The sequence below is a fragment of the Rhinolophus sinicus genome, linkage group LG02 (assembly GCF_036562045.2).
Source record: "Rhinolophus sinicus isolate RSC01 linkage group LG02, ASM3656204v1, whole genome shotgun sequence".
NCBI classification, from domain to species: domain Eukaryota; kingdom Metazoa; phylum Chordata; class Mammalia; order Chiroptera; family Rhinolophidae; genus Rhinolophus; species Rhinolophus sinicus.
Window position 1 is genome coordinate 60,330,574 of NC_133752.1, and position 127,990 is coordinate 60,458,563.

Genomic DNA, 127,990 nt, shown 5'->3' on the forward strand with positions numbered 1-127,990 from the left:
GAAAGGAAAGCAAATTGCAAACCATAGGTTAGATTTCCTTATTCTTCTTCAAACTACCTAAATGACAACATGTTTGTGCTGAAAAAAACATTTGAGGAAAAATCATTACAGAGAATATTGTTTGGGTCACGTTTATTTCCAGGACTATATCCCCATCGAGAGTCACTCGGTTTCCTACAAACAGAACTATGTGCAAGCTAAGAGACTTTAGGAAGGCAGAAAATTATTGTGAACACTGAAATAACAGCTTCTCTGAGTGGAATGAGTAGGTTTTGATGTTTTTCTCTTGTTTTAAGGCCAGCACGGGCGCCATCGACAAGAATCCTGAATCCGTATGTAGTGTGTTTTGTTGTTACTGCGGTGGTGGTAATTCTTGCAGTGACAATAGCTCTACTGGTTTACTTTTTAGCTTTTGGTAAGTACCAGAAGATTAAAAATACAACTTTTCAGTCTAAATAAATATACTTTCAGATTAAAAGTTTTTCATTCTTTAATTGCCATTTTTATTTCTTAATATTTAAATAATTACATATCTTACTTATATCTCCCAAAATGTTTGTTTCTATATTTTCCTTCAATCAGTATATTTTTCTCTTCTTTTGGCCTTTTTTTAGTATAATAAATATTATTCCCCAGGCAATAATTATTCTAGTCAAAGAAAAAAAATCCCTTAATACTTTCTGATACTAGAATTTTCCTATTTTTTTATTAATATCATGATTACCTTTTTCATTTAATAACCTGATAAAATTTAAAAGTGAAATATTGCAAAAACCTTAAGTTTCAACACCTAAAATTTGGATGTACCTAACTACTTGTTAATTTGTGATTTATCTCTTGAAAATAATCTTAGTAGCAGAACAATTATGATAAATGAATTTACAACTAAGTAGAAGAAAAGGATAAAAGCAAACTTTAAAAAGAATTCTGTTATTTTATTATGTTTCTCTTATTTTGTTTAATTTTTCATTATTACATCACAAAAGTATAGGAAACATGAAAAAGAAAGAAATAATATAAAGAATACAAACACCCTGCTAATTCATAAACAACTATCCATAATCTCAGTGACTATTCGTTCAGATATTTTAGTGCAGATAAATGTGTCAAATTTCACTAGGTAATACCTACTATAATATGCTTTTTTCACTTAAAAATAATACACTTTGAGGTTTTTTAATAAAAATTCAGCTATAATTCTGTTAAGTCCTTTAAAACATGTGTGGGGATGTATGAGCGTGGAGAAAGAGTGAAAAACATAATTTACTGTATGTTCTATTGCAAATGGGCAAAAATGCTTAATTATGCAAAGGTTGAAAAACTCCCAAGGGTGCAAATCAATTACCAACATTAGAAAACCCAGTAACTTGGAATAATCTTTCAATCTAATTTATAAAGTTGTGGCTAAATTTTGCTTTTGACTACATTTTGCTATCAAATCACATGGAATCAACTATGTCTACGGTGAATTAAGAAAGGTAGGCAAAAGAAAGATCAATTTTCAGATCAATGAATATTCACTCGACACAGTGTGTCACACTTAAACACAAAGGGAGCAGCCTATGTAAATGCTGTACAAAGTGTATTCTGGTGACTGACTATTCATGGCACTAGAAAGACTTGTCCCTCTGCCACAAAGGTCTACACCTACCTTCCCCCAGGATCTCCAACTCTTTCCTGTGATGGAGGTATTTCTCCTCATAAAGTATGTATATGAATGATCAAAAGAAAGCAGAGAATTTTCCTCAGACATATTAGGTTATGTTCATATAATGTTTCTAAGATGTGTACAAGTGTGTTTTAGGGATTTTTGTTTTCTTCATGTAGCTGAATATGTCCTCTGAAAGACCCTTTTTGATGAAAATAATTCACATTGGACAACCAGATTAGATATTAATATCTTGTCAGAAGACTTATTTCCTAGCTCAGTCCAGAAAACTAATGACAAGTTACTGATTCCTCCAAAAAAAGTATTATTTAAAATAATTTTTAAAACTATTCAGAATTACTTTGGGTTATTTTTTAATGATAAATGAATAATAGCATATTATACACATTTGTTAATATTTCTTGAATAAATAAATCTGCAAACAGAAATCTTCCTAAAATATGTTTAGATTGAAAATTATGATACTTCTGAAAAATTTAATTTCTCAAATAATACTGTTCTGATTTTTATATATCTTTCACAGTTCCAGCTTTGCCAGTCTTTCTTAGAACTGAAAGAAAAATAATTTTATTACAGGTACATTTATATTAAGTTTAGAGTAGTCTTTTAAGGGAAGCAAAAAAAAATTTTAATTGTGTAACATACTTCCCATAATCTTGAGTAAATTAAAGATTAAAGCATTTAGTAAAGCGAAACTGATTCTGCCTTTTCTTTGTTTTACAGAGCAAAAATCTTACTTTTACCATAGCAGCTTTCAAATTCTAAACGTTAAATATAGTGATGAGTTAAACTCACCAGCTACACAGGTATATAAGTCTTTGAGTGGAAGAATTGAATCTATGGTAAGTATTTGTCTTTGCTCTTTATTCCATCATAAAACAAATATGATAATAAACCTATTATTTTGTGATACATTTGCAATTGCTAGATGCTCTGTATTATTTTCCTCTCTTGAATGGTGAAAGATGTTTCTTTGTGCTTTTATCAAGTTAACTCGCTAGTATACTGGTTCTTACATTTTCTTCAGTCATGAGTAAAAAGAGTTTGAAGGGTCATCACTAAATACATATTTTATATGATTATGATTTCAAAGATTGGAAGTGTATTATTTGTGCAAGTTGACCATTTATTACTGCTCTCCTTGAGATTGCCTTTTAGAATCCTTTTTATTTTGTCTAGTTCTTTTTTCCTTATTCAACTGAATACATAGGTAGTAGGTGTTACAAGACATGTTTGCATATCAATAATTACAGTTTGGAAAACACCACACTACTTCAGTGATAGATGTAGAAACTATGCAAAGCAAGCTTGGGCTTCCACTTGAAGAGGATGGCAGCCTGCCTGCCAGGAAACCTCACAAGTGGACCCTTAGCATTCGTTTATCATAACAGACCATGGTCTGACCTTCAGCTCTGCAGAATCAGCGTTGACCAGTTTCAGGGTTGCTCATTTATTACCTTCTGGAGTCTGACAAATATAAATTAATCTGATGGCTCTAAAACTTGAGCATGTAACAGAATCACCTATATTACTAACCTCTTGCATACAATAGTGTATTTGTTATAATTAATGAACCAATGTTGATACGTTGTTAACAAAATTCCGTATTTTATTCAGATTTCCTTAGTTTTTATTTAATGTGCTTTTCTAGTCCCTGATCCCATCCAGGATACCACATTACATTTAGTTATCGGGTCTTGTTAGGCTTTTGCAGACTATGACAATTCCTTGGATTTCCCTTGTTTTTGAATACCTTGACAGTTTTGAGGAGTACGAATCAGGTATTTTATAGTGTGTCCCACAACTGGGTTTTTCCTGATATTTTTCTCATGGTTTGACTGGGGTTATGTGTTTGGGGAGGAAAACCATAGAGGACAAGTGTCATTTTCATGACATCATGTGAAGGGGGTGCATATTATCAACATGCCGTCACTGTTGACCTTGATTACCTGGCTGAAGTAGTGTCTGCCAGATTTCTACACTCTAAAGTTACTTCCTCCCTTTTCCACACTACCCTCTTTGGAAGAAATATACTATAAAGAGTGCAGGAGTAGAGAGTTATTCTTTGAATATTTGAAGAATATTTAAATCTTCTATTTGTCTATTTTCCCCATGTATTTATTTATTCAAGCACTTGTTTATATCAATATAGTGGTCTATGCATTTTAAAATCTTAATGTCTAGATTTTACTCCAGAAGCGCCCCAGTTTACGTTCTCACCAGCAGTATATAAGTATTCCTAAGTATGCTTATTTCCCCATAGCATTAATACTAGGCATTGTAAATCTTTTTAATTGCTGCTAATCCAATAAGTGAGAAGTGATATCTCGTTATTTTGATTTGGATTTCTTTGATTACTAGTAAGATTTATTCTGCCTACATATATTAATAGGTCATTTTTATGATTTTGTTTTTGAAATTTCCAGGTCATGACCTTGCCCATTTTCTTATTGAAGTATTTGTCTTTTTTACATAAACTGGAAAAGAAAAACTTTTCCTTTCCTTATTAAAATATTAACACCTGTCATTCATGTCACATATATTTCTCTAGTATGTGATTTGATGTAGGGGTTTTTATGCCAAATAGATTTACTATTTTCATGTAGCCAAAATTATCAATCCGTTTTATGATTTCTCACTTTTGTGCCAAGTTAAAAAGGTCTTTCTCTACTCCAAATACTCTTTAACATGTTCACTCACATTTTCTTTTTGTACTTTTATTATTTCAGCTTTTAAAGTTTTATCTTTGATTCATCTAGAATTTATTTTATAGTAAGGTAGAGATCCAGCTTTTTTTTTCCAGGCAATAGCAGGGTGGTGGTATAAAATATATAAATATATAATATAAAATCATGTATTAAATAGTCCAATTGATTTGTCATGCAACCTTTATAATACACTAAATTCTTCTCTTTTTTCTGTACTCTTTTACTGATTAATCTTGTCTGAACCAGTACCAAACTATTTAGAGTACTGTAGCTTTATGGTATATTTAAACATCTGGCAGAGCAAAATTTCCCTTGAAATTCTGATGTATGATTTTCAGTTAACCTCAAATATTTATCCTTCTGTAAAATCACTTTGAACATTTAAAACATATGAATAATACTCTAATGTACTGCTTTATAGTTTACATAGCACTTTAACATATATTATCTAACCTTCAACTCACAACAGCCATATGAATTAGTAAATCATTTTTATAAACAGGTCAGCAAAGGTTGTGAGATTAAGAAACATCAAAGGCTATTCAACTGGAAAGGGGTAGAACAAGAATTCAAACCAAGGTGTTCTGACCACAAATTCAAGGCATACCATTTCCAATGGTAACATGAGTGCCACCATTATCCTTGTCCCATAGATGACATTGTTATATTTAACGAGTAGTGAAATAGTCCCAGAACTTTCTATAATATTGAGCAATTCACTTTTTTCTTGTTCTCAATGTATTCATCAGTAAAGTAAAATCATTGGGCCAAATGATTTTTATAGTACTTTCTAACTCAAAAAGCCTGTGATTTTGTAATGTCTATGAGAGAGATGCGTGCCTGTTTTTCTTACCCTGCCTCTCTATCCCCTCCTCTGTGTTCTTTACAGGCTCACTTTCCTCTACACTGCCATTAAATGTTGAAGTTGCCCAAGGCTTTGACCTACATCCTCCTCTCCTCTCACACTATCTCTAGATGGTCTATCTCTAGATGATCTCATCCATAACCATTATTTCAACCAAAAGTTACATACTAATGACTCACTCTATCTCTAGCCTAGACTTTTCTTTTGTACTTTAGACCTTTTCACCCAACTGTCAGCTTGACATCTCTACTTGACTGTTTTTAAAAATCTCAAATACATTATGTCCCAAAACTAAACTGATGATTTCCCCACACCATTCCGGTCTTCTTCCAACAATCTTATCCCCATTAATCACAATACCGTTTATTCAGTTTCTCAAACCAGAAACCTACAATTCATCCTTGACATAGTGCTCTGTCATTCCAAATATCAAATTCATTACCAACCCTTATAGGTTTTATCCCCTATTTCCCTCAAATCCATTTATTTCTTTTCATATCCACTACCACCATACCCATCTAAGCCATCATCTCTAAAGTACTAAAATAGCACCATAACTAATTTGCATTATTTCTTCCCTAAAATTGATATCCATATTCAGTAAGAGATATTGTTCTCATATTGCAAAAGCTGATCATATTATCCTCTTGTTCAAAATACTTCAGTGACTTCCCGTTATTCGTGATAAAGACCACATGCTTCTAACACACTAACAAGACCCGCGTGATTTGGCCCTTCTTATCACCTTAGCCTCTGCTCTCTATGCTACATACTTGCACTGGCTTTCTTTCATTCCTTAAACACAACCTGTTTGTTCCCACTGCAGGACTTTGCATGTGCCACTCCACCTGTGAGGCTTTTTTCTTCCTCTTCAATTGGATAACTCTGATTTTTTCTTTATGGAGCTGAAGAGATCAGCTCCATACGTATTTCCTCTAAGAAACTTCTCTAATCTCATTGATTGGATCAGATTCCTCTACTATAAGGCTACACATATCACAGTTATAATTTTACTTAAAAGTGCATGATAATTTGATTCATGCCTGTCTTCCCCCATTAGATGTAAGCTCCATGATGGCAAGGACTACTTATTTTCTCTCACCGTTGTATCCCATTGTTTGATACAGGAGCTTGGAGCACAAGAAGTGCTCAATAACCGTTGTTGAATGAATGAAAAATGAATGAGGCCATTTAGAAATAATGAAAGCACCTGTTTGCAAAACATATGTATCAAAACTGTGAACGCATTCTGATTGAATGGGTCTCTTCAAATAAAATAAGAGATTTCAATCAGGATTCATTCCTAGGATCAACTGAAACACTGAAATTCCTGTTTGCTATCAGGGTAATGTTGCAACAGATGCTTCAAACAATTGCCATTTTCCCCCAAAATATACCTGATGATAATCCCACAAATAAACTAGGACACAGGAAGATAAAGTAATATCAATTTAAAATTCATCTTATAACATCACTTATACTATCAGGGCTTTTGGATAAAGTTCATTTCAGGAACATCCATTTAACAAGCATCGATTGTTGCCTAATGCCTAAAAGAAAATTTGGCACATATATGGCATTCAAATAGTTGTTGGATGAATGAATAAATTATGCATTCTATCTGTTGATTTCTGTTTTAAGTCCTAGGGACACAAAATAAAAATGTTGTTGCAGTTGGGGTGGAGCTCACAGTGGTCTCCAAAATATGGTTGTTCATCCCAAGGAGGGATTCACAATAATTTATTAGAGTGATGGAAGAAAATACTCAGATGTCACTCTACAGGTATTTTTCCCTTAAATGATTTTTTATAAAACAAGGAAGGAAGGAAGGAAGAAAGGAAGGAAGGAAGGAAGGAAGGAAGGAAGGAAGGAAGGAAGGAAGGAAGGAAGGAAGGCAGGCAGGAAGGAAGGAAGGAAAGAAAGAAAAGAAATATATACCTTTAATTTGGTTTGCAAGGATAAGCAATTGACATCAGGGAAGATGGAAAGTCACTTGCTGAATTTCAACGAAACCTTTGCACGATAGCTGGAACTGACAATTGAGTGTCATGATTTATTAAATTCTACCAATGATGTAATTCATGCATTTGGAGCCACATGATTGTGTGGGAAGTTTTTTAGTCCTTCAAACCAAGTATTTGAATTAAACTTAGAATCATACTTTTGAGTCACTTTATCATAGTGCTTCAAAATTTTTAAATTCTATCCATATTGTTAACACTGAAAATATTATTTTAAAATAAATGTAATAAAATACATAAATATTTGTTCTATAACTCAGCCTTTTTAATTTCTAATTTTGTCAATGTTCTATAATGTATATTGTTAGTTAATACAGTATTATTACATGTATATAACTTATAAATAAATATATATGTTTTGGCTCCTTGTGCACAAAGTGTTTGGAATGCATGCAAGTACATAATCAAGAGTACATATTTGTAAACCACTGTAGTAATAGATAGACCATATTGCCACATATTTTATCTTTTTCTTAAAAACTAAATTTTCCGGAGCCTCTGATTAAACAAAATAGAAAGTTGTAACTGGAGGATGATTTGAAATCACAGAAACAGCCTCTTTTCTATCCTTTAGCTCATGAATAATATGAACAAAACTATATCTATTAAGAAAATACTGAAAGGAAGAAACTGATTTGTCTTCATGGGTAGCTAATAAGATCTTTTCCCTCTAAAGATGAAAAACGTGACAATGATAAACATTCTATGTATAATGCTTTACCCTTTGTATGATTTGTCTATTAACAGATTTAATGATGTTCATTTTGTTAGAATTTACCTAAATAATCCATATCTGACTTCAATTTGTATTGATAATATTACTGAGGTGTGAGGATTCTAGACTACTCCAAAATACAAAGATAGCATTGCCACCCTCAATCAGAATGAAAATATGAAATAGTTCTTTTTTCATTTTTTACTTGATTTTTGTCCAATGTAATAAGAGGGTCAAAAGTACAGGTTACAAAATCAAGTGAGTGTGAAAGCAGACTCATGTGACCCTTTGAACACACTAATTATTTTGAAGGGAAAAAGCTAAAAGTTGACTGTAAAGCTCACTAAAAGCTAACACATAGTTTCTATAAGCTGCAGTCATCAGCTGTACACAGATAAATTTTTTAAACACACCTTTGACTCTTCTCTTTTTCCAGATGGAGAAACTGACAGAAAGAAAGTTTATAAGGTTCATTCAATTTGTCATAGCAAGCTAACTCTGTGTTCTCCATTTACTGCTCTTTCCACTATCCCACTGGCATCCCCTTCAATCACCTGCTTACTAATTTTCTACCAAGTATTTGATAAATTCTAATGAAAGAACCAATAATATTTCCACACATTCCATAAAATATGGAATCTTGTCCATAGGCCTCTTCTTTCATCCTTGTATATAGATATATCAACCAATTAATCAACTTGCTTTATGTTACTTTTCTTAGTCCTCACTAAATTGCCTCTTAATATTTTCCGCACAACAAAAAAGGTCATAATTAAATTGGATTTTTATCACTTTGACCCAGTCTAGTCTGTGCAGGTACAATACCAAATCACAATTTAAAATATGATTATAAGAAACATTTATCTAAATTTTAGCAGCTCCTTCAGCCTTATGTCAGTTCCTTTTACTTCTGTTAAAGTCAAGTAAAATTAAAGTTAAAATCCTTTTGTTAAAATACTTTCCACAATATACCATATTAATAAACATATTAAAACCCATCCTTCTATGTAGCTAACTGGAATACAGTTCACCAAATGACAGTAACAGTTAATTCTAGATCATCAAATTTGGGGTGACTTTTTGCTTTCTTAATACATATTAGTATTTCTTGAACTTTTCAAAAAAGGAACACAAATTATTCTACTAAAATCAATAGTCTCATTATTCTTAAAAGTGTTCAAGGCCTCTCCAAAAAGAAAACAATTCCATTTTGTCAAACAGCTGGTTGTTCTGATATCTATCCATTAGAGTGGATACAATATGATGTAATAGAGATTGCCTAAAATTCAAAATTTCAAGAATTGGCTTAAAAACCTGGATTAATGTAATATTCAGCACGCTACTTAATTTCCCCACCTTCGTCTTTTCATGTCCACCTTCACCTTGGTGCAACCTCACATTACAAGCTAACAGAATCTACTCTCCATTGTGAGACCTCAGTACATCTGACCCTCTTAGGAACTGTTCCAGTCACAGAACCACTCCTAGTTCATAATGAAGCTCAACTTTATACCTCAAGAGGTCTGTCCTTGCTGGGATTGAGCAATGATTCAGGAAATAGTTGTGGTTAGGTCAGGAAACAACCAACTGATGGAAAAAAAAATAACGTCTGATGCTTAGGCATTAATCAGAAATATCAAGGAAAAGAGTGCCGTTGGCTTCTTTACCCCTTCTCTTCAAGACCACCATTGTTACTCATTTTAACCTGGTTTTTCCTTTTGAAAACAGTTAAGGGATCACACAATGTAAGTTGTATCAGTGGATTTCCCTAATGTTGGCTTGGTTCCTGCCCCCAAACACCTAGGAATAGCCACCAAATCACATAACATGGGCTCTCATTGAGTAAGATTGCCAGTGTGTTTCGAATGGCTTCTAGTGAAGACGCCTCCTGTCCACTATCATCTTTGTGTAATAGGTGAAGAAACGGGCAGTGCATCAAAGTTTACAAACCTGCCTAAATCAATCCATGTGTTCTGAAATGAAACTGAACTGTGAATTGATAACTCAAGTCCCTATTTCTCATTAACATAAGTCCCATGTTGCAAGTTTGGGAGCAAGGACTAAGGAGAGAAAGAACTGTAATTACAGAGAAGCTTTTTCCTTTCTTTCTACAGATTACTAAAACATTCAAAGAATCAAATTTAAGAAATCAGTTCATCAGAGCTCATGTTGTCAAACTGAGGTGAGTGGAATTATATAAAAAAATATGCAAACTTAGGTGCGGTTTGGCCCATTTGATTTTGTTTTACAGCATGGATAATGAATGTGACAGTCACACAATTTGTTGCAATATTACAAAAATAGTATCATGGGCAGCTTAAAAAACAATGCCAAAACAAAACCAAAACATGCCTCATATGATCTATTTACCTACTAATGCAAATAACCTTATTAATTTAATTCTCAGTAGGAAAAGGAGGAAAGGGTGGAGAGAGATTTGGGTGAAGGGACAGTAACAGGGCTATCCTATCGTATACATGTAGTAGATGCTATTCACAATGCAGTCTATGTAAACAGTGCCCACTGGAACTGTGCAATGTTGTGGTCTTGGGCATATTCATCCAAGATCACTATAATCAACATCAAAAGTGACTTGTTTTTTGTCTGCCTGGAATGCTATAATATAAAAAAGAATGCTGTGGCAAATGCAAGCACGTCTGTCATGAATAATAAAGGGAGTAGTGGCATGCATGTTAGCTATTTGCCATTCTTGCCTTAGTTGAATGTGTACCTATTCACGTGATATGACAAGACAAGCATTCTCAACTAAAATAGTCACCCTTTACTGACCCTACCACAAATGCTTCAAATGCCCATATTGCTCAATCTGTCAAGTAATATGCAAAAGTTCTTTGGAAGAAAGAATTATTTAATTCTTTCTCAAATACCACCACCACCAAAAAATTAAATTTTTTATTTTCTGTAGAGTCACATAATGAGTACCCAGGAGAATGAAGCTCTGGTCATGTAAGTTTTGTTGAGAGGTTAGAGGAGTAGGAAGAATCCATGAAAAGAGCATTTTCCAAACTACACTTCACTCAGTTCAATGTACATTCGCCTAAGTATTTTTGTGTGTGAAAGTCTCTGTACTAGCTGCAAGCTCGGAAAACATGAAGGACTGAATAAGCTATCTGTGTTTTCTCTCCTTTTGTTCACTTCCCATTTACTGCTCAATCCCCTGCAATTTCACTTGTGACCCCAACACAAAACACTATATGCTCTTGCCAAGTTCAACAATGACAGCATAGGGAATACAGTTAATATATTGTAATAACCATGCATGGTGCCAGATGGGTACTAGACTTATTGGGAGGATCACTGCATAGGCTATATAATTGTCTAACCACTATATTGTACACCTGAAACTAATATAATATTGGACTAACTATAATTGAAAAATAAAGAAAAAAAAATGACATGCAAATCACAAACTCCAAAGGAATCTTATCTGTTCTCTGGACCTCTCAACAGTATTTGGCCCTGTTAAATTTTCAAGTCTCCTTGAAATATTACCATCCTGTAGTATTATGACCCTACATATCCCTAATTTCCCTCTTACCTCTCTACTTTCTCCTTCTCCATTTTCTTTGCAGTTCTTATTCCTTCTCTGTACATTCCTCAAATGTTGTTGAAGGTCAAGTTGTACTATAAGCCTCACCTTCTCAGTACTCATTCTTTCCTTTTAGTGGCTTCCTTGCCACCTATATGCTGATTATTCTCAAAGTTGTATCTCTGGGCCAGAACTCTTTCTTCATCTCTAGACATAAACATACATAGCTATCCTCTTGATATCCTCATATGTATATCTTGCAGACAACTCAACTTTAATATGTCCAGACCTAAACCTATCATCCTTCCCTCACCAAATGTTACTCTTCTAGTGTTACCTACCTCTTTTAATGGCATCACCTTCACCTTCAAGAAATATGAGTTATCTCTAATTCCTGTCTTTCCCTCAACCCGTGTTATACATGTATCAATAGCATATATATATATATATATATATATATATATATATATATATATAACCATTGATACATGTATGTATGAATGTATAATGAATATATACAAGGTTTGACAATTAAGTTCATCAACTTGCCACAGTACACTTACATTGGCAGCACTGTACTAACAGCTCGGTAAGGTTTCATAAGCTTGGTACATCACTGTCTCACAGCTTTGTTTGTGTTGATGTGTGGTGATGTCTTGCTGAGTGGCATTCACTATAGATGTTGCATATTTTTGTGTACAATCACGAGAATGTCTGAGCTTGAATTAGAGCAACTAACAAACATTAAATTCCTTGTTAAACTTGACAATAATGGAAGTGAAATCAGGGACATGTTAGTCCAAGTTTATGGGGATAATGTCATGAAGAAAACAGCGGTGTACAAATGTACTAATTTTTCTGAGGGGAGAGAACTAGTCACTGATGCTCTGTGACAGATAAACTTCTATATTTTTCTTTTATGAGATGATGAGCAGAGTCTTTTCTTTCTAATCCCACTTTCACTGAGGATTTAGTTCGTTGAGAATCTGGCGTTATTCTGAAACCCCATGTCCACCTCTCTATTTTGCACTAGCCCAAGGCCTCATCTCCAGTACTTTCGTAAATGCTAAAACTCAAGTCTGTTGTATATTCTAGTGTTTATCACATAATATTCATGTTCTTTATTTTTGGTCTTTCAAGATTTCTCTTACTTTCCTTTGAACTAAGTTTTGCATTTCAAATAGAATTTATTATATTGTTTTCTAGCATGTCTGGTTGTTTTATTTGGAAAGTTTTAAAAATTATTCAGGTTTTCATGTTGCTAGAAATACAAGTTATAATTCTTTGTTCATCGCCTGCTTCTCCTTCAGAACTACTAGATCTATGAGAATGACAACTATGAATCTTGGCCATAGCTAATTTCTGAAACTAAAAAGAGTGACTAGGACAATATTTGTTAAGTAATATTAATGTCTGGAATGAATATTATGGCAGAACTAGCAACTGAGATTAGAGAAAAAGGTCTAGAATGAACATGAGGGCATCAAGACCAAGTTTGTCTCAATGCATGTGTTCAGAAAAAAAGACATCCAGTGTTCAGTGGAGGAAGTGATTTATATGGTAACCTACATAAAAGGAAGCGGAAATTATCTTGATGTTAAATAATTATAGCCTTTAGTTGAATTATCAAGCTTTGCAGAGAGGAGTATCTGTGGTTAATTGAAATGGAGATAAAATCTTAATATATGACTACAAAATTTAAAATTTGACTTTGTAGCCAGATGAATGGGTGTAGGTATCAGAAATTTAGCTTACCCTCTAAACCACATACATTTGGAAACTCATCACTTCATAACTTTGTTTAATGAGATGGGGTTCGGGGGGGGCTGAAGATTTGTGAAGTCTAATAATAGCTAATATAGTTCATTTACTATATGTTATATATTCTTTCCAAAAGTTTTGAATATATTAATTCATATAATCTTCATAACAACTCATAAATGTGAGGAGACTTAGATACAAAAAGATTAAGAAACAAACAGCTTAACCAAAGTCAAACAGTAGATGGCAGAGCTTGTATTCAGACTCTGGCATTTCTGACTTCAAAGCCAGTTATCCTGAATGGTGGGTACAGTATACTACGCATTGAAATAAAATATTTGTGGAATAGCACTGTGATATATCATTACATATAGAAACACTGTTATGTGACTCTGTTCTAAATTAAATACCTCACGTAAATTTTTTAATGTTTATTCAAGAAGAGTATATAAATAGAAGAGCAGAAAATTGTCATAATTATGTATTTTAAAAAATATCTTTCTGGTTTTTAGGCAAGCCGGTAGTGGTGTGACAGCAGATACTGTTATGAAATTTAAATTCCCTAGGAATAACCATGGTGCATCAATGAAAAACAGAATTGAGTCTATTTTACACCAAATGCTGAATAACTTTGGAAACTTGGAAATACATTCTTCGACTGAGATAACACGCAAGTATCATTATTTACATACCTTTTTTTTATTTAATATATCTCTCAGTTTAACCAGTTATAATTCACATTTTAATTTAATGAGAGATTAACCACTTTATCCTTTATGAAAACAGTACATTATAAAGCTAGATATAATATGTGGACCTTTAATATAAAACATTCTAAAGTTTAAAGAATCATTCATATAGTAAATTTTAATTTGCTAAAATTTCTTTATTCATTTTCCTTCTCAATAGTCCTTATGAGGAATGTTGCTGTCAGATGTTCAATTTGTAGTTATCTATAGAAATGGTAACTGTTCAAGGTCAGAGAACAATTTAATGATCCACTCCACCTAGAACAGAGCATGCCATTGGAAGGTAACTGGTAAATATTTGTAGAATAAAGAAGGAAATTAGAAGATTTAGGTATATCCCTATCTTCGCTTTGAAAATCATCTCTCCCTCAGCCTGCCTTGAATCTATGTCCATTTTCTTCCATCCCTACTGTTACCACTCTGGTCCAAGCCAATATCATTTCTTAAACTTCTGTACTGGCCTCCACACTACTCTCCTTGGCCCTTCCAATCTATTGTCCATATATTGATCGAAGAAATATTTTACAATATAAATGCAATCTTGCTTAAAAGCCTCCTACAACTTCCCACAAACACTGCCCCTACCACCCACACACACCTGTAAATGGGATGTCATATTTCCTCCTTTGCCCAGGACAGTCACAGTTCATGCCAACTGTCCAAGAACCATTATAAATATTGCTCCCTCAGTGTCCTGGTTTGAACAATAAATCATATTGCCATTTCATCTAAAGCACTGCATGATATTGTTCATACTTCCCCCAGCCCCTTATTATACCTCTGTCTTCCTCATTCACTGTAATCTGGCCACACTTTCATTTACTTCAACTGCCAAGCTCCTCACCTTCCAGCCTCAGGGCCTTTGGATACGTTGTTCCAATTTGTTATAACCCTCCCTAGATCACACCTGCTCATCCCTCAGGTTTCATCAAAATTGTTGCTTTCTAATGGAAGCCTCTTGTAACTGCCATCACTCAAATATTTACCTTTGTCACAGACTTCTTCATTTACCTTCATAACATTTATCACAGTGGAAATGACAAAATCATTTGTGATTCTTGTACTGTTTGTCTTCATCCCACTCTGTAAACTTCCTAAAGGCAAGAACCAGTCTGTGTTGTTGATCCTACTGTCCTTCTACCACCCAGTTTCTAGTACCTAATAGATACTCCATTATTATTTGTTGCATGACTAAAAGGATTACTTCATATATCCCTAGAATTTAAGGACACTCCTCCAACTTTGTCATGTACTGCTAGCTTAGTAACCCATGATTCCCTCATAATAAGCTCAAGATTAAAGAATTTTGGTGGCTCCCGCACAGGACTGATATTCAATCAGATAGTTTACCAATAGATAGGAAAGTAATTTGAAATCTGTTGGTAAACAATCACTGTACCAGGCCCACAAAGTTGTCTCCTCAGCCCCTCTAAGGCCTTCCACCTGTACTCTGGACTCCCAGCTCCTTGCCCTGCAACTAAAGGTTAATGCTTAGCACAGAAAGGACCTCCCAGACACTGCTCCAGCTCCATGGCTGGTTGTACCCTTTCTGACTGGCTGGCATTCACACACGTTACAGTTTGTTTAGTCCTCACAACAACCATATCTTACAATTTTATAGTTTCCACTCAGAAAAGGTAGATAATTGCCAGGGTCATAGAGCCAGCATGTAGAGGAGTCAGGATTTGAAGTCAAGTCTCTCTTGTTCAAAGAAAGAACAAGCAATGGCCCCTTATTTTTCTTTCCTGCCTCCAAAAAGGTGTCTTGGCTCCTCTGACACTTACAAAGAAGAAGTGATGCCAAGCCCTGTGAAAATTCTGGCAGCAAGTAAGTTTTGATTTTAGAGAGCATGAAAACCTATTGGAGAAGTTTAGATTTATCTTACCGGAAACAAGAAGATGATTTCTCATTTAAAGATTTAAAACAGAGAAGGACATGATCTGACATACATTTTTAGAAAAATCAGTCTGGTAAAAGTATAGATGGATGCATTGAAAAGTGCAGAAGTGGAGTCAGGGAACCCAGTTTGAAGATTATTTTAAGAGTATAGCTGTCAAATGATGAAAGCATGAACTACCGTGTTTCCCCGAAAATAAAACTGGATTTTATACCGTATCTCTCCGAAAATAAGACCAGGTCTTATAATAATTTTTGCTCCAAAAGACGCATTAGGGCGTATTTTCAGGGGATGTCTTAGTTTTTCATGTACAACAATCTACATTTATTCAAATACAGTCATGTCATCTTCTTCTAGAAGATCGTCATAACATACTAAATGTGTCTGTCTGGCTGACGATCTTAAGTGAAGTTTCCTTTTGGGGTAGGTCTTATTTTCAGGGAAACACGGTAAAGTAGTAGCCAAAGGGATGGGGAAGATGGGGCTAATTCAAAGGAGAGTCAAAGGACAGACGGTACAAAATCTGGAAAGCAATAAGATGTGGAAATGACAAGAAAGGAAAAGTTAAAAGAGCATTTTAGATTTCTAGCTACTGGTTTTAAGTGGTGTGATTACCAAATGAGGAGCCTGGAGTCTGTGAGTGATTAAGTGATTCTGATCATGGTTGTCTGAGGACTACACTTTAAGAAATTAAGGTAAAATGATATACAGTCCTAATAAGGACTCAGTACAATAGTACTGATCTTACTTACTCTCATCCTTTTTTTTTTTTTTGGATACCAGAAATGACTGACCAGGATACAGTACATATTTTAACTCAAGGTAAGTTTTAAAATTATTTTGTAAATACGGCTTACCAAAATATAAAGAGTAAGTGTTCAAGTCATTTTTGCTCTTTGCCAAGGCAGTGTCTACTGAGGTGGTATCTTTATTCTTAATTCATTCACATGGGTTGTTGTTGACATAAGACATTACTGATCCCATTGGTCCATGGAGGGATTTTCAGGTTTCCCTCTCCTTTTATAAGAAAAGAGGTAGTAGTGGCATTCCACCCACTCTGTATTGAGTTTGAACTCATGAAAAACTTCTTGGCAGCTTTAGAAAGCTTTTCCTGCCCTGGTTCTACGGTGACACTTCTGTAGATGTGTAAATTATGTTTGGTGACACCAATTATATGGCTTCTCATAACCACCAGAATATGTAGCTTGCTTTGTTGTGGATTTAATTATAAAGTATAATTAAAAAAAGTTATGAAAGGTGTTGTCAGTTTTATGTCTATAACCTAAAGGAAAAGGAAAAGTCACTACTTTCCAATGTCATCCTGTATACTCTCAGGCTAGGATAACAGAAATATAATCCCTAGAAACAGCAGTTTGCGTCTCTGCTGATAAATATAGTTAGAAATTAGTTCAATGTACCTCAATAGCTGGTCTATCTCAGATACCTAAGTAATGATACAGGATAATGTTACCTCAATGAGTGTTTTTCAACTTAATTATTAGGTTGGTGCAAAAGTAATTGTGGTTTAAAGGTTAAAAATTGCAAAAACCGCAATTACTTTTGCACTACCCTAATATATATTTAATTCATGCTTTTTAGTAAAAATATGCTTAAGTAAATTACTAGAGAATTTGGTTGGAGGATACAGCAAAGGAACCTATGTTCCATGTATATTTGTAATGTAAGTCTAGTCCTCCTCTATCTGGGAACTCTGTTAGAAAAAAATGCCTTTGCATGGTTGTCCCACTGAAGCAGTGTCCCTACTTTAGAACTGGTCCAGCAATAGAAATTGTTGGTGGTGATTTACCTCTAAAATCCTATTAATAGATTTAAATGAAAGGAAATAAATCATGATGATGGGAGATGAGAGGTACTGAGGATCCGTTCACCCCAGCCCATTTCAGCTTTGGCCACTGGAGTTCTCATGGGCTCTCTTCAGATGTTTAAGTAAACCTCATATAGTTACTTAGAAACACTGTCACCCTTGAGTATATTCCTTTTCAAGTTTATTTTAAGATAATTCCTTGAAAGTTGCTGAGAGTAAATCTGAAGCATTCTCACCACATACACACACACACACACACACACAAATTAACTATGGGAGGTGATGGATGTGTTAATTATCTTGATCTTGATCATCATTCAACAATGTATATGTATATCAAGTCATCATATTGTACACTTTAAATATATTCAATTATATTTGTCATGTATTACTCAATAAATTTGGTAGGGGGAAACGCATTTTCTGATTTTTCTCTAGTATGGGTCTGAGAGTCAATATTTCTTTTCTTTTTTTTTTCAGCTTACAATAAAATTGTAAGATAGTTAAGTGTACAATGTCATGATTCGATACATATACACACACACACACACGCACAGTGAAAAGACTCCCCTTTTCACTAGTTAACACACATCATCCATCACCTCATTTAGTTACCCCTCCCCCAATTATTTTTGGTAAGAACACTTTAGTTCTACTCTCTTGGCAAATTTCAATTGTACAAAACAATATTATCAGCTATAGTAAGCATGTTATACATTAGATCCTCAGATTTTATTCACCTTATAGCTCAAAGTTTGTACCCTTTTACCAAACTCTCCTTATTTTTAACCCATGTTGGCAATCATTTTCTACTCTGTTTCTATGAGTTTGACTTTTTTTCCTTTTTCTTTTTTTTTCTTTTTTATTTATTGGGGAGACAATTGTTAGTAAAATTACATAGATTTCAGGTGTACAATTCTGTATTACATCATCTATAAATCCCATTGTGTGTTCAGCACCTAGAGTCAGTTCTCCTTCCATCACCACATATTTGATCCCCCTTACACTCATCTCCCACCCCCACCCCTTACACTCCGGTAACCACTAAACTATTGTTCTTTTTTTTTTTTTTAAAGGTGATATCATGCAGTAGTTGTGTTTGTCAGGATCATTTCACTTAGCACAATACCCTCCAGCTTCATCCATGTTGTTGCAAACGATAGGATTTCCTACTTTTTTAAGGCTAAATAATATTCCATTGTATGTGTGTGTGTGTGTATATATATATATATATATATATATATATATATATATATACACACACACACACACACACACACACACACACACACACACATATATATATATATATATATATATATATATATATATATATATATACATACATACATACATACATATTACATTGTCATGATCTAGTCATCCATTGACAGACACTTAGGTTGTTTCCACACAGCGTCAATATTTCTAACAAGCTTCCAAGGGAAGCCATACTGCAGGCCCACAGACCACACTTTGAGTAGAAAAGTTATAGAGAAGACGGAAATTTCCTAGTGAACCTGTGGCCTGAGCTGGTACATCCAGCATTGACCTGTTTTATCCCCCATTTGTGAGGAATTCCAGGGAACCCTGAAGCTGTTCTAGAATTTGAAGGCACATACCAATTAAGTTCAGAAATGTTCTCTAAAATGCAGTTTATAGGCAACAGTAGTGATGTAAGTACTCTAAAAATATAACATGTTGTTCATGCTTTTGGAAAGGCTAGCATGTTCTGGGGAAAAACACATAAGAGACAGAAAAGTCATAAAAGATGGTGAAATTCTTGTAATATCTCCCAAAAGTAAAAGAATTATGATCTCTGTACATTAATGCTGTTTTCTCATTAGAGTGTGGGGCCCGTTCAGACCTAATGACATTGTCTACAGAGAGAGTCGTGGGAGGCTCCAATGCTGTGGAAGGAGACTGGCCATGGCAAGTCAGTCTACAGTGGAATAATATTCACCACTGTGGAGGCATCCTGATCAGTAAAACGTGGATCCTGACAGCAGCTCATTGTTTCAGAAGGTGAGGCCACAGCTACCTACTCATCTGGAACAACTAGGAGAGACATATACATGAGGACTCCACCTATAACCCTAGGACCGAACATGATTAGATTGTGTTGAAAGCAAAAAGAGTATTTTCTTCCTAGTCATGATAGCAAAAATATTTTTTTCTCCTTTAGCTTTATAATTTATTCTTATTTCTCTATTTCAGGTAATAGTATATCATCATGGTAAAGAACACAAATTTATATGTCCAAATGTTTAATTTAAATCCTAGCTATAAAAGCTAGGAAATGTATCGAACCTCCATAAGACGTTTTTCTTTTTCCAAATTAGAGTCAAATAGGGACATACCATTATCTATGTCTTAGTGTTATTGGTAGGATTAAATAACTAATGCAACTATATTTTAAATGTAAACAAAATGAACTGTTGCAAGAAACTTGCACAATATATTATATAAGTTAATCAATAGGCTGAAAGCTGATCTCAGACTGCCCTATGCCCTTAATTTATTCTTTCAAAAATTACTGAGTGTCTATTATGAGCACAATGCTACCTAGTATAAACACTAATTAAACAAACACTGCAACACTGCTCCTACTTTAGGGAGCCTATATTCTAATGTTGGAAGTAGACATGCACAAAGGTAATGATCAATTACAGGGAGTAACATAAATAAAATGAATTTAAGCAACTTACAGAATATTCTTTCTCGATGTGAATAAAGGCTATTGCTAACATTAGAGTAATAAAATGCCAGTGGATACATAAACTTATCCTATTGACATAAAGAAAAGGTCCTACTCCTCATAGTAGAAGGACTTTAGACTTTGGTGTGACAAAAATCTGTTAGGTTCAGACCTACCTTATTATTGAGGCATCCTAGATCCAAACATTGCTGGGAACTAAACTCAAAAAGTCCACTCAGTAAAACGATGGTGATCTGAACTCAAGTATATCTCTTACCATACCTATTCTCTACTCAGACTTTCAATTATCACTGTGTAAAATCCATCCTCCTTACCACACACCGAAAGTCCTCCAATTAGATCAATTCAGACTTATTTTTCGAAGCATGAACCTTGAGCTCCAGCCAGACTGCATTAGTCTCTTCCCCTGGACTCTGCATACATTTTACTACTTAAGAGCACTTGCTCAATATGCTTCTTCTCTTTAAAATGTTAGTATCCCTTCCAATCCTCCATTTCTTCCTATTGCAATTCTGTAAAATCTTCACTGTTTCTAAGATGTCCTTTATAGATTCAAGGATACTGCCTCATAACACAGTGCCTGTTACAAAAGTGTTTGTTAAATTAAGAAGGAGTAAAGATTAGCAAGGCTAGTATACAATTTCTAAACAAAAGTTTTAGGAAACCCCAAATTATTATTCTGAATTTTCTTATGGCTATTTTACAATGCAATTATTTTTACACAATGAATAAATTTAAAATTATCAAATTTCTGATTTCAATTGACACATTTATTGCTGTGTCCCAGAAAACACAAGGAATGAAATTCACAAAAACATTTCAATTTTCATTGCCACCTGAAAGGCCAAAGAACAGGAGTGGCACTAATTGATTTCCATCAACCCTGAGTGTGGGAACCGGACATGCAAATACCTGGACTTAGCAAGCACTTAGTGTAACCAAAGATGTAATAGAAACAGTGCTGGATTCAAAGCCCTATTCAGATCCAACCACCAAAAGCTAAGTAAAGTCTATCACTATAGGAAAGCCACAGTTATAAATATCACCAATGAAAACCAAAAGAATCCATGATTTTAAAGGCTTAGAACATCTTTGAATTTTGCCTCCCCAAATCTTTCTATTCACTACCATGACTGATCCATGAGAGTCAACAAGCTACATGAAACTTATATTGGTTCTACTTTCCCTGTAGACCTGATTATCACCTGAGAACCTATCAGTGAGAATTTGTTTGGGGCATGACCAGCCTTATGTTAAGATACATGTAAGTGATGAGGCCGTCACAGAAAGGAGTCTTGAATTGTCATCTCCTCTATGAAGATTTCCCTGATGCTCTCTTCCCTCCCTCACCTTATTCCCACAGAAATTTGCTTATCTATCTTCAACAGTAGTCCCTCAGATTGGATAGGCTATTTTCTTAGTCTCCTCCGTAGTGTGTAGAGCTGATCAAATTATTCCTTGATGGTGGTGGGGGGTGACAAACACAAAATCCAAATATTTGAAATTCTCATAAATACCCTATTCAAATCTATGTTTTTTTTAAATTTGTTTTGTGTTTTTTTTTTTTTTTAGAGACTCTGATCCTCATAAATGGATTGCCACCTTTGGTATTTCCTTAACATTTCCTCAACAGAGAATGAGAGTAAAGACTATTTTAACCCATAAGAATTATAACTCTATAACTCACGAAAACGATATTGCAGTTGTAAAACTTGAAAGAGATGTCGACTTTACCAAAAACATCCACAGGGTGTGTCTCCCAGTGGCTACCCAAAATATTTCACCTGGTTCTACTGCTTATGTAACAGGATGGGGATCTCAAAAATATGGCGGTAAGTGTTTCAGCAAAAACAACAAAATCTCCTGGTGCATGCTATTTTTTTTGTTAATTAGAGAACACCTGTAGGACAGGTTCTATGGGCAGAATCATCCTATATTCTGGTAAGCCTAAACTCTAGTTATTCCTGAGTTTCTTCAGCAAAGCAAAGCAACACCCCTAGACACTATGGGGAATTCTCAAACACAGTGATAGGGAAATGTAAAACTATGTGACGAAGAAACATTAGTTCTTAAAAAAAGAAAAGAAAAAGAAAAAGAAACATGAGTTCTCCAATGCTGTTGAGACTCCATAGGACTCAAATGACTTTCCTATAAAGAAAAAAAAAAAAGTTTTAAAAGAGAACTCGCTAGGTACTCTCTAAAGGTTTTAATACCCTTTGAGGTGTTAATACCCATTTAAGTTATTGTGGGATGAAATAAATCCTACCTCAAGCAAGAAACTCTCTGTGTACATAAGCATTTCCTCAGACTTTGTCTATTGAATGAATAAGATGGAAATAAATATAAGGGCAATGTGAGAGCAAAGAGGGCCAAGGGGAAAATAAAAATATCAGCCAGGAAGTGAAAAGATAGCATTAACAACTGTCATGTATTTATATCCATGTTGTAGATGTCTCGCCAAGGGATAATACAAATATTTAACTGTCCAAGAAAATATTTTGCTGTGTTCTCATTGTCCAAAGTAATTTAGTGTAGTAGATAAAATTTGTGCCAGTCACAAAAATGGCAGTGCCATTTTGAGGGAGCATCAATATAAAATAGATTATTTCTTTAGCTTTGAAACCAGAGTGGTTTCTCTTTTCTTGCTGGATTAAAAGTTATCCAATATGTAATTTTCCAATTCAGAGTCAGTCAGTAGATAATTTAAATGCTACTAGTCAATTTTAAGATAGCAAGTTTTGTTTTCCTCTTAAGGTCTAAGGAGTATCACAAAGCTAAAGCAAAAAACAAAACAAACAAAAAGAGAAAAAAAAACTAATCTGTGCAGAGGGGTTATCCTTCTCTACTGTGGATATCTTTGCTGAGAAGACATTTCTAAGTACATATTCAATATCCTTTAATGAATGAGAAATAATATGTGGAGTACATTTATTCCATCCCATATTCATCATAGAGTCATTAACTTATATATTTTGATGTCCATTTGCATTCTGCTGTATATTTAACAGGCCACACAGTTAAAGATCTACAGCAAGGACGGGTCAACATAATAAGTAATGAAGTATGTAATGGACCATTTAGTTATAATGGAGCAGTCTTGTCTGGAATGCTATGTGCTGGAGTACGTTACGGTGAAGTGGATGCATGCCAGGTAAGTTCAAGACAATTTTATCAATGTTATCATTCAAGTTTATAAGTACTTACTAGTATGTGATACTGTGATAGGCATAGAGGTAAATTATAATACGTAGTTCTGATCCTCTCAAAATTGACAATCTAGATTTTACAGATAAAAATCTTTTACAAAGTTGATTTGTCATGAAAAACTAATTCTGAGAAGCCAAATGGCAGAGTGGTTAACCACCCAAGCTCAAGAACTAGACAGACCTGGATTTTAATTATTTAACCTCTATAACCAATTCTTTTATCAGTAAAGTGGGGTTGATAACAATAATAGCATCAAACTTTTGGGGTACTACTAAAGATTAGATGGAGATTAAATATGTCAGGCATGTACTAAGCAACAAAGAAACTTCAGCTATTTTTACTGTTTTTATTAACCTAGATCATGATCCCTGACATTAATAACTGATTTCAACCTTTATTTAATATTCATATAAAAGTGATTTTTAAAATTAGTTTCACGTGTAGAAAACAATGTAATAGTTAGACATTTACACCCCTCACAAAGTAATAACCCCCTCTCCCAATCTACTACCCCTCTGACATCGTATATAGCTGTTACAGTTCCAGACTCTATTCCTTATTCTGTACTCCACATCCTGTTCCATATCACTAATTTCAACCTTGTAACCACTCTGAGGGTTTAAATAAATTAATCACTCATCTAAGACTCAAAGATAATAATTTATGTTAAAATATAAATAACATATGAATAGCAGCACATTTAAGATAGAAAATTTACACAAAAAGCTTAGTTACTTGAGTCACAACAGCTCCCACAATTTTAACACAGCAAAATGAGAAAAAAAAAACAACCTATTTAGATCCATTCTATAATTTTCAACCAAATAGAAAAATGCAAACAATATGAAATTTTTCCTTTAAAATAATTAGTATTAGATTTTAATACTAAATTTTTAAATTAAATTATCTAAACAATTTAGGTAGTTATATCTTTTACTAGATTGTATTCCTATGTCTGAAACCCAGCCCCATATATTAATAGTAACAAGTACTTAGTATCAAAAATTACATTTCTGGAATTAAGAAAAATCAATCTGTTTTCTTAGGGAATCTGAAGCTGTTTTCCTGGGAATTGTAATCAGAAAAAAAATCTGATTTATTCTTTCCACAAACATTACTTTTACATTTAGGGCTCACATTATTTGAAAAAAAAGTGAATAAAAAGTAGTTCTTACATAGTTTTTGTGAAGACCCCAATCCATGTGCACTTTCCCCAAAATGAAACATTTTTTTGACTGCAGTTTGTGTGTAGGTGAGGGGAATTGGTTATCAATTTTCAAGATACTATTAATTACCTAATGGCCCTTTAATCCCTCTATGTTGATATGTCTTTGCAGTAAGGAATGCTTCTTACTCTCCTACCTGTATCTTGTTTTCTTTCTAGCCCTGTAACAACTTGGGCTAGAATTCTCAACTTGCTTAGTTTTCCAAATAATTCACCAAATAAGAAACACACCTCTATACTGCCAATTCTGGATTACTAAAACCTGGATTAATTAATAGATTCGGGATTAATTAGACCTGACTTACGGATACACAAGTATAAAAGGGTGTTACTCACGATTTACTCATGATGCCCTTTACCTTCTGTGTATACAAATTCTGCTCTTCCACCAAGCCTAGTTCAAGCCATAACTCATCATATAACGTCCCCTGTGTTTTCTTCTCTAAACCTGATTTTCAGCTGCAATACTATAATACAGATTTTGTGCCTCAAAAATAGCATTTTACGCAAGAGCTTAGAATATGATATTCATTTCTGTTCATTCATTGAAAGAAAATGATTACTTTCCACGCACCATGTGCTATCACAACAATGGGATCCCGCACTCAGTAAAGCTATGGGCTAGAACAGAACACAAGCTCAGATGTCTGCACAATCAAGCAGTGACGTTCGCCAAATACAGGAAACATTACAGTTTAGCATTTGCTTGCTCATTCTTGGTAAGACATTACACAGAAATTTCAAAATATAAAAGAAGTAGCGGCAAAAACACAATGATGAAAAAGTGCTGAGAACTGGTTAACTGGAGCAGATTTGCACAATCTAAAGGAGGCAGGTGCCAACCAGCTTGATGCAGTGCTTACCATGCAAGCTGGTGATTCACACACCAACCCTTCTTCGCATCAAGGCCAGTAATTATGTAGGTATATAAGAACTAGCTACTAAGAGCAGTCAAATGAATAGCAAACTGTTCTAGAAGCACACTTGATAATAATAGCTGATGTTTTATTAGTACCGACTATAAGCCAAGCAGTACTCAAAGTGCTATGTGTGTTAAACTCATTTAAACACATAAAAACATTATTTACAGATGAGGAAATTGAAGCACAGGGAACTACCAAATAGCTTACTTAAGGTAATATATCTGGCAAGTGGAGGATTCAAACCCAGGCTATTTAACTCCAGAACTCGCAAATTTAACCCATCATGCAGCATGTAGGACCTACTAAATTTGTCTCCCCAACTAGAAAGTGTATGCACAGATATTTGTTGGTTGGCTTATTATTGTAGTTGGCTGGTAAGTATTCTATAAGGAATGTTTTACTCATTGCCATATATATTTTTTTCCTGTGTATTCACCAAAAGAATATTTTTGGTGAATCAGACACCACGTAGGGAGGGTACTGTGAATAGAAAGATGAGACTTGTAAAAACTCATTAATTCAACAAATATTTTATTAGCATCTCTATGGGGTAGAAGCTTCAGATACAGCAGTGTCTGGAATAGGTATGCCCCTTCCCTGATTGGCCTTACAGAATAGCCAGAAAAACAGGTATCATAAATGCAATGAGTGTTGCAGAGATGTGTATCTGCTACAGTGAGGGGAACTGATCTGTGGGAGTAAGTTTAACAGGTTCACAAACGTGCTTGCATGAAATAATGAAGAAGCAGTGAAAGAGACACACATAAGATACAGGGACACAGGCAGTGACAAACTAACCCAGCCTAAAGGTGGAAGGAGTGGCAGTGGGGAGGAAAGGTACAGGTGGTCAGGGATGGCTCCCTCATGGAGGTAAAGCTTGGGATGAATGGCAGGCAACCAGGCCCCTGAGGGAGCCGGGAAAATGTGTTTCTCATCTTCTCACACTTGCTGAAGGAATAACATACCGTGTTTCCCCAAAAATAAGACCTAGCCGGACAATCAGCTCTAAAGCATCTTTTGGAGCAAAAATTAATATAAAACCCCGTATTATATTTCATATTATATTATTATTGTAAGACCTGGTCTTATAGTAAAATAATTTATTGTCATAATGGATATGACTTCTACTGCCATAGAAATAAACTCCTAACTTTGGGATTGTCTTCACACTTAAATAATCAATCATTCTGTTTCCCTCAGGGTGACTCTGGTGGCCCACTAGTACAAGAGGACTCAAGGCAACTCTGGTTCCTCGTGGGGATAGTAAGCTGGGGGGATCGATGTGGTCTGCCAGATAAGCCAGGAGTGTACACTCGAGTGACAGCCTACCGTGACTGGATAACCGAACAAACTGGGATCTAGTGTAATAAATGCCTCTCCGTTGCAAAACCTGCATGCAGGTGTGCCTGTCTAAGATTCCAAAACTATTCTTTTCAGATGCAAAAGAAATGGGAAGTATCTAACATCCTATTACATAAATATGGTTTCACAAACACTGTTGGATCTTTATTACTATGGACTTTCTACTTTATCAAGAAAAGCATATGAACGTTGAATAGCACTGTGGCTGTGTGCCAGGGGAAAGACAGAAAACTAGTTATGGAGGTAAGAATTTAAGTATAATTGTGATAAGTGCTAGTAGGGAGGAAAACAGGTACTCGAGAGTGGATACTAGAGGAATCTGGACACAACTTCAGAGTCACAGGCGTCTTCTGTGAAGAAGTCTCACTGAAGCTGATAAGTGGGCAAAATATTGAAACTTGCAAAGGAAGAAATGGTGGATTAACATTCAAGACAGACAGAACAACAGGAGGCAATAAAAATATGATTTATTCGAAATTTCTGCTTACTCAATATTTTATAGGTAGGATAAGTCCTGAAATTAAGTATATGAAGTCATTGCTCAGTCCTATAGCAATCTCAAGTATCCTGTAAGAACATGCTCCCATAAGAACTAACTGATGAATTTCAGGCATTTAAGATCAAAGCTGAAATATTTGCTCCTCAACTAAGACCCAAAGTATTATAAACAATTTCCATGATTACTTTTATTAAAAATAGCCTTCATCTATGCGAAGGAGAGAATTTATTTCCTCCATAGAGAAGCTTATGAAATATACCTACCCTATTTCCCCAGAAATAAGACCTAGCCGGACAATCAGCTCTAACGCGTCTTTTGGAGCAAAAATTAATATAAGACCCGGTCTTATATTACATATTACATTACATTATATTATATTATAAAGACCCGGTCTTATATTATAGTAAAATAAGACCGGGTCTTATAGTAAAATAAGACCGGGTCTTGTATTAATTTTTATTCCAAAAGATACGTTAGAGCTGATTGTCCGACTAGGTCTTATTTTCAGGGAAACATGGTACACAACCTTCTCAGGTCACTTACAACTACAGTGTTTTTTTACAACTAAATAAGAGTAATTTTAAGAACTTAAGATCACCAATGGCAGTTATTTTTGGTTTAAGAATTCTCAATACCTAAACCCAAATAATGAATTGAAAGTCATGAGGAAAAAGAAAATGTGAAGAGTTGGTTTGCAAAGAGAAAGGCTTAATTTCAACATTATCATAGAAAGAGAAGGAACTTCTCTCTCTCTCTCTCTCTCTCTCTCTCTCTCTCTGTCTCTCTCTCACTCACACACACACACACACACAAATTAAATAAAATACATTAAAACTTAATGGCACAGCAATTTATATAGTCTAAATTATGAATGTTACTGAATTTTTAGGGGATCCTAGCGTAGCTAAAGCGTGGTTATGCATGATCATCGATGTGTCAGGGCTTCTTTCTAACTTACGACACCTAAGTATCAGAACTACATGAACTGTGATGAAAACTTCTCATATAAAATTGTAAGGAGACCTACATTGAAGTCATTTACTTTTAAGGAAAAGAGGTTGAAAAATGTAACTAACTCTTGGTGAAATGTACAAATTGTTGGTTTACCTTATTTCAAATAAACTCTCTTAAAATCATTTCCCGGCCTAAGTATTTATGGAAGTTATGATTTATGAAGGACAATCCAAAACAATTTATTTAATTGGTTCTCCAACAAGAAAATTGCCATCTAGACTCTAAAGGCTTGGCACTTTCTGCTGCCTTATAATCAAGCTTTGTAACTGAGGCAAGCGTCCAGCTTGACACTCCCTGGCTGCACCCTGTGAGGACAACATTAAACTGGTAATTTAGGATATGCCTCAAGGGGAGTGGGTTTTTATGCCTGTGTTGGTGTTTGTGAGAGGGTGTGTGCATGTGCCATCACATAATCATAAGCATATTTTTGTTTATTTCCATAGTTTGAAAGCTATATAAAGTACTTATTTAGCAGAAAATAGAGAAAACTCAATTTATTGAAAATACTATTTAGCAAACATGCATATTTTTTTTGAAGAGATAGTTGAACACCAGAACACTTATTTTAAGAGGTTGTTTTTTTTTTAAATGTACTGATGGGTTCTGTTTTTCTGACAGCTAAGTAACTCCATGAAAACAATTTTGAATATTTATGGGAGGGGCAGTGATTTAGAAATCATCCTTTCAGTTCTTAAAAAAATCATTCTGGAAACTGGCAGAAACTTTCTAGCACCCTAATTCAGTGCCAGAAAAGGAAATACCAGGGAAAATCCTGTTCAGCACATAGACAAAAGAAAAAAAACAACTAACAACCCTCCAACCCCCCAAAAAATATAGCAAACAAGTGAATATTTGACGTTCAAACCAAATCCTTTTGAGTTTAAAATAATGAACAGAACTAATGAAAGAGTCAGAATTATCCAAGAAAATTTAGAGCAAACAACTGATTATTTCTTATACTATTTGGAGGTCTGAATTAGAGTGCAAATCATTTGTTTAAAAAAGCGTATTGAGCCCTTACTAGTATGTTCAGAGCTTTCTACTACACATTGATGAAACTAAGATAAACAAGAAATACTCCTGCCATTAAGACAGAGAATGGTGGTATTGACACACATATTATATAACACAATGGATGCAACAATAAAGATTAGGATATTTATTGCAGGATTATAAAAGAAGGGGAGAGGTCCTACAAGACTCAGGGGAACTATTTTATAATAATACAAAAAGATGAGTTTTCCAGAGCATCAATTTGCCACATACTCTGTGGTCAGAGAGAAGGGAGTTAAGAATTTATCAGATTATTCTTCTAAATCTGTCACAGGCTCTAATTTACACAATTCAATTCCTATTTTCCAATTTATTAATTTTTAAATGGTTCAAACAGATCCAAAATAGATTTTATTTTTATATTTTTCATATATCTACATAATCCAAATCTCAAAACCCAATCCTTTCCATTTCTAATCAATCAGTTTGATTAATCTCCAATGGGAAAAAACAGGTAATCTCCCCCATGCATTTCTAGTGATTTATTTCTATAAGAATCATTTGTCTTTTGAAAAATCAGTCCCTTATCATGAGAGACATTGAATCAGAAGCTGGATGATCTCCCCCAGAAATGTTCTGAAAGATTTCACAGTGGGTCAGGCTTAACAGCAGATAATTTCTATGGTTTCTTTCAGTATAAGATTCAATCCATGATACACAAATAGTTTTAAGGGAGCATAGAGCTCTGTGAGAAAGTAACTTCAGAGTATTAGCACTCATTTGTTTGTTTAATCTGGTGCACAACCAGGAAACAAATCATCTAGAGTAAAGAAATGAGAATTCAAATTAAGTAGAAATCCATTTTGGTGAAAAAGGCAACTGAATGAAATTGAGGAATTAATTCAACAAGCAAACAGAGCTTACATGGCATTTTCAGAGCTACCTCTACATTCAACCTACCTCCAATCATACAAATTAGATTGAAATTAGTAAAGGAATGAAAATCAGTTGATACATTAATAAAGCATTGCTGTTGTTTTTTCCTGAAAAATTCATCCATCTAACCGTTCATTTTTTCATCCATCCATTTGTTTATCAATAGCATTTGAGCATTTGTAATGTGCCAGGCACTATTCTGGACTAGTCAAAACAACTTCTAGGAAAGAGCAAACCAGACAGAGGAAGAAGCAAGGGTAAAAGTCCTGACTTGACTATGTCTGTGGGTTTGAAGAACAGGAAGAAGTCAATGTGGCTAGAAAACATGAGAGACTGGTGTTAGATGAGGTGAGAAAAATAGGCATGTGGACCATGTAAAGAAGTTTTCATTTTATTCTAAATTTGAGGGCAAGATTAAGGAAGGAAATCATACGAGCAATTTTGCATTTTCTAAATACTTATCTGGCTGCTCTTAAGAGAAAGCCCAACAAGACACCAAAAGTGGAATAAGGAAAATGAGTCAGAAGACACAGTAATCCAGGGAAAAGGTGGGACTGATTTGATTGAGAAGCTAGCAGAGAAGATGGTACAAAATAGGTGAATTCAGGAAATATTTGTAGGGAGAAACAACAGGAATTTCTAATAGATCAGATTTAGGGGCTGAGCAAAAGGGAGAAATTAAGTTGACTCAAATTTTGAGCCTGAATACCTGAGAGGAAAATTTGTGAGGAGAACTTGATTTGGGTATGGGGAATTAAGAGTTTCTTTCTGAATCTGTTACATTTGAAATGTATGTACAAACCAGCAAGTCAGGCAAACGACCGTAAACACAGATCTGGACCTATGGGGAGGGATTGTGACTAGAAATATCAATTTGATGGCATTTACATTTCATCGAAGTGGGACAAAACCATAAAGGGTGACTAGAAGATAGAACGGGATAAGTAGTTTTTTAGAAAATAACATAAGGAAATATCTTGATGAACTCAAGAAATAACTTGATATCTTAAGATAATGATTTTAGTATGACAACGAAAAGAAATTTAGAAAAAAATGTTAAATTTTATTTTATTAAAATTAAGAACTTATTGAAAAGACTATTATTAAAGGATAAAAAGACCAAATGACAGTAAGAGAAGATACTTGCAATATAGATAACTAGAAATAACTTGTATTTAGAATTTATTTGGAATAACTACAAATTAATAAGGAAAAGATAGATAACTCACTAGAAAGATGGACAAAAGATTGGAACAGGTACATCAGAAAAAAAAGAAATCCAAATGACCAATAAATGTAAGAAAAGGAGCTCAGCCTTATTAGAAATAACAAAAATGAAAAATAAAATAACTATACTATACCACATCTAAACACTTATGGATAAAAATTGAAAGTCTGACAAGATCAAGAACTGGCAAGAATGGGAGAGTATAAATTGTTTTAATAAATGGGGGAAAATTGGCATCTAATAAAGAATATCACGTGGATAGCCTATGACCTAGCAATTATACTCTAAAGTGAATACTCTTGAAATGGATGCACATGAGCAAGGATATGCAAAGCCGTATTATTTATAATAGCCAAAACAGTAGAAACCAAATGTCCATTAACAATCAAATGGATAAATTTTGTTATTTATTTATACAATAGAGTATCATACCTCAACAATAATGAATATACTAAAGCCACACTTAATAACATGGATGAAACTTAAAAACACAAAATGAAACAAAACAAGCCAGTCACATAACACATACTATCCTATTCACTGGGATGTAAAGCAGAGCATAAGGAATATAGTCAATAATGCTATAATAACTATGCATGATGTCAGATGGGTCCTAGACTTATCAGAGTGACTTCATGAAGTGTATAAATGTCTAACGACTACGTTGTACACCGGAACTAATATATAATATTGTATGTCAACTGTAATTTAAAAAAAAAAGTAACTGTATTATTTAGAAATTCATTCTTACTCATGAAAAAACATAAAGAGATATTTATTACCAAAAAATCTAGGACAATGTTTATCTTTAGGGGTGTAGAATTAGAATTATAATTAGGAAGGGAAAAGCACAGAGCTGCTTCTTTGTTAGCAAACTTCTATGGATATTTGGTTATGGTAAGTTTATGCTAAGTAAAAGTTTATGTTAAGTTATGGTAAGTAAATGTACATAAACATTGTACATTTATGTTTTATGTGCTTTTCTGAATGTGTATCGTTTCTCAGATCTCTGATGCAGAACATGTGTAGTCATTCCCAGCATGGTTAGGGGAAGCAACTGATAATTCTCAGGTCATACAGGAAAGAACACTTGAAGGAAATATATGAATTTTTTTTTAAGTATATGTTATGATGGATAGCAGGAAAATCATTTTATTCCTGTTCATGAGCCACATTAATACTTTAATAATTGTTTCATTTAAATGTTTATACTTCTGTTAGGGTTACCTATCAATATTAACATTGTTAATATACTTAAATTAAATATTTCTACCATGCATGGTTCTATTCAAATACTAGATTCTATTTCTTCCACAATTAGTAATTTTTCTAAACTATAATATTTCAAGGGTAAAATAAAAACATACATATAATCCCATTTTGTAACAAGAGACAAGCTGAAATGACTCAGTGAGATTGTTAAACAATTGTACTTGCAATAATAAAAATGACAATGTTTTAAGTAATAAAAGGGTGTGTGTGTGTGTTAATATAACACCCTTAGAAATATAGCCCTTGGAAAAAACACTTAGGGAATCAATGTGCCCAAATTTTCTTTGCTGGTAATTTTCTACCTTTCCATTTTCAGTCCCCCTCTGTGAAAGACATAAAATTAAGATTAGCACTGTACAGACTTTATAATTTGCAATTCTTTTATAGAGAAAGTCCTGATGTAAACATCTTTTAATATTCCAAATATTTCCATTTTTATGAGAATAGCAGTTTAGTTTACTATTTGGGTTCTACTAGTCAGGAAAAATGGTCACGGTTTCTCACCAGCTGTTTTATTTACATGATTTGTCACTGGGAAAGAAAACTATCAAATTTAGTGGCCATATCAATGACTTTGAGGCACTAAAATATGTTTAGAAGAGAGAAACTCAGTTAATCCATTGGCTATTACTAGGTATTTAGATGTTTTGATTCAGTGGTAAAATGACAGAATTTTGCCTAAATCTAGTTTTCTGGAGTGGCATCAACTCATAATTTTTAAAAGTGGGTTTTATTGCAGGCATCTACACTAAAGAGAAACTTGAACATTATGCCAGAGGCTTACAAATACATTTTTCAGTGGCAATAATATAAACACAAATTTCATAAACAGTAACTATGTTCCAGTGCTGGATAATATTTTCACCTTATCATCAAATATTTTTGCATATTGTTATTTTTCAAAAAAGAAGGAATAAGGAAATATGTTCCAGTGCTGGATAATATTTTCACCTTATCATCAAATATTTTTGCATATTGTTATTTTTCAAAAAAGAAGGAATAAGGAAATAAACTCAGCTCATAATATGATTTAATGTTTACATTTAGTTGTCATAGTAGGTGTTTTCTTTAAAAGTTATTTAAACTCTGCAAAAGGTCAGAGATGTGAGCAAGTTCACACAGTAGGAAAAGGCAAAAGACAGTTCAATTTCTGGTTCTCTGATTCAGACCGAAGCTCTTCATCACTGCTCACCACTTCTCGCCAACCAGTTACACTATTCTTCCACTCGTACTGGTCCATTGAAGGACCACGGTGGGCCACGGGCAGTATTTTCATTTCCTTTCCTGTAAAGTTTCATCAGTAATATTCCCTATTTCATAGGGTTTTCCTTCAGGTAAATGAGAAATGTGAATATTTTGTCTAAAACAGACAATATAAAATTTGGTTATTAAGGAAAAGCGATTTAAAAATAGAATAACTGAGCCAACAAAAAAATGTTAAATGGTAATTTTTGCTCTGAAGATATATAATCATGTAATTTATTTCACAACTAGCTATGCATTCTAAAATTCTATCTTATATTACTCCATAATTTCAATGAGAAGACGTCTTTTTCTAAAGCTCTAAATCACATTCAAAAAATAAGTGCCACTCTTTAGTAGAACGTGCAAAATCGTCTTGCATTTGGAGTTTCCAATCCTATTAGGTAAAAGATTTCCGTTACCTCCAGTCTGGCTGGGTAGTTACATAAAGGCTGTCTCTTTTTAAATGAATTGCATTGAACTCCTTTTCAGAATCCATGCCAAACAAAACCTGATCAGAAAAAATTAGAGCGTGAAAGCTTCGAAATTCACACTCTTCTTGTCACCAATATTTACATGTTTTTATTAAATGAAGTTAACATCAAAGCTCTTTTTTTACACACACATCAGGCAAAGTGCTTTCCTTAGTGGAAAACAGTAAGTTCTCATAAAAATGCTTTCTAGATATCTTGCTTTTGTAAAAATAAAGCATAACTGCAATGTTATAAAGTGAGATTTTGTTACATGATTACAAAACTTATTTGGGTAGAACTTGTGAAGTAGACGATGTCAATGAATTCTAACAATATATTGAAAATATGGCAGTTAACATGTTCAGGCCTACCCTACTATATTAAATCTATAGATTACCCAAAACTTCTTCTATACTATGTGTTAAAACTTGCTCCAGATAAAATAGGTTTATAAGGATATCTGTTTTTACTGGCAGCAGTTTGGCTAGGATACTCCACATAAGTTGATTTGCTGGGTTACTCTAGTATAAACTATTCTCAGTCTCCTCACTTGATCAATTTCAAAGTTGTGCTTCAGCTAACAATATTTATTTTAATCTGAAACTTACACACATTTCCTCACTAACTATTCTATCTCATTGGAGGTATTAGTCTTTGATAAATAGAAACTATGAAAGCGAATATTGCCCTTTTTCCAAGATTTTTTGTGAAAATAATGTGTAACAGTGGACCAAGCAAAGGTGACTGATACTCTAATATCATTATTATTGTAGCCTAAACATACTCAAATATCTGACAAAGTCAGTCAGGTTGCTTCCCACCATCAGGCAGCCTTTCCGCTCAGTAAAGAACAAATAGTTAACTCATTCATTTCCAATCAACTGCTTGCCAGCGTATTCATGTACATATACACAGATATAGCTGCTTAATGTTGCTGACTACTTAACTCCCAAGATTATTTTACAAAGCCATGAATAGCTGTTTATTAATTCTCCCTTGAGAAACCATTTGTTCAGGTGTCCTGTATACTATATATGTCATACATGTTAAAGAATAAAGTACAAACATTCTCATTAGCAATGAGTAAAACAATAAATTAAAACTTCATATAAAAAATCATATTTTCCTTTAGATCAAAAACCTAATCATTGAAATAATGATCTGGAATAACAAGAGTAATGTAAGAATGACAGTTATAATAGTTGATATTTATGAAGCATTTGCTAACCACCAGGCACCCATGTAATAAAACTGGGAGAGATATTATTATTATTATTATTATTACAACTGTTTTTAAGAGGGAAAAAACCTAAGGTTCAGAGAAGTTAAGTAAATGTCTAAGATCACAGAGCTGGTAAGTTGAAGAGTTCGGATTTGAAGGCAAGTTTTCAGATTCTAAAACCTGTGTACTTATCCTTTAGAAAATAACTGCTAATATGATTTTAATTTTTCACATGTGAATGTTATTTTTATTGTCCCACCTCCATGAGTTTTCAGCCTAACAATCAGACTGTCTAAATACAATTTCCTCTGCATTACAGTGATAGTCATGTTTTCACCAGTGCCATGCACATTATGGGAATCACCCTGTTCTAGTAATCTAGATTTTCAAGAGTTATTATGTACTCATATCCTTTATTATCAAAAAATATACACTGGGTATAATTCAAATTTGAACCTGCAGAATCATGACACTCAGATGATTTAGAACATTTTGTCCTTCCCCCGTGTCTTTCTAGACATATTCTCACTTTTATGTGATGATATACAACATGTGCCTCCTTTTGCACCATGCTACTTCCATCTCTAGGAACCACATCGAATCTGGCCTCTTCTCCTTTCTTTCCCAGGTTCAAACACATCCATAGCCTGTACCCAAGAGCCTGTATATATATATATATATATATATATATATATATATATATATATATATATATATATATATATATATACACACACACACACACACACATATATGTATATATGTATACATACATTTATATATGCATAGATACAAATATAAATATAATGTGCATATATGTGTGTGTGTATACACATACACATACACACACACCTGCCTTACCACTGTAACTACCTGCTTTCCACATCTAGGACACAAACGCTACATCTGGAGATTCCCTAAACCTCCAACCCCTGGGAATGACGGAGGTGCCTGTGAAAGGCAGAAAGACTGGCTTTTTGCAAAGTCTGTGCCACACTTTTTCAACAATAAGCAATTCTGAGAGGATCCGAAGTCTCATGAAAGATCTATTGAACATCTCATTTAGCTTGTACTGATCACCCCTTCCTTAAAAATATCACTCAACTCCTCATTTTAATAAAATGTTCTTCTCTTTGGGCCTTGACTCCTCCAACTCTAAGAGCTGACAGTCCCAGGGAACTGATGTATCCCCTACACTCCCTGTGGCCACTGCCACCAATATATAACTCCCTCTTCTGAAGGAAAGAAAGCTAAAGCTTCCATACATATCAATGTAATGAAAACAGATGCTGAGAGGATGCAAGTATGAAGGTAAAGGCTTCTGGTCTTCAAGTGAGTCAGACAGAAGTAGTGTTCTACTGTAGTTTTTGTTAAACTACTGTAGCTTTTTCTACACACATGCTTAACTGAATCCAACACTATCTGCAATTCCTAAAATGTTTTCTAGTTCTAATGCTACATTAATACCACTAGTACTCATCTGAGCCATGTGAAAAATCCTGCCTTTGGCTCCTCTTGTGATAATTTATACATCCCCACAGATGTTTTCAGACACTTTGTCCTGAACAGGTTTAGAATGCAACCTTGTTTCTTTTCAACCTTAGATATATTACTTCTCTCTACTTTTGAGAGTCAGAGCAATTTATTATTTTTTTAAATTAAAGTTTATTGGGGTAACAATTTTTAGTAAAGTTACATAGGTTTCAAGTGTATAATTCTGTAATCATCATCTATATATCACATTGTGTGTTCACTACCCAGAGTCAGTTCTCCTTCCATGAGAGCAATTTAATGATAAAGGTATAAATTTGAATGAAACGTCAAAATCATAAGCAATAAAAAATAGGACTATAAAAAAACAACAACATTAGCCCCAAAGATATGTTTATACCACCTATTTGCACCAATTAAAAAAAAACCTTTACAAGTATTCTACAGATTTGACGGTCTATATAATTATATTGTTCTGCTAAAAAATAGAAATGCCCATCTGGTTTGTAGTTCTTACCAGAAAAAGGAAACTCTTCTTCTAAAACTCTGAAGCTTTATACAATCCCTTCTCTAAAAACTTTTCTATTTAGAAAACTTGTCAAACTTGTTTTATATAAATTGCCTGTAACTTCATTTTTTTCCAAGCCTGACCCAGGACACATCAACTGCAACATGAAATGCGCTTAATTTTATAATAATACTCACCCATGACATGAGAATAAAATGAAGATTCTTTTCCTCTTCACCAATTCCAGATACCCAGAGTTAAGTGTGACTTTCGTTTCTTTGTAATTTCATATAATCTGGAGGATACATGCCAGTGTGAAGACATAATTGTAGGACTCTCCTCAGTGGCAAACATTAAGAAAATAAGAATAATTCCATCATGAGAAAGACCTCTCTAATTAGAGAAATTCTTTCAAACTGCCTCCCAAAAAAGTGAAATTTATTGTGCTCCTATAAAATATGTTCTTAAATTTTAAAGGTAAAATTGAAAAAAATTTACATAATTTAAGAGTGAACCAAATTAAAAGGCTCTGCAAATGAGGCAAAGAAACAGGAGAAATAATAACTAGAGTGTCTATAATCTAAGAGAAAATTCTTCATGCCAATGTTTGCCTAAAGCAGACTTGAAATTATGCATCAATTAAAATAAAATATTTAGTGATATGTGAATATATATCTTAAGTTACTTATATACATATATGGGAAAGTTAAATAGGATCCTACATTTTGACATACTGGATTTTAATTGTTCAAGTAAGTTTTTAACATTTAAGAAAGCAAGATTTATGTACATGTATTTACAGGTTAGATTTCTTGCGGCCCTCAACAATATTGAAAAATGTAATCATTGGGACTCAGAAGACAGAAATATGTAGCAGTTAACCTTATGACCATTTTATATCACAGCTTTCCCATGAAATATGCACAATAACATAACACATGTATACAAACTTTTCACAAAATCCTATGGGATTTAAATTTTCAATTAATTAAAAGGTAGTTGACTTTCATCTCAGAATTCCCATTATGATGCATAACAGACCAAAGACATTCAATGAATGTTTATTGAATGAGTGAATAAATAAAAGTTTTAAAAAATTTAATGGCATTAAAAGGAAAATTAAATTTCTTCTCACACTGGATGGAGATTGTAGTCACAGGAAATTTTATCTTATATGCAGCCATTTTTTTATTATAGCTTCCAAAATCAAAATACATTTGAAAAAAAATCTAGTATTTGTTCTAAACTTTCAAATACTTTTTCTAGTTTACAGTCTTTGTTATTAAAGGTTACAGTGCTAGTGGATCAGATAGGTACATACAGACACACATAGACACACAGAGACACAAATACTTTGAAACATATACAATTATGGAACTTAAAGGAATTATATATATTCTTAAAAATAATCATATGCACACTAACAAAAAAATCTTGTTTTCTTGTTTTGTATTCTTGAGAAGTTTTCTCAAGAATAATTAGAAAATTTAACTAATAGTTTTTATGAGTTAGACAATTTTTACAAAAACAATTCAAGTATGAGTTATCAACAATGAGTATATACATATATATTCATTAACAAAATCCATAATACTGCTTCTCAAATTATGAATTGCATAAATTCCAGGATTACGTTTTAAATTAACTTCTTGGTATTCTAAATAAAAAAATTTTGACATAGAACAATGTCCTCTAAAATAGCTTACTTACGTCTAAAAACCAATAAAACTTCTTTCCTAAGTGCCTTTTTAAACATTGAAATAACTTTGTTTTATCCTTTGTGATTTTATAAAATTTCTCTTCATTAAATGTTTCCTATTTGAAAATTGGATAGGAAAGTACATAATGTGTATTTTATACATACTTTTAGAAGAGATCCATTTAAAATTTCATATGAAATGTTCAAAGTGGCTATAAATGAATAAGCCAGAAAAAGTTCCTTCATTTTAAAAGAATACATTGTGCATGCAACATTATAATAGGAATTAAAAGCTTTAAAAAATCAGTGACACTGCCAATAATCAACATCAATTTTCACTTTCTCATATTTTCTTCCAGTTCTTATCTAAATAAATATATATATATATATATATATGTATGTATATACACACATACATACATGTGTGTGTGTATATATATATATATATATACACATATATACATATATATACATATATAATTTTACTTGGTTTATAATCATAACTGTTGGTTAACAACCTGTTCCCTGTACACAGAGGGCAAGGAAGGATGAAAGAAAGATGCAAACTACTTCAGATTTGTAGGTGGCAGATTTAATAAGCAAGAGAACTTATGAGGCTTGGTTTGAGCAGCAGCAATAGGATAAGATCTTAGCACCCGCCCACCAAAATCTTAAAAGTTTGTATCTTAACTGAGTTCACTCATGTATTTAGCCCAAATCACTTCAACAACATGTTGTTCTCTCAAGGCTGCGTCCTTGAAGATGGCTCCCACCGTGGGAATAGTGCGCAGAACTTACATTCCAAAAGGGGACATGAGGGTGGGGGTGGGGTGGTGAGGAGCCTCTGATTGCTGGAGTCCAACTCATGAGTCAACTGGTGGTCATGTCCTCTCAATGATGAAATCCAACAACACATAAAACAATTTTGAATTCTGCCTTATTCACTTTATATTTTTAATATCATTTTATATCGCTTCATGATAATTATCAAAAGGTTTTAAGTTATCATTTTGTTTACACTTCAATGCATCAGTTAATACTCAGAAAAAAAAAAAAAAGGAAGTTTTTAAACCTTTCTCATTTCCAGCCAGTGGTTGGTTTGTTGATTTTTAAAGATAGCTTTTAAAGTGGATTCTTAAGAGTCCTAATAAAAAGAAGGGGGGAAAATGTACAATATAGTTGACCCTTGAATAACATGGGTCCTTGAACTGGGAATGGGCCCTTTTACATAAAACGTTTTCAATGCAGGGGGCCTTTCCTATCTTCAGGTTTTGCACCTGCAAACGCAACCAATAGTGAATCAAAAAACATTTTCACATGCCCAGCCATGATGGTTTCCCAAAAGTAGTTTCCCAACCTCAGATTCCCAAACACAGATTGAAGATACAGTTGACCCCTGAACAACATGTGGCTTAGCGGTCCCAACCCCAGCACATTGGAAAATTCACATAAAACTTTTGACTCCCCCAAAACTTAACTATAGTCAGCCCTCTAAATCTTCAGAGTCAACACACCGTGGTTGGGAAACCACAACTGCAAATGCTAAAATACTGTTTTTGTCAGTGGTTTGTTGAATCTGGCAGATACAAAGGGCCTAGTATATTTATTGAAAAAGATCCATGTGTGTTTGGACTTGCCTAGTTCAAATCCATGTTGTTCATGAGTCAACTGCACTGTTTTCGATCTGAGGTTCATTGAATCTGTACTGCAAAGTTTGTTAAGTTTGGGGACAGTCAAACATTACATATGGATTTTTGGACTGGGGATTGTGAGGGATCAGTGTCCCTACCCCCCAACCCTTGTGTTGCTCAAGGGTCAACTGCACTTTTGGTTTTTGAAAGTGTTCTACCATACATCATCACAAATATTAAATAGAGAGGGAAGACACTTTTGAACACAAAATTATGGAATGTAAAAGGAAACAGTTGTAACTTTGATATAACCTCTTTCAATAGCATCTTCATCTACATAATTTCTTAAAGCTATCACCCTGTTTTTCCTTGATACTTCTAAACATCTCATTGCTTAAAAACAAACTTTTATGAAACCTTTTTTGCATAACGTAAAGGCTACCTCTTTTTAAAGCTCATACTCAAACTTGCTACTCTAAGTTGATATACTTTCTTGCCATAAATTCAAGTATGCCCCCCCAAAAGTAATTTTCTTAATTACATCTCTTTTCAAATCCTCATGCTGCCTAATGGTGGCAACTATACATTGTCTTCTTGGTGGAAGTCATCATTTCACTGTTTTCTTAGACAGTTTGGGGTTTCCTCAGGCAAGTTACCATACCCCTCTCCCTTCTTTAAGTTTCAGGTGACCTAGTTGCATAGTGCCAAAGCTCTGGGGCTGAGGGGCTGATCTCCAGTCATCATTTATCCAGTCAGTCATTGTTTGAGATACACATTGCCTCATCTGGGCTCCAGGCATTATCAGCCCCTCCACACTGTTCTCTCAGAAGTCTGGGTTCTCATCTTGTCTCTGACTCAGATTCAACAGATCATGCTGCTAACTGCTGGCACATTCCCCACCAGGTCAGCCAGCTTTCTCACAGTCACTTCTGCATACTTCTTAGAGGAAAAGAATAACTGGCACACTAACCCTCATGACTCCCAGTCACTATCAGACTCCACAAGGCTACCTCAGGGTCCCTCTGCCTCAATACACTGTGAAGTCTCTCTACTCTACAGCTCAAGTGCCGTGATGACACAAGGCACTCAGCAAGGTTGTTATTTTCCCACTTCAAATATGAAGGCAGACATGAGAACTCTCTACTTTCAGAACCCTCCATACTTATTTGAATTTTACTATTCCTACTCTCCAGAACTAACCCTGAATTGAGGGAGAAGTATGAGAAGGGTTGAGTGGTCACAGGACCTTTTCTCAGGCTCTCACTTTAGTGCTTTCCTCTGACTCTATTACCTCTTCCAGTCCACAGAACGTTATGTAGTCTGGTCAAGTGGGGAAAAAATTTACTCTGAATATTAAAGTATTTTTTCCAATTACACAGCATAAGCTTGGGTATCAGCTTAAAGGTATATAATATGTTGCTATCAAGTTAAGAGAACATTTTAAAATAAGCACAAATGCATTTACTATAAGAAATAGAACATTTTCAGTACCCTTGAATCCCTCTGTGCAAGAGATCAGTTTTTAATAATTAAAAGAATCAGACTCTTCTGATTAAAAATAAACAAAATTTTATTTTAAAATATTGATTCCACCACATGCTTAAAGAGCCTATTTGAAACTGACTAAATTTCTGCTATAACAAGATTCATTTGCTGACAGTAAACTCAGAATGCTGTGTGACAATGTGAAGTGAGGGAGAGTCAAAGGATCAAATGGAATTACCAGGAAAAAAAAATTCACGATTTTATTCTAAGCACTTGTTTTGCTTTCAGAAAAAAAGGAAAACGTCACAAAATAGATCAACATGATAGTGTCTCAGATATTTTATCTCAGCTGTCACATCTTGCCTTCATCCTGTTCTTGTAAGAAAAACATTTCCATTCCTTCAACTATTCTTTCCATGGTTTCCAACCATGTCGTGATTCCAGCTTTTCTCCTCTGGTTTTGCACTATCTTATCATTATTCCTCTGAAACTGCAGCACCCAAAATTACATGTACTCATAGTACTTCGATATGGTCCAATCACTGTGGGAAAAAGTGGGAATACTACTTCCTGTGATTTGGAATGTATACTTCTGTTATTGAGATTAGCAGTTGGGGAAGTTTTTAAAGCAGTAGCATCATACAGTTAGATCATTAGGTATTTGCACTTCTGAAACACAATGTTTCCCTCCTTTTGTACTTATTGTTTTAACTTTACTACAAAACCATATCATTAATATGCAAATAATATTATATTATGCATCATCTGTTTTTCCCAGAATTTTACAATTTCACTTCTTATTAGTTTTATTTTGATTTGGACCCTATCATTTTAGCTACTCCTGCAGATATATTTTTCCTAAATTGTCGATTAAAATATTAAATAGAACAAGGGCAAAGAAGAATATATACTAAATAACTTTAGTTTATATCCAATTATTAACACTGCTTAGAGTTGTTTAACAAGCTGGGAAGTGACCCATTATCACACAGTTCATTGTTTGCTATATTATATGCCAGGGTGTTATAAGGTGTCTTTGTCAAAACTGTACTTTCTTGAAAGCATTTATCAATGTTCTTGATTCCTCAACTCCATCACTCTCCACTTTCAATCATTGAATGATATCATTTCTCTTGACTGAGTTGAGAAATCTCCACCCACTGCCTTAATTCAAATCACTTGACCCTGGCTGAGTAAAATAACTTTCTAGCTGTTTGCTTCAGGCTCCATAATCCAATCTTATTTCCACATAACAAGCCAGAGTTATTTTAACCAAATGTTAATCTAATTATATGTAAACTCTTCATTAGCACTGCATTGCTCTAAAGTTAAGTCCAAATTCCTTAAGTATCCTTATAGAATCCCATTTCATCTTCCATCAGCTTCCTCTCCCAACACACACACACACCTGCACCCTGTAGACCTTGGTCAAAGTACAGGGGGGTAATTTTCAGTCACCCCAAATTGCAATGCTTTCTCTTGCATTTTACTGGGCTTATTCCATTTTTACATAGCGTTCCATGAACGCCCCATCTGGGTTTATTTTGATATGTTTTAATCTTCAGTTTGACTGCCTACATTGCAAGATTATATTCACTGTAGGGTATGATTTCTAGTTCTATAAATAACCTAGTGCCAAAGCCATAGCAGGTGTGCAACACATTTTTTTGAAGACTTTATTTTTAAGAGTAATTTTAAGTTCAGAGCAAAACTGAGAGGAAGGCACAGAAATTCCCCATATACTTCCTGCCCCACTTGTGCATAGCCTCCTCTATTACCAACTTTGCTCACCAGAGTGGTACATTTGTTACAAGTGATGAGCCTACACTGACACATCATAATCACACCAAGTCCGTAGTTTACCTTGTAGTTCAGTCTTGGTTTTGTACATTCTATGAATTTGCAATTACAAAAGTATAATGATGTGTGTCAATCATTATAGTATCATACAGAGTATTTTCACTGCCCTCTGTGATTTACCTATTCATCCCTCCCTTCCCCAGTCCTTGGCAACCACTGATATTTTTACTGTCTCCATAGTTTTGCCTTTTCCAGAATGTCATATAGTTAGAATCATACAGCATGTAGCCTTTTCAGATTGACTTCTTTCACTTAGTAATATGAATTTAAGTTTCCTCCATGTCTTTTCATGGCTTGATAGCTCACTTCTTTTTAAGTGCTGAATAGTATCCCATTGTCTGGGTACACCACAGCTTATTTATCTAACGTACATTTCTTGATCAATGAAGGAAGAGGTATCCTGTATCAGAATACTATTTTTTTTTTTTTTTGATCACCAAAGACCATTCTATGACAATGATTCAGGAAGCTTCTCATTTGATTCTTGGTCTTATGTACTCCAAACCACATGTAGATTTAGGTGGAACATCCCATGAGTTTATAAGCTTCAGATGATAAAGCAGTATATTTTGAGAAGCGCATATGGAGAAAATAGGATTGAGCTAAACTTGAAGGATGAGTAGGATTTACACAGACAATTGAAAGGGAGAAGAACATACTGGATATCTTGAAGACAAGGGTAAAAGCACAGAGTCTGAAAAGTTCAAAATAACACAATTAAAGTGGAAATTTTTTAAGAATGTAAAAAATCTAATCAAGGTCTTATTAATAACTGATAAAAGAATTGCAATTACTATTTTTTTAAATTCTGATACAAATATTATTTCTTTGACAATCTTTCCCTTTCCATGTTTTGGGAAGAAAGAGGTTGCATAGGTAAAACAATGATTCTACTTGATCATATAATGAAGCTGAGTCTCTAACAAAGACTGTTACCCAAGGAAGACTTCTCTCCCAACATAACTGGATTCTCCCTTACTGCTGGTCTGTCTCTGGCCTCTGGCAAATTCTCTCTCTCCCATGTGACTAAACGTTAGGATGTGTCCTATCTAGTCCCTAGACCAATATTAAAATTGGCTGCCAAGACCCAGAATGCTATCCAAAACTTGAGAAAATTACTAGTTAAACCTAGATATTTTTCTTAAATAAAAAGGAAAAACACCCTTTGGATTTGGATTTCAGGGAATGAAAAAAATCTTTAATGAGTGCTACTATTAGGGTAGCTGTAAAAATTTCAGGAAGGAATTAATGAAAGGATGATATATGTGTAGAAAGAGACAACAGCGTTATGAGTTGGAGAGCATTCAGATTCTAATGGAGGGTTAGAGCTTGGATGGCCATTGGCCTTCCACCAAAAAGCAATAACAAAACTGCCAAAATATTTGGAAGTGGATTCTAGGGAGTGAGAAGAGTAGCCACTCTTCTCCAAAATCACAAAATGCAAAAACTGGGGCACACTGCCCTTCTCAAACCAGGTGACCCTATTGATTCCCCAGTCACAACAACTGAGCGTTTTAAATTTTGCCTCCACTTGGGCCATGTGATTATTTATTATTCATGGAGTAGCATATATGCAGCTCATGGTTTTCTAATGTAAAATTAATTAGCAAATGTTCAGAAAGCACTTTGAAGATGAAAAGTTGTGTGAGTGCTAAGTATTATCATTATATTATTATCATCAAACACATAAAAGTCACAGGATCTCGTAAGCTAAATAGGTGGAGAATGACTGTGCTGTGCAGTACTCGAGGAGAAGATGACAAAGGGACAACCTCCGCAGAGAGATCGGGCATGGACACCTTTGCAGAACAGGTGGGCTTAAGGGGGGTGGGCTGCAGGATGGACTGCCATTGTTCCTTGGGTAAAATTTTGGAAGGGACTTAGTTAAAGTAGCTTCATTTGTATTTTAAAACTCTTAAAAACAATTTCATCCCTCAACCTTTCTATGGAAATAGGAGCAACAGAAATCATAATAAAGGAAAACCAAATGAATAAGACTGATGAAATTTAATCATTAGAATCTGTTTTGCTTGTTAATTTTTCTAAAATATCTTTCCATCACATTTAGACCATTCATGAAAAGTGTATGTACAATTGCTGAAGTAAAATTGGGGATTTTACTTTTTAAAAGATAATTTCACTTTGAAAATGGAAACAATACAAGATAGTTGCATCTATTTCTAATGGTGTAGAGATAATATTTATGCTCACGGTATGCTGTTTTAACTATGGGAAGTGGTAGAGCAAAGTTTAGGTCCTAGTTTTTAATTATTGAAACATCATAATGCTTCATTGCTATACATTTTTAGTGGTGTGATTTAACGTTGTAGTTGGAAACAAGAACAGCAACAAGAGGAGAGGACTTTATTTATTCCCATTAACAGTGCTGTAAACTCAGATAGCAATTGGACTGAAAAGACAAAGAGATGTGCTGACTGGTTCCATGGCACACAAAGATGGACAAATAGTTTTTATGTTGTGATTCTTAAGCTAAACAAATTAACTCACAAATATAAATGTTTACGTACACATTGCAGTCTTTCCTGGCAATTTAGCAAAATGCATGCCTTGATAAATCCATTGAGCCTGACCCATATGTTTAATAAAAATTTTAGAAACTTTTCTGGTTTTGACATCTTGCCAACATCTAGATTCAAGGTGAAGAATATAATATTGGACAGAGTGTAACTTCCCAACAAACAACTTGAATAATCAGTCATTTTACACATTTACTTTAATATTTAGCTTAATCAGCTATAAGAGAACCCTTGAAAATTTTCCCATAAAATTAAGTTACTGTTAATCATTTTGATTTAATTAACAGAAACTCTAGTAAATATATTTGATCCTGGCTTCTAAGTAATGTGTTCTCTATCCTTCATGTTAACTTGCTATGCTTTTTATGCTCTATAAAAAATATATGAGAAATCGTGTAGACAAAACCTGGTTTCATTCTTTTAAGGAATTAATAATTTTTTAAGTACAACTCACCATAAAAGCCATGTGGTTTCTAAAATCCCTAAGTAATCCTTGATACCCTTACCATCTTATCATTATTACACCTGAATGGCTTCAGGATATATTTGGTGAAAAAAATAATACCCTTTGAAAATTAAGGCATGTTGCTGAAATCAACGCATATTTTTCTATTCCTCACTTTAACTCCCTCTCAAGACCTAATTTCTGTTGAACAGTAAGCAGTCTATTTTTCCACCAACATTCCACATAATAACTCTTTGGGAAAAAATGCAATGTATATGTCTGACATTATTTTTAGAAAATGCTTTAAAGAATCTAAAAGATGACAAAGTTGACATTTCCTTTCGAATTAGAAACACACACACACACACACACACAAAACCACACACAGGAACTTTTTGGGTCCATAATAAATAAAATGCTGATAATAACCAGAGGAGTAATTTCTACCTAGAATGTATATCTACCCTAGATTTGAAATGTCCTAAAGAGAAAATATTCTACAATTTCCCCTTCTTTAGAATTAGGAAACCAGAATGAGTGATTTGCAAAGTTCCTTCCAGCTCCAAAAGGCTATGTACCTCTCATTCTAGGAACTTCACATCGGAGGGAAGTTTGAAGTCAAATAAACCTCTCTAATAAACAAAGTCTGGGCTACAAGAATCACTGTTGCATCACCTTACAGACAAATAAAAAGGAGAAACAATAAATGAAGTTTCTCTGTGTAACTATAGGTTGAAATACTGTAAAATGGCCAATAATCATTTTTTTTATCTACAAAAGCAGCATTTTTGTATGGTTTAATCTATTAGAATAACATGGTTGAGAAGAATAGGAAAATACATTCCAAATATTTGCCACATCAAGTTTCATACTCCATTTATCAAATTTTCTTGAGGCTTATCCTATTGCAAGCTGTAAAATACACAAACATATACCTACAGGTATGAAAAAGCTTGCTTTAGGATAACATACTCATCTATAGGAAATTAAGTTACCAGGGTTCTATCATATCATTTAGTCAGTTTTCTTTCCAAAAATTTTAAACTCTATTTATACTTAATAATTTAGTTGGTCAGATTGGGGAAAAGTGTTTTCCTGTAAATTTTCACTTGGTAAGATGTCTTCTAGGTTTTTTCTAAATTTTAATTATTATGGACCCAAAAAGTTCATGGGCATTTTACTTCTACAGAAACATTAAGATATCGATTTTTATGTGCAGGGTGCCAACATAATTTGGACAAAATAAATTTAAATGGTCAAAGTTTTTTTTAAAGTAAAATGAAATTTCTAAAAGATTTAAACTTGGAAACTGGCATTGGAATCTAGTTAATATTATCTGTTCAGGAACTATCATCTGTTCAGGGAATGACTCTTAACTAAGAATTAAATTTCCTATAAGATGTTTGATTCTGTTTCCAAATAAAAATTCAAATATAGGAGCTTAAAACTAATCAACATTCGTATAGTAATTTCAATGTGTGTTAATTATATATGCTGATTATGTAACATTATATATATATATATATATATATATATCTCAGAGACACCTTACACACATATATATACAAACCTACCTAGAGTATTGTATATATGGATATATAACATACAAAATATAAAATGTAAATATGAAGGATTGATATTATATTAATATGAAATATGAACCAAACATAAAATATAAAAATATGTTATGGGCTGAATTTTATTCCCTCAAAATTCATATGTTGAAGGCTTAACCCCTCATACTTCAGAATGACTAATAGTTGGCGATAGGGTCTTTAAAGAGGTAATTAAGTTATAATAAGGTTATGAAGATGGGACATAATCCAATATGACTGGTGTCTTTATAAAAAAAGGAAGTTAGAACACAGATATATACAGAGGGAAGACCATGTAAAGACACAGGGAGAAGACAGTCATCTATAAGCCAAGGTGAGAGGCCTCAGGAGAAACCAAACCTGCCAGCACCTTTATCTCAGACTGGTAGCCTCCAGAACTGTGAGAAACAAATTCCTTTTGCTGAAACTGCCCAGTCTGGGATACTGTGGTATCATGTTATGGCAGCCCTTGCAAACTAGTACGCTATTTAATATAGTATATAAAACAAAATTAATTTTACATTTATTTGTAATCTTGCACATCATTATACACCCCTTGCCTAGCCCAATCTCTTGCACATAGAAAATGCTCAAAAAGCATGATTGCAAAAAATTATTTAACTTCTAACGATCCATTTCCTCTGTTTATGCCAAAGATTTAATGCCTATAAAAAACCCTATGAGTTTGTTCATAATGATGAATAAACACCCAGAGCTTCTGAAGGCTGTTTTGATTAAGGCATTAAAAAGACTGACTTGAGCCCTAAAACATTAATTTACTCTAAATGTAAATACTTGAAATACACCGTTAACAGAAGGATATTTACTGAATGGTTTAAAAATATAACCCAATCATATGACGTCAACAAGAAACTCACTTTAAATATAACGATATATAGGCAGATTAATAGTAAAAGGATGGAAAAAGACCGATCATACAACTTTATTCAAAGAAAAGCAGACGTGATCATATTAAAATCAGATAAAGAAATAATAGACTTCGGGACAAAGAAAATTACCAGACAGAAAAGGACATTGTATAATGATCAAAGAGTCAATCCACCAAGAAGACATAGCAACCCTATAAGTATATGTAGTAAACAATATATCACCAAAATATGTGAAGCAAAAATCAAAAGAGCTAAAAGGAGAAATTTAAAAATTCAAAATCATAGTTGTAGACTTCAACACCCCTCTCTCAATAAGTGTTAATTAACCACACAGAAAATTGATATAGCATAACTCAACAACACCACCAACAATAGGATCAATTCAACATTTATAGAAAATTCTACCCAACAGAACACATTGTTTTTAAGGGTCCATGGAACATATGCCAAGGTAGATCATATGCAATCATATGAAACAAGCCTCTCAACACATTTAAAATAATTTAAATCATTTATAGTACATTTTCCAACCATAATGGAATCAAACTAGAAATCAATTTTTAAAAAGATAACAGGGATATCACAAGCAACTAAGCAACACATTTCTAAATAATCCATGGGCAAAGAGGAATTCTCAAAGAAAATCTTAAAAATACATTAAACTAAATAAAAATAAAACATATCAAACTTGTGAGACACAGCTAAAAACAGTGCTGAAATTTTAAAAATATAGCATTAAAAACATGCATTAGAAAAAAAAGTCTCAAATAAAGAATCTAAGTTCCCACTGAAAGAACCTAGAAAAAGAAGGACAAAATAAACACAAAGCAAGCAGAAGGAAGGAAATAATAAAGAGTAGAAATGAAAATAAACAATAGAAACAAACAATAAAACAAAATTCTGGTTCTTAGGGAAAAAAGGCAATAAAATTGGCAAAACTCTAGGATAACTGACAAAGGAAACAAAAGACACAACTTACCAATATCAGGAATTATACCAGAGGATCTCTCTGCATACTTGTAGAAATCAAAAGTATAATAAGTTTGCATACGTTTGACAACTTAGACATAATGGACCAGTTCCTTGAAAAAACACAAATTACTGCAACTTATTCAACATGAAATAGATCTTTTTAATAGACTCACAACTACTAAGAAAATTGAAATTATAATTTAGAAACTACCCAGAAAGAAATATCCAGTGTGGTTTATGCCAGGGGTGCAAGAGCTGTTCAATATTCAAATAAAATTAATATAATCCACCATATTAACAAGCTAGAGAAGAAAATTCATGTTTCACTCAATCCATATAAATATCCCCAAGTGATTTTTGACAAACGTACAATGGATCTCTCTAGATTATTTCTTACAACTGCATGTGAGTCTATAACTGCCACAAAATGAAACATCTAATTAAAATTTTTTGAAAAATAAATAAACAAATGTCTTCAATCAGGTAGAACATTTTATAGGAAACCTGACCCAGTATCTTCAAGTCAGTGTCAAGAAAAATAAAAAAAGGAGGTGAAGTAGACTTAAAAAAGCTGTTCTAAATTTTAAAAGAAGAGATATTAATAACATAGTACAATGTGAAGATTTTGATCTGTGTTTTTGTTCAACAATAAAAAAATTGCAAAAGACATTTTGAGGACAAGTAGAAATATTTGAATATGAACTTGATTTTAGAGGATATTAAGGAACATTAGTAGTTTCATTAGGGATGACACAGTTCGTATTTTTTAAATGCCATTTTTTAGAGGGAAAATTAAATATTTAGGGACAAATGTCATGATTCAATTATTTTTCTGTAAATACTATAAAATAGAAAAATACATGAAGTAAATGTTGCAAAAGTTCATAGCTCTTAAATCCATGTGATCGACAAATAGAGGTTCATTAAATTGTTTTCTCTACTTTCATGTATATTTTAAATTTTCCATGATAAAAATAAAACTTCTCTTTCTCAGGTTTTCTTCACCATATATAGTCCTATTTCTTTGCTTCCATTTTCAGTAAACTCTGAAAGAGGGATAAATGGTCACTATCTCTCGTTCCTCTACTTCTATCTCTTTCAAACTGTCTCTAACCAGTCTCATGCTCTTCCACTCCTAAAACATATTTCATCAAGGTCACCATTACCTCTATAATGCTAATCCAATGACCAATTTTCCACGTTCATTTGCTCATCTTATTTGAGCCATCAGCAACATCTGACACAGTTGATCCTATTCTTCAATCTTGATACACTTCTATTAGCTTCTAGAACACCGCTTTCCCTTGGTTTTCTTCCTACACTCACTGGTTGATTTCTCTGTCTCCTTTGCCACGTCTTCCTCTATTCCATAATCTCTTAAAATGGGAGTGCTGCAGTGATCATCTATTGGTCTTCTTCTTTTTCTACACTTATTCCCTTGGTAATCTCACCTAGCACTAGAGTCTAATCTATATTTCGATGAGTGCCAAATTTATATCACCAGCCCAGACCTCTATGGCAAACTCTAGACTTGTATATCCAACCTGCATCTCTATTTGGATGCCTAGTAAACATCTAAAACATAAAATGAACAAAACTGAATGCATAATCATCCCCCTCAAAACCTGCTATATCAACATCCTCCCATCTCAGTTGATGACAACTCCATCTTTCAAATTCTCAAGGTAAAGAATTGGAAACCATCCTCGACTCCTCTTTTCCATTCACATTCAATACCAATCCATCAGGAATTCCTAGCAACACTATACTCAAAATGTAGCCAAACTTCAATCCCTTTTCATTCCCTCCACCTCTACCACCCTTGTTCAAGCCAGCATCATTTCATCATTTTGTGCTTGGATTGTTGTAATCATTTCCTATACTGGTGCTCCGCTTCCACCCTTATTCTCTATAATGTACTCTCCACAAAGTAGTCAGAGGGACCCCATTAAGAAATTAGGCCAGATCATCATAGTCTTTTGCACAAAGCCCTCCAGTCCTCCCATTTCACTCAGAGAACAGGCCAATATAATTACAATGATGTACAAGGCCCTATGTGATCTGGGCCTTGGTACCGGTCAGACTTACTGCTCTTCCCCTAAAGACGAAGTGTACCCTCCCTCAGGGCCTTATGAACTTGTTCCCTCTGCTTGGAACATTCTGATATCTGTATAGTTAACCACCTCATCTGTTTCAAGTCTACTCAGATTTTACCTTTTCAGTAGGTCTAACCTGACTACTCTATTTAACACTGCATCCTGCTAGCACCACCATCTCACACATACTCCAACATATGAGTATCTTACATAGCTCTACTTTTTTTCCTATAGAACTCAGTACCATTTTACCAGATATGAATTAGCTTATTAATTATGTCCTTTGTTTGTTGTAAGTTTTTCCTCAGCAAAATGTGAGCTTCATCAGGAAAGAAATCTTTGTTTCTACATCTATGCTTACCACATATTAAGATATCTAAAAATATTTGCTGAATGAATTTTGATTTTAGTATTACATTATCATGTGTGCTGAAAAATAAGAAGGCCAAATATTATATTTACAATATTATTATATTTATAATTCTACATGTTGTTTTCCAAGCTCAGCAGTCCACTGCATCCATAATTAATGTAAAGTAATATACTTTTATACTTAACATCAGATCCATATTTATTTCCAAGACAGTTCTATAGCTTATGCACATTAACACTTGCTTTCCTGTCCTTTTTGCTCAGAAGAACAGAGTCAAACACAAAAATGAAACTCACAAGGTGTGGAAAGATTACCCTGGGTATCTTAATAATGGTGACTGCCACAGTAATAATCGGACTCATTGTTTATTTCGTGACTTATGGTAAGTACTTACAATATCTGGCTTTCCAGTTACATGGAATTACTCTCCCATTATTGGGCAAGTTAGGAACTTTGAGAATGGGAGAAGGAAAAGAGTCAGACAAGTTTACTTGGCAAAGAAAATTCCTTATGGTTAATAACATTTACTGCAGTCTTTGTTCTTTAATGACCTTTGGCTTAGGGCATGCTGGACCCAGAGATTTGGTATGCTCTTTTTAAAATTCCTGGCAAAGATTCAGATGCTGGGAGTATATTAATGAATAAAGTAGCCATAGTCTCTACCATTGTTGAACTTATAACTTTCTGAAGAGATAATGAGTTAAACAAATAACTATAAAAGCCTAGAATCTGGGATTCTAAGTTTTCTTATTCCAAAACCTATATATTTTTTTCTCCATATGATTTTTTCCTATAAAATTATCCCTAAGAAGTATTTTCCATTGTTGAGTGATGAAATAAAAAAGAACAGTCAGTCCAAATTTTTCTATATATTTGCATGAAATAGAAAAAAGTTATGGGATTCTCAAGTTTGATTTTTCTTAAAAATATCTCTTTGTGCCAGTTCTTTGTGTCCTGTTCTTGCTACTCTCTTAAACTCATTCTTTCCTAAACTTTTCAAGGATGAGGACCCTTTTACAGAAAAAAACTTTTTTTCCTACATTCCCACAACAATTACTTTCTTGAATAAGAGGACAAACAAGTACTGTAAACTTAGTAATGTTTTTAAAATTAACTTATATTTAATTAATTATAACTACTTATGTTTGAAAATCAGTAATACATATATATATAAGAATCATTGGTTATTAAGTCTAGAACAATGTCCGGTGTGTATATAAATATTCATCCCTAGAATCATCTTCTGCTGCCACCATGCCCCTGCCCAATGTAATTCATGGCTCACAGGTTGGGAACTACTGCTTTAAAACATAGTAGTGTTTTCTTTAAAAACAAAAGAAAACAAAACAAAAACATTTAGAGAAGAGGCTGTCTAGCTAAATAAACATCCATTTCAGTTTATATAAGGGGAAAGAATTTACACGGAGAGAACTAGAGCTGTGCACAGTGGAGTAAAGAGCTCATCTACCCAAGAACTAAGTGTTTACTACTGTGTGCTTCATTTTTCATGCACACCCTTCCATAGACACAGATTCCTTGCTTGTGCCAACACAACCATTGGATAGATTGTAATGCCAGCTGCTACCACTGACAAACCAAGAGTCTTAGTCAGAGCATGGGCCCATGAACCTTTGAATAAGAGATGCTCACTCAAGACACAAAACCTGCTGTCTTTCATCAATGGTGTAAAAGTGCAGGAAACTGGAGATAAGAAAAAGGTATTTAAAGAGGTTATCTTGGAAGATAGGCGAACTATAATTTCTCATACTATTACATCCACCCCAATATGTGAAGAATGATTTCCCTTTCACAGCAAGCTGAGAGATGGGTTTTGAAAGAGAGATCAGTACGGCCTTAAGAAAACTCTTGCAGATTCAGTAACGCAGTGGACTAGAGTTTAACTCACACGCAGATATCTAAAGTGCAAGAGACTTAGAGCTTGTTTAGCAGAGTGAAGAGGAGGTGGTACCCTTGGGCAGTGTAAACAACCAGAGCCTTCGCAACAAACAATGCATAAGTGTTTCCTCTGAAATACATAGACCACCCAGGAAAAAAGCCCCATCATCTTAGGTCCTGTCCAAGAGACCACGTAGAGTGGTAATCAGAGTTCAGGTTAAAGAATAGGAAATATCTCCAGTTGTCTAAAAGCTGAGGATGGAGTAAATGCAAGCTGGAATAGTGACATTCATTTATGTTAGGGAAATTTAGTTAAGATCTCCAGCAATGAGTGGGAAGGGAATTTCAAAGTTCAGAAAAACCTAGAAGGATGTCAGTTTTAAAGGTGTATTAAGTTCCTAGAGCATCAAAGCTAGGTGCCAGATTCTCTACCATTCAAGTAAGGTCCAAATTCAGTTAATGGAGTGGGAAAGGAGGAACAGCAGGGCTGGTGAGTAAAAAATTTGGGGAGGGAAAACTCTCAACTTTGTCAAGTTCAATTTTTGATTATTATATATGCCTAGGTATTTTAATTTCTGAATTGAGACCACATTTTGTGGTTTATAGTGACCATAGGACTTATTAAAGAACTTTAAAAATTGTATTGTGGTTACAGCCTATAAAATATACTTGTTTGAAATACCAGTTTATATATATTTGTGCATATGTGCATAATCACCACTTTCAGCTTTATTCTAAGGTAATTCAATGTAGTTTTAGTGGGCCTAGAAAAAACAATTCACGTGAGAATGGACATGGCTCTAAGATCTCACTCTTGAATTTAGTCATAGTAATACCTATTTCCCAGAAATTATAAATTTAGTGGCTTATAAAAACTTCTAAAAAAGAAAATAATCCAAAATTAAATACTTCTGCATCAGAACAATAAGTTTTGTTAATAATGCAAGTTTTCTCAAGTCACCATGAACCTTTAGAAATACGAATAGAACCTCCAGAGACTGCAAAGTACTTTGAAAGGGCTTCCCAATTCCTAGATTGTATTTCTTTTTGTATTTTTTGTATTTTTCTTTTTAAAAGTCATTAAATGGTTTTTCATCTTCAGACTGCCTACCTGGTGCTATGAAATCTTGTGTGAACTAAAAAAATTAAGTAAACCAGAAAGATCTTTTTAAGAACCTATATATTTGTCACTGAACAAACAAAATCTCAGTCAGACTAGCCAAATTGTATACTTTTTATCCAGATGCTTGGGCATCATATAGAGGCAGCCTTATGATGTTCTTCATTTGAATGAAACTTCCAGTATTATTTTAAGATTTTCTATTAATAGTTCACTACTCCAGACTCTAAACTTGGAAGCAACCAGCCACCTTCTCACAATAACTACTCTTCTCCTACCAACCCTGCTGACACCTTGATTTGGACTTCTGGCCTATAAAATTGTGAAAGAATAAATTGCTATTGTTTAAAAAAATAGCTACTCTTCCTCTTGAGCCAGTAATTAGTTAAATAAGGACAGCTGCACAAACCAAAGCAAAGCAAAAATATTCACTCCAAGATACCTGCTTTTTTCTGCTTCACATGACTATATCCTGATAATGTCATATTTTCTATTTGGTTAACTTTTTAAGAGATAGATGATAGATAAACAGATAGATAAAATGGGAAAAATAATAAGGGCATCTGAAACTGTAGACAGATTCAATTCAACCAGCATTCGCTGGGTGACTGCTATTAAGTGATTAGTGGTAGGTACGAGGCTAGGCGCTACAATGGGGGTAATAGCAGTAATGGAGGAAAGCTTCTAGAGCATCACACTCACCCTTGCACTTTTAAAGGCACTCAGCATCTAGAGCAAGGTCAGCACTTTTTCCCTGTAAAGGACCAGATACTATTTCTTTTCCTCTTGGTGAGCCATTATAGTCTCTATTACAATTACTCAAGTCTACTGCTGTAGTGCTGAAGTAGCCAATAAGCAAATAAGTGAATATGGCGTGGTTGTTTTCCAATAAAATTTGATTCATAAACACTGAAATCTTAATTTCATATCATTTTTATGTCATAAAATATTCTTCTATAAACTTTTTTTCAACTTTTAAAAAATATAAAAAACATTTTTAGCTCATAGGCCCTATAAAACCGAGAGGCAGGCTCTATTTCAGAGTTTGCAGACCCCTGATCTAGAGCAGTGAAACTTAATCCTGGCTGTACCTTAGAATCACCTGGAAAGCTTTTTTAAAAAACACTAGTGCACAAGCTCCATTCTCAAAGATGTTGTCTATAGTGGAAATTGTCATTTTCAAAGCTCCCCAGGTGATTCTAATATGCAGCCAATGTTGAGATCACTGATCTAGAGGGAGACAGATACACATAAGACTCAGATACAAATAAGTTCAGAGGTCAGTGGTCCAGGCTCAGTATGTCACTTCAGGATGGCAGGGACCCAGGCTCATTCTATGTCTTTGCTCCACTATGACTGACTTTGCCCAGATCATCTCAATGTCCAAAGTAACTGTGCCAGTTCTGGCTATCATGTCCACATTCCAGCCAGACAAAAGGTAGAAAAGGAAGAAGAGTGTGTTCTCCCTCAGTAAGAAAACATCTCAGTAGTTTGCACATACCACTTTACCTTCCATTCCATTTGTCAAACCTAAATGCATTAGATCACTCTTAGATGTAACAGAGGCAGGTAAATGTAGGGGGTTTTTTTTGTTTGTTTGTTTGTGGTGGTTTTTTTTTTGGGTAGCATCTGCTCAGCTAAAAGTCACAAATTGCATCACTATAGCAAAAGGGAAGAAATTATATCAATAAATAACCATAGTTTTTCTCCTCAGGTTAAAATGGTGAAGGGATTAAGAAATACAAATTGGTAGTTACAACACAGTCACGGGGATGTAAAGTACAGCATAGAGAATATAGTTATAATGTTGCAACAACTATGTATAGTCCCAGGGGAGTACTAGACTATTGGGGAGGGAGATGAGATCACTGAGTAAGTTATATAAATGTCTAACCACTATTCTGTACACCTGAAACTAATGTAAAATAATATTGAATGTCAACTAACTGAAAAAAATAATAATTAAAAAATTCTATTTCAGTAGTTTAGGCTGTAATTGGCGAGGAAATTGGCCGTTAAGATTGCCAGTAAAGTTTCTGGATATGCACGGAGAAAGTTAATCTTTTTTGCTGATTTTCTCACTACTACTATTTCAGGATGATATTTCCAAATCTTCCTGTGCTATAAATGGAAACTATTAGCCCCCCAAATAGCAACTTCACTTTCAAATAGGAAATGAAAGTGAAAAATATGAGTCTAGGGAAAAATAATTCCTTCTAAAACTTATTTGCTTTGTTTCCTTGCTTTCAAAGACCAAAATGATAAATATGAGAGTTTCTTTTTCTAGAGTGTCTCTTCAGTGCCAAGTTTAATGTGAACTCTAATAAATTCTGTAAAAGGCATCTCTTTGACTCTCTGGAGGCACGTTTGGGAAAATCTGGCATTAAACACAAGTCTTAAATGTGGATACCAGAAGCCAAGGATCAAACTGAGGGTATTTAAGGTGATTCATATCTTCTAAGATAACAGCTGCCAAGAATGAGAGTAATCAGTTGCCACTGGAACCCAATTTTGAGTAAATAAGTCACCATACCTGAGAAAGAGTTAGGTATGAAACCCTAAAGAAGTGCACTGATACTTTTATCAGTTAATTATAAGCCCACAATATATGTATGATCCTGACCACACAAAAAAATCATATTTCTCATAGGTTAAGTGGCATCTTAAAAGAAAACTCAACATAAATCCATTTCCTTGAACAATATTTTTAGATTAGTTTTAAGTAATTTTTTAAAAGTGCAAGGAGGCGTATTAGAGGAACCTGGCAGAGAGCACATGACCAAATGAATTAAGTTAATATTGGCTGTAATGGGACAAATTGATATCAGGTCCCTAATGGTTGCAAAGGACACATCACTACCGTGATATTATTGGCCAAAAAAATAAGTAAATCATAATCTAAATCTAATCATGAAAACCATCACTTTTATTCAAATGTCAAGCCACACAGAGCATCCATTTTCTGTAATCGCTAATAGTGTATTTAAATAGCTAATCTTTCTTTAGCATTCTATGGAGTCCATCTGTTTTAATTACTCTTCTTTTTCAGAAATTTCTAAGTTATGCTGGGCCATTAGCACTATCCAGATTAGATGCGCATTTTCTTAATCCTGGTCTACACAGAGCTGATGGAACATTCAGATGGTACCTAAACACTACATTCTCCTTCCTGATATCCCAGGACCCCACCTCATCCCACATAGGAATCTTGGATATCACCACCTTCCCATGTTAATCTGTCATAAAGAACATTTTTCAAAAGTTACAGGTCATTAATTCATTGGCATTCAGTAGAAATTGTTCAAGGCATATCAAAAGTCTGAATGGAGAAAAGGGAGAGAAGGCGCTGGGGTTTAGAGTATGCTAGAGTTAAAGTTGACTTTCATAGAAAGAGAAGGAGGAAAATGTAGTTGAAAACAAACTTGTTAAGCAGGAGCACCAGACGTACAGAAGTAAATGTTTGCATGTTATAAAACTACGGCATTTCAGGAAAATAAGAGGACAGAGCCCCTGACCAGGACATGACATTTACCTGAGAACCTTCCATTTCTTCCTCTTCTCTTCCTTCTCTGGGTTTCTTCTTCAGATAAGATTACATGGAGAAATGACATCTGCATCTTGAGACTATGCCGTTAAGGCTTTGGCATACACCCTTCACCTGAAACCACCACTGCCACAAGCAGAAGGGCCTTAAAATGCAGGAAAGTTCACCGTTCCTTGTTCGTTATCACAGGAAAGATTCTGGAACAATGAGGTCCTACATGGAAACCAAATTTTTATTTTCTCCATTCCTGTCTTCAGGGACCCTCCTTTCTCTCAGATGCCCCCAAATTCTGCTACAGCATGGATAACGTGGACGGCAAGGCCTTGCCCCTACCAATCCTCCCTGTTGCCTCCCTTTGGACTAAAGGCTGAACTGAGCGCTCAGAAATACACTCAAGAGCCCTCAAACTTAACCCTGGTCTCACCTTAGAATCACCTGGAGCACTTAATTAAAACAACATTGATGTTCCCACACCGATAGGCTCCGTGGGAGAGGGCACAAGTGATGATCGTTCTTAAAACTCCACATGTGATCCGAATTGGAACCCTGAGCTGAGAGCCACTTACGAAAGCCTTGCTTCTTAAGATTAAATGTGCATAGAAATCACTTGGATGGGTGCTAACTAGATTTACTATGGTAAATATACATATATCATATATCAAACTCTCAATATATACATATATCAAACCATTATTTGTACACCTGAAACTAATATAATGTTATATGTCAATTACACCTCAAATTAAAAAAAGTCACCTGGAAATCTAAAAATAAAAAATATATTGAAATACAAAGAGGAGAATTGTCAGAATCTTCCTTGGAGCTCTTAACCCTAGCCCAGAAAGTGACCTGGATTATTTGAAAATATGACTCTTCTAGGAAGGAAAAACCAATGAAAATAACAGGCGATCCTAGGTCATTTTCTCTACTTAAGTTTAGGTTACGTATGAAGGAGAGGAGTTAATCCTTTATTATGAGAGTTTGTTAGTTCCTCTGAACGCATCAGTACCTTTTACTCAGTTTACTACCATACCTTCTAATTAAGGGTTCAGTGCTCCAACAGGATAACAGCGCTAGACAATGGCTTTCCTCTTCAGTGTTGAAACTTATTTAGTAGTCCAACAAGTTAGTATAACTTAAGACTGCCTCAATGCCCTAGAGTCTCAACCCTGATATTCTAATAGAAAAATAAAGTCATACAACATACGAATTAAAATATATAACAACAAAATATTATGTTCCTTTGGAATTTTCTTTTTCTAAGCTTCACTGAGATACAATTGACATATAACACTATGTAAGTTGAATGTATATGAGTTAATCTGGTACACTTATATATTGCAAAATGATTATGACCATACATATATATATTATTTCAGATGTTTCATTGTTAGTGTACAAAAATACAACTGCTTTCTATATGTTGATTTTATATCCTGCAACTTTACTGGACTCAATTAGTTCTAACAGTTTTTTGCTGGAATGTATAGAATTTTCTATACATAAAATCATATCAGGGGGTGACCCATTAGCTCAGTTGGTTAGAGCACGGTGCTGGTAGTACCAAGGTTGCCAGTTTGATCCCTGCATGGGTCACTGTCTTAAAAAAAAAAATCATATCATCCACGAATAACACTTTTACTTCTTCTTTTCCAATCTGGATGTCTTTTATTTATTTTTCTTCCCTGACTATTCTGGATAGGATTTCTAGTACTATGTTAAATAGGAGTAGTGAGAGCAGGCATTCATGACTTGTTCCTGACCTTAGAGGAAAAGCTCTTAACCTGTCACCATTGAGTACCATGTTAGCTGTAGGTTTGTTATATGTGTAGATAGCCTTTATTATGTTGAGGTTTGTTTCTTCAGATCCAATGGGTTGCACATTTTTAAAATGTGAAAGGAGGCACATCGTATTTTGTCAAATGTGTTTTCTGCATCTATTGAGATGATAATATGATTTTTAATCTTTTATTCTATTAATTTGGTGAATCACATTTATTGATTGGTATGTACGGAACCATTCTTACATCCTAGAGATCAATCTCACTTGATCAATGTGTATTTTAATGTATTGTTAAATTCAGTTTGCTAGTATTTTGTTGAGGATTTTTACACCTATGTTCATCAGGAATATTTGTCTGTAGTTTTCTTTTCTGGCTTTGGTATTAGGATAATGCTGGCCTCATAAAATGAGTTTAGAAGTGTTTCCTCCTCTTCCATTTTTAGATAATTTTGAGAAGGGTTGATATTAATGTTCTTTAAATGTTTGGTAAAATTCACCAGTGAAACCGTATGGTTTTGGGCTTTTCTGTGTTAGGAGGTTTTTGATTACTAATTCAATCTCCTTACTCATTATTGGTCTGTTCAGATTTTCTATTTCTTCATAATTCAGTCTTAGAAGGTGGTATGTTTCTCAGAATTTATCCATTTTTTTCTTTTGTTACTGTTTTCAGCTTAAAGTCTATTTTGTCTGATATAAGTATATCTACCACAGCCTGGGTATTATTGTTTTTGTCATCTTTGACTTTTTAATCCAAGAAAAATGGTATCTCATTTTATTTTGCATTTCTTTGATTGTTTGTTGAGTTTACAGGAAAGATTTTTCCAAATAATTAACTTCACTTACATGAAAGATTTTCTCAGCATTACAAAATGCTTTTCCTCCCCCATCTCTTTTTCTGCTCTCTCTCCTTTCTCTTTCTAACCTTTCCCTCTCTCTCTCTCTCTCTCTCTCTCCTCCCAGTCTCTGTGAAGGGAGCAATGGGACTTGAGAAAATTTACAAAAAATTTTTAAATTCTACTATATTAAAATAGTACAGTCTAGCCTAAGCTTGAACTTTAACCTTTGCTTTACTTTTCTAAAATCATAGGTTAGATTTTTTTGTTCTATTTACTTAATGTGCAGTACTTACAAGTCATGTCTCATTTTATTTTCTTCTTTATTCATTTTCATTTCTTCGGCACTTCATAAATGATAAAACCTAGGACTCCCCTAGGACTGATTTTCCAAAATGTAATCTGCAATGATCACAAAAGCTAAGATTATTATCTATGCTTTAATATAATTCCAGCTCATAGTAACATATCTGTCTCCAGACTTTCCAGACTTAAAAACTGCAACAATGAAATTTTATATTAAAAATTCTGAATACAAATTTGGGTAAAGTTATAATTTCATAAACATTCCTCTGTCATAGTTGTTTCAACAACCACTAGGAATCAAGTTTATTTAAATGTTGAGATACCTGAAATTTTATCAGAGTATTATATTTGACATGATTTTCTTAAGAATGAAAGTAGTTACAACAGTGCCAGGTGGGTACTAGACTAATCAGGGGGGATCACCACATAAATTATATAAATTCACCACTATGCTGTACACCCGAAACTAATATAAAGTAAAATGAATGTCAACTATAAATAAATATATTTTAAATAATAGATAATTTAAAAAATATTTTAATATTAAAAAAACAAGAATAAAGGTAGTTATACAATGAGCAAAGTGAGAACTTTTTTTTTTTTCTCTCCTCAGGGAAGACACCTTTCTACTATCACATCAGCTTTAAAGTCAATAATATTGACTATGACAGCGAGTTTGAAAAGTCATATTCACAAGAATATATGGACGTAAATAAAAAGACAGTGTCTTTGGTAAGTTGACATTTTTTTTCTGTGTATTATTTTTTTAAATGTTATGCTCCTAGAAGTGCCAGAATCCTAGCATTCACCTTCCAAGTTAGAAATGATTGGTCATTTCATACTATTTCTCACCACTACTTTAGTTCTAGATTAGGACAGTCAGCCCTTTCAGAAAGTCGGTTAGAAAACATGTACAGGGGAAAAAAGCAAAAAACTTAAAAGGACACATTTTGAGAACACCTAAGAAATGCCTGACAATGAATATTTCTAATGTAGTAATAAGTTAAATTAATGAAATATATACTATCTCCATGATACCTGACAGAGGCCACACTGTTTCTGCTCCTAAACTAAGAAGTCCTTCAAGGAAGAGGAATGGCCAATGTAGGAGAGCGCGTATAGCCCCAAAATAGATTATCATGTAGCTCCTTAGTGTAAAGTGAAAATTTTTTAATGTTTACTTAAGAATATGCTTTGTTTTAAATTAACCTTTACCTGACTAAAGAGCTAATGAAGAGTCTTGACTGCCCCTTGGATATGAGACTTTATCAATGATACCACTTTAATTAGATCAAATAATTTTATCAACCAAACCAAGTGCTGCCAAGAACAGTGGTGGCATCACTCATTTCCCATTTCCTTAAGCAGATTCCTGATAGGACATCTGCAGACCTAGGTCTATCTGACTAGAGCTTGTGGCCTTTCTATAACATGCCACTACCTCCTGGTTTCCGATAAGTTCAGTCTTTAAAAGTCTTGGTGTGCTTTTACAATTATAGTAAGAGTGAGTATATAGAAAATGGAGACAGAAAACTCCACTTTTAGTTTAGCTTTGTAATAAAAAGGAAATGACAAGGAAGTAATATAATACAATGGTTAAGAAACTTTGGGTTCAGAGTTCTTATTCAATTCTAAGTTTACACACTTACTGGCTTTATGTCCTTAAACAAATAATTTAATTTCTTCACATCTCAGTTTTTTCAACTAAAAATGAGATGGAAAATACCTATATCATATAATTGTTGTAGGCATTACATAAGATGAAATATGTCATATTCTTAGCACAAGTGCTATTATTTTGTAAGCCTTTAAAAAAAGATAGCCTAAAAAATTACCAAAAACAGAAGCATCATGAATATTCCTAATAAGTTATAACTATATAACACAATTGATATATAACTTTAAAATAGTTCTAAACATACCCAAACTTTCCTGCTATAAATTCTGATCAACTCCTTCAAATCAATTAATCTATGTTTACTTCAAAAGTACATATTCTAAAACGATCAGTGTTATCAATTCTCATATCATCTTGGTCAATCAACTACCAACCCTGACATCCTGCTACAGGCTCCTTTCACAGCTCTCATTACAAGTTTCTAACTCACCTGTATTTAAAAAGTCACCAGCTCTTTCTCATACTTTTCCATTTACATGCTTTTACATAAATACAATGATGTTCCATGTATTATAATTATTACCATGTAGACAAGATTCATTAAGGACAACACTGGTGATAACAGCATGTACCAACTGGAGTCATGAATCATTCAAACTTACCTATTAGTCATATTATAATACCCACAGCCTATTTTTCTTCCAATTTCCAGTAAATAATTCTTGTGATAATTTACTCTAAAAAGAGGAAAGGATTTGGTTAAAAAAAAAAGATACTGCTTTATTACAAATGGTAGTTTTTTTTAATTACAGAAGATAAGGCTTCATAGGGAACACTTTCATATTTTAGATACATGGTTTTCTAGTGGTCAATTCAAAAAGAAGTCTCTATGTCATTTATTATTTTTTGTCACTCTCCAGCAGATACAATACCCAATTACAGTGAATAGAAATTCTAAAAATTAGAAGTGAGGCAGTACCTTAACAATAATAAGTAGCTTTACTAATTGTCACTATTAACCTAAGCATTTTATGTATTAACTTATTTAATCCTCACAACATTCCCATTTCTATATGAGGAAACTGAGGCACTAAGAGGTTAATGTACCCAAAGTTGTACTGAAAGCGTGCTTCCATCTTCTCTATGGTTTATTGTTCTATAATTAAAGAGCATGCAAATACAAAATCTTGAGCACATTTCAGATAACATTGATTTCACATGGCCAGTCAAATATTCCAAATGTTTAAACCAATTCTATGTGGTTTTCACATATAAATACATTAGATTATAGAGGACCAAAATGATACCTGATATGTGTAAGGTACTAAAGATTATTCATACAAAACAGGCCAGCCAAACTCATTCATTAAACTATTGACCAGAGAATCCAAAAGCAGGGGACATCTTTGGTCACTATATAACCAGGGCATTTGTCAACTATATTTTCCAAGGAGCTAACCTGACCTTAGTACGAGCATATGCACCTTTGTTCATGTACCTTTCTTTGGGGAAGCCTATCAAATGATATATTATCTATGGAATTCATCAGGTTTAGAAATATATCATTTAAAAAAGGTAATAAAGTGAAGAACAATATTCAGGACTCCTGTTCCATCTAGTATGGATTAACAATGTTTCACTTTGAGTAAAAATTATGTTAGTATTTATTCAGTTTCATGCCCAAAACATATCAGAAAACTGAAAATCCAACAGTCGTTCTAAATTCAATATTACTGTACTCTCTGATCCAGGCTATTTTTCAAAGAAAATAATAATCTGATGTATTAAATGAAAATCATTGTACATTAAGTTTCTAGTAAAGAACTTTGTACATTAATGTACAAAATCATTGTACATTAAGTTTCTAGCAATGAATTAAGAGAATCTAAAGTTTATCCAAAAATGTAACCATCATTACAGAGCAATTATTCATATTTCAAATGATATGAGGACAACTTATAAAAATTACTGATATACTAGTTTTGTTTTTTTTCTACAGTTGGAAAACAAGGATAGCAGAAATAAATACCAGATATTCAGGATACCTGTATACATGTGGGAAGGTGGTTACTGTAATATAGCAGAAGGGAATATAGACCCAACTTCCACTCCATATCTGAGAATTCCAAACTAGCAAACATGTGCTATCTCTTTTGTATACACTTTTGGGGTATTTGTCATGTGAGGTAGGATTTTCCTGCCTTTATAATAATGTATCATCTTATAATCCTTTGTCACACACTTAACAGCATAATTTAACAATATGATTACACCACCAACAAAAACTTTTCCTATATATTTGTGAGCTGATTTGAAAGACATAGTTTAAAACACTGGATGATTTATGTAAAAGTTAATTATAAATGAATATGGTAAACAATACAGTACTGCTACTACACTAAAATTTTGTAGAGACCAGAAATTCCTCAGAAATTAGAGTTCCCAATTACTTTCTAGAATTTTTTCCTCTACCTCATGTAATATAGTTATTTTTGTTGATCGTTAGAACATCCACTTTAGTGTGATTTTTTTTCAGAGGACAATCCCTTGTATACAGCCAAATACAGAGGGTACTAAAAAAAAAAGTATATACATTTTAAGATGTTATCTTAAAATGTATATACTTTTTTTTGGCTTGGCACCCTTGTATTTAAGCTTTCAGCATGTTCCTCTGTTTATTAAAAAGACGTATTGACTGATACTATTAAGTCTCCTGTATTTGATAAGCATTGTGATGACCAATTTTTCACCCATAAAGGTGATTTTAACATCATAAATGATCATGATTTTGCAGTTAATACGCCCGTCCTTGAGTTCATCATTCTCAAGATCTTCCCATCAGCACAGTCCAGAACCTTCTTCCACTGACTTGGTGACTTGGGAAGCATTTTATACATTTTTCTTCAGGGAGAAAGAAGGGAGGAGAATGGAATGAGGTGAAGAAGGTGGGAAAAATAAAAATTAAGCCACCTGGTATGAAAGAGAAAGATTTGTAGTTTGTGATATGTATGCCTTTTGACTTTCATTTAAATTTCCAATCTTAACACTCCTTATTTCTGGGAAAATAATTAGATCTGAAGTCATCGTGCAAGGCCCTGTCTAATAATCCTAAGTGGATGTCTGAATGTTGACATTTTATTTCAGGTCAAATACCTGACAATCCTTTTCCTACAGGGTGTGCCAAGAGTCTGAGCTTCTTAAAAATAGGAATTGCATGAGTATTACTGTAAAAATTCCCATAACTCTATTTTACAGCTTCTTGGAATACCTTAAGCCTAAAGTTACTATTCACTCTAAGGATGGCAGGCTTCGGTATTATTTAGGTGTGTGTTGACCTTTTGAGCTATTGTGAGGCTTGGGACAATGGATATGATCAAAAAAGGGGATGAAGAACAAAATGAATTGTTAGTCTTTGGAGCTAATATTATAACTAAAAGCATTGCCAGTTTAGCTATATTCTGCTTTAAAGAGTGCCATACCAAAAAATGGTTCTATATCATCCATCTTTCCACACTTTGTTAAATGAATGTTATATGCTAGGGCTGGGTGTCTGAGTTCACACCAAAGCCTATTTTAAAAAACTAAAGTATCACTCAGCAGTCATCATTTTTGGTCCTCAGTCTAGTCTCCTTCCCTGGTTTTAATTCATGGTATTCCCATTCTCCCATCCACCTAGTCATTACATCTTAAAGTTAATTTTGACACCTCCTTTACCATTATCTAATCATTCACCAAATTTTATTAATTACTCCTATAAAGTGGTTCTTGCCTGATTTCCAAGGCAAGACTGCTGATTAAAAACAACCTAGTGTGTCTTACAATGACAGGAATGTTGCCATCAATAGACCACAAGAGCAAGGACTTTCTGGAAGATAAAACCTAGAGTTTTGCAGAAGAACAAAAATCTCAGCAGCACAGTTGCTGACAAATTCACAACGCCCTGGAGTAAAAGACAAACCTCCAAAAAACTGAATCTTCCCAGCACAAGGTTAGTTCAATGAACCCAAGATCAGAGACAGTAAAGATTTTGAAAGAAAGCCCGAGTGGGTAATAAATTAATTAATTTAAAGAATTAATTATTCCCCCAGGAAATAAGATATTTTAAATTAAGCAAATAAACTGAATCAAACATTCTACTAAAAGCCCATACCAACGCAATTAAAAAGAGAAAAGGAAGTAATATCCTATGTACATTGAATAGAATGAGAAAAAAGTCATTATTTACAGACACTATAACTACACGTTTATAATATCCAAGAGACTCAATTGAAAAATTATTAGAAGCAATAATAAAGTTTTGTAAGGTGGCCAAATACCAGATCAATACATGAAAAGTAATAGCTTTCTTAATCACCAAAAATAACAAAATATAAGTTATTATTTTAAGTACCACTTAAAAGAAACAAAATTATAAAATACAACTGAAATAAATTAAAAAGCAAAAAATAAACTATAAAATACACATAAATAAAATTAACCCAAATTGTATAAAACCTATATGAATAAAACTATAAAAATCTAAACAACAAAAAAGAATAAACCGGGAGAAAAAAACATGTTCCTTTAAGAGAAGACTCATTATTTTAATTATACTGATCCTATCCATATTAATCTGTAAATTCAGTAAAATCCTTTAGTTCATGATAAAGATGTTATTTCAAATTTGGTAGTGTTGAGACAATCAGCTAGCTATCTGGAAAATACAGGACGCAATATTATTTGTGTTCCTGCCATAATTATTTGATAAACAGTTAGCCTGTACACAGTTCTGTTTATGTATTTGAAGAATAGGGCTGGATAAGATTGTTTTTAAGGTTGTTTATAGATTTAAAATTCCATAAATCTTTGGATTTATTACTATCAGTTCTAGGATGCTATTATCTAACCACTCCAACCCAAAATGATGTTTCTTGTCTCTGAACACCTACAGAAACCATAATCTACGGTACTAATTTTGTCATTTACTGTGTCTTTTCTTTGTAGCTACAGGTATGCTCCCTGTACCTATTGTCCAAATATCTCCTCAAGGACAGAGACCAGTCAGTGCTGAGCATATTCAAATAATATTTGGAAAAAAGAAAAAGAATACAAAAGCTAGGGGAAAGTGGGTTACAAAGGAGAGAGAAGAAAAATGATGAACAGCTTATAGAGAAAACGCTAGATTTATGAATCATCAGAAATATTTCTGCAACCTAAGAGGGTTGACAATATTTGAATTATTCTGAGCATATAAGCAGACTTCTTTTCCACAGGAAACAAAATATTATAATATTATTGCTCTCCTAGAATGTACTACAGTATTCTATGGTCTTTTCTTCACAGATATCATCAGCTAGCTCACACACTATCAACCCCTAAAAACATTACTCAGTTCTGTGTTCTCCTCCAGCATCATTTCCCTGCTCCTTTCCTCCGTAAAACATTGTTGAAAAAGATTGTTGCTGTTTCCACCTCTTTATCACCTAGTGAGGTGATATCAAAACAAATAAAATGTACTTTTTAAGTGCAAACTTTTTTTTTCTTTTCTGCTTGCTTTCTCCCCTCTCCTTTATCATATGAGGTGAGGTTGAGAATCTTTCTCTACATGGTGGCCGTTTAGGCTTGCTCACATGTGAATTTCCCATTCACATCCTTTGCCCAATTTTTCTATTGGGTTGTTTGTCTTATCCTTGTCAATTTGTAAAATTATCTGTAAATAACCGGTTAAACTTTCTCTACTATTTTCATGAAAATATCTTCCCATTTTTACATTTTGCCATCCGACTATTTATGTCTACTTTATTTTTAATTTTCTGAATTTTCTGTCTTGAGTCTAAGGATTTCCACAGCCCATAAAAGAAGTGTATTCCGTTTCCTAGTGTTTCTTTTCCTACTTTTAAATCTTTATCCATATGAAAATAGTTTTAGTAAAAGGAAGGGTCCCAAATTTATTTTCTTTTAGGTATAGATAGTCAGATGATTTAGCATTATGTATTAAATAATTAAACCTATCTCAATGATTTAAAATGTCATCTTTGTTATATCCTAAATCCCCATATATTCTAGGATCTATTTTTGGATTCTATATTGGGTTCTACATTAATTGTATAGTACTTCTTTCCATAGCTTCATTTTCAACAGTCTTTCATCCCTTTATTTACAAGTGTGATTCTTTTAAATAATAGATAACTAGGTTTTGTTTTTTAATGCAATTTGATACATTCTTTAATGACAAAATTTCATCTATTCTCATTAATTTTAGCACGTTAAATACTTGATTTTATTTTCTCAGTTTGCTTTAAGTAAATAATATAATTTTTTTGCTTCCTTTTTTATTATTGCTGATTTAAATTATTTTTCATTTTTTTCTTCTTGAAAATTTCAATATACTTCAAGTTAATAGTTAACTTATCATTCCTGGAACTCAAATTGCATAAATGTTTTTCCACTATTATTTCAAAAACTGAAAACAACAGAAGAACAGGACAAACGAAGAAACAAAAACTCATAGACACAGACAATAGTTTAGTGGTTACCAGAGGGTAAGGGGGGAGGGGGTGGTAGATGAAGGTAAAGGGGATTAAACATGGTGATGGAAAGAGAACTGACTCTGAACACAGAGTGATAAATAGATGATGTGAACACACTATGTGATAAATAGATGATGTATTACAGAATTGTACACCTGAAACCTACGTAACTTTACTAACATTGTCACCCCGATAAACTTTAATTTAAAAAAATTATTAGCTCCATCAAAATATTATTTTCCTTACCTAAGGTCCAATCCAAGAAAAGGAGTCCTTTAATATACTTTCACTGCTTTCCTCTCCTCCCTTTTCCGTTCCCCACTCCCGATAAGGCTTTTTAACACTTTTATTTCCCCTTCCTCCTCTGCCCTTCTTTCCTCTTTCTGAAAACTAGGTGTTGCCAAGTTCTAAACTATTATTAGGATGTTTCTTAAAGTATATTGCTTCTACTTCAAACATTGAAATTATGCATTCATTGTATTACACACACACACACACACACACACACACACACGTTTTATTGCTCACCATTTTTTCTCTCTTTTTAATCTTCTCCTCTATTGAGATCTGAATTCTGATTTAAATCTTGCTCTACTAGACTCTTTAGTCAAACATTTTTCTCAGTTGTGGTATGTGAATGACATATTACTAAATCCTTGTATATCCATAAATATCTTTTCTCCTGATTTAAGATTATAGCTTGACTGGGAATAGGATTGTTGAATTGTAAATTTATTCACTCAGAGTATGAGGATATTATTTCAACACTTCATCCCACTCCAAATGTTACACGTGAAATATCATTCTATTTTTTTCTATCCATATATATATTCTTTATAGAAGTTTGTAGAAATTTTTCTTTGTATCTAAAATTCAAGTATATTCCCTGGATATATCCCCTGGAAACACAGTCTACCTCTTTGAATCAGCAGGTTTTGATTTTTTAATTTAGAGCCATTTTCTCTCATGATTTATTATAATTATTATATTTCATCCATATCTTTTTTGTCTCTTTTCAAACTTCTATTATTTATAGGCATTTCTCCTGGAATCATGCTCTGTTTTGTTTCTTTTCATTCATTATTTTCTTCTTTTTAAATTTTACCACACAATTTTATTTTGTGGTATTTATTCTGTTTGGCCTTCCCTGCCACAAATTTGGATCTCAAGAGTGATAGTCTTTTTTTTTTTTAATTGACTACAAAATTTTTTAACTTGAAATGTATGTTTTTTAGTACCACAGTCTTTTTTATTATTTTTTTACTTTTTTACTATACTTTTTCTGTCCATATGTGTGCTTTTTGCCATTGTGTTTAGGTTGCTATCTGTTTCCTTCAGAAGTTTTTGATGAGCACCTGATCTGTTTCATCTCCTTTCTCTGGCTGCTGGGCTCCTTTAATTGCATTATCATTTCCCCCTATCGGCTTATTGGAGTTACAGTTTTGTTAATGGAGGAAGTCTTACAAGCTAGAAGGTGAACTGTTCTTAAATCCTGTAGGCTGAAGGTTGAGCAGCAGGCATTCTGCCTCACTATACCAAGGCTCCAGGAGGAAGTCTTCCATCTCTCCATTTTCTATCCATACTGGCTTAGCCTCAGGAGCAAGGAATCTTCAGCCCTGCCCCCTTGTAGTACTATCTTGGCGGGTGTGGGGTAATGGAAACCCACTCACATTGTCCAGTGTCAACTTTACCCCTGGACATCCAAAAACTTCTGTTGGCCAAGCTCTTCCCAGGTTCTGTTGTGATTCCATCCTTGCACAAGACTCTCAGGTTGTTCTCTAGGTTCTTTGCTGACCCATGGAAAATTCTTCATCACATCCCTTCATCCAGGACTCCCACTAAACCCAAAACAACTTGGCCCAGGAGAGGCAGATATATTGGAATTTGTAACAGAAGAAAAATATGATATAGTTTCGTTACTATCTTGTCAGGATTCCTCAACTCACCATATTTAGGAATAACATCCAAACTCCCTCCCATGGCCAGCAAAGCTCTCTGTAATCTCATCCCTACCTACCTGGGCAAACTCAACTTATACACTCTCTCCCTTACTCACTTTAAGTGAGTCATAATAACTTTGCTTTTATCCCTCAAACATATTTGCACCAGTCTCATTCTTACCTAGGACTTGCTGTTCCCTCTGTCTACAATACTCTTCTCCTCTTGCTTGTCAACTTCTCATCTTTCAAGTCTCACTCAAATGTCATGTCTTCCCAGAGGTCTTATTTATTCAAATACTGTCCCCTGAATGACTCCATCACATTATTTTACATTTTTTATATCACCAAACACCATCTGAGATTATCATATTTATATATTTATTCCTGATTTACTTATTATGTTTCCTCTTTTGAATCTCCAAGAAAGTATGGATCTATTCAATTAGTTAATAGTTTTTTCAATAGATGTTTATTGAATACATGAACACATTCCAATTGCTTTGGAGCAAGAGGAAAAATATAAATTAAATCTTTGCAATTCCAATAATGAGTCACTGGTTTTGAAGGTCTGTCTGCCAAAATAAAAGCTAGGGGCAGGGCAAAAATTTGGTCTGGTGCTCTGTGAAGGTCCTACTGTGGGAAATCATCCATTAGGTTGAAATCAGAAGCAGTTGAGAAAATGATTCTTATGTAAAATTTCTCAGAGATTTCTATGTATCCCACTTTGAACCTTTAAGTAGCATATAACTGAAAGAGCAGCAGAAACAGTTTGCAGTCCAGACATGAAAGGGTACTGCCATAGTACAAAAGAGAAAAAAGATCTCCCCTTTTGAGGACATTTCTGTCAAGTTTTATGGCATCAATGTTTGAGCGTGGAAGATAAATCTATTAGTTGATCCTTTGAATTCACCACCGCATAATGAATATTATGACCTCTTATGCTACTATTAGGAAATAAATATTTTTGCCTCATCTTGCCACATAATTTATTGATTTAAGGACACTTGTGAATGAATTGAGATAATAAAAGACAATTTTCAAAAAGACACATATTTACCATACATTGCATTCTTTTTCCCCAAATGAGTCATGATCCGAGGAAATTTTAATACTATGTATTTGATGATATTAAAGAAGTATTTAATTCCTGGGATGTAGGAAGTAGTAACGTGAAACCAGTTTGGCCATTTATTGATAACTAGTAAAGCTGAATGATGGGTACATGGGTATTGTTACACTAGTCTATTTGTTCTTGTATATGTTTGAAATTCTCCACAATGAATATTTAAAAATTAAAAAAGTCATTATTCATTTTACTTTTTAACAGATAAATGAAACATTTCATGGATCCAAACTGAGAAAACAGTATGTCAAATCTCATATTGTCCAAGTAAGGTATGTAAAATAGCCTGAGAGGCACAGAGAAAAAGTTTTTGTCTTTAGCTTTCATATCTCATACTCAGCAGAATATCTTTGCTTGGTATACAATTGAAAGGTTGAAATAAAATTAACTTGGGGGGCTTCAAAACCACTAGTATTTTCAAAAGTGAAAAAATGGTATTCCAGCTCTCGTGAAAAATTATTAAACCAGAAAAAAGAGTTCTAGTTGATTCTGAGTTTCAGATAAAGATTAAGTGTGTTTCTTTTTTATTTGAAGGCACAAAGTCAAAACACAAATCTAAAATCAGGAATTGATTTTAATAGAAAGAAACAATGGGTAAGATAAGAGAACCATGTACAGAATGTCTGATCCGGAAATGGCAAAAGAGTAGCCAATGGGCTGATTCTAGCTTAGAGTTGTGAATTAAATGTATAAATTGGGAAATTTCACATTAAAAAATAGAACTCTCACAATGTGTTGGAAAATTAAAAGATCTGACAACATGGAGCCCACATTCCCACATGGTAACAATATGCTGAAACTGAGACCACGTGTTTTACAGCAATCCCTAACACACACAATATATGCGTAAGTATTTACACCCAACCAGCTTCTGTCTTTTATCTTACCTTCCTGGCCCCTGTAAAAATCCAAATCTACAGCTATTTTCTAGCAGTGACAATGTTTATCCAACTATCCAAATTATTTTCCTTGCAATAGACAAGGAAAATAACTACAATCACTAATAGAAATATTAACATGCTTTGAACTCGACCTCTCCCTAAAACTAGAATTTGTGATATTTAACTTTTTTGGTTTATTTTTAAATAATCTATGCTCTTAAACAGTATCCCCAGAGAACTTTATATATGCTATGTACACACACACACACACACACACACACACACACACACACACACAATTAACCCATTTAACCTAATAAGAACCCTGTATGATATGCATATATTAGTTTTCCACATCACAGATGAAGAAACTTTAGCAAAAGTAGGTTAAGTGACTTGCCAAGGCCACACATTTAATAAATAATAAAGTTGTAGTTTGAACCCAAGTCGTCATATCTAGATTATTGCATCAATTGATCTAATCTTCAGCTTTTACTCTTGCTCTGTGAAGGTCCTACTGTGGTTCCTGCAATCCCTTTTCCACATAGTTTCCAACAATTCCAAACTCCTTATATGGCCCCATCTTGTCTGGCCCAGGCCCTACCTGTCTCTGACCTCATCTCATACCCTCATCTTCACTCAGAACTTTATATCCACACTGACCTGCTATATTTTTCCAATAAACATGCAAAATTTTTCCTACCACAGGGCTGTCCAAGTACAAATTGCATCAAACAAAGTTAAACAGATAAGGAATATTTTATTCAAGGTAACTAGGGTACAGAGGCCAGAACTAAGTCATAAATCCCCTGAAACAATAGGGCCGTAGGCAGTGTTTTTAAAGGCTGGGGTGAGAGGGAGATCTTAAGCCATCTGTGTTTGCTAATTGGCTTTGCCCAAAGATTAAACTCTTATTTCCATGACAGAGGTAGTTTTGCAACTTGGGGTAAAGAGCCTACCCAAGTTAGGCTTCCACCCTCCCATGGAAACAGAGATAGAGGGGCTACCTCCTTTGACGGTTACATTTCAAAGAGATGGCTTTCAGGTCCCTGAAAAAGATACTTCAGGGGTTGTTAAACTGCAAGAGGCTTTTAAAAGATTTATATATAATTCAAAGGGGAAGAGTAAGAATTGACAATTATTAGTTTTTCTAAAGTAAATGAGCTAAGTAAAGGGATATCAGGGGCCTAGAGTCAGGAAGAAGCTTGCCAAACATTTAATATTAGAAAACTGAGGGGAACATTAAGACTATCTTGGTCAAGGCCTTTGCACTTGATGTTCCTTGTTTCTGGAACATGCCTTCTTCAGGTCTTACCATGACTCCTTTTCCTTATCATTAGGGTCTCACTTGAAAGAGGACTTTGCTGAGGCTTTCTATAATGTTCTCACCTCTACCCTTTAAGTCGTTGCTTTGTTGTCTTCATATAACTCACCTTGAAGATTATTTTGTTTCTTTGGTTTCTTATTTTTATGTAACTATTTTATTAGTTTCAGGTGTACAGAGCAATGTAATAGTTAGACATTTACACCCCTCACAAAGTGATAACCCCCTTCCCCCAATCCACTACCCCTATGATATCATATATAGCTATTACAATTCCATTGACTCTATACCCTATGCTGTACCACATCCCGTAAATAAATAAATATATATATATATAAAATTATAGTTGACATTCAATATTATTCAGCTTCAGCTTCAGGTGTACAGCCCAGTGTTCAGACATCTACACAGTCCATGAGTGGTTTTCCTAATAAGACAAGTGCCCATCTGACACCCTACAAAATCTTTACAACATTATTGATTATATTCCCTGAACTGTATTTCATATCCCTGTGGCTATATTGTGATTACTAATTTGTGCTTATAATCCCTTTACCTTCTCCCCCATCACCACCCCTCTCCCATCTAGGAACACTCAGTTTTTTCTTTTCCCTATATCTCTGAGTCTTTTTCTGTTTTGTTTGTTCGTTTACTCCGTTCTTTAGAACCCACATATAAGTGAGATTATAGTTTTCTTATTTACCTGTCTCGCCTATTAGAATGATAGCAAGGACCTTGTGGTTTTATAGGATGATAATTTATAACAGTTCTGGTACCTAAAACTCTGTCTGGCATATTGCCTGGGCTACATAATACACGTTTGTTAAATGAATGAACTCATGAATTAAAAGTTCAGGAATGTAAAGGAAAACTGCCACTGGCAAAGAATTACACGTACTTGTCATATAAAACTAAAGAATTACAGGCATTTGTCATTGAAAACTGAAGAGCATTTTATGAGTCAAGAGAAGGTAAAATAACTTTGTTTTCAGTAGAAAAAAAGATCATATTATCCTAATGATGTCAGATTAAGAATCCTTATGTCTATATTTAGTTTAGTTTTAGATTGTTATTTGACCCAGGAAAAAAATTCAGAGTGACATCCATGGTTTAACAGAATCTTTAAAATAAACAAAGTAATATGATATGCCCTTGTCTATTGCATAAGAGAGAAAGGGTTTGTCCCTACAGATCAGACAAGAAAAGATTAGCATTGCATCTGCATAAAAGCAGAAGAGGTGAGAATATTTAATAGATTAGCATGTAATTGCTCAATGCTGAATACTGTACAACGGAAATAAAAATAATACGTGTATATCACTCAGAAAAAGAGCATCTCGTGTACATATACTTGTAGCCTAAAACATAAAGTAATAAGAAGTGATATAGAAATTAGCTAATTTACCTATTCAGAATTATCCTGGAAAAATATTGAAATAATAAGACTATAATCACTCAGAAAATCTTGGATCTTGATGATGGTTTCTTGTTTTGCTCATGAGCATTATAAAGATTTGGAAGTGGATGTTTTCAGGATCTGTCTTGAGTCACATAAAACTCTGGGGCTGTTGTGGATTTTCAAATGCACAAATACAGAGAAATACCTAGGAAGAAGTGAGGAGGCACAGAAACAGAGAATAGAGCGGAATAGATATTCCATCGAGTCAGTGGTAGTTAGCCCTTTTAAAATTCCTGGTTTGTATATTTACATCTTCAAGTCAGAATTACAAATTTAGTAAATTTAGTCTAATGATTTTACTCAGTTATGATTTCCAACAGGTGAGTGAGAACTTGCCCAATCTTGCAAATTCTGCTTCCACTAAAATAAATAAATAAATAAATAAATAAATAAATAAATAAATAAATAAATAAAAATAAAAAATAAATGATTCTCTCATCTTACCTGTTACATTTCATTTTGTTATTTGCTATTGGCCTATTATACAGAGTCCATAGTGAATGTATAATAGATAGATGCATTTATATTAATGACTAATTTTTGCACAGAACTCTAAGTTAATTTTCAAAATGCCTCCATATACATTATCTTATATGTATACAATAACCCAGTAAATAATATTAACATCCCCATTATAGAGATGAAGAAATTTAAGTAAAGAGATTACCAAGAGCTTGTTCTAGTCAGAGTTGGCAAATGGTGAATCTAGAACACAAACTCAGTTCGCCTGAGTCTAAATCACACTCTCTTTACTGTTCACCATTTCCATAAAGTGCCATTTCCATGTCCTTGGGAGGACCTGGAATAGCTGCCAGGAGCTCTGCTTAACAAAGTATAGAATAACCCCACTAAGCATGAGAGAGGCTCAGTAATAAAAGCATAATTTATTTGTGTGTTTCTGTTCTGCAGCCAAGCCAAAGGGAAAGTGGTAATACATGCTGTGCTAAAGTTTATATCCTGTTTTAAAAATAAAGCAGCAAAATTTCAGGAAATGATCAAAAACATTTTACAAAAGAAGCTAAATGGTGACTCTGGGTCTTTGCATATAGAGTTTTCTTCATTTAAAATTTCAGGTAAGCATTTTTATGTGTGGTATAGCGTGATTTTTATTTTTTATTTTGGATATGTTGTTTTGTTGTGCAAATGCAAATAATACTTCTCCTTTAAAATATTATGTCATATATAATGATAATTGCTTTTAACCACTGTTAAAGTATTCAGGGTTCATGTTAATTGATTTATCTTTTTTAATAATTGTTTTATTTTTCAATTACATTTGACATGCAATATTAGTTTCAGGTGTACAACATAGTGATTAGACATTTATATAACTTATGAAATGATCACCCCAATAATTCTAGTACCCACCTGAGACCATATATATATAGTTATTACAATATTCCTATTGACTATATTCCTTAGCTATACTTTACATCCCCATGACTATTTTGTGACTACCAATTTGTACTTACTAATCTCTTCCCTTTTCTCATGAAATCCACCAACGCCCCGTCCCATCAAAACCATCAAAATGTTCTCTGTTTCTATGAGTTTGTTTATTTTGCTCTTTAGATTCCATATATAAGTGAAATCACATGGCATTTGCTTTCTCTGTCTGACTTACTCCACATAACACAATACCCTCTAGGTCCATCCATGTTGTTGCAGATGGCAAGATTTCATTCTTTTTTAATGGCTGAATAATGTTCCACTGTACATATGTACCACCTTTTCTTTATCTATTCATCCATTAATGGACATTCAGGTTGATTCCATATCTTGGTTATTGTAAATAATGCTGCAATGAACATATGGATGCACATATCCCTTCAAAGTAGTGTTTTGGGTTTCTTCTGATAAATACCCAGAAGTAGGGTTACTGGGTCCTCTTTGTCTCTTTGTTATAGTCTTTATTTTAAAGTATATTTTGTCTGGTATGATGGTATGAGTATTGTACCCAGGCTTTTTATTTTATTATTTTTTCATTTACATTTTCCTTTGCCATCACTTTACTTTCAGTCTGTGTGTGTCTGTCTATCTGAACTGAGTCTTTTGTAGCAGCATGTGTAAGGGTCTTGTTCTCTAATCTACTCAGCTACCCTATGTCTTTTGATTGGAGCATTTAATCCATTTACATTTCAAGTAACTATTGATACATATATAGGTATTGCCATTTTTTATTCATATTTTTTATCTTTTTTCTTCTTAAAGATGTCCCACAAACTTTTCCTGCAATACTGCTTTGGTGTTGGTGAACTCCTAGTTTCTCTTGTCTGGGAAGTTCTTTATCTGTCCTTCAATTCTAAATGATAGCCTTGCTGGGTAGTCTTGGTAGTAGATCCTTGCTTTATATCATTTTGAATATTTCATGCCAATTTTCTGTTGAGAAATCAGCTGACAGTCCTGACAGTCTCATGAGAGCTCCCTTATAGGTAACTGACTATTTATCTCTTGTTGCTTTTAAGATTCTCTCTTTCATTAACAGAAACTCATAGACACAGACAATGGTTTGGTGGTTGCCAGAGGGTAAGGGGGGTGGGGGGTGGGGGGTGGGAGATGAGGGTAAGGGGGATCGAATATATGGTGATGGAAGGAGAACTGACTCTGGGTAATGAACACACAATGGGATTTATAGATGATGTAATACAGAATTGTACACCTGAAATCTATGTAATTTTACTAACAATTGTCACCCCAATAAATTTAATTTAAAAAAAAATAAAAATAAATAAATTGAGAGCTTGGGGGGAAAAAAAAAGATTCTCTCTTTCTCTTTAATCTTTGACATTTTAATTACGATATTTCTTGGTGTGGGCATCTTTGGGTTTATCTTGTTTGGGACTCTCTGTGCTTCCTGGGCTTGTATGTTTATTTCCTTCACCAGGAAGTCTTCCTTCATTATTTCTTCAAATAGGTTTTCAGTTCCTTGCTTTCTCTCTTCTCCTTCTGGTACCCCTATGATGTGAATGTCGGTATGTTTGATGTTGTCTCAGAGGCCCCTTAAACTATCTTCATTTTAGGGGATTCCTTTTTCTTTTCATTGTTCTCATTGGATGGTTCCTGCTATCTTGTTTTCTAAATTGCTGATTCAATCCTCTGCTTCATCTATTCTATTGTTGATTTCCTTTAATGTATTCTTTATTTCAGTTATCGTATTCTTTATTTCTGACTGGTTCTTTTTTATGTTTTCTATCTTTTTGTTAAAGTTTTCACTGAGTTCATCTACTTTTCCCCTAAGTTCATTGAGCAGCCTTATAACCAGTGTTTTGAACTCTGCATCTGATAGATTGCTTGTCTCCATTTGTTTAGTTTTTCTGGAGCTTTGTTCTGTTCTTTCATTTGGGACATGTTTCATTGTCTCCCCATTTTGACTGCCTTCCTATGTTTGTTTCTATGTATTGGATAGGGCTGCTATGTCTCCCAGTCCTAGTAAAGTGGCCTTAAGTAGTAGGTGTCCTGTGGGGCCCAGTGGTACAGTCTCCCTTGTCATCAGAGCTGGGTGTTCCAGGTGTGTCCCTTGGGTGAGTTGTGTGTGCCCTCCTGTTGCTGTTGAGCCTTGGTCGCTGTTTGCATGTCAAAGGGAGAGACTGACCCTCTGGCTTATTGGTTCTAAGAATTGGCTCTAATGATAGTGGAGGAGCTTCTGTGCAGGGGCTGACCATATGGAGCAGGATTAACTTTATCAGGGTTCTGATGTCTACCTAGTCTCCCTTTGGTTGTGTTGCTTTCTCATGAAAGCCACCAATGCCCCCTCCCATCAAAACCATCAAAATGTTCTCTGTATCTATGAGTTTGTTTCTGTGGTTTGTTTATTTTGTTCTTTAGATTCCATATATAAGTGAAATCACATGGCATTTGCTTTCTCTGTCTGACTTACTCCACATAACACAATACCCTCTAGGTCCATCCATGTTGTTGCAGATGGCAAGATTTCATTCTTTTTTAATGGCTGAATAATGTTCCACTGTACATATGTACCACCTCTTCTTTATCTATTCATCCATTAATGGACACTCAGGTTGCCTCCATAATTGGTGCTCCCACTGGATCTGAAGCCAGCCACTGGGCATGCCAGCCCCAGGACCTCCTGGGTGGGGCTCCACCTCTGGCCAAGTTCAATCATAGCCTGTCACCACCCAGGGCCACTTGGCATGAGCCTCAAGGTGATCACAGATATCTTATTGGAGTTGCCTTGGAGAGGCTATGCTGTGAATCAAGGCTGGTTTCTGCCAGTGCTGGGCTTGGGGCTGCTCAGCAAGAGATACAGGGCATGCCAAGGCTAGATGCTACTTGTTTGGATTTTGTGAACCATTGAGAGATTTTAGAAAAGTCCTAAAGCATGATCCATGACAGGCCATTTGTACAGAAAAGCCACTGGAAGAGGCTTGGGTGGGTTCCCAAGTTGGGTGGAGGGTCTCAGAGAATCACCAGGGCAGAGCAAAACAGTGTTAGCCAGGTTGATGGAGACTCAGATATGGCAGCTGCCTGGGTCTGCATGCTGGTAGGGGGGAGCGTAAACAAAGAAATAATGGCTTATGCCAGCACTTCTGTCTGGGAGAAAGGTGCCCTGTCAGCTCTCACGCTGAAGTCAGACAATTCAGTTCCTCCCTATATGTCCCTGGTGCCTTTGAGCTTCTGCCCTCATGCTGGATCTCAGAGCCAGTAAGTCCATCAGTGAGTAAGTCCATGCATGGGCCCTTTAACGGGAACACCTGGGACTCCAGCCACAATCTGTCTCAGTCAGCGGCAATCTCTGCTCATTTTCACAGCCAGATGTTATGGGGACTTGTCTTCCCAGCACCAGAATCCTGGAGAGCCTTGTGTGGGGTTGGGACCCCCTTGCTTTCCAGGGTTACCTCTACAGCCAAGATATCACTCCCAAGTTTTAACTGCCACACATGGGTGTAGGACCAGCCCATTACCCATTTCCATCCCTCCTACCAGTCTCCAGATGGTTTCTTCTGTATGTCCTTAGTTATAGGACTTCTGTTCAACTAGACTTCAGGTGATTCTCAATAACGGTTCTTCTGTAGTTTAGTTGCAATCTTGATGTGGTCATGAGAGGAGGCAAGCACGGTGTGTATGTACTCCATCTTGACCGGCCATCCCAATCAATTTTTTGACATAATATCATCTTGTATTCTGGGAATCAAACCTTACTTGATGACAAAATTTTAAAAACTAATCAAGGTCCCAATACCATTTCTTTGCAAAACAAGGCAGCCTGTCATTTTTTAATTATTATGGTTTATTCTGCAGGTTGTGATTTCTCCTTCTATTCTTTTGGATGTCTCAAGAATCCAGACTCCCAAAATCCAGGATTGAGTTTGAATCTCTTTAACATCAAAGTTCTCTCTTGATAGGCCTTAAATGGACTCTTACTTTTATGTACAATCTAATTCTTATTCTTTGTCACCTAGCAGTATTATAAAAGGCAGCTTTAAAAAGATAGGGACAAATGTCACTCCATTCACAAAATAATGAGTGTCTCTCTAATCTTGATAAAAGTACAGACATCACTTAGGACAGCTAAGCTAGGATATCAGTTCTTTGATACAACAAATTTGACCAAGGGCAGAAATGTATCCTTACCCCTACTAGAAGAACTAAAAGGACCAAATGTTTGTGAAAAACAAACAAACAAACAAAAATCTAGGCCAAGGGTTCATTTGCATGGAACATCCAAAGGATCAAATAGGAAAAACCTGAACATGCATCCCCTGGATTAGAAGCCATCATGTTGTAGAAATGTGACTCTCCTGGCATTATTTGATGTCTTCTCTTAGAACCTTACTTCTCACACAGCTTATTTATTCTATGTGTGGTGACCTCAAAAGAACACAGAGAAATAAAACAGCTTTCCAATTTATAAAGAATTTGTTAGCAAAGATATATTTTTGCTAAAAACATGAACTCACATGTTAAGAATCTATATTATATTCCTGGTATTCCTCCAGACTTTAAGAACATTATGTAGGATCAATCACAGGAAAACAGACTTTCTGGAGGTCCTTTATAGATTTATTACCTTTCTCAATAATTTTATCTATTACAATGCCATCCCACAATTTCATGAAGAGCAGTCACTGTTGAGCATAATACACTTGAGCACAGATGGTGCTTTGGCATTGTCTCCAGGCCCACGTGTTGCTTAGAAACTTCCTCTCCCTCCTTCCGCACCTCTCATCAGAAGCTAGATGTCTCATGAAACTGACTGGGGGCTCACAGGCACAGGATCAAACACAGAAGCCAGCTGGACCAATCCTCCAAAACCACAATGAAATGGGTTAACTCAAAGCTCACATTCAAGGCAGCTCTTATTGAAAAAGAATGTTAATATTCATTATTCATCACATAACTAGGTCTCCAGCTTAGGGATCTATGGAAAGTTCAGTTAGGTAGTCAAGGTTGCTGTCACAGCATCTTATTGACTAGCCTGACCTTCTTGTGCTGCCTGGTTAGTTCAGTTGCTTAGTGCCTGCTCCTAAGTATGTCAAGATTGTGGGTTTCATTTTAATACAAATTGCTTAACACAGAGGAAAAAGTCACAACTTCCTCCAGCTGTGGCTTAGACATCCCTGGCCTGTGCTATTAGGTACACTCAATGGCTGCATATGGCACCAGTATTTCTGTATTATTATGCCTAGAAGGAAGGGATATAGAATAGTGGTTAAGGTCATGGGTCCTGCTATGATATTTGAGATTTGAATCCCAGGTCTTCTACATATAAGCTGTGTAACTTTGGAAAGATTACTTAACATTTCTGTGTTTCAGCCTAACCATCTTATCTTGAAAATGATGATAGTAAAAAAAATATTTCATATGATTATTTTGAGCATTTTAAAGACCTAATGCACATAAAAAAAAAAGAAAAGAAAGAAAGTAACAGCACTGACACAGAGTAAATATCCTTAATTGTGGAGCTTTTATCATGAAAAAAAGAAATTCAAAATATACGTCATGTGGATTATAGATTTGCTAGTCAATCATATATATAATATTATATATAATATATTAAATATATTATTATATATTACATACACACACACATATACATACATACATATATGCTATTATTTTTATTAATAGCCCTGTCCCGACCCTCGTCCCAAACTCAGGCTACACGATGGGTACGGGGGAAGGACCTGGAGGCACTCTAAGGGAGAATAACTTCCCAAAGCACTAGTGCAATAGGGGCAACTCCATTTCCCCACCCCTAAACCCCACCAAAATCAAATTACTTATCTCATAGAGCCTCAGCTTCTCCATCTTTAGAAAGAAAATTATGGTTCATATACTTCATAGTGTTTTTTTCTAAAAAAAAAAGACCACATACATCTAAAGCCCTTAGTGCAATGCCTGGCATAGAGCAAGCACTTAATAAAGAGTAACCAAGACAATTATCTTCTATAAATGCACTTTAGAAAAGAATCTTTTCCCAGCCATCGTGGTTATTCTTCTGACAATTGTATACTGAACATTCATTGCCCAGCCAACTGAATCTTAGGGAATATACCTATGTGCTTTTTATCTATGGATTCAAAGCAGGGCAATAGCCCATTTAAAGAGATTTTACAAGCCTCAGCGATGAAGAAAATCAGTGGCAATTGAACCAAAGGATTAAAAACTATTGCTTTTACAACAAATAAATAAAGCAAACAAACAAGCAAAAACTCATAGATACAGACAACAGTTTAGTGGTTGCCAGAGGGTAAAGGGGAAGGGGAGGAGGTAGAAGATGGTAAAGGGGGTCAAATATATGGTGATGGAAGGAGATTTTATTTTGAGTGGTGAATATACAATGCAATATACAGATGATGTATTAAAGAATTGTACACTTGAAACCTATATAATTTTATTAATCAATGTCACCCCAACAAATTTAATTAAAAATACACATTTTTTGAGAATAAGGGAGGACACAGTCTTATTATAGTTTGTCCCAGAATAACCTGGGATGTTATTTAGAGTGACAACAGTAAGATAAAACAAATAAGAGTGCTGATGGATTTAGAGACATTTGAAAATGTAAAAAACAAAAAAATTATTGCTTTTGTAGAAACAAAAGGTTAATCAACTAAAGCATTCATTAACATTTCAATACTTAATAAATATACCTATTCCAGAAAAATTGCTCTATGCAATTCTTAGTTATAATACTAAATTATTACTAGGAAAATTTAAAAATCATAAATTATTGGTTTAATTTGTTAATTCATTTATTGAATAAACACTGACTGAATACTGATTATGGCTCTGGAAATTTGAATAAAATTTTACCTTATTAGTTATTTTTTGTTTATACTAATATTAAATTCATTTTCTTTTCCTATGCATATACAAAATGATACTAGAATGAGTGTCAAAAAAGGATATTGTTTGACGAATTTTTTTAAAATTCGCCATGGATCATTACAACTAAAAAGCAAAATCTCACTGGATTTTCATTTAGAATTTGTATTCTCTACTTCCGTGCATCTTAAATTATTTATCCCAGATCAGTGGCAAAATCAGGAATGGTGAAAATACATTACTGGTTTCTGGTCCAGACCAAATATATGAAAATGCACTAGTCATTGCACAGTGGATATTTGGAAGACTTTAGAGTTGGAAAAGACCTTAGGAATCTCTGGTCTTGTTGCCTCATTTAGTAAAGAAGATTCAAGGAAGTAAAGTGATTTGTCCTAAGTCATAACATAAATAATGAGCAGACCCAAGACTTAAACCCATGTCTTCTGATTCTAAGTGCACTGTGCATTCTCTATATTATTTTATGAATCAGTTTAGAACTGAGAACTGCCCTAAAAATCTGGCTTAGTTGCAGATTTAAAGTTCCTAGTGAAAAAAAAAAAGAAATCTGCCTCCTTTCGAAATCTGTCGTCAGTCATTCTAAATCCAAATTTGTTCAATTCTGTCCTCAGTTTTAATATCAATGAAAAAAAGGATGTAAATCCATATCTACCTCAAAGAATTGCTGAAAGAGTTAAAATCATATATTATGAAATATTAATTTTAATGAACAATTATGAGGTACTTGTACAAACATTTTGCTAGGCAATATAGGGAATTCAAAGTATTGAAAGAAAAAGAGTTTTGTCCCTCTTAGCAAAAAGCCTACGTCCATTTAAGTTCACACTGAGTTAGTGTATATGAGACAAAAAGCACAATTAGTATCATTATTTCACAAATATATTTTAAGCTTATCCAATATAAAGTGTGATGTGTATTAGACCTAATGCTGCAATCAGTTGGTAAAATCAAACAGTGACTGCAAGTTGCTAGATGAGAACAGCTGAAAACTGGTTTTGTCAACAATATGCCCAAAGTTCCATGTTTCTCCGTCTACTGGCCTCTACACCATTGGCTAACAATTACCACTTTTGGCCAACAATTCCAGTAGAGGTCATATGCCTTTGACACAACTCTCAGAGGAGCCTATTCCTTTCCTTCAGAGCACTTTCCCAGGTTTTAATTATATATTCACTAAGGTGATTATTTGATTACTGACTGTCTCTCCCATCAGATCATAATCTCCATGAGAGCAGAGACCATGTTCATTTTTGCTTATCATTATATCCTTAGCGCCTAGCACAGGGCCCGGCGTATAGCACTAAATGGTTGTTGGGGAATGCCTTCCATAATATCAAAGCTGCAGAATAGGAGAGTGCATATATACAGAGGGTGCCAAAAAAAAAAAAATATATATATATATATATATACTGTACTAAACTGTAGGTAAACTGTACTAAAATTGTAATACTCAATATATATCGATAATAAAAGATGGATACAAGTCACATTTGACTTCTACAATTACAAGAGGTGCTCAAAGTGGTTACCATCAGCATCTAGACACTTCTGATTATGGCAAACTACTGCTTGAGCAACACTGACCGAAGTGTCCAATTGTATACATTTATTTGGCACTCCCTGTATATATATCTTTCTCAACTGAGGTTCCACAAAAGACTTAAACTGTAAAGAATATGGTATGTGTGACTTCCTATTAGGAGAAGTTCATTCATTTCCTGAAAATTAAAGCTCCCTAGGGCTTTAGAGCTTAATTCTCTTCCAGAGTCCCAATTGCGGAGGACTGATGGGAAGTGTGCCACATGTATGCTACTAGCAGACACTGCTACCCCAGATTTAGTATGTAAAGAGTGCTTCACTTATTAGGACCCATGAACACAATGTATAATTTAATTTTCCACTCACTCCTGAATTCCATGAAAAATGACAATGCTACTACCTTCCAAGCTACTAACAATTAGTATTTACAGAGTGTATTCTTCAGTGAGAAATCAATAGTTTCTCCATTAATTCTAAACACTGGATCAGAAGATGTTCAAATTAACTATATAAAACCTAGAAAAAGAACTGATAGTATAGCTGTCCCTGTCTATGAAAGAATAGTTTTCTGAAAAATTTCTCATAAGGCAAATTGTCTAACCTAATACCATTGTTGTCAATGGGGAAAGTTTTTTTTGTATTCCCAAACCCGAAAATTTATATTTACTTATGCTTAAACAATATCACAATCCTTTGAAATAGAGTTGATAATATCAATAGCTAAAATTAGTTAACAAAATCCTTTATTAATTATTTTATAATATGACTACTTACATGGTCTCATTAGGTTATTTTATAGCTTAACAATCAAACCAGAACATACATATGATACTTCATGTTTATGTACAAACTTTAATGGAAAAAGGAAGAACAAGTAAAGCCTTGCAAGTGATATCTCATCAAACAAGTTGACCTCACAGCATGATGCACTTGACTATCACTACCACAAACTCTCAAGCCAAGAGATAAGAAGAAAATGTAACACAAGACTAGATGTACCTACTGTACAACTGCAAGTATGACCACATGGTAGCTCTCTCCTGAAAGCTCTGGAAGGAAAAAGATATCTAAGTCATTCCTTGTAAAAGCAAAGACATGCCTCACAAGGTAAAGTGAGCATTTCGAATGAAAAACCTTATAAAGTTGAATGCTCATAACCTTAATGGGCATATTTAAGGGTATGACTGTAATTTGGTTTAAAAAAATAATAATCATTTCCTACAAAAAAAAAAATGCCTGTGTATAATGGTATGCTTAACCATCTACTGAATAAGTATGAAAAATATTTTAAATGCTTATGCTAAATTATAATTGGTTAAAATAAAAACTCAAATTATGTAGAAGTAATGGAAAGACTAATAACATTGAACTTCATACGCAGGATGACGGTCCTGACCCACTATTAAGAGTTTTACAAGAAGAAGAATAAAGCTCTGGTCTAACACTCATTTGTGAGCAGGTGGCCAACACAGACATATGGATGCTGTTAGTAAAACACACGTTTCATGTGGCTAGATCCTGAGGCAATGCATGGCTTCATTTGTACCATGTTTTAAGCAACTGATTAACCAATCATTCTTTGATAAATCCTAGAGGACATTTTTTTAAAGCATATTATTGCCCAAAGTGTCCTTTTTAAACCAAGAACCAATCTTTAGCACTACAAACCTATTTTATTAGCAAAATGTTTCTTAAAATATTCTAAGTAGTATAAGACCTTGAGCATTGACAATTCATTGGAAATAAATCTTCCTAAAGAGGCAAATTTTCCGAATAGCTTATATTTAATCATTTTAGTAAAATATAAAATCCTCTTAAAATTATATTTTTATAAAAACTTTCTCAAACTTACCACCTACTTTCTTGACATTACTATGGATATGCATTAATACACAGGAAGTATTGTAGTGCCCTCAGGGCATTTAGGGATATGGAAGGTTATTGGTACTTTCACCAAATGACCCCAACATTAGGCTTTTGAACACTCGTATTTGTTCTGTATATTTTATTTCTCTCTCATACTGTAATCTCAAGCAGAATTCACGTTGTCATTTCTATTTTCTCTATCTTCTCTTCTAACTTGTTCGAATTCATTTTAAATAATTTATAGTAATGTATGTATAAAAATTGGAAAAGCAAACAGCTTTTGGATGAGGATGTGTTGGGCCTTCTTATTTAATTATATAAGGTTTAGTGAGCTGATTTTTCTGATATGCCTTTTGGCGCCTCAGATAACCTTCTTTTCTGATACTTGACTTTATTCCAGAGAAAATATTTCCCAGTCTACTGAAGACATGGAGAGCTATACTTGTTGCTATTTCAAAGTATCTTTCAATAAAGCCTGGAATTTATTTAAAGTAATATTTCTTTAGGTATTTTTCAAATGTAATCTTGAGTTAGAGTTTGAAATATATATTACTGAGCCATACAATCACATTAGACCTGTCCAGATACTTTAAGAGAGTTTAAATATTAACATACAGTCATTGTGTCAAAGGATCCACTATCAATAGGGCACATGAGACATATTTCAACAAAAATATCCATGAACTAAGAATGGTCTTTCAAACTAATCATTCTTATTTTCTAATCTTCATGAAAGGACAAAACTATTATAATTTTGTACGTTATTTTTGTTAAGCACTAATTTTTAATTATTAATACTAAAACACTCCATAGTAGGTCAATTCAGTTAATTTCCTGGACTACTTCTTTACATCTATCTGGAGTGACTCAGTTCTAAACACAGGAAAAATCTGAGACTCCAGGCCAAAGTAGGCAGCTGTTAGTAATCATACCCCAATAGATTTTATTCAGTGGAGTTTCAAATTTATCTTGCCAATTTAGATCCAGTTAGCCTGGGATGAGTCTTAAATTTCTGCCATATCCTCTCTGCATCATATCCTTTCCTTGACACTTGACTGAATTCCCAATCTGTTTCTCCATTATTGATAGTTTTTTACAACTATCTTTATTTTAGCTGTTTTTGGTTTCACATTTGCATTCTCTGCTAAAACTGAAGTTCTCAGAAACTTAGCACTTTGGGCTGGGTCCTAATAGCTGAACTACTACCCATAAAATGGTTGGGATCTTGTACCCAAGGGTTTGAATACCTAGATCCCAGATACTACTGTTTTAATTATGTCCAGCATCATCTAAGGTGGGATAGATCTGTAGGATGGTTATTTTTATGTGTCAACTTGACTGGGCCACAGGATGCCCAGATATCTGGTTAAACATTATTTCTGGTATTACAGTGAGGATGTTAGTATTTGAATTGGTGGACTGATTAAAGCTAATTCCTTCCCAATTGTGGGTGGGCATAATCCAGAAAAAGACAGAGGAAGGGTGAATACTTTCTGTCTTCCAAACTGATTGAGCTGGAACATTGGTTTTCTTCTGCTCTCACACTGGGATTTAAACCACTGGCAGTTCAGTTCTCAGGCCTTTGGACTTGGACTGGAATTAAACCACTGGGTTTTCTAGGTCTCCAGCTTGCAGATGGCAGATCATAGGACTTCTTAGCCTCCATAATTGTCCATAGGCCAATTCCTCATAATAAATAGTTTCTGTTCCTCTAGAGAACACTGACTAATACAACCAGCCAGAATGCACTGCCAATCAGCATCAAGCCCAAATAAGTTCAAATTTCCTATGGGCATTTGGAAACCTACTTGCCTCACATATTTCTAAGAGGCTAAGCGTACATACATCTAGACCAACAACCCTCTCTCCTTTAAACTATGTCCTAGCTTCCTTTGAGTTTCCCGGAACCTAAACTTTTGAGGCCACATGTCTACGTTGAGTGGGTTATAACATAATGAAAATTAAGAGAGATGAGTTTTAGGTGAAAGAATTTGCACTTTGGTAGGGATAAAAGGTCCATTAAGATCTATTAAAACATGAAAGACACAGTCAAATCTTTGCTTTCTAAAATCTTATCTGATAATATTGTGTAAAATGAGCAGAGGGGAGAGTATTTAAGCAGAGAGAACAGTTAGGAAGGAAGTACAACAGTCCAAATGTGAAGAACTGAAAACCTGAACCATCATAATGAAAACTAATGGACGTATGTCACAGAGATTACACTCATAGAAATGGCAGAACTGAACAACTGGATGTGAGGCACAACAGTAAGAGGAATTGAATACAACAATGGAGAGGGAGTAGAATATAGGTGATTAGCTTAAATTTTGAGTATTAGATAAACTATATATCTCTAGATAAAGTTATTTATCAAGCATTTGGAAATAAAGAATTGGCCCTCTGGAGGAAGCGTGGGTCTAAAACCATAACATGATGGTCACTCCCATCAGGTGATAATGAAGTCCTGGAAAAGGATAAAATTACAAAGAATATAGGGAGATAAGAAAAAGGAAAGTGAACATGAGAATAAAACCAAATTCTGGCAAGGAGGTAGAGAAACTGAATCACTCATATAACGTCTGTGGGAATGTAAAATATCATATTCACTCTGAAAAACAGTTTAATAATTAAAAAAAAATTAAACATGCAGCTACCATACAACCCAGCAACTGCACTCCTGTGCAAAAATGATGACTTGAGTTCAAACAAAAGCTCATACATGAATGTTTATAACAGCTTTATTCCTAAGAGCAAAAAACTCAAAATAACCCATATACCCTTCAACAAGTAAATGGTTAAACAAAGTCAGGTGCATCATACCATAGAATACTACTCAGCAATGAAAAGAACTTGGATGAATCTCTAGAAAGCTATGCCGAGTGGAAGAAGCCAATTCAAAAGTTACATACTGTATTATTCTATCTATATGAATGCATGACATTCTTGAAATGAAAAAAAATTATAGAATGGGAGAACAGATTAGTGATTGCTAGGGATTGAGATGGGAGGAAACAGATGTGGCTATACGTAAAAGGGCAGCATGACAGATCCTTGTGGTGATGGAAGTGTTCTGTATTTTAACAGCATCGATGTCAATATCCTGATTAGGATATTGTGCTATGGTTTTAAAGATGTTATCTTTATGACATCTTTGCAAGATATTACCTTTGGGGAAATTGTGTGAAGGGTACATAAAAATTATTTATTACAACATCATCTGAATTTACTATTATCTCATGATAGATGTTCAATTTTCAAATTACTTTATAAAAACATACATATAAAATCTTTAAATTAGATATTTGACGTCCTGATGAGTCTGGCTCCTTACCTCTCATCTTCCTAGGTCTCTGAGTTACTGTCATAATAAATATTATTTAAATGAGTCATACTGTGAGATTTTTTTAAATGTTTTTGAAAATTTAGAACTCTTTTTGTGGCTGAAATATTAACATTATGGAGTCACGCCTACTAAAACATAATAATATTTTATCTGCCATTCCAGCAGCCTGAAATCTTTTGACACTCAAAAACTTTCTATAAGATTGTGAGTGTGCTAAAGCTATCAGAAAAACCACTTTGATTCTTCTTTTATACACTGAAAAATTACATGTGACTATTTCTTTCCTGCTTCTCTTAATGCATACATGTTAAATAGCTGAAAGTGCCATAAAATAAATGCCAATTTTAATGTTTTGCCCCTTATCTTGATTTTTCTGATAAGATATGCATCCAAGAGTTTTATTAAAGCTCATAATGTGGGGAAAAAGTCAACAAGGGACAAGAAAAGGTATTCAAAATATTAATAGCTCTATGTTAAAAAGGAAGAAGTATCTTTACCAAATCTGTCAACTCAGGCCAGGTAGAAATTTAAACTTCAGAAATTTCTTCCAAACCAGTTTTTCCATTCTTTGTACCCCTTACATTCTTTGTCTCTTCTGCAGAATTTCTGAAGAAACACAAAAGAATCCTATGTGTTATGAGTAAGAAAAGAGTAGTTGTGGTTTGTGTTTAATGACAGCTTACTTGTGCAACTTCAAAAAACATGGATTTACTCATGAGTATTACATAAAGAGAGTCTATAAATTCTGCTATGGTTGTAAGTGGGTCTATTAACCACTGTCTAAATATTTTTATTTTTCTGTGTTTTTTTCAAATATGTATAGTTCTGAGAAGTAATCTGTTTTTCAATTTCAATTTTTTTAAAAAAGCAACTTACAATAAGTTCCAGAGGAAAAAAGAATCATTCAGAATGAACAAGTGAATATGACCAGGTGATGGTTATTTACATCAAAAACTACTATATGCAAATTGTCAAGGGAACAGGAAGATAAGACATTTTCTGAGAAGAAGGAGATAAGAAGGAAAACTTTTTGGAGAGCCTACCTCTTAAGATGGGTCTTAAAGAAAGCAATGGGCATGAACTGAAAGGAATCCACAAAGTAGTCTCTGCTGGATGAAACACCAGAGGTGTGCCATCAAAATGCAGACCTTCGTAAGGGGTCTCGATACCTGGGAGAGCCAAGCTAGAAACTTTCCAAACTGAAAGTACTAATCCTAAATATTAACTCCCTGTCCAAAGTGTGTCCTCAAAAGGACCCCTTAGAAACACAAGGATAGCATTTTCAAAATGATAAGAGAGGATATGACTTACATAGTCCATTGCTCACTATATCAACATAGTTATCCAAATATACTCCTCAATACATGTCTTGTCCTTTGTTCATTACAGTAGTCTTTGTACTGCTTCCAAAGCTTAAAATCAACAATGGCTAACTCATAGGAGAAGCAGATAAAATACCAAATGAAAATAGTTCTGATTTTTCGTATTTCTTAAAATCTGCATAAAGGTAGAAAAATTGGAGCGCAGTTCTACCTTAAAACCTAATACTTGCATATACAACTGGTTATTAATTAGTTTAATTAACATAAAGTTTTAATAAATTAAATCTTAATATCTTTTAAAATTTTTTGTCTTCAGAGTCAAAATGACAAACATATTGAAGATATGTACTGTGAAAAATAAATCTATGTCACTCTGAGGAATGACAAATGATATTTAATATCTAACCACAGATACAATTTTCAGTCTAATTAGAAGCTTAAAGCAAAGCACTTACTGAGGTTAAATATGCAGCCAGGTAATGAATAAAAGCCTACCATGAATGAAGGATTCAGATTTTTTTTAACTACAAACCAGATCCACACTCTATTCTTTCGCCTTTTAATGTAGACCAGTCATATTAATGCTCCAGAGTAGGGTTTTTGTTGTTGTTGTTGTTGTTGTTGTTGTTTTTGGTGAAAATATTATGAATGAACTTCCATGATGGAAAATGATTTTGTCACAGTTACCTTGCCCAGTAAGTCCATATACATTTATGGCTTTAAAGTTGTCAGAAATCTACCACATGAACATTTAAAAATATCCCATAAAATATATCCCCTAAGAGAATTCAGTTGATCTCTTCTATTTTGAATGCTAGAACTCTAGGAAAACTATCTGAAAACAAGGAATAATTAACTAATTTAACATTTGGACTCACATAAAGTAATAAATTCACCTAAGTAGAATTAAAGCCTGTAGTATATATAAAATTGATATTATAAATATATCTACTGCTACTGTAAAATTATTCCTTATATTTTAGAATCACACAGCTTAGTTTTCATTATTATTATGTTTCAAACTTATTTTTTCAAGGAATAAAATAATCACTGGATATCAGACTTTTAAGGAGTACTTCTTTCCAGTGCATCCAATTGCATTTCTTGCTTCCAAACCTCAGAAAGACAACAAATAAGAAAAAAATTACAGATCCAAAAGCCCATTAGAGAGCATTTAAGCACATTTTCTAATCTAAATTCAACAGTGAGTCAATTATGCCTATTTTCCCCCAATAAAAATAATTCCTTAATTTTGTTATCAGCTGTTCTATTCCAATGGCACCCCTCCATGCTAGTGACTTTCCTGGTGCATCCAATTTTGTACACATACATCTGCCATAGCACTTATCACATCACATTAAATTGTCTACTTAGTTGTATATCTCTTCTGTCACACTCCAAGTTCACTGAGAACAGGGTCCATGTATATTCTTCTTTGATTCCTGGCCCATGAGAGAAGACCAATGCACATTTGCTGGCTGTTTTTTAAAAGAGCTTTGCCTTATTATTCCTTGATGGAATCTCCTTCTTTTCAGGGGCAGTGTTATTTTTTCATTTTTGTCACTTCCTTTATATGGTACTTTGTAAACAGAGTATCTTAGGTTACAGTGTTGACTCCTTGATTCAGAGGTAAATCTATAGGAGTTCCAGGCTTTGAGTGTGAGCCATAGGACTTAAAAGGAAGGAAACATGGTGACTCAGATCAAAGGAGTGACAGTTTAAGTCATTTCCCCATTTATTGTACCTGTCTTCCATCTACCCGAGTGATAGTTATTCTATTAAGCTCTGGGATAATACAACTATTAAACGTAAATTATAAGTCAGGAACACTTCTTTCCTTTAGAAAGTCACACATCAACAAAGAAAACCTCAAAGAAAGAGAAAAGTTCTGCAAAAATAGAAGGGTTTCTAAATAATTAATTATTAAGGTATAGAAATTAACATTTTCCAGTCAAGAGTTTATTTCCCAAGATCTTAATATGGTTTAATATATTTTACCAACCACAAAACAGTCAATTAAACTTTAAAGGTAACATGTCGAACAAAAATTAGCCTCTGGGAGGCAGTTATGAAGGATTAGATGGAAATATGCCACCTTCCTGTTTTAGTAGGTGTGGTTCACATCTACTCATAGTCCATCTGACTGCTGAATTACTCCTGTCTTTTTGTTCAGACAAGTTGACTTTCTGGTAAAGGATTCTTTTGTCTCCCTGGTTTGTTGTGCAATCTAATGTAAGAGTATGTAATTGTAATTGGCATATGGAACTGGATACTCCCTCCTGGATGTATAAAAATCCAAGAGCATACCGGTAATAAAAACAAACCTACATTGACATTTATAGTATTTAATTTATAAAGCAACTAGTGATTCTTTTTTGAAGAGAAACTCTTAAGCAGAAATGGCTAATGGATTGACTGTTCTCTGCATCTGAAACTTGGGACATTATTATGATTCATCTGTTCACCCTCTTCTCACATACCTCCCCCATGAATTGAACAGGTTTGCAGTTTTGCAGGGATGTGGGGCCAAGAGCAGAACCGTCTGGAGTAAATCTCATCCTGTAATATTCTCTAGATGCTAGGAATGAGTAGACAATGTTAAAGTCTGCCTTATTATTAAAGTAAAAAAAAAAACTGTTATCCAAAATGAATGGGAAATGGAATGGCATGCTTAATTAACTGTTTTGAATAATCGAAACTTATCAAACAAAGTGTATAAATTATTTTAAAATTTTTATTAAATTTATTGGGGTGACATTGGTTAGTAAAATTATATAGGTTTCAAGTGTACATTTCTATAATACATCATCTATATATTGCATTGTGTGTTCACCACCCAAAGGGTACTAATTTTAAAAGGACCAAAGCACAGCAAAATGCACTCGACACCAAAAAATGCACTAAATATAGCAATGTATGTACTCTTTCCTAGTTATTAGCATATTTGCAATGGAATATAGTTATCTGAGCATCTTAGTTTTCTGGTTCCCCCAAAAAAAACACCACCTGAGACAGAGACTTATCTGCAATAGTTGATTTGAGAAAGAGTAAAGGACAGATAAAATGGGGAGGGAGAGCTGGCTATCACTAGGGTCAATCTAGCTCCATCCCATGGGACCTTATGCATTATATTTCAGAACTGTGTTCCTCTGTGACTGAGGGGGAAGCTTTTGTCCACCAGCTCCCATCTTACATTAGCTCCAACAGCATTAACTCCCATATTTCCCATTGTTCATCTGGGAATGTCCACTGGGGTCCTCCTGAGCAGAAAGTGAGAAGTCTTAGGTGCTGACCTGAGAACAGCATCTGTGAAGTTACTTCTGAGTAAAGCAGATCCATGGAACTAGTCACTACACTGTGGCAGGAATAAGAGATGGGCCAAGAGTATTTAAAGTGGTGTGTAAAAGTCGTTAAATACATTCAGTTATCAGGTGATTTAGACACAAGACCCCTATTTTCCATGTATTTTAGTACTTTCCAGGACCCAGATTTCTTTTTCAAATAATATATTGGGAATATAATATAATGGGAAACTTGAGAGTTTTCTTAGAAACTGAGAAATGAATGCTAAGATTTTATTATTCTCTATGCTAATCTATGAACATAGTAGAAATTACACATATATCATCAAGATTGAATAAATGATTATGCCTGCAGAAAAATGTGTTCCCAAAAGCAAAATAATCAATATTAATTAATATTAAAATAAATTAATTTTAAAGTAATGTGTTCATAAATATAAATATTTCCACTTTCTTTTCACTTGACTTTCAGACATGGAAATGCCAACAGCAGAAAATCTTCTCAATACCTGTAAGTTCATTGACAAAGATTTATTTTCTAGTGAAACTTAATTCCTTGGATGGCAAAAAAGACTTCCACTTGAGAGTCAATGCAATATTCATAAAGGTGTAATGGGAAGTCTGCTTTTAGAAACTTGTGTGAAGGTGGTTATAGTTGGCATTAAAAATAACTGATATCATGGATTTAAAATGAGGAACACATTAGTACATGCCATAGTGGAAATGGGTTCTACAAATAAGTGGTGATAACTAAGAACTTAGAATCTAAAACCAGCTGCACATTAGTTTTGAGCCCCAGATGTGCCATTTACCACTGGATGCGTTTATACAGGCTATTTAATCTCTCAAACCTTCAGTTCCAACTTGTTGCGAAGAGAAAAGAAAGTAGCACATGTCAATGCTTACAAGAATTAAAATAGTCCTCCCTTTCCAAATGCATATCTGTGTAAGGCCAGAGTTTCTTCATATACTTTGACCAAAACAACATATCACAATTGATTGAAAGGAGAAGCAGATATAAGAGTTCAGTCATCTTTTATTAAGACAGACATTGACGACACTTGCAAAAATGTAAAACGATGCTACTCTTTTTCTGTAAATTATATTGTTTCAAAAATATAGTTTTTCAAATAAAAATAGTATAATTTGTGCTAAAAAATAAAAAAAAAAGTATACAGCTCATAATAAGCACTCAATAGATGTCAGCTGTTTGAGTTTCTATTCTGCCTATGAAAACTTCAGGTATAGGAACTTACTATAGAATTCTGATCCTACAAGCCAAGCTTAGTGGGCTGAGAAGTAAGCTGCCTTACACGCAGGCAGCTTCCTCGCTGGCCAAGGCATTCTGCTTCCATTCTCCCAGTAGCTGCCCTGGGAAATGTGATCCCCAGGTTGCTAGAACCTGGAGCAGGCTGTCAGAAGAAGCACTGCTCTTATCTGGGGACTGAGACTGATTGGGGTACCGTGTTTCCCCAAAAATAAGACCTAGCCAGACAATCAGCTCTAATGTGTCTTTTGGAGCAAAATTAATATAAGACCCAGTATTATATTATAGTAATTATATTTTGTCCAGCTATGTCTTATTTTCAGGGAAACACAGTACTGGATCAGAGGAATCCCCTCCAGAGCCAGGTGACAGCAACCCTGACTGCTTTGACTATCCTTCAGTAACAGCATACTTATTTCTGAACAACCGGGGTAAAACTTAAACACAGACTATTAGATTATTTTTACCTCTGATATATTCTTACTGAACAGTCCTCAAGTGACCTAATAAGACATTTTAAAGTCAATTATTCCAATTAAAATTTTAGTACTGTTATGATCGAAATCTACAATTAGGAATTTGTGAGGTTGGTAGAGGATAGGTAGTCAAGACAGGAATAAAAACAGTGGTAAGGCTGAAACACTAAACAACCATCCAGACCAGTATTCTGAATTTCCTATTTGAGATTTTGGCCTATCTGAGATTTTGATTGTACATTATAAATAAAAGAGGAGAAAGGAGAAGTAGGCAAGAAAAACCAAACAGGGTTGAAGAAAGAACAGAGTTTTGATATATGACAGAAAGTGTGTCAAAGTGCAGTAATAGGTGATGAAGTAAAACTTAAAAGGGTAGGGAAGTTGAAAGAGCTTGCTAGATTCTCTAATATTTTTAAAGTATCAGCCAGAAAAATCTTCATTATACACCTTAAATCCTTGAAATTTACCATAGGACATCTTTTAACATAACAAAAGCTACAAGGTGTCACATAAGATTTCAAGGTAATATGCAGAGGTGGGAGCTGAAAGCTTAACAGACACAACAATCATGACTAAATGAGAACTCAGAATGGACATTGATGCATAATTATGAATTAGATTAAAATTCTGAGTCAGAGCAGAAACAGGGAAGTTAGAATCGCCCACGGGAGGTTCTCCTAAGCCACAGAGAAGCATCTTTGTTTTTATATTCCTCTGACGGAAGTTGAGTAAAAGCCAACTTCCTTTAGGAGTTCTCCAAACAGAAGGGAGGATAGGGAGGAACCATTATACCTTTGGGTTCTGGATTATTTGTTTTATCTTCTGCAGCGTCTATGATAAAGGAGTGGAAAGAGGAAAAGAAAGGGAGTTACATTCAGTGAGTCACAACGTGAGAGCTCTCATTAAAAATAGCTACCTCAAAGGCTCTGTGATTTTTATGAAGAGGGTGCCTTAACAACCTAAGGTTTGGGTGGCATCAAAGAGAACAATCTAGAATCAGAAGCGATATACAAACTTAAGGACTTCCGAGGGCTAGTGAAGGCCTTTTAAAAAGTCTGCATATCTTCCTTTGTGCTTCTGATGCCTTTCCACACTCAGGAAAGAATATCTCAAAATATATCTTGTCACATACAACAACAACATCTCTGAAGTAATTGACCATTTAACCTTTCCAATTAATTTAAGCGTTCTTATTCTTGCTGCAAATACCTTTCTCTAATTCAGAATTTCTCAACTTGAATGCCATGGACATTTTGGGCCAGAAAAGTCTTTGTTTCAGGGACAGTCCTACGTATTATAGAATTCTTAACAGCATCCTAGGCCTCTACCCATTAGATACCAAAACCCCCGCCCCAGTAACAAAAATCAAAAATGTCTCCAGATATTGCCAAATATCTCCTGGAGATGGAGAGTGATGTGCAAAAATGTACTGATTAAGAGCCACTGCTTTAATCTATGCCCACTGTGTTGATCATGACAAGTTTTCTTTACTCCCTAAATGTTTAGGAACATACCTATTACAGAAAAGGGTTTTGTAGTCAAATATTAGTATCATTTTTATTTCAAGATGCTTCATGGATTAGACTATATAGACTTCATTTCTACAAACATTTGTTGAGCTTTATGAGATGGATTCTCTGAGGTAGGTTCTGGAGATACTATTTTTTTTTTTTTAAGTTATGGTTCCTGCCCTCTAAAAATATTTATTAATAAGGCTAATAATTTCTACTAACAGATACCATAAGCTGTTAAGGTACAAGCTCAGTGCTTTAGCTGGAATAAGATGAGATAGTCAAGAGAATCAGAGAGAGAGTGAGTCAGATAGAACAATAGTGAAGTTGTACGATTACTACAGATTTGCTTTCAAGTCTTAATAGTCTAGCAGCTTATCTGGATTTGACACTAAAGCACAGTCGTGATTCAGAGAAGCATATAACTTTGGGAAAAGTTGACCATCTCCATGTGTTATTCCTTTTATTCACATATTGTGTATTGTAACTTGAGTATGAACACATTTCTGTCTACTCTGTCTCTCATCAGTATCTCATTCACATTCACATTCGTTCACACTTTCTCAGGAATGTTTCATAGAAATCATGATTTTAAACAACTGCCGACAAAATTAAAAAGCACACATTTCCCTATGCAACTTCGTAACTGGTTTTACAATTACTATCTTCCAAGTTCAAATATGTAATTCTACCTATATCTTACAATAGGTCATAGCAAGACCACACAGAAACACAGGGAATGTGTGTGAGCGATAAGGATGGGGAAGGAAGACAGCAATCTATTTTGAATGAATTATTTGGAAAGCTCATGTCAGCAGGAAGTTAGTCCTAACTTCTCCAAGACTGTATGAGTCTTTCCTCAGTTAATAGTGACATGTATTATGGGGAATTTGTTTACCCATACTGATTAAAATGTACTGATTAAGCAATGCATGCATAAGCAATATCTATATCATGATATGCTAATGAATTCTGTTTTGAGCAGGTTGTGGACACCGCACAATAACTTCCTATGGCCACAAGATAACAGGGGGCATGGATGCCAAGGAAGGGGAATGGCCCTGGCAAGCTAGCCTTCAACAGAACGGTGTCCACCGATGTGGAGCCACTCTGATTAGTAACAGCTGGCTTGTCACTGCTGCGCACTGTTTTATAAAGTAAGCTCTAGACCACATAAAGGCCTCAAAGCCACTCTAGTACCTAGAAGTCTGATACATATCTTTCAAGAATATGGCCACATAACTACACTCCCAACTGTTCAACATTGTATGATATAGCCTCAAAATTACTCAATGAATTATGAGTAAAAAAAAAAAAAGAAGTAGATTCAGGCTAACATAATGTTTGTCAAAAGTGGCAATATTGACATTTTGGATCAAATAAGTCTTTATTGTGGTGGGGGGAGACGCTATCCTGTGTATTAGAAGATAATAGATACCCATCAAATGACAGTCACATTCTCCCAGGATTGACAAACAAAAATGTCTCCAGACACTACCAAATGTCTCCTAGAGGACAAAATAGGTCTCAGTTGAGAATCACTAAGCTAGATTCACTTAATTCAAATTTATAAAGAAACTATAAATCTCAGATGTAACATGGGTGTTCTATTACTGTCTCACCATTTATACATTTGTTCTTATTTATTTAGTCATAAGTATTTGAATTCATCCTGTGTTCTCCATGTGTATTATAGTCCTATTTGAAATGATTATTTCTTTAAAGGATATATTATTGCACCAAAAGTTTGCCTTTCTTTTTTACCTAAAAGTTTTATTACTCTTCTGTTTAATGGTTCATTTCACTAATTTCTATTGGTTTTATGTGGCACTTATTGGTTTCATTTTCAAACAAAAATCTATCTCAAACTTAAGAGTTTGAAAATGTTCCAGAACACTATTTTTCAGTGTTTAATATACAAACCCTTGCTTAACAAATAATGGTAAAAGTCTGAAATATTTTCCTATTTATAGTTTCTAATGACTACAAAAGAGAATTTAGATATTTCCTTAATTTCCATAAGTTTACTCTGTCTCATATCCTTGCCCACTTTTTATTTAATCTTATTGACTTGTGTTGTCATATTTATTTTCTAAATCTGCTTGAGTTTTTTTCTGGACAAAACAAGAATAAAATGTAGTTTCCATGGGTTATCTTTTGAAATCCTTACTGAGTTATTCAAAATCTTCCATGTTATTATTTTTATTTTTGTCTTTTACATATAGCTTTACTTTTGTATGCTTACGTGCGCTATAGGAATTCAAACCATATCTAATTGTATAGAAAAGCATAAGATATTAATTCCTACAACTCCAACTTTTAATAAATAAATCTATTTTCTTTAGGGCCAATGATCCCAAAGAATGGACTGCTAGTTTTGGGCTTCTTTTAAGTGATCCTCAAACACAGAGAAGTATCAAGAATATTATAATTCATGAAGATTACCATTACCCTGCACATGATAATGACATTGCTGTTGTGAATCTGTCTTCACCAGTATTATATACAAACAACATTCGAAGAGCATGTCTTCCAGAAGCTACCTATACATTCCTACCCAATTCAGATGTGGTAGTCACTGGATGGGGAACATTAACGCCTGATGGTGAGTTCCTAACCTTCCTCTGTTACATGGTTTGAGTTTTAGGAGTTAAAAACAATAACCAGAGTCACAACTAAACCTGAGAAATACTTTCTCTGGATCATTTTATAGAGGCTAATGTGCAATACGTTGAAAATTATTCTTAACAACATACGTACAAAAACTACAATTTCACAGAGCTGTTTACCATAATTTCCCTTAAGAATAGTAGTTCAGGGAATACAGAAATGTATTACTTAAGTGATTAATTTTCTTCCATTTCATTAATTTATTTATTCATTCAATAAACATTTATATTGATTATCACCTTTGTTCCAAATACTGTCCTAGGTTTGGGTACATTAATGAATAAAATAAGCATATATTCCTGCCTCCATAAAGCTTACATTCTTAGCAAAGAAAGACAATAATCACAAAATATAATAAATAAGTAAATTATGCATACACAGCATGCTTGGTGCAGGTTAAGTGCCATAGAAAAAAAAGGTCTACAGATGATTAGACATTGTTGATGGTGTGAAATGAGTAGTCCTCTATGATAAGGCTACCTGAGCAAAGGCCATTTAAACATGTACATCCCCATGAACCTGACATTGTAAAGATTTAGTGGCTATTTAAGTTTGTAAATTCATTTAAAAGCAGAAGAAAATAAACCTAAAATTAATTACAAGATTCAGAATTACTCATATAGTAATAAACAGCAAAAAATCTAAAACTGATCATGAAATATGTGTTTCTGAAATAAGCACATTTCATTTGTTTTCTAAGGCATCCATGTAATAAATATAAAATTACAAAATAATCCAAAAGGAAAAACATCCTACCACATATGGATGGACACACTAAGTATTTCTAAATATGATCATTTATAACAATAGCTTGCTGTGTTTATAAAATTACTTCTTTATTACTAAGAAAGGAGACAAATAAAAGCTTAATTAAAATGTGTGTTTAAAAAAAATTAAATGTACGTTTTACATTGATTTGAAAATTGTACATAGTGTGAGATACTAATAATCTAGCCAGAGAAACAAATATTGACTTTAGCAAAAATTATATAATCTTCTTCCTACAGGAACAAATCCTAATATACTCCAAAAAGGAACAGTAAAAATTATAGATAATAATACCTGCAACAGGGAAGAGGTATATAGTGGTGTGATCAAACCTGGAATGTTGTGTGCTGGGTTTCTGGAGGGAAGAGTGGATGCCTGCCAGGTAAGTCTTCCTATTACATTTTCAAGATTTTTTTCTTGAGGCTTTTAATTTCCAATTAACCAGTTCTATTTTCTCAAAAGACTGACAATTTTTAAAGGTTTAAGTATATTTTACAGCCAGAGTAGCTAATGAAAATTATATTGCTTTCTGATCAGTCTCATTAAATACTAAAGTGCAAAACCATTCTTACTGTTATAAGAAGCTGTAGGTGGGAATAGAGAAGAGACTCAGTTTGGAATAACAATAAAGAGATGAAGTGGAATATTGGTGACTTTAATTCAATTGCTCCTCTTTCACTGAGAGACTTTCAACTGAGTACAACACCAATTTAATGGCCATGGAGCGCTCTTAATTTAGGGTGGCACCAATACCCTAAATATTTTATTTATTTAACAACACATACAGCATCTCCATGTACCAGGCACTGTTTTAAGCTCTTTACAGATATTAATTTATTCAAGTTATGACATCTCTGTGATGTATGTTTGTACTATTATAAACTTTGTTTCTCAGATTAAGAGACTGAGACAAAGACAGCAAGTAATTTTTCCAAATTTACTCAGGTAGTACATGGCAGAACTGAGATTTAAATCCAGGAAATTGGGCTCTACAGCCTAAACTCTGAATGCTACACTAAGCAGCCTTTACTTATGCTTCATACGCTTCAAACTCCTCTGATGCTATTTATAAGCAAGCATCCTATTGCTAACAAAAGTACTACTGTATTTATCTAGGCAAATAAAATCAGTGATAAATCCAGGAAGACCCTTATTGTATTTGCTCTTTCACGTAATGATTATTTATTGACTACAAATTATGTGCGAGACCATGTGCTAAGTTCAAGGAAGTAAAAAATGAATAGAGCATTATCTCTGAACTTTAGGAGCAAGAAGACATGTAAACAAGTATTTGGAATATGATTATCATCTCTAATTACCGATTCCCATCTTCCCAACTCTCACACTAAATCTATTCTTCAAAGCTATGACAAACTTAAATCCCTGTTTCTCTCCATTTTCTCAGTCCATCACTCTCTTCTAACTTCAAGAAATCTAGAACCCATGTTTAATAATTTCAACCACTCTTTTGCTAGCACCCTCAATGACTTCACCATCTTCTACATTCCCCACCACCCATCCTAATAATCTCCAACCACAGAGCAACCTATTTATTTTATTTGCTTTTATATGCTAGCTCCTTAGCACAACTAAAAGAAATCTTGTATTCTTGTAAACTGATCATATAATCACAGCTGGGTCTTTAACACACTGTAGAATTCTTTAATGCATCTTTCATGGTGCTATGTCAATCTTTCATTACTGTTTGAATGTATCCCACCACACCCTTATATTCCTTAACATATGACATTTCCTCATACAAACTAGGAAAAAAATGAAAGTGATCATATGAGAAATCCTTTAATTTCTTTTCTACCTGATATATTTATATTTGTACTTATTTTCACCTTTTAGGCTCATGATGAAAAAGTTTCTTTTACTATGCAAAGCTAATCTGTTGCCTGTGTTTTCATCCACTTTTTCCATCTACACAGATATTTGAACTTTCCATTAATTTGAACTTTCTTCCATATTTTCCAAACTGTCCCACTCTAATGAACTCTTCCACATATTCTGTAAACATTATTAGGTCTCTCCCTCAACATATCCCACTCTATTTTTCTTTTTCCCTCTTGGTCAAATCTCTAAAGAATAGTTGACCATTGTTGTTCCACATTCCCAACTTACTTTCTGATCCATTGCTTGCGGGCTTTTGCCCTACCAGTCCACTGAAAGTACTCTAGTCAAGGTTACTAATGATTTTTTAATTGCCAAATCCAATACATGCAGAGTGGAAGATAGACTAAAAGCAAATGAGCTAGAAATAGTGGGATCCAATAAAATATTTTGCCTGAGAAAGATAATGAGGGCTTCAACTAAGACACAGTAGGAGGAACAGACAATCACAGTTGAGTAGACAAGATTGTGGGATGGATTAGATGTAAGAAAGAAGGAAAAGGAGAAAAATAATGCTAACTCCCCTATTTCTCCCTGAGTAACTGGAGAGAAGCTTTATAGGAGAAAGAACAGGTTTGAGGAGGATAAAAGTTCAATTTGGGGTGTGGTAAATTTGAGGTGCCTGTGGAATATCCAGGCAGATATGTCTAATATACCACTGAAAATAAAAACCTTGTGTTCAGGAAAGAGTCCTGGCTGGGGATACATAGCTAAAAGTCATTATCATCTTGATGGTAGTTAAATTCACGAGCATAAATATAAAGCTCAGTTAAAGTGTGTAAAATAAGAAGCGTCGAAGGAACAGAACTCAGATATAAATGCTTTTAATGAGTTAACAGTAAAAGAAAGTTCAGAAAAAGAGAAAAACAAGAAAAAATTGGTGTTACAGGATACCAGGATCAGGAAAATATATATATATATGGTCATGGAAGAACTGACTCTGAATTTTGAACACACAATGCAATATGAAGATGATGTAATATAGAATTGTACACTTGAAACCTATCTAATTTTACTAACCAATGTCAACCAAATAAATCTAATAAAAAAATTTTAAAAGTCAAAAGCAAAATGAACAAACATAAAAAGAATAGTTAATAGTGACACATGACATAGAAAAGCCAAGTAAGATAAGTGCTGAAAAGAGCCCATCAAATTCAACAATTGTTTATTGGTAAAGTGTGGGAAGTTGCATGGGTGGAAAGAAAAGCCATTTAGAAGTAAATTGAGAGTAGGATGAGAAAATGGAAACTTCAATATAGATTACAACTTTAAATGACTAGCTATGAAAGGAAGATAATTACCATGTTTCCCCCAATAAAAGACCTAACTGGAAAATAAGGCTTGGCATGATTTTTCAGGATGACATCCCCTGAACATAAGCCTTACTGCATCTTTTGGAGCAAAAATTAATATAAGACCCAGTCTTATTTTTGGGGAAACACAGTAGAGCAATAGAGGAGGCCTCAAATCCAAAAAGGATGTCATTTTTCAGGTAGGCAAGACCAAAAAATAAAAATAAAAAACATGTATATGGCTGGAGGGGAAAGAAAGTAGAGGAAATGAGCACGTACTAGAAAAATAAAACAAACAAGAAAAGAGAAGATTATTGATAAAACAAGTTCCTTGATCCAGAGAACAGATGGAGGGATTAGCCTTGGAAAGAACTAAATACGTTCATTACTCGAAAGAGGAGAGCAGATACAGATATGGGCTGATATGGGTGAGCTGGGAAGTCAAAAGGTACAAAGACAAGCAATGGAAAGATTGCTACCTGTTATTCTCCACTTACTCTATGAATCTGAAACTAAGTAGACTCAGAATGAGAGAACCAATTTCTTTTTTTAATTGTGAAATGAGGTTTGTGCATTGCTGATTAGAATGTAAAATAGTACTGCCTCTATGGAAAACAGCATAGTGGTTCCTCAAAACAATTTTAAAAGATTACCATATGATCCAGCAATTCCACTTCTGGGTATAAACCCAAAAGAATTGAAAGCAGGGACTCAAATAGATATGTGTACATCCATGTTCATAGAAACACTATTCATGATAGCCAAAAGATGGAAACAACCCGTGTCCATTGATGGATAAAAGCATAGACAAAATATGGCATATATTATTTAGCCTTAAAAAGAAAATTCTGACACATGTTACAATATGAATGAACCTTGAAGACATTATGCTAAGTGAAATAATCCAATCATAAAAGGACAAATACTATGTGACTCGACTCTTATGGGGTACTAAAAGTACTCAAATTCATAGAGACAGGTGGTTGTCAGAAATAGAATGGTGGTTGTCAGGAGCTAGGGGAAGGGAACCAAGGAGACTTATTGTTTAAGGGGCATAGAGTTTCAGTTTTGCAAGATGAAAAAAAGCTCTGGAGATGGATGGTGGTGATGATCACACAACAATATAAATGTACTTAATGCCATTGAACTATATACTTAAAAATGGTTAAAATAGTAACTTTTATGTTATGGTGTTTACAACTAAAAATTAAATGATTTTTTAAACTGTGAAATGAAGAAAGTTTGCATTGGCTCCTGTTAAAAATGAGAAAGGCATCTGGCTAGAGACACATAACTATTGGGAAGAGGTTTTGACTTGAGAATATAAATTTGTAACATGGTTTTCTTTCAGTATACGGCTTGGCCTACGTTATGATGGGAAAGTGAAAAGCTGAGAATCCTTTTGGAAGAGTAGTGGTATGGGTAAATTCTGGAAAAATGACCTAAATATCAATAAATAAAAACTGTAAGGGGTGTAGAAGGTAGTTTAGCCAAAGTATTATGCATAATTCTGAAATTAGTTGGATGCTTACCCAAGAATAGAAGAGCAATAGTCCAGTGCTAGTGGTGGGTAAATATAAACCTTCCTTTTTTCCCAGCATCTGCCTGAAAATAGGAGAGTTGGGGGAGATAATCAGAAAATTCCTCAGCATATTAATGATTGCATAAGCAACAATACCTTAAATATCTCTTTTAGGTAATAATTGAGTTGAATTTTTCATTCTTGTTTTCCATTATTGTATTTTAGATCCAAAGACATACACTCATATCTTTGATTTAAATAAATGATTATAGAACACAAAAATATTCAAGACTAGAATCATTTTAATATTGAAATATCTAGGTGTGTTTTTTTTCCCTTTTTTCTGTCTCTCCCTATCTTTACCACAGAAGAGAAAAATAAGCAGTATTTACCTTTAAATTATAGTAATTGTATATGTTCTTTTTCTTTCTAGGGTGACTCTGGTGGACCTCTGGTTAGTGCAGATCATAGAGGCACTTGGTTCCTTGCTGGTATTGTAAGCTGGGGAGATAAATGTGCCCTTCCAAACAAGCCTGGTGTCTACACCCGAGTGACATACTATCGAGACTGGATCAAATCTAAAACTGGTCTCTAATGCAGAAGTTCTTTGTAGATTAAAGCTCGAAGAATACACGGTTGTTAAATATGTTTGTAATTCCTAAATTCTTAGTTACATTTAACTAAGAATTACTCTATGCACATTTAATGTTGCAAATTGAAACAAATACAATTTTAGAACTATGAAAGCTTCGTGTGTATTAGATTTTAACAAAGGTTTAATGAGAGTAATGGCCCAGATATACAATATTTCCTTTTACCCCTTTCCAGACTGAAGGTAATTATATGCGTAATGAATTACAGTTTATTAGGTAGGTCTTCTCTGCTGATTTGCAGATCCAGTTCCCTTGAGAAAGTATATAGAACACTAACAATAAACTTCCTTATGAGTGTATACATAATCCCCTGCTGACAGCCACGTGGATTCCACAAATTAACATATTGGTAGGTTATAGCTGAGTGAGTCGCAGTAATACTGCCTATAAAAATTTCCCAGGAAAATCTGTCTACCTGTTTTCTTTCTTGTCTTTTGGCCAGTGCTAACCCCTTTCCTATTTACGGCTTCCTCATCCTGAGTGACACAAAACAGCATGATATCCCATGGGGTGCATTGAGTAAATCTCAATGCTTGTTGATTTGTCTCTATTTTTCTTTCATATGAAAATGAGGCCAAAAGATGTTTCTCGCATATACACACATAATAGTAAAATTATCCTCAGACGCTATATAGTATTAAATAGATTTTGCAAATAACACCATATTACATGTCTCCAAACCCTTAAAATTCCTCTACGATACAAATTACCAACTAGAATAATTAACATGAAAATTTTCCTTCCGCTTCACTTTCCTTTTACCCATAGAGAAACCTAAGTGAGGGCACCAATGTCTATAAATCCACTTATGCGTAAATCCAATTTGTCAAATAAGCAGAGCAGTTGGCTTTTATCCAGAATATTATCTCATCAAGGTGCTTTCCCAGATTGTAGTCCACCAGTATTCCTATAGCAGTTTACCCTACTCTTTTTCATCATTGACACTACAGTTACCACTAATCATCTTCATTATAAGTTTTTCACATATCTAAAAAATAATTGCATTCAAAATAGTAGCTAACATTTATAGGCTACTTCCTATGTGCCAGGCAAACTTTGCAAGTATTATCACATTGAACCCTTATAACAACGCTGTGAGGATGGTCCCCTTATAATCTTAGTTTTATGTATAAAGAAACATGGATAGAGAGAAGTCAGGATCAGACACTTTATAATTGGCTGAACTGGGATTCAAAATCAGATGACTGGATTACAGAACCCACACTTTAAACAACCTTGCTCAGTTATATGCTATTGTTATAACTAAGGATCTGCCTAGCAGAGTATTCTAAAATGTAGTATTTGTCGTAAACTTTATGGATGAATAAAAGCAGTAGCTTTATTATTTGATTGGTTTTAAAATATTCTGACATATCTTGAGTTATACATTTATAAGAATTAGCATTTCTACTTTTTAATTTTCTAGAAATTAATTATAAACAGAAAACTATAGGCATATTGGTCCGGATTCTTTGGTTGCAAGTGACAGAAACTCAATTAACACTGGCTTAAGTAAAAAGAACTTTATTTACTCATCTAACTGAAAATCAGAGATTCACATATGGCAGAACTAAGGCTACATACAGGGGCTCAAAAAACGTTTCGATCTCTAGCTGCATCTTAACTTTCTTCTCCTCTGTCTATATTCATGGCCAGGTGCTATGCCCGAGATTGTAAAGACATGCTCACTGGCTCTAGACTTAGATTTTCCTGGCTGGCTAACAGTCCCACAAAAATAGAGTCCTCCTGCCCACTGACTCCAGTAAAAAAGTAGTCCTGAGGATGCCATGACAGATGGGCCCAGATTGGATCAGGGTACCCCTCCTGGTGGAGGAGGTGGGGTCCTTGATGGTAGCCCCTCAGGTCAAGGAGGGAGCATTTCCAGTAAAAAAATTAGGCAGACAAAAAAATAATAGTTATCTATTACACAATCAAATTGTGCAATTTTATGAATCAATACAATGTTATTCAAAATTATATTATTTCAAAACAAATTGATTCTATATTTTCCTGTGCTTTTTATGCTAATTACAGTATTGCATAAAGCAATGTCATACTATGCATATTCTGGTATCTTAGGGGGAAAGCAAAATAGACTATTGATTAAGCCACCAGTACAGTTCTTTACCTAATTTCTTTGTGTATAAAAAGTATTCAACGTCTGACAATTAAGTTCATGAACTCATCCTAGAAAAAGTGCTACATACCTCATTGCTAAATATCACTATGGTCACCTTTGAAGTACTCCCCTCGGCAAGCTATGCACTGATGCCAGTACCTAATCCACCCTTCAAAGCAATTTTGGAACTCTTTTTCTGGAATGGCCATCAGAGCTGTCGTCATATTACCCTTCATGTCCTGAATGTCATCAAAATTTCAATATTTCCTTTATCTTCAGGTAAAGAGAGAAGTCATTGGGGTCAGATCACGTGAGTAGGGAGGGTGTTCTAATACAGTTATTTGTTTACTGGCTAAAAACTCCCTCATGGACAATGCCATATGAGCTGGTGCATTGTCGTGATGCAAAAGCCATGAACTGTTGGCAAAAAGCTCAGCTTGTCTAACTTTTTCACGCAGCCTTTCAGCACTTCCAAATAGTAAACTGGGTTACCTGTCTATCCATTTGGTACAAATTCATAATGAATAATCCCTCTGATATCAAAAAAGATTAGCAACATCGTTGCAACAAATTTGCGAACTTAATGTCCGACCTCACATAAGATTCCTGAGATTCCTGTTGGGGAAAAGTGCAAATACTTAATTTTTATTTTTGAAAATAATTTGACATGAAGACAGGCATGTTAAATAACCACATTTAAGAAGAAGTATGCCATTTCCAAGTAGGGCTGGTTTAAGTGAACCAACCTGCATAATGATATGTTGTATGATGACAGACTCCCTCTTCTGCTCTATAAGAGAGACAAAACAGTAGGTAATGGTGATAACGGTGTCTCCCCACCTGGGCAACAGGTCATAATTACTGGGTCTCTTTAGATTCAGGCATTTCTGCTATAAATAGTATCTGGCAAAAGTTCATGATGAGAACTTTAAAATAATAGTGAAAATTCAATACACTGAACATAAGTTATTACCAAGCTTATTAAACAGTTAAGTTAAATATTCACTGCAAGTAAGATCTGTATGTTGAAGTCTACTTTTCCTGTCAATACCCCCTTACTGATATGTTAGTAATATTTTAATGAATGTGAGGTTCACATATCAGTTTGTTTCTTTTTTCTTTTAAGTAAAGTTTAGTGAGGTGACAATGGTTAGTAAAGTTACAAGTGTACAATTCTGTAATACATCATCTATATATCACTCTGTGTGTTCACCACCCAGAATCAGTTTTTGTCTCTTTAAACCCCATGCCTATATGACCATTAGCAGCTGAATTATCTGACATCTCTTTCAGTGTCTTTGTGATTGTTTGTACTCAGCTGGACATATAGATTCTCTTGTCAGGTAACGCAGTGGTTGGTAAAACCAGTTTTATTAGAATTTGCTTAGTGCAGATCAATATTTTCACTTTGATCTCTGATTTCTCTCATTTTTCCTCAGACTGCTGCTTTTCAGGACTCTTGTTGAGCATACTATCTTTGTTTATGATGCTGCAAAATTTAGTATTGCTCAGACTCTTTCTGGCATAATTTTAGTTCCCCTCAGAGGATCTCATAGTCTAAGTAGGAAAGACTGCCTTCCTCAATGATTTCCACCAAGTAAGCAACACAAAACAAAACAAAACCTTTCTAGAAAGTTTACTATTTCTTCATTTTCAAGGATCCTCTTGTTAAAAAAAGAACCATACTACATATACCTGGAGTGACAAAAAAATGTATACACATGACTTGTATTCATCTTTTGTTATCGGTATATATTATTACAATTTTAATACAATGTTTTCCTTTCTTAAAATGTGCATTTTTTTAGCACGCCCTGTATTTTCAAGTGCTCAAAAAGGATAGCCTTGTCACATTTTCTTTTAACCCTTCACTGTGTGGGGGTTTTAATATAAATTCAAATTAATTATTTTTCTAAGAGGAAAATTTCTTACCTTTTCATATATTTTAAATAACATTTCTTAACATTTTGTATATTTTTAAAAAAAAGTAACCTCCATGATATCACAGGCTCTCTGTTCTGGTCTATATTCCTAATGCCTACACCTCTGTCTAGCACATAAAAACATTTGTTAAATAAATGAAAGAATGAATGAGAAAAGCTTGGAAATTAAAGTTTCTATGATTGTATTAAATAAGGCATATCCAACACATGAAAATATGTCAGTTTAATGGGTAAAAATCTGTGCATAATAAAAGAACAATAGAAAATTAATTTGAAGCTGACAGAGAACTTAAAAACTGTCATGAATTTTACAGGTAATAGCTGAGACCCAGAACATTTGACGGTCACTCGAGAATGGGAATCTCCTGATTCAAGATACATATAGTGCTCTTTCTTCTATACAGTATTCATTACGGAAATATAGTTGAGATTCCATTACAGAGCATGCCATTGCCCTCAAACATTGATTTCCTAGAATGTTCTTTGAATAGATTATAAGGCTTGTGATGGATATTATTGGTCCTCCAACCAGACCCTTCTATCTGACATGGACACTATTCCATCCGTTGTTGAACTACCTTCTTCTTCTGAGAAAGCCCTCAGCTTATCGGAACCACCACTCAAATGTGCCTGAGATGTCACACCTCTCCCCACCTAAAAGGTGGGCCTCAGCCAATGGATAACTAATACATGAAGAACGAAAGCTTAGCCTCCTTTCCCAATGGTGGGACAACTGTGGTGCCATTTACATGCCAGCACACCATGTGGCATCAAGCTAAGGCTGGATGGTAGCTGAAGCCACATTTGCTCACTTCTTCCTCCATCCTATCATGCTTCCCTCACTGTTTTAAAGGTTTTACCTTAGAAAACTCCCTAAAACCACTTGCACAGGAATCCTCATTTCCAGCACTGATTCTAGGGAACTCGACTTAATACATTGGTTGATTTCGTTTTCAGATTAGTTGACTTGTTGGGGAAAACAGTTTCCTTGTATTTTTCCTAAAATACATGACACATTTTTCTAATTTAATAAATCTGGTACAGTAAACCCAATTGAATCTTTATTGTTTCAGAATATCTTGCCAAAATTCATCCTTACAAACATGAAGCTTCCTTGTATTGTACTATAAAATTAGATGCAAATAATGTAAGCATTTAAATGTAATTATATTGATTTTAGGACATGAAATCTGTGTTTCATTAAACCCGTTATCAGTTTGTTTTTGTTTTTTTGTCTTTTTTTCATGGACGTGTAATGCAAAAACATTTCCAGGTAATTAACCATACCCTGGTTGGTACAATTCCAGCTAATCAAGCTTTGTTATTCAAAGACTTGTGCTTCGAAAGTTTTTTACTTGTCCATATGGATGCTTTGATGATCTAGTAAGGGAAAATCTTATATAACAAACAATACTATATCACAGATACTATAGACCCCTATTTATGAAATTACTCTTTATAATAAAGGCTTTCCGTATGTGATATCCTCATTGTAGATTAGGAGAAATAAACAGAGGAAGAGTTACTTATAAGCTTCCTATCATTGCTCCTACCTTTGAAAAGTAATACTAGGAAATTTCAAAATTACACATTCTAGAAAAACAATCAATGAAAAAAATTCCAGATAAAAGACAGTATATATCATTTACTTGACTAAAAATACTTTTCAAAGACCTTGTTAAATAACTACAGCCTCTCTGGGTTTCAACTCTGTTTTAAACTGAAGTCCTAAAGATTTAAAAACACAATATTGATTTTTATTGAAGTCTATTTTTAAACACTGTTTTATAAAAAATTAAAAAAATTTTTTAAAAAGGTATCATAAAAGATTACTGTCATTGTGTTACCACAGACCCAAGGGGTCCATTTGCCTATGCACATCCAAGCCAAACAAGACATGAACAGGAGATTGCAGCAAAGAAAGTAAAGGTTTATGTAAGGAATTGACGGTAAGACCGGAGACACAGATGAACTAATGCCCTCAAACACCTGGCTCCCCGACGGCCTGTAGTGTCTAGGCTATGTAAGGGGAAAATCATTAATCATGGTTCTATGGGAGTTGGGACAGTGGGCTCTACTGATTGGTCAGGGCTAAGGCAGGGAGCAATTAAACATGGCATTAAGTCCTGATGTCAGTCATGGCATTGTTCTGTGTGGTTTCCAGGACTGCGCTCCGTGGGGCCCTTCTGCTTTCATGAGTCTGGAACTAAAATATAACTGAGGCCAAGGTGCTACATTTGTTTGACTAAAACCTTATTCTAGTTTGAGGTTTGGTTATTGCATCTTGGTCATGTCTGTTAGACCTGAAACTTTATTCTTAAGTGAGTTTGACACTGACCAAAGCCTAATGTCCTAAGGGCTTACTGATTAAAAGGAGTGTATATACAGCACATGTACAGGTAAAAGGGCCTGGTGGAAGAAATGCAAATAAGTCAGTTCTATCAGGCTAAATGAAGCTGGCTTGGATTAAAGCAAAATACACGCTAAAGAAATAAAGTTCATGTGTGGTTATAATTTTCATTAACTCTAAAGTGACTATTTATGTTTTATGGGGCCAGAAAAATTGATGAGTAGTTTTTTGTGAAGTGGAAAAGCATAAAGTTAAGAGCTACTTACCAGGATTCAAATCCTGATTCTGTCACCTAATAGCTGTGTGACCTTGGACAAGTTACCTAGTATTTCTATGCTTCAGTTTTGTCATTTGTAGACTAAGGATAATAACAGTATTTACCTCAGAATTTAGGTATAAGGATTTGAAAACTAAATATCTACAAAGCACTTAGAATATTTCCTGATACATAAGAATTCCTATATTGGTATTTGTGAAATAAAATTTTTATTTTCAAGAGTTTAACATACTTGAAGAATGGAGATAACCATTTAATTTCACATTACCTTCTCCTATTAAAGGAATTTAAGTTAGAAAAACAGGGGAAAATACTAAAATGAGAATTGTGTAAGTCTATATTGTTATCCCAGTGGAATACTCTGTATAGGTTTGTGTTACATTATTTCCTTCATTCTACTAAGAATTAGGAAATAGTCAATCTTATAAATACAGACATATCTTATGCTCTCTCTAGAAGTAGCATAGGTTATAAACAAACTTTAAAAATATTTATTTACTATTTTCCAAGAAAAAAATACTATATATTCAAATATTTGTCACATTATACTAATTATTTCTAAGCTAACTTCAGTGGCTCTCTAGGGTACTTCTGCCATATTGCTATACCTTACTCTGATATGGAATAAAATTAAAAGTTGAAAATCTATTTAATTCTACTAAAAAAAATGTTAAACTTTAACATAATAGATTGTGTGGGGCACATAGCAGAATTTAAAATAAGCAACACTGACTATTTTTTTAAATGCTTATTAAAAGGAGCATTAAGGAATTATAAAAGTAAATGAACCTCTCTTAGAAACAAAGACTTTATAGAAAAACTTTTAAAAGAATACAAACGAAAGAATAGTGAGTATGTTATATAGAAATTAACAGGATGTGAATTAATTTCATGGGGACCCAGTCCTACTGAAACTTAATTTGAATAGAAATGGAGAATTCTAAATTGTATTTTAAAATTTTATCTATATTATAATACATTTGCATCATAAGTCCTCAATTACTGCAATTATTAGACATCTAGCATTCAAATTTCCAATTCTGAAAAAGATGGGATTATTGTATGTTGTATTTTAAAATTGAATTACTTTATGAAATGGAAATACTAAGTGTATCAACAGAAGATTATCAGCAAAAGAATAAAATTAAAATTATACTATTTTTAATAACCAGTAGCCCACATGAAGTTTATGTGACTAAAAATATTTCAACATAATTATGAAACATGTTTGGAAATATCAAATATAATGAGCTTTGGCTAGCCTTTCTTTGGTAACCATAAGTGTATTGGTGTAGAATTAACCCCTGATCATTTGCAGAACATGAAAGCATTCATAAGATTCTCCAAAGTGGGAGACAAAAAAAAGCTTTATTAAAAGTCAGGGAGGGAGGGAGAGAAGGAGAGAGGGAGAGAGAGTTCTGTTTGGAACTAGCAAAAAGAGTTTTGCCAGGGCAGTTTGATAGAACTGCAGCAGTTTCTGTTCAGCTGGAGTTTTACATTTTTATAAGCAGGATGTAGGGGGCTTGTCAACTTGCAGGGGGGACTGCCGTTAACAATTGTCTTCGCCTGGGAACTGTCCTGTTCCCATCTATGATGGAAGTCAGCTTGCAGGGAGTTGCTGTTGGGATTGGGAACTGTTCTGTTCCTACCTATGATGGCTGTAAGGTGCTTGTCAGCTTGTAGGTGCAGTGCTTGCCAGGGTAGTCAGAGACAAGTGGTTAATGTTTAGCTCGTTCCTGTTAGACAACAAGCTCGCTCCTGTTACCTCTGCCTGTGCCATCCTGCCAGCTCACAAGCCCGCTCCCATCAGCTCTTTATTTATTATTAAAGTTTATTGGGGTGACAATGGTTACTAAAGTTATATAGATTTCAAGTGTATAATTCTGTAATACATCATCTATATGTCTGTACTTGTCTCATCAATAAGTACAGTACCTAGGACATAATGGTCAATAAATGTCTGATTAACTGAATTATTGAATAAAAAATGATCATTCTTGTATTATTAGTTTGTATTTAGTTAAATATTCTTAATTATAATTAAAACAAAACTAAAATATTACTACTTTTAGTATTTAGTAAATATTTTGACAAATAAACATTATCATTAGCCTTCTACTTTTATCATTTATTTCATAATATTGATAATTTATGTTATATATGGAATCGTTAATCTGGTCTCCAATATCACACATAGATTTTCAACTATAATTTCCTATCATTTTCCTCTGACACCACTATATTAAAATAAAAATTGTAATAACATCTCATGGTTTGATTCTCCAAATAAGATACTCCTTCAGAAAATGAAAGTGGGAAAAAAAAAGAAAATGAAAGTGAATCTCCTATCTTAAATATTATGTATAATTTAACATGGCTTATAAAAAAATTGAATAGCTTTTAGAATTTGTTCCTTGTCTCCATAGCAATTTTGTATAAACACTTCCTCATACTTAATAGTCCACATTCCTTCCTTAAATTCTTCCAATAAATTTGAATGAAAATGCTCCCCTTTTATTCACATCATAGTTGTCACAGACACTATCATTCTTAGTTAAACAAAGTAAGTCATGTTTTGAAAAACAGAAAGAAAAAAAAATTCCTTTTCTCTGATACTGTGCTGCTCTATCTTTTCTCCCTACTAGAAACAAAGTTTTGTCCCAAATAGTTTTCATCCACATACTTCTTTGGATGACCTGCCTTCTTCTATTCTTTCGGTCTTATTGTAAAGAAGTGCTAAAAATCTATTTCTTGCTCCCCTGGGTCTCTTCCAAACCACCATCTCTCTCTCTCCTCAGAATTTGTACTTGTATCAGAAAGAGCTGACCAAGTAAGTACAAGAAGAGAATGGAGAAGATAATATAAAGAGAAGCAAAGATATCATGCTTGAGGACCAACTCAGGCAATGAAACAGAGAGAGCGGCTTATCCCTAGAGCTGCCTGGGTTCCTGTTGGCTTTCTGAGCTTTGTGTATCATGAAAGAGACCTCCATTATCTAAGAGAATTTCCCTTTCTTGCTGACAAAAGAACCTAAATAGCATGGCCCTTTATTCACTAAGGACTCTGGCATCTGCCTCAGTCTTTCTTTCCACCCCTACAAGGAAGGTAGTACAGCGTAGGAGTTAAGGAAAGGAGCTCTAGAGGCAGATTGCATGATATATAATCGCAATTCTAACAAGAGCATAGGCAAATGAACCTATATAATGCAAACGGTGTTTTGGCTTGAAAGAACCTAACCCTGTATATTCGTTAGGAGCAGTGGTTCAGTATTCACTAATTCAGTGTTCATGGCTACTTTATAGAACATAACAACCAAAAATAATGAGAGCTACATGTATATTTATGCTATATTTGTGCTTAAAAATACATGTGATACATTTTTCTAAAAGGCATATTTCCCATGATTTCTGACTTATCTATTCCTCTTACTAATTCTTCTAAAACTGTTCATTTCAGAACCAAAATATTTCACTAGCAAATATTTTCAGAACCTTTAGAAAACTATCAGATTGGTGCAAAAGTAATTGCGGTTTATGCAATTATTTTTTAACCTTTTAAACCGCAATTACTTTTGCACCAACCTAATACTTAGGAAGCCAGATTCCATGTCCTGAAATAATATTTCATTGAAGTATAGAAGGAGTGAAAGACAGTAATCCAGGGAATGTGGTGACAGCCAAAAGGGAGCTTAGGTAAGCAACTGGTCTAGCTGCTCAAGATCCAGGAAACAGCCAACAGAGAGAGAATATGAGGAGGCACAAAAGACATACCCGTACTCTTAGCAAATCTCCTATGGTACCAAATAAGATCCTTCAGGGCCTAGATGATGCCATATACACTTTTTATCACCTACAATGGCTAAGAGTATACAGGTATGACCAAAAACAACAGAGAATGTCTAAATAAAAAATTTATTACAGTAAAAGACACATTGCCATTCATCCTCCTCAAAATATTAGTCCTTGCTTTGAACATACTTATCACATCATTCTTGCCACTTTCTGAAGCAGTTCTGGAAGTCTTCTTTCGTGAGTTTCTTTAATTGCACTGCTGTGTCTGTCGTGATGTCCTGAATTGATTCAAAACGTTTTCCTTTCATGGTCATTTTGACTTTGGGGAAGAGCCAGAAATCCATGATGCCAGATCCGGTGAATAAGGTGAATGAGAACACACGGTAATGTTTTTATTTGACAGAAATTGCCTTATACCAGAAGTGATATATGACACAGTGTTGACATGATGGAGAATGAAGTAAAGACATTCACGGAAGAGGACTTCCAGAACTGCTTCAGAAAGTGGCAAGAATGATGGGAGAAGTGTGTTCGAAGCAAGGGTGAGTATTTTGAGGGGGATTAATGGCAATGTGTCTTTTACCGTAATAATTTTTTTATTTAAACATTCACTTTATCTTTTGATCACACCTTATATAGCAGATATTTGGTATAATAACTAAACTACTTATTAAATAAATCAATATAAAACAGAAAACAAAAAATTGATGAACCAACAAAAGTAGATCATCTAAGTCAAAAGAGCCACCTTTACTCTTAACATTCTTCTTTCTTTGGCTGCCACAGAAGCAAACTAGTTGACATAAGACAAATCAAGCTAGTGATTTAATAAATTCTAATGTAAGCCGTACTGGTATGGGTAAATCATCATCATCAAAAGTGAAAGCCGAAACACAGAGAAAGTTTCTAACTGGTCCCAATGTGAAATGATCAGATAACATATAAAAGAATATAAGAAAATATCATATTACATAGAAACATAAAAATGTGATTACAGGGTTTATATAGTATTCTCTCCGATATCTAGTTGCCTTACACAATAATGGCAAGTACAATATTTAGACAATTATAAAAGCAAAGTAATAACTTTTTAAAAGTTAATCATGTTTATTCTAACTTAAGCATGAATAACCTGACTATTAAGACTGATTGATAAATTTGAATGCAGTACAATTTCTATCAGATCAAATTGATTCTAACTGTTAAGGTAATAATTGGTGTTTTGTGGAGGATGGTTTTAAATGAACGTATTTGTCTAGTGTTTGAATGCACATCAGTATGTGATTAAAAAGGAAAACAAATGTTTTTGAGAAATGTATTAATTTCTTAAAACAACAGATTTTAACTGGATCAAGTTGATTTTTAGTCTTTTCCTTCATTTTCATTTTTCTTCTGTTGGACAGAACACTAACAATTACTAGTTTTTAGAAAATATCTTCATAAAGGTGAATTATAAATTTAAATTATAAACATGTGAATGATAAATTCAAAATTAAGCTTCAAGTGTCCTTCATTCAGGAAAAATATTGTGAAAATCAGACCATCTGCTGAGGTACTAGAGTTACATTTGGCCCTCAGAAGGTGTTTGTCATGCTGTTTTAGCATTCTGTTGGATTATAAAGCCACAAAACAAGTTCACCTTGATCTTTCATTAAATATAAAGTATCTCAGGGACAAAATGGGACATAAATCTAAACCTGTGACGTTTCCATGTAAAGAAGACTGAAATAAAATGGAACTTTGAGTTCAATTACAATAAAGCATCAGAAGTGTCAGAAACACCAGTCTTGAAGCTCTAAGAGTCAGGAAGCATGGCAAATAGTGCTTCTCCTGAACAGAATCAAAATCACTGCTCAGCCGTCAACAGCAGCAGCCCGCTGATGCAGGACACGCTCCCCACCCTGACCTTATCTGGAAAGATCCGAGTAATAGTTACTTTCTTCCTTTTTCTACTCTCTACGACTTTCAATGCTTCTTTCTTGTTGAAACTTCACAAGTGGACTCAGAAGAAAGAGAAAGGGAAAAAGCTCTCGAGAATGAAGGTGCTTTTAAAACATCTGACTGTAGCAAACCTGTTGGAGACTCTGATTGTCATGCCCCTGGACGGAATGTGGAACATTACAGTCCAGTGGTATGCTGGAGAGCTCCTCTGCAAAGTCCTCAGCTATCTGAAGCTTTTCTCCATGTATGCCCCAGCCTTTATGATGGTAGTGATCAGCCTGGACCGCTCCTTGGCCATCACGAGGCCCCTAGCTGTGAAAAGCAACAGAAAGCTTGGTCAGTCCAATATTGGCTTGGCCTGGCTCCTCAGCAGCTTCTTTGCTGGACCACAGGTAAACCACTGTCATGAATGTGTTAAGTTATGAAAATCACAGATTTCCTATCTAAACTTGAATATTGTGTTATGTTAGTGTATATCAAAGGCAGTATTGTATTATCTTTAAGAGTTTGGGCTCTAAAGCCAAAGAGTAGAGATTAATCCTGGCTCTGTTACCTTGGGCAAATTTCTTAACCTCTCTGTGCTTCAGTTCCCCCACTCATAAAATGGTGGTAATGTCTACTTTATACAGCTTTTGTGATGATTAAACGAATAATGTATTAAAGTGTACAGCATAATCTCTTGTACATAGTAAACACTCCTCCAAGATGTAGCTCTCCTCAAATTTGACTTCATCCCTGTCTTAGTTTTTCATCTATTTTTCCTTTTGCACTGTTTGGCATGGTAAATTGACAGAATCTTTAGGAACTGTGAAATTTCCATAGATAGAAAATATTTATAACTTGTCTTATTTTGGACTTCTTGAGTGGAAACATTAAGAATTCTGTCACTGCAGTTTAGAAAGAACTATTCTAGATTAGTTTGTTCTGAAGTTTGTAGCAGGGTGGGATTCAATACAGATGAAAAGTGGGAAATCTAGGACTTTTGGAAATTTAGATATTTCCCTGAGGTTGCCTTGAGCTTTTTGGGAGGTAAGTTAGACTGTAACAGGCCGTTAGCAAAACTGTAAGACTGCTACTTTAAGCACAAGGCCGTCTGCTACGTACAGAAGGTAGTGTCTCTCCAGATTGTTTTCAACAGAGGCTGCCTTCTTTATTAATTAACCTGCATAATCTGCTATTTTGAACAGTCAGTTTGCTTAAATATACAAGAATAGGTTTAGCAAATATGTCATTTGAAATGAAGTTATTTAGCTAAGGCTATGTCATGAAATTTTCCATTTTGTTTCTTTAAAGTATGAGTGCCACTTACGGATTGGTTTTCTTAGAGAAGAGAAGATAAACACTGAGCCTGGTACTGATGAAATAAAGAAATAGCCCTCAAAGAAAATGCAATGCAGCTGTGGACACAAAAACTTATGTAAAACTAATATAACTATATACTAAAAAAAAAATTTAAACCTATTCCAAGTGTTAAGAGGAGGAAGAAATGAGTATGAGTTGAAATGGTGAAAGAAGGTTTTAGGGTAAATGTAGGATAAGCCAAATTTTTAAAGATGAATGATATTTGGATGGAAAAGGAAGTCAAGAATTAGGTGTATTTTTCAATAGAGGTTGAAAGGTGTCATTAATTTTCATAGACTTGTTTGGCTGAAGTGAAACACTGAGAGTTGGGGTTACCAGGAATTTTTGTTTGGTGGTTGCTCCCTTTTCTTTAACCTCACAGCATACTAATCCTTGTCATAAAGCATTGTGATTGTGTATTTGTTTGCCTGTCTTTACCATTAGATATATATGGTCCTAAATAGTGGAGACTGTTACGTTCAAATTAATTCATGCTCATAGTACCTAATAAGATACCTAGCAAAAATAGACATTTGAAATGTTTGGATACTCTGGCTTCTTTTCAGATAAAATAAATCTTTCACCTTTTATTAAAAAAAAAAAAGTTTGGATAAATGAATCAATGAATGGGGGTAAAATGGATTCATAATACAGAAGACCCTGATAGCCAGGGGAAATTCTAAAATTAATGTATGATCCAAACAACTTTTGTGTGTTTGTGCAAAGGATAAAATATTTTTTTGCAGTTATATAGAGAAATAAGTGGCATACAGCACTGGATAAATTTAAGGCATATAGCACGAGGGTTTGATTTACCCATATCGTGAAATGATTACCACAATAGATGCAACTAACATCCATTATCTCATATAGATACAACAAGAATAAAAGAAAAAAATGTTTTCTCCTTGTGATGAGAACTCTTGGGATTTACTCTCTTAACAATTTTCCTGTATATCATACAGCAATGTTAACTATAGCTATCATGTTGTACATTACTAAAATTATTTTTTAACAAAAATATTTTAAGAACATTTTTGTAGACCTAAATAGAGTGGAGAAAGACAAAGAAGCCTTTCAGATCATCTGGCAATGAGGTGATTAGGTTGGGGGCTAGGGTGGTGTCAAAGGAATTGATAGTAATCACAGGGGACATTTCAAACGAAAAACAAAGCTTGGCAACAAATTGGCTGTAAGGGATTAATAATAAAGGGAAGTAAAATAAAGCTCCAATATGTTTAGCCAAGGAGTTTTAATAGTAAAACCAATGAAACAGACAGGTAGGTTGAGAAGAGGGATGTTTGTTTCTTTGTCTGTCTGTTTAGTGTCTGAAGGGGGAGGAAAGGCAGGCTATGAAAAATGCTAAAAACATTTGCTTTAGGACATAGTATTGGCAGTGTAAGGTCTTTGTATTAGTATGGCTATTTGGAAAATAGTAATTTGGAATACTGATGTAGATGAAAGTTGAAACAGAAGAATTTGTCAATTTATTATAATAAATGAAACACAAATCCACAATTTCACTCTCTTTTGAAGGTCTCCTCAGAGACTATAAATAAAATATTGATTTATTAAGTCAATTATTTGCATCTAAGTATATCACAGAAATAATAGAAAGAAAATGTAAAATATCTATTATCATATAATAAAAAGAAAATATAAAATTAACTTTAAATTATTTGTGAATTTCAAGTAATAGCCTGACCTCAAATACATGACTCTACCTCAGATTTATGTGAATATGGGCCACAGAAAAAAATGGTACTATATTTTTTGGTAAAACAAATGACTCATCTTTACTTTCAGTAGCACTTTAAGTTTATGAAGAACTTTGTAAAGTTTTCTGAGAAACCTAACATACGTAATCTTATTTGATTTTTACATTAACTCTATGAAGTACATCGGAACCATGTTATTATCCTCATTTCACATATAAGAGAATGTACAAAGAGAACCTTTCAAAATAATGGCATCCTAATCTTTTTGGCCACAACCAAATACACACTACATAGACACTTGGTTTGTCTGTCTGTCGGTCGCTCTTTCACACACTTATAACTAAGAAAATGTTTTCATGAAATATCTACTCTGTTCATTTTTTATGTTAATTACAATTAACTGATAGGCATGACCTGCAGTTTGAAAACCATTGGTTTAATGGGATTCAGTGGCTTTCAGTGTATTTTGGTCTGCTATCTTTTTATGAAGGCCAGTTTTTCTTTTATTATAGCTCTCTGCTATCTTTCTGAAGAAAAGAGGTTTCAAACCCTATGACTAATGTTACATATAGTTGATGGGAAGACAAGAAATAGAGAGAGCTTTTTATTTCTAGACTGTGGTACATGGTCAGTATACCTCAGGCTTCACCAGTCTCTACAGATAAGCCCATTGACAAAAGTGCATCCTACCATGGCTAATTTACAGTGAAAGGATGACTTTAATCTTCATCCTTTGGTGCATGTATTGATTTTTCCATTACTTGAGTAATTCATACGTAGGTTAAAAAAACACACACAACAAACACTAATAAGTTCATTGTCACAAGTCAGGTCTGGGAATCTGGAAATGTATGACATTTTGCTACAGCTTAGAATGACCGAATTTCAAATTGGCCACCTTGGTTTTCTACCTTCTTAATTACTAACCTCAGAAACAAAATTTTATGATGGTTTGGGGATATATTTGCAAAAGTTTCAGCACAGTGTACCATAGTAACTTTCAAACTTTTTACTAATAATGGAATTTTTTAAATAAACAAAATTCTATGTGGAGCCCCAATAAATGAAACAGATATAAGTGGAGCTGCTCTGGTTGAATAGGGATAAGGGAGACCCAATCCTCTGCTTGGTCATTCACTGGCCACAGTCATAGTCTCTCTGAAGACCTCATATCCCCCTACAACAAAGTGAGAAAGGCAGTGGGATAGTAGAAATGGCATGGGTACTGGATTTTTAAAAAGTTGGTTCCAAGTCTCAATACTATCTCTTACCAGTTATTTGATTCTGAGTAAATTACTTAACTAAGTTTAAAGGTAATTGTAAAGAATAAATTGTAAACAATAATATAAAATTGTCTAGTACAAGACTTTATACTTAAACAATTAATGTTCATTCCATCCTTTCCTCCTGTCTTTATTCCTTCTGCCATCATGTCAGGAGAGAAAATAATAGGGAAATAGGAGTATAAAATAAATGGACAGTTCTTTTAACAACAGCAAAGAGAACTGCTTATATAAAGGTTGATTATTTCAAGTTTCTCAAAACATTTATTCTGACTGATAATTAAACTTGGCCAGCATACTCCCTAGGCACCAACCTATTGTACTCACTCTGAAAGCTATATGCGCTAGAGAAAATTCAAGTTTTGGAGGTGTCATGTCTAAAAGTAGGAAAAGGAATGAAGGTGGGAAGGAAGAAAGGAAGGAATGAAGGAAAGGAGAGGGAGAAAAGAAGGGAAGAGAAAAAAGAAAGACAATAGAAAAAAGGCAACAAACATGACCTGAAAAACTATCTAATTTAAGATCATCTGTGGTTAGGCTGGTTAAGTGCATGTGGAGGAAAAATCATTTCCCGAATTAGGTGTGTCCATGTCTTATTAAAAATGACATGGTTTTCAATGACAGCCATCTAAGACCACAAGAATTCCACAGTAGCAGATTATTTGAAGAAAGAGTTCATCCCACTAGCTTATTTGTTTAATATGGAACATTACATATTGACAGTATCTAAATTCTATAGTTAATCCAGGCTTGCAGGCAAGATATACAGTATAAGCCATCCTTGACTCTTTGTGTAGTGTGAAGACGTGTGGAGCTGTGCCTTGACACAGAGATTTACAGGGGTAGAATGCACTTCTGAACTCACAAGCAACTTAAATTCAATAAAAACTCATCACACGTGTACAGTATGCCACGAACTGTACTGGGACATAGTAAAAGCATACTAGTAGCTGAAATAATAATGATGATGACAAATAATAGTTATTGAGGACATAAATATGTGACAGGAACTGTGCTAAAGCTTTTGCATGCATTACTTCATGTAAGGCTCCCAACAGCCCTATAAAATAGGTACAATTATCCTTATTTTATTCATGAAGAAACTAAGGATAAGAATGTTATATAACATGCCCAAGATTGCTGTCTAATAAGTGGAAGTGTCAGGACATCCAATTAACTCCATACCCAGAGCATTTAACTACTATCTCATACCACACTCTGCAATAATGTCTCTTTCCTTTTTTCCTGTAGGAGGCTAGAGAAGGAAAAGTCAGGAAATTTTTAAGGTAAAAATACATGCTTTAGAGATATCAGGGGAAAATATATGGCATAGATTTACAAATATGTAAATAAATGTATATAGATGTATATTTATAAGTTGTGTGCCTCGAATTTTTTATTACAATGGTTATAATTTATATAGTACTGTGTGCCAGGCTCTATTCTAAGCACTTTCCAAGTACCGGTATTAACGGTAACTCATTTAATTGCCATGAC

The 127,990-nt window shown here is 34.2% G+C and overlaps 3 protein-coding genes and 1 long non-coding RNA gene across 4 annotated transcripts in view; 3 read left to right on the plus strand and 1 right to left on the minus strand.

The window, feature by feature from the left end:
• Positions 1–294: 294 nt before the first annotated feature.
• LOC109456022 (transmembrane serine protease 11D) lies at positions 295–27,196 on the plus strand (the record flags this gene model as incomplete). Its single annotated transcript, XM_074318201.1, has 9 exons — positions 295–415; positions 2,393–2,511; positions 10,093–10,160; positions 13,802–13,959; positions 16,719–16,757; positions 19,608–19,785; positions 22,052–22,311; positions 23,488–23,630; positions 27,035–27,196. Coding segments are annotated over 9 exons (1,248 nt in total), but the record flags the coding sequence as incomplete, so codon positions are not given.
• Positions 27,197–46,505: 19,309 nt separating this feature from the next.
• LOC109456047 (transmembrane protease serine 11C) lies at positions 46,506–109,675 on the plus strand. The gene is made up of 10 exons (XM_019748044.2): positions 46,506–46,561; positions 53,924–54,039; positions 63,753–63,871; positions 74,534–74,601; positions 78,903–79,066; positions 98,148–98,186; positions 101,915–102,086; positions 103,275–103,534; positions 104,607–104,749; positions 109,514–109,675. The coding sequence occupies exons 1-10, from the start codon at positions 46,506–46,508 to the stop codon at positions 109,673–109,675; spliced, it is 1,299 nt and encodes a 432-aa protein (XP_019603603.2).
• LOC141569966 (uncharacterized) lies at positions 60,212–65,498 on the minus strand. Its single transcript, XR_012493704.1, has 3 exons — positions 65,420–65,498; positions 63,130–63,235; positions 60,212–60,430 (listed from the first exon to the last, which is right to left on the minus strand). It is a non-coding gene; the product is annotated as an uncharacterized LOC141569966 (long non-coding RNA).
• Positions 109,676–121,923: 12,248 nt separating the features above from the next.
• GNRHR (gonadotropin releasing hormone receptor) overlaps positions 121,924–127,990 on the plus strand; it is a 15,499-nt gene continuing 9,432 nt past the window's right edge. The window contains exon 1 of the mRNA XM_019748045.2: positions 121,924–122,546. Coding sequence (XP_019603604.2) covers positions 122,025–122,546 — 522 coding nt within the window. The 5' untranslated portion in view covers positions 121,924–122,024. The remainder of the gene's footprint in view (positions 122,547–127,990) is intronic.

Coding starts and splice junctions, on each gene's coding strand:
- LOC109456047 (XM_019748044.2), top strand. CDS start 46,506: ATGACAAAGGGACAACCTCCGCAGAGAGATCGGGCATGGACACCTTTG. Junction 46,562..53,923: donor TGGACACCTTTGCAGAACAG/GTGGGCTTAAGG, acceptor TTTGCTCAGAAG/AACAGAGTCAAACACAAAAA. Junction 54,040..63,752: donor TGTTTATTTCGTGACTTATG/GTAAGTACTTAC, acceptor TTCTCTCCTCAG/GGAAGACACCTTTCTACTAT.